General features: G+C 39.4%; 5 protein-coding genes across 15 annotated transcripts; 2 read left to right on the top strand and 3 right to left on the bottom strand.

Annotated features, from left to right (window-relative positions):
- Positions 1 to 1,058: 1,058 nt before the first annotated feature.
- Positions 1,059 to 31,004, bottom strand: kdm5a (lysine demethylase 5A). Its single transcript, XM_083528250.1, has 28 exons — positions 30,740 to 31,004; positions 30,315 to 30,649; positions 29,210 to 29,287; positions 28,046 to 28,168; positions 26,986 to 27,156; positions 23,778 to 23,978; positions 22,726 to 22,804; positions 22,491 to 22,582; positions 21,871 to 22,029; positions 21,581 to 21,700; positions 21,306 to 21,464; positions 20,917 to 21,098; positions 19,811 to 19,973; positions 19,601 to 19,720; positions 19,096 to 19,290; positions 17,964 to 18,145; positions 17,685 to 17,809; positions 17,449 to 17,599; positions 16,282 to 16,399; positions 15,482 to 15,837; positions 15,158 to 15,296; positions 14,885 to 15,064; positions 14,085 to 14,807; positions 13,719 to 13,847; positions 12,260 to 12,401; positions 11,697 to 11,914; positions 10,983 to 11,420; positions 1,059 to 2,029 (listed from the first exon to the last, which is right to left on the bottom strand). The coding sequence occupies exons 2-28, from the start codon at positions 30,459 to 30,461 to the stop codon at positions 1,796 to 1,798; spliced, it is 5,124 nt and encodes a 1,707-aa protein (XP_083384376.1). The 5' UTR covers positions 30,462 to 30,649; positions 30,740 to 31,004; the 3' UTR covers positions 1,059 to 1,795.
- Positions 31,005 to 33,953: 2,949 nt separating this feature from the next.
- On the bottom strand, positions 33,954 to 38,619 carry LOC310719168 (aldo-keto reductase family 1 member D1-like). Its single transcript, XM_083528623.1, has 10 exons — positions 38,506 to 38,619; positions 37,837 to 37,997; positions 37,560 to 37,727; positions 36,827 to 36,943; positions 36,632 to 36,709; positions 36,243 to 36,365; positions 35,896 to 36,005; positions 35,245 to 35,410; positions 34,384 to 34,466; positions 33,954 to 34,120 (listed from the first exon to the last, which is right to left on the bottom strand). Exons 2-10 carry the CDS (start codon positions 37,927 to 37,929, stop codon positions 34,078 to 34,080), a joined length of 981 nt encoding a protein of 326 aa, XP_083384749.1. The 5' UTR covers positions 37,930 to 37,997; positions 38,506 to 38,619; the 3' UTR covers positions 33,954 to 34,077.
- A 624-nt stretch (positions 38,620 to 39,243) lies between these two features.
- Positions 39,244 to 51,812, top strand: trim24 (tripartite motif containing 24; the record flags this gene model as incomplete). 8 transcript variants are annotated; one of them, XM_083528328.1, is made up of 18 exons in its annotated part: positions 39,244 to 39,529; positions 40,410 to 40,528; positions 41,465 to 41,612; positions 42,227 to 42,356; positions 42,446 to 42,562; positions 42,668 to 42,782; positions 43,340 to 43,486; positions 43,571 to 43,685; positions 43,896 to 44,284; positions 46,727 to 46,861; positions 46,948 to 47,068; positions 47,535 to 47,592; positions 47,697 to 47,832; positions 47,942 to 48,180; positions 49,729 to 49,861; positions 49,967 to 50,041; positions 50,222 to 50,374; positions 50,687 to 51,812. In XM_083528328.1, 18 exons carry the CDS (start codon positions 39,244 to 39,246, stop codon positions 51,062 to 51,064), a joined length of 2,994 nt encoding a protein of 997 aa, XP_083384454.1. In that variant the 3' UTR covers positions 51,065 to 51,812. The 8 variants fall into 8 exon arrangements, with proteins under 8 accessions (XP_083384454.1, XP_083384451.1, XP_083384452.1 ...); XM_083528325.1 differs by having other exon boundaries at positions 43,896 to 44,290; XM_083528326.1 differs by having other exon boundaries at positions 42,224 to 42,356.
- Positions 51,813 to 53,797: 1,985 nt separating this feature from the next.
- Positions 53,798 to 65,041, top strand: LOC310719091 (fibulin-1-like). 2 transcript variants are annotated; one of them, XM_083528438.1, is made up of 15 exons: positions 53,798 to 53,866; positions 54,745 to 54,859; positions 55,083 to 55,215; positions 55,290 to 55,428; positions 55,668 to 55,736; positions 56,401 to 56,493; positions 57,663 to 57,800; positions 57,885 to 58,022; positions 58,098 to 58,241; positions 59,408 to 59,533; positions 60,136 to 60,261; positions 60,343 to 60,462; positions 60,593 to 60,724; positions 60,803 to 60,926; positions 61,590 to 65,041. In XM_083528438.1, exons 1-15 carry the CDS (start codon positions 53,812 to 53,814, stop codon positions 61,969 to 61,971), a joined length of 2,034 nt encoding a protein of 677 aa, XP_083384564.1. In that variant the 5' UTR covers positions 53,798 to 53,811; the 3' UTR covers positions 61,972 to 65,041. The 2 variants fall into 2 exon arrangements, with proteins under 2 accessions (XP_083384564.1, XP_083384563.1); XM_083528437.1 differs by having other exon boundaries at positions 56,398 to 56,493.
- On the bottom strand, positions 64,326 to 115,122 carry LOC310719119 (potassium voltage-gated channel subfamily A member 5). 3 transcript variants are annotated; one of them, XM_083528545.1, is made up of 2 exons: positions 112,370 to 115,103; positions 64,326 to 65,518 (listed from the first exon to the last, which is right to left on the bottom strand). In XM_083528545.1, exon 1 carries the CDS (start codon positions 114,740 to 114,742, stop codon positions 113,108 to 113,110), a length of 1,635 nt encoding a protein of 544 aa, XP_083384671.1. In that variant the 5' UTR covers positions 114,743 to 115,103; the 3' UTR covers positions 64,326 to 65,518; positions 112,370 to 113,107. The 3 variants fall into 3 exon arrangements, with proteins under 3 accessions (XP_083384671.1, XP_083384672.1, XP_083384673.1); XM_083528546.1 differs by lacking the exon at positions 64,326 to 65,518 and adding an exon at positions 70,145 to 70,806 and having other exon boundaries at positions 112,370 to 115,122; XM_083528547.1 differs by lacking the exon at positions 64,326 to 65,518 and adding an exon at positions 98,364 to 99,092 and having other exon boundaries at positions 112,370 to 115,122.
- Between the last annotated feature and the right edge of the window lie 6,807 nt (positions 115,123 to 121,929).

Genomic DNA, 121,929 nt, shown 5'->3' with positions numbered 1-121,929 from the left:
ATTTAACTTTTTTAATGGTTCCTTTAGAGGTCTGTTCCGAATGGAAAAAGTCTTGGAAAACCTCTGTATGATCCTGGCCACTGCACTGTAACTCAGTTTCAGGGTGTTACTGATCTTCTTATAGCCGAGGCCCTCTTTGTGGAGAGCAACAATACTAATTCTCAAATCCTCAGTTTTTTGCCATGAGGTGCCATGTTGAACATCCAGTGGACAGTTTGAGAGAATTGGACTCAAAGCACCAAATTTTAACTGCTCTAATACAAAAAACACAAATTTGTATGGTCCTTTCAAGCAGACAAAAACATGGAACATGATGTGTAGAACATGTGGCTTTGCATGGTTACACAATTTTACTCACTTATTTATGTTGGCAGCTATTTTGACAATAATGTTATTGTTTTCAGAGGACAGTAAATCTATACTGCTATACAAGCTGCACATTGACTACTCGAAAATATAAAAATATAATGTATTAAAATCAGAGAAAGAGGATGTTGCAAACTTGAATGACCCTGAAAACATCAAATTTATTTTCAGTGATGGCAAAAACCACTAACTGTATTATGTTATATATTTTTATATTTAGCTTTGGCTATTTTATTTTTGACATTTCATTTACTTTTATGGCATTTGGCAGATGCCCCTAATCCAGCATGACTTACAATCATCTCATTTATACAAGTGAGCGGGTGATGGTTAAAGGCCTTGCTGAGGGGCCTGGCGCTTAGTGGTAGTGGGAATTGAACTCAAAACTTTCCGATCACAAGTCCAACATTAACCGCTGAGCAACCACTTATTTTTACGATTATAATTATAATTGTTTCCACCACTTTAATCTGGAGCAATATGTTTACCATTTACAAAAATATTATTATTATTAGTTTTTCTTCAATTCTTCGTTTATTATGGAATCCCTTTTTATTTTGTACAAAGCTTGATTTAAAAAAATAAAAAAAAACTACTACTTAAATACCAATGTAAACTCCTAACGTCTTTTAGATTATTCTTAAAAATTTTTAACATTTGCTTACGCACAAAAGAACCCCCTTAACAATGGCTTTCACTAGGAATTGATTTAATAAAGTTGAGCAACAAAAACATCCACAAGGACTCATTAATTCTTTAAAATCTATTTACATCATAAATATTTAACCTACATACATCCATTTTAAACTAGTACTAGCTACATATTTGCGTGGTAACTTGTTTATGAAACAGGTGTATCCAACAAATAGCTTAATAATCCTCCTTCAGGGCGTCAGTGATGAGATTTCTGAAGCAAACCCGCGTTGCTTTGTGGGATATTTCTTATAATGGATGACAGTTCATTTATGCAGGTTAAAACAAAGCTGTGTAAATCCAGTCTGATTCAAAAGACAAACTAGAGCTGATGTGAGTGTGAAGAGAGGACACACAGTAGTCTTAGACTTAGAGCTGAGCTCTATGGTCTGACAGTATAGAGGGGGGAAAAAACCACAAGTACAGATTAATGACTAGTGGAAAAATGTAACTCTGTACCATGTAGCATGTCTTTTACCAGATTGTTTACACCTTTAAATATCCACATTAATTGTACAAGCCCATGCACAGAATCCTTAAATGGATTCACCTCAGATTCAAGCAGTCCAGTTGCTTTAATTCATGCAATATCCTCGTCCATATCGTTAATGCAACAATCACATGAGATACAAAAACTCTGCTGTCTGTTTCCCAAGCAGACAAAGAAGGACAGCTTGCAGTGGAGACGAAACAGCAGTTGTAGGGTGTACATGTGTGTGTGTGCACGTGTGTTGTGCTAGCTGCCCTCCTGAACCTCTGCTTGGTACAGGGGGGAGAGAGTCTGTGTGCTACACATGGCTGACGCCATTACAACAGTCTCTATGCCCATTTTGACTCCCATCACTCCCCCGGCTTTACGTGAGCAAGCCGAGCAGATGTAGTCTTCGTTTTCCGCCATCTCACACGACACGCCCACACACACCTGATGGAACCACTCGTCACATCCGCCGTCACACTGAACCCAGTCCACCTGAGAGCAAACGTGAGAAACAGTGATATTAGAACATATAGAACAGTGCTTTAACTTTTACTCTTTGCATTTGTAAAAGGTGTGGATGAACTGTGTAATGCTCCACAACGCAGGCTGTAGGCACATCGTTTCAATATTAATCCATCATTCTATTACATGATTGTTTTTATAGTAACAGTTGATTTAAAAGTCCCTGTAATGAACAGTACGCCATATAATCTATTAATATGATTTTAACAAATGTTTTTTCAGTAAGATGACAGGGTGAAGGTTTCTGCTTAGAACAAATGTATGGGATTTTTTTATGGAAATGTGGAAACAGGAAGTTCTTCACCATGGAGAGTCTGGTGAGAGATCGACTGTTAATTGCTTCTATAATGTAAAAACCAACAGGAGCCAACTTGTTTCCTGGAGATTTGTATAACCCCAAAAGTGTGACATTTGCTTTGGAAATTATAAAAAAAAAATCACATTTTGTGATGTTATGGAAAAATAATCCATCACTTCAGTCCACATTATACAGCTCCAACATGGATTATTTTCCTCCAACAGCATGCACTGTCACCTGTTCTACCTTACTTGTACCTTATACCTTACAGAAGCTTTGACAATAATCCCAGCAAGTATTATATTAATACGCTTGTTATAATATACAGTGCAACCTCCTTACTCGCGGGGGTTACGTTCAATGACCTCTTGCGAGTAACAACATATCTCGCGAGTCTCTCCTTTTGATGGTTCCGTTGTAAAGGGGAATTGTACATTTACTGTATACTCAACAAAATATGTTAATTACTTGTCAATAGTTTTTTAAACATGTTTATGTAATTAATTAGTACAAACTCTGTTTTGAAATGTTACTCCGAACTTTCGAGCCACTCGCGGCTCCTCGTGAACCATCAGATTTTTGCGAGTTACTCTTAGTCTGGTTCCAAATGAAAAATCACAAACTATCGGAGTCGTGAGTTTCGAGGTTCCACTGTATTATTATTTTAATAGTAAGTAATATGTCGAATGTTTGGAAGGTGAGTCCAGTAGCAAGCACAGCTGTAACTAGACTTTCTGTAACAGGCAGGGAAACATTCAGATAAGAATAAACAATTGAAATGAATGATGTCTTGTTTGTCTACGATGCTGTTTGCATCCAGCCCTATAACAGCACTCTGTCATTTATTTTCCTCTAACCACCTCATGGAGCAAATTTTCACATGGGATTTATAATAAAATGTTGTGTACTACTAAACAAAAACTTTTGAAAAATAAAAAATAAAAATAAAAATAAAAACCATTTGCATATTAGCACAGTTTAAAAATACCATGTTCTAACTCATACAATGCTTCATGTTTATATCCAGAAGAGCTAAACTCTCACTAGCTTCCTCCAGGGGGTATTATGGGATGGAAAAACAGACAGACTGTTACTGAAGCTGTGAGCTTTGATTTATTGACATGTTTGCAGAGGTATGGTATCCATAAGCCTTTGAATTTTTTACTTGTGTATATATGTACAAAAGTCTGTCGAATGTTTGAAATCACTTTTTTGAGTCGCAGGCATGTTCATTTTGTATGGAAGCCCGTTTCTGCCTGTAATTTTTAAATGAAAAAAATTAATAAAAACAAACAAAAAAAAGGGTATTGTTTTTATCTCACAATTTGGAATTTTTTTCTTGCAATAGCGAGTTTAGATCTTACAATTCCGAGTTTGTATCACGCAATTGTGGGGGGGAAAAAAAAAAAATAATCATTTTTTTTTAATTCACTGGCAGAAACTAGATTCCATAATTTCGTTTCTATCAAACTAGGCAAAAATAAAACATCTAAACACAAAAATTGGACATTGAATAATTGTAAGATGGGGACAGAGTCCAAATTAGAATTTTTTTGCTCGAACCGAAGAACCTATATAAAAGGAGAAGAGAGTTGCCTCACATGCAGGTGGAAGCTTAATGGTTTGAGGATGTTTTGAAGCAGGGAAGGCTGCAGACGTATCCTGGGTGAATGGAATACTGAAACAACATGGCTACTATTCCATACTTCAACAACATGCAATTCTGTCTGAACTGCAGCTAAGTGGATCCAACTTCATCATACAAGAAACCGACCTGAAGCGCATGTCAAAAATCTGTAACGGGAGTGTTATCTAAGATGGAAAGCCTGCTCAGTAGTGCTGGGTATCGAGTTCGATACTTTTTTGAGCACCGAACCGAGTTGCCTCGATACTATCGAGTATCGAAAAATTCATTTTCGTTCTGTACCAAATTTCAATACCTAAGTGTTAAATCTTGTCAACACCAGTGAGCCAGTAATCGTGCAGTGTGCTTGAGGTTCCCAAATCAAATGCTCAATAGTTGACGCTGTTACGCCCATCGCCCAGAGACGTGTCTCACATGTGAGGCTATAGTGTAACTTACCGTCCCATAGCATAGAATTCATATGTGTTTAAACGATTAAATGTGCGGCTACATTTCGCCAAGGTTGACGCAATTAGCGTGCGAAGCAAAATTTGCAATAAGATAATTGCTGCCAAGACGGGCAGCACATTAAATATGATGAAGCACTTGATCGTGCACGGAATAAACCTAAGAGCAGATAGTTGCTCCGTATTCGACTGCAAGAGGGCCGAGCCGGTGCAGTCATCTTCTCAGCATTTTCCTGCTTCAGGGCCTCCTTTAAAATTACCACCACAAGAGTCCTCCATTACCGATGATGATAGCGGCGCTATGACTGGGGCTCGGACAAGTAAACAAACATACAAAATCGGCTTACTTGTAGTGCTACATGCTTTTTAAGTTTTTAAGTTAAGGTAACGGTTGTTCACAGTGACAGTCTTATTTTCTAGGATCTACGCTATGTAACGTTATATACTTTTTTGATGGCTACAGCTAGCTAAATCGATGCTATAAGTGCTTTAAGGTTAACAGTAACTGATCAAGTTTAACTTACCTTACATCAAACTTGTCATCTTGTTTAAATGTCCTTACCCATGGCTGCATTAACAGGTTAGTTTTCATGTTTTTTCTATTTTTCACATTAATGTTATAGGCTCTGACCCTTGAATTAGGAGACCATTAAGTGTTAATCCATTTACACTGGCAGAAATAAGAAAGGAAAGATGAATGCCACAGGGCCGTCACAAAATTTATTGTTAAAGGTTTGCTGCCTTTTTCTACAGTGGAGGCTCCATGGTGGAGGTAAGTAAGCTGTAATTGGTGTTGTAACTTTATCATTAGGTTGTTGGGTAAGTTTGTAGGTAGTCTCTTAACCTAGATTTTGGTTTTTCCTTTAACCTTTTCTAGTAAGCAAAAATGATAAAACAATACTATTTTTACATTTTGTGTTTGTCAACTATAGGATGATAAGCGCCTTAAAGCCCAAATATCAGTCCCCCAGCCGAGACATGCTCTCAAATACCCTCATACCTTCATGCACACCTGCAGTAGAAAAAGAAAACGTCAAGAAAGAGTTACAAGAAGTGAGGGATGTGGCTGTGACTGCTGATGGCTGGACCAGCATTGCACAGGACCACCACCTGACAGGGTCAGTCCACTACGTGAGTGCGCTCCATGAAAGAGAAAGTCCTACATAAAAGGGCAGTTTAACACATCCCAGACAGAGTAGTTGCTGTAACAGTGGATAATGCAGCAATTGTGGATGTAGCAGTAAAAAAGGACGGGTGTTAAAATAAGATTCCTGCTTTGCTCACACTCTCAATATTGTTGCTCAGAAGCTTTACACTATAACCTCAGTCTCACAATTTGCAGGAAGGATCAGAGCAATGATGGTGTGACTGGAAAGATCCAGCCTGGCAAAACCTGTCCTTAAAGAGACGCAGCATCTTCTATTGGGATTTCTACCTACAGAGATCAACCTTAGTGCAAAACCTTTTGGCTAAATAGTTTTGATTTGTCATGATTCGCTAAATCATGCAGTAAAACATCTCTGCAAATGAACAACCACTTTGATAACCACACACACACACCAATTTCCTCTTTCTCACTCTGGTCTTCCAGAACATGCTGTCATCCTTGATGTGAGAATAAGGTGGAATAGCTTGTTCCTCATGGTGGAGCGATTCCTGGAGCAGTTCCCTGCCATCCAGGTCACCTCCATGGACCCTCAGCTTAAGAAATCAATGGAGAAGGACAGGTAAAGAACTCTGTAATTAACTTATTCCATTTTCAGTGAGAACCATTGTGCTCATAAAACTATAGTCTAGCTAATGGATCTGATTAGATTTTACAGACGGCAGAGAGTTTCTGATGAGGATTTCAGAAAAGCAGAACAGTTTGTCAAAGTAACAAAGATACTTTACACTTCAACCATCTGCATCTCTGCTGAAAGGAGCCCAACCTTGGGTCAGATTCTGCTAATCGTAAATAGACTCCAGCACCACTACACAGTTAATGAAGAGGACTCCTCCTTCATAAAGACGGTCACGGACACTATCTGGAATGACCTCTCAAAATAAAACCAGGTGTGAAGTGTAATCCTGAATTCCCACTTGTTTTCTTTAGGATTATTCAGAGACTCATACTGGTTTTGTCTTGAAGGATGGCAACATCAGACAGTTCTTGGAGGAAGGCAGAGCCTTGGATCCTAGATTCAAGTCAAATGTGGCAGGTGAAGTGAGGACCAGACTGGAGGAAGAGCTGATGAGAAGGACCTCAGAATAGGTGTTAATTCTTATCGGTAATCTACTTTTCTTGAATTGTAGATCAATGTACGTGACCTTCATATTCTATTGAATACAGACTGTATAGATAGAACAGGGGCTCAAAGTGAGAGCAGGTCACCAAGATACCAGCTCATCTGAAGAAGACAGTGCATCTGCAGCAACAACACTGCTAATATTTAGACATCCCATTTTTTTGCCATTTAATTTATAACTCAAATTATATTATATATATATATATATATATATATATATATATATATATATATATATATATATATATATATATATATATATATATTTATATATATATAATATATATATATATACATACAGTGGGTACGGAAAGTATTCAGACCCCCTTAAATTTTTCACTTTTTGTTATATTGCAGCCATTTGCTAAAATCATTTAGGTTCATTTCTTTTCCTCATGAATGTACACACAGCACCCCATACTGATAGAAAAACACAGAATTGTTGACCTTTTTGCAGATTTATTAAAAAAGAAACACTGAAATATCACATGGTCCTAAGTATTCAGACCCTTTGCTGTGACACTCAAATATTTAACTCAGGTGCTCTCCATTTCTTCTGATCATCCTTGAGATGGTTCTACACCTTCATTTGAGTCCAGAAATTTTTGATTATACTGATTGGACTTGATTGGGAAAGCCACACACCTGTCTATATAAGACCTTACAGATCACAATGCATGTCAGAGCAAATGAGAATCATTAAGGTCAAAGGAACTGCCTGAAGAGCTCAGAGACAGAATTGTGGCAAGGCACAGATCTGGCCAAGGTTCCAAAAATTTTTTTGCTGCACTTAAGGTTCCTAAGAGCACAGTGGCCTCCATAATCCTCAAATGGAAGATGTTTGGGACGACCAGAACCATTCCTAGAGCTGGCCGTCCGGCCAAACTGAGCTATCGGGGGAGAAGAGCCTTGGTGAGAGAGGTAAAGAAGAACCCAAAGATCACTGTGGCTGAGCTCCAGAGATGCAGACGGGAGATGGGAGAAAGTTGTAGAAAGTCAACCATCACTGCAGCCCTCCACCAGTGGGGCTTTATAGCAGAGTGGCCCGACGGAAGCCTCTCCTCAGTGCAGGACACATGAAAACCCACATGGAGTTCTCCAAGATGGTGAGAAATAAGATTCTCTGGTCTGATGAGACCAAGATAGAACTTTTTGGCCTTAATTCCAAGCGGTATGTGTGGAGAAAACCAGGCACTGCTCATCACCTGTCCAGTATAGTCTCAACAATGAAGCATGGTGGTGGCAGCATCATGCTGTGGGGGTGTTTTTCAGCTGCAGGGACAGGACGACTGGTTGCAATCAAGGGAAAGATGAATGCGGCCAAGTACAGGGATATCCTGGACGAAAACCTTCTCCAGAGTGCTCTGGACCTCAGACAGGGCTGAAGGTTTACCTTCCAACAAGACAATGACCCTAAGCACACAGCTAAAATAACGAAGGAGTGGCTTCCCAACAACTCCGTGACTGTTCTTGAATGGCCCAGCCAGAGCCCTGACTTAAACCCAATTGAGCATCTCTGGAGAGACCTAAAAATAGCTGTCCACCAACGTTTACCGTCCAACTTGACAGAACTGGAGAGGATCTGCAAGGAGGAATGGCAGAGGATCCCTGAATCCAGGTGTGAAAAACTTGTTGCAGCCTTCCCAAAAAGACTCATGGCTGTATTAGATCAAAAGGGGGCTTCTACTAAATACTGAGCAAAGGGTCTGAATACTTAGGACCATGTGATATTTTAGTTTTTCTTTTTTAATAAATCTGCAACAGTGTCAACAATTGTGTTTTTCTGTCAATATGGGGTGCTATGTGTACATTCATGAGAAAAAGAAATGAACTTAAATGATTTTAGCAAATGGCTGCAAAATAAAAAAGAGTGAAAAATTTAAGGGGGTCTGAATACTTTCCGTACCCACTGTGTGTATATATATATATATATATATATATATATATATATATATATATATATATATATATATACAGTGGGTACGGAAAGTATTCAGACCCCCTTAAATACTTTCCGTACCCACTGTGTGTATATATATACAGTGAGGAAAATAAGTATTTGAACACCCTTCTATTTTGCAAGTTCCCCCACTTAGAAATCATGGAGGGGTCTGAAATTGTCATCGTAGGTGCATGTCCACTGTGAGAGACATAATCTAAAAAAAAAAAAACAAGAAATCACAATATATGATTTTTAAACTATTTATTTGTATGATACAGCTGCAAATAAGTATTTGAACACCTGTCTATCAGCTAGAATTCTGACCCTCAAAGACCTGTTAGTCTGCCTTTAAAATGTCCACCTCCACTACATTTATTATCCAAAATTAAATGCACCTGTTTGAGGTCGTTAGCTGCATAAAGACACCTGTACACCCCATACAATCAGTAAGAATCCAACTACTAACATGGCCAAGACCAAAGAGCTGTCCAAAGACACTAGAGACAAAATAGTACACCTCCACAAGGCTGGAAAGGGCTACGGGGAAATTGCCAAGCAGCTCGGTGAAAAAAGGTCCACTGTTGGAGCAATCATTAGGAAATGGAAGAAGCTAAACATGACTGTCAATCTGCCTCGGACTGGGGCTCCATGCAAGATATCACCTCGTGGGGTCTCAATGATCCTAAGGAAGGTGAGAAATCAACCCAGAACTACACGGTAGGAGCTGGTCAATGACCTGAAAAGAGCTGAGACCACCGTTTCCAAGGTTACTGTTGGTAATACACTAAGACGTCATGGTTTGAAATCATGCATGGCATGGAAGGTTCCCCTGCTTAAACCAGCATATGTCCAGGCACGTCTTAAGTTTGCCAATGACCATTTGGATGATCCAGAGGAGTCATGGGAGAAAGTCATGTGGTCAGATGCGACCAAAATAGAACTTTTGGGTCATAATTTCACTAAACGTGTTTGGAGGAAGAAGAATGATGAGTACCATCCCAAGAACACCATCCCTACTGTGAAGCATGGGGGTGGTAGCATCATGCTTTGGGGGTGTTTTTCTGCACATGGGACAGGGCGACTGCACTGTATTAAGGAGAGGATGACCGGGGCCATGTATTGCGAGATTTTGGGGAACAACCTCCTTCCCTCAGTTAGAGTATTGAAGATGGGTCAAGGCTGGGTCTTCCAACGTGACAATGACCCGAAGCACACAGCCAGGATAACCAAGGAGTGGCTCTGTAAGAAGCATATCAAGGTTCTGGCGTGGCCTAGCCAGTCTCCAGACCGAAACCCAATAGAGAATCTTTGGGGGGAGCTCAAACTCTGTGGTTTCTCAGCGACAGGCCAGAAACCTGACTGATCTAGAGAAGATCTGTGTGGAGGAGTGGGCCAAAATCCCTCCTGCAGTGTGTGCAAACCTGGTGAAAAACTACAGGAAACGTTTGACCTCTGTAATTGCAAACAAAGGCTCCTGTACCAAATATTAACATTGACTTTCTCAGGTGTTCAAATACTTATTTGCAGCTGTATCATACAAATAAATAGTTTAAAAATCATACATTGTGATTTCTGGATTTTTTTTTTTAGATTATGTCTCTCACAGTGGACATGCACCTACGATGACAATTTCAGACCACTCCATGATTTCTAAGTGGGAGAACTTGCAAAATAGCAGGGTGTTCAAATACTTATTTTCCTCACTGTATATATATATATATATATATATATATATATATATATATATATATATATATATATGATATATGAGATATTTTTGACTTATTTGTTCATAAAAGAGGCCAAAGCTCTCTGCCCTTGAGGAGCTGTTTGCTGTGGAAGACATGGCAGTTGACGCAAAAACACAGACCACTGTCAGCAGCACTACAGAGAAGATTCAGACAGAGATAAATCAGTACAGAATGCTTCCATCTACACTGTCCTCAGTGAGTCCAGTAACCTGATGGTGGGACATGAAGGACACTCTGCTAATGCTTTCAGATTTGGCAACAAGGTATCTCCATGTACATGCATCATCCACACCCTCGGAGCGTACATTTTCCACTGCTAAGGACATTATCAGTCAGGAGTGGGTTTTTGTCAAAAAACAATAAAAGTAAGTGTTTCCAAACTTTTGACAAGCACTGTCATTACACACACATTCCCCATTCCCTCTAGTTTTGACAAATGGGTCTGAATAGAACCATCAAATAATCCTTTCATTATTATTTTAATTCATGCAGCACAGATCAGCTGCTTGATGTCGGCTTTAATCATCAGGAGGACCTGAAATCTCTCACTAACCTTGTCCTTGCATGGTCTCTGGCAGTTTTTTGCTGCACAGACAGCATTCTCGTCATTGGAGTCTTCTGCACCCGACCAGTCATACTTCGAGGGAATGTCTAGGATCTTCTTCTCCTTCTTCTTCTCCAGACCCTCCTTGGTGAACTCTGCTTTTGCCGCAGCTTTCTCCTTCCGCTTTCTTTCTTTTTCCTCCTTGGCGAGACGCTTGGCCAGTTGCTTTAGCTCACGTGACTTCTCCGGGCTGAGTTTGAGCTTCTTTTTTTTGGGCTTGCCACCAACCTCGAGTAGCCTTTTCATGTCTTTGCATTTGGGCCGGCCTTCCATGCCTGTCGAAGCCAAAAGTAACTGCTGCTCAGCTCGCTCTAGTTTCCTCTTTCTCTTCTTTTCCATTTCCTTGACTTTTAGCTTTATTGGCTTCTCCAGCAGAGTGTCTTCCGACTGAGGAAGTGCAAGAAAATGGGATATTTAAAGGAAAATTTGTTTGAACTAAAAATACACTGTGAGGTGGTGTGGTTGCAATAACAAGCTCAAGAGAACTTTTAGACAAAATGTCCTAAACAGTAACATTTAAGGCACAAATTATTGTGAAAGGGCCCAATGTATCAATGTAGTGTAACTTATTTTAATCACCACTCTATAGTGCCTTTTGAAGTGAAATGACACAGCGGTGGTTTTCCCTAAGCATGCTTAAGCTAACTTCCCTGAGACACTCACCTCCACCTGCAGGAAGCGCTCCTCTGAGGGTGGGTGTGTGGCCTGCAGAATTCTCCAGATGTGCTGAGTTTCATCCAGAGAAACCTCGAGAAGGTCTCCCTCCATCATCAACACCTCCAACTGGCCCTTGGCAGCCGGAGACAGTTCCAGCACAGGAGGCTCCAAACTGCGTGGCACCAGGGGCGTCTTCCTGGGTTGTTTCCGTGGGGTGGTCGGATCTGGAAGAGAGATACAGGAACCAGAAAATGATCTGTTAAACTGGCTCAATCGATAAAACATTCATACTTAGTGCTGTGTTTTTTTGTACACATCGTGGAGTATAAACTTTATAAAGATGCACTCAGATCTCACATTTTCATAATCCTATTCCACAAAGATGTCATGACTGAAACCTATATCTGCATAACCAAGTGTATGTATGCAATTTTGATACACCATAAAGACAAATCTGAAAAAACTATATAATTAGAGCTGTATTGTTGCCATAAATTTCTTAAATATTCATCACATTTCTGAACATTTTGAAGATGTGTCATATAGAAGGTGCCTGTGAAATTACTTACTCTGGGGACAGGACTTTGAGGCAGACGAGTAGGCGTGTTCAGCACAGAAAGAGGGTGTGGCCGGCCACATGTGACTGACAACCTCTTCTGACTTCACAGGGATCTCATCATCACAGAACAGGTAGGGCTTTACTTCTGAATCCTGCAGAAAGAGGAAAAAATATATTACCGTAATTTCCGGACTATAAAGCGCACCCTTATATAAGCCACACCCACTGAATTTTACAAATATTTTTATTTTTAACATAAATAAGCCTCACCTGTGTATAAGCCGCAGGTGTCTACACTGAAACTAATGAACTAATGAACAGTGTGAGACTGAGGATTATGTGCTCATTATTTTCTAATGCTAATTTCTAAGTTTCTTTGACTAACCCATAACGCTGTTGCCAAGAAAAATAAAAAAGCACGAGTTTTGGAATCCTGTCTGTGCTTATATGATTTCTGTTGCAACTGGAGTTAGTGAGCTCTCCCATGACCCAGACTCAACACGCTACAACGGCTTGTATCTGAACAGTAGCCTACTAAGAAAGTCATTGTTCACTGTCTTCCTCCTTCCTTTCAGAACTATTTCTCTCGGGAGTTTATCTTTCGGCATCGTCGTGCGTTTAAAAATCAACACCGGTGAAAGTTTTTTCTCCCGATGCCCTGCAGCTCAGAACACAGGTGAGGTGCGCTTTTTCGTTTCCGTTCGGAAACTTTATTGCTCAAATGTTATGTCGCTCATTTTTTTGGTTTGAAGTTTCCCGGGAAAAACCCAGGAAAAATCCATAAATTAGCCGCTTCGTTGTTTAAGCTGCGGGGTTCAAAACCTGGGAAAAAAGTAGCGGCTTATAGTCCGAAAAATACGGTAATATTGAATAAATAATTTAATATATGTATAAAAGAGGGAGTATAACCATATAAAACCCCATGGTGTTTCTACCTAAGCAATTAATGCTCTCACATATAGGAGAGTTAAAACATACAGTGTACAATAAATCTATAAGACTGGTCTATTATATGGGCACAGATAGATATGTCAGCAATATAATGGTTGAATAAATAAATAAATAAAAAGGAAAACAATAAAAGCGTGTGTTTAATCGCTAGTGTAGCTGAGCACTAGTTTGTGAATGGCGAGCAGTCTCGGAGGAAGCGAGTAGTAAGGATCACCCACCTGTGCATGATTCAACTAAGGAATGTTCTCTTTTGCAGTGAGCGAGGTAGAAAATAAAAAGGGAGAGGAAAGAGAGCCGAGAGAGAAAGAGACAGAAATGCCAAGCCGAGTGTGTGTTTGTATGTGTGTGCTTAAACACTAAAATAAAAGTAAACATGAAAGCAGTTCAGACTATGGCAAAATAAAGCCTTTAATTTCTGTATTGATACTGCCATCTGCCTCCTATTTTTCCCACCTGAGCCAGAGAGCTCTTTACACCACGAATAAAATAGTCTAACTTTTTCATTTTCTTAAAGATACCTTCATGTCGTAGCCGTAAGTCTCACGGATGTCCTCATCCGAGTCCGTCTCCTCATCATCATAGTCTAGAGATGGCCGTGGTGAAGTTGTCCTGTTGAATCCGGCCTGCTGGAACGTCTGAATGTGTCCCTGAGAGGAACAGAAGAAGAAGGAGCCTTGATAAGTCACACATACTGTATATTATAGCACAGTGAAATTCATGGCTTGCATTTCCCCACTTGGTAAGAACTTAAGAATTCCACTGTAAAGTTGAGTTTATGCAAGGTTAGTTTTATAACTTAAAAACAATCCAGAAGACTGTATTAAATATTAGATAATATTAGTTAAAGTTGCTTTAAAATAATAGTTTTGAGGTCACAGTCTCACCTGTAAATCTGGATTTGCAGCAGCTTTCTGCAGCTCAGCGTTGATTATTTTCTCGGTCTTCTCACGTGCTGCGAGCTCCACCATGCGCTGGCTGAGCACAGACAGTTTGGCCAGAGCAGAGGAGAGTTCATCAGTGGCCAGGGCTTGCCGTGCTCGGTCCTGCCAGCTCATGGCACGCTCGGTCAAACACTGCAGCGCCTCCCCCTCAGGCAGGCGCACAGGAAGTTTCTGTAGCGACACTAATAACGAGAGGATGGTCTCAAGTCGGGGTCGTCTTGAACGCTGGCATAGTGGGCACAAAAACTTTGACTCTTTGCTAGCACTCTGCCAGCTGCTGCCTGTTGTCAGTTTCTTCTGCGTGCCTGCTTTAGGCAGAGGCACACATGCGCCATGGAACCAGTCTTTGCACAGCTCGCACTGTAGCATTACACCTGCAGCCGTCTTGCGGCACAGGCAAAAGCGAACTTCATCGATGCGCTCGGCCATGCTCATCTTGGCCAGGTTGGCGGCTCGCAGCGAGTGCATGGCTTCTGCCTCCTGCTGCTCCTGAGCCTTAAAGGAAGCCACCACAGCAGAGGGCGTACGTTCCTCGTCCACAGTCTCATCCAGGTCACTCAGGCTTTCCACCTCTGCACCTCGCTCTTTTTCCAGCAGCTCTTTGGCTCGCCTGCGTTTACTTCTGCTGCTGCCGTACACACCGATGTCAGCCCGCGGACTCAGAACCTAAGAGGCAAACACGCAATGAAAACAAGAAAACGAGGCACACGCTATATTTCCTTGCCTTCCGTGCCGTCTCTCACCTGTAGCAGTGTGTATGTGGAGTTTTTCTTAAGGAAGGTGCGCGCCGTCCTCTCTCTCCACGCTCGTGCTGATGCCACCTGGGACTCGACTTGTGGCAGGGCATCCAGACGCACAGGAATGGAGCGTCCCCTTGCAAAAAGAGACTCCAGCTGGTCCAAGTACGCGTAATTGGTGCCGTTCTACCCCGATATATATAAAAAAAATACAGTTCATCAGTTCTACACAGAAATTTCTATGCACATTTAAAATGCTTTATCTTAGTTCTAGTGTACCTGGATGGCTTCTACTCTTGCTGTCCACTCTTTTGCTTTGTGAAGAGCTTCCCGAAGAGCTAGAACATTCGGCAGATAAGCAGGGATGTTCTTTGCCTCTACGACGATGCTTTCCAGGGTGGCCATACTATGTCGAGGTCTAAAAGCAACATGAAGTACAGTGTATAAGTTCCTTTTGTTTATAAACCATGAAAAGCTCTACGCATTACTGCATATAAATTACCTGCTTTAAACCTACCAGCTCTCAAGCGAACAAGCTTTATAAAGCTGGGAGAGAAAAAAATAATAAAACATCTCTGCATGTGTGTCTGTTTTGGTGATTACCTGGCATGTAGGCATGCACGCGCCTTGTCCTCCCAGCGCTCAGACACTGTGAGGATTTCCTGCAGCTCAGCCATGGCTTTCTCCACAGCGTGGTGCGGCGCCAAACCCACACCTGAGTCGATGAGGCGTTTCATGAGCTCGAGCGTGACGCGTTGTGGCTCATGCAGGGTGATACGGACCTCGTCTAGCCAGCGAGCCTGCTGCAACTCCTGCTTCAAACGAGCCAACTCCGGCAGCTCCACATCAAGCCCCGATCCAAGCTCCACCAGAACCTGCAGCTTAGCTGAGTCCGGGGTCTCGTCTGCCAGGGCCAGCTGAGAGCGCTCATGGAAATCCTCCACATTCTCCAGCAGCTCCTAAAAAAAAAAGAAAAACTTAGTGATGGATAAGATTGAGAATTTGAATGAGGGTGATTCTGGGTCTAAAGTCATTTTTAAGTGCACCCATGGCACTGCTGCTTGTTTTGTCAATTCTGGATGTTCATGAGCAGACTCTTTCTATTTTTGCTCTTCCACAAAATGACTACTGCTAAACCATGTTCATCGATGAACAGCTATGTTCTAAATAAGTTCATAATTCAGAACTTTCATTCAGGCAGTGCAACTGAGCAAAATCTATTCAAGATTCTCGAATCTGGATCCTAAACCCTGTTCTTCCACATGCAATAAAACAGCAGTAGTCCTATATGTGTCATTAACTTAATGTTGAGGTTGCATTAGATTTACCTAGAATCACCATCAGACATACTTTGGCTGCAAAGGTAAGAAGATAAGAGTTTGAGAGAGAGGTTGGTGTCTTACTTTCACCTGCCGTGCCTGACTGATGATACATGGCAGACGGTACAACTGCTCCACAAACGCCTTCAGCTCCTCCACAGTCAGCTTCGTGCGTATACGACTGATCTCCGGGCGCTCCCTCCTTAAAACCATGTAAATCAAACCCATCAGTTGGTTAAACGACCCATTTCAAACTAATTCCTCATCTAGACAAAGATGACAAAAGCAAAATCTGTGGCTTTTTGTTGCTGGAAGTTGCATGCACAGGAACAAATCGCAACCCAACCGATCACCTTAGGAAGATCATCAAAACATGAACTGACAATATATTTTGGAGGAAAGGTGTTCATCTCTCCAGAAGAGTTCTAGATACTTCTTCTTCTTCTTCTTAGAATCTGTGGCAAGTTTTGCCAAACTTTTCTGGTGACATCTGATAACCCAAAACTTTACTACCATACGTTTCCCTTTATTTGCCTATATATAGTCTATGACAATAATTTAGACCCGTGGTATGTAATGGTACAACATATTTTGATTAACTTTAATCTGAAGATCAACTAAATAAAGCAAATGTATAATTGATTGTATTCATAGTAATTAATGACAAATGAATACAAAATTTTTTTTGGAATGTAATAATACCCAAAATTACATTTACAGTGTTAGGCAAGTTTCTATTACTTAGAGCAACTTACAATCATCTTATTTTTATACACTGATTAGGTGAGAGTTAAGGGCCTTGCTTAGGGGCCCAGCAGTGACAGCTTTGTGGTGCTGGGATTTAAATTCACAATCTTTTTTTTTGATCCAAAGTCTAACACCTTAATGGAGAGGTGGTAGCTCATTCGTTAAAGCATTGAACTTAGAATCCTAAAGTCATAAGTTCAAATCCCCACCACACCAAGCTGCCACTCCTGGGCCCCTGAGCAAGGTCCTTAGGCCCATAGTTGTAAATGAGATAAATGTAAGTCGCTTTGGATAAGAGCATCTGCCATATGCCATTAATGTAAAATGTGACCACTGAGCTACCACTACATTCTATTTAAAAAATAACACCCGTACGTATTTATTTTATAGAGACCTTACAATGCATATGTAAATCATAAGTGTGTTAGGAATAAATACATATTACATATCAATACATATTATGCATACATAAATTAAAAAGTATTTAATTTAAGTTTAATTTACTTGTGCCTCTGTTTGTGATTGAGCAGAAGCTGCGCTACAGAAGAGCAAGTCTCTGCCTCCTTCACCATCTCTCTCAGCTTACGGTACAGATTGTTCTCTGGGTACTTCCTGTCCTCTGCATCCTCCAGCAACACCTTCAGCTCAATAAGATCTGAAGGGAGATATAGAGAAGAGATCAGTGTGTTCGAGTGCCAATGTGTGCACTCGTGGTTTGTGTGTGTGAGAGAAATAATCACCTTTCTTGCTCTTCTGGTCAGCTGACAGTGCCTCACTGACTCTTTTTGCCCAGGTGTCGTATGACTGGGCACGAGACTTTACCCCATACAGCATGGCAGGGAACTCCTCTACATCATACCGATACCTGGAACACACACAAAGTTGAAGAATCTGTCTGCATTACAATAGCTGACAGTAATTTATTATCTAATGTGGAGAAGATACACCAGCTTCACATAGCTGCATGACACCAGATATTTAGGATTATATGATGTCTGATAGTGTGTCTGTGTGCTGACCTGAGGCACTTGTTTGTAAGAGGACAGTTGCAGAGCTCAACAGCGTGGTGCAGACAGACTAGGCGGTCTGGACTGCACAAGCACGTCAGAGCAGATAAGAAGCAGGTGGTTTTACATTTGTAACACTGCCGCTCATCATCTGGAACCAACTCAAACACTTCCTGTTCCAAAGACTGTAGCCCCTGCAGGCACAGAGTGGCGTTTTACCCAACTCAATCATTTAGAAGCACCAGCCAAAGTAGAGATACGGTCAAATCCCCCCCCCCCCCCCCCGCCACCCCACCAAGCCACCCCATCCCCCACCCCTGAGTCTTTCTGTAGTGATGACAGCACTCTTTAATGAGTCTTAATTAGTTAATACATATTTATAAGATAATTATAATTCAGTATAACAGTGGTCATAAATCTGGCAAGACGGCATGCAGAAGTCTGGCTTCAGAAAATCAAAATCAGAATCAGGTTTATTGGCCAAGTGTGTTGACACACACATGGAATTTGGTTCCAGCTGTTAGTGACTCTAAAAGTACCGACATAAATAAAACTATACATTCGGCTTGGACTATACAAGACAATATAGACAGTATGAGTATTAAATAGAGAAACAGATTATATGACAAGGTAAGTAAACTGGTCAATCTAAGGTTAATTATATTACATTAACCTTTAACACATAGAATAAACTTTTTAAAGCTTTATTAAAGTTGACATAATGAAACCTTCTGGATAGAGGCAATCATATTTTCTTTGCATGAATGACTGTTATAATGCAAGAGATCTCGTTTTTGCAGATGTACCACAACATTAAACAAAGTTTGTATGAGGTGGTGTTCGTTTATTCCAATTATTGGCAAATTATTGTTGTGTAATGGGGAAAAAAGACTTCAGGACATGCTGTTAATGGCAAATCATCAGCTTTGGGCTGGTAACAGTAACTACTTTGCATCAGGCTTTATCACATGATGCCACTGTGGAATAGTTTTCTTAGAGCAGTATCCATGTTTTAGTTCTTATGTAAAGAGCATACACAACATTAATTGATCGTCAAAAAAAAAAAAAAGGTCTGCAGATCCTAAACGTAGAATGTGAAATGATGTAGAAAAAAAAAAAAATAACAGAGAAAAAGGTGTCTTACCATGTCCAGCACAGTCTGACGGAGTTTGCTTTCCTCCTCAATCACCTCTTCCAGCTCTCGGCACACGACTGCTGCCAGCTCCACATCCAGGCTCTCAGGGTCCGCCGCCATCTTACACAGAAGCTCCTCGTGGGAGAACACACAGTAACGCTGCAGCCGCCGGTAGTGTGCCACACACTGACGGCCCATGGGTAGCTACATGGTGAACCGCAAATAGAGGAATAGTTAAACAAATACACATACTATAGTAATAGAATTAAGCCAAAGATGTTTTTACTGAAACATTGTTGAAGAGCAGCTTGTCTATCAAATGGCATTTAAAATGAAAGAAACAACGCTGACACATGCTCGAGCGTTCACACGTTTACCATAAAGTCTTTATTTCAAAAGCAGAAAGAAGCAGCTATTCTGAGAATGCTAGTGATATTGATCAAAATGCAGAAATGCCATGTGGTTTTGTTAAAAGCTGGATGAAATATTAGACACCGGGGGGTGTCAGTGTTACCCAGTCTGCAGTGCAGAAGTTGACAGCTTCGGCAAAGTTGTAGCCCTGGTTGAAGCCGCTGTGATAGGCTCTCGGGAAAGTCACCACAAATTCCCCAGCGCATTGATTGGTCCGATAGACCTGTTGAAGAACAATATCTGTAAGGTCTCAGTAAATAAAAAATAAAAAATAAAATCTGAACTTGTCAGCTGTGCAAGAGTGTTGACCCACTGGAACACCGTGCTCCATCAGAACGTTGGGGTTCATGATGGTGACCAGCTGGTGCAGGAGATCAGGCTGAGAGTCAAAAAGCTCTGGTGCCAGTTTCTTCATCACCGCCTCCAGTTGCTCTGCAGCATGAGCTGGGACTCCGTACCAGGTCTTAGGCTCTCCCCTGATCCACAGAAGAACAAAATTACAACATTGTATCCAATCAGCAGCATGATACAAATACCGACTTATACAAAGTGAACAGAAAGTTTTACTGATGCAAATTTAAAAAAACATAGTAACAAACATAATATCTGTAAATCTAACATTGGTGATGATTTCATCTTATTCCAGACATCCAAGGAAAACCAATTCCATCTTGAAATTATTCCTCACTGATATAATGATCTTAATCTTTTTTTTAATCTTTTTTTTATTAATAGATTCAGTGAGATTTAGGAATGCAACAGTTTACCTTTACATCTCTAGTTATGAGCTACACCAGGGGTCCCCAAACTACGGCCCACCCCGACATTTGGAATGGCCCACTGAACAATGCCAAAGACGTATTTTGACTAATGTAATTTTAAATATATGTTTTACTCATATCATATCTGATTCACTTGTTATTTTTTAGAGCAGGTGCTACTGCGTGCAAGCCAGCGGGAAAAATTTTAAGAGACAACAAAAATGGCCAAATATTTGAGAAAGAGAAATGTTGATTCAGAATGCAGGGTGTTTAAACAAAAGTGGACAAGTGATTACTTTTTCTTAAATACGAAAAAGTCGGTTTGTCTCATCTGTCAAGAAACAGAGTCTGCATTCAAATAATACAATTTGTGCAGACACAGACAAAGGTTTGTGGACCCCGGATCAACTGTTATAGCAAAGCCTCTACATCAGGGGTCTCCAATCTTTTCCAGAAAGGGCCAGTGTGGGTGCAGGTTTTCATTCCAACCAATCAATGGTCACACCTGATAGTCATTGAAAATGAAGATCATTAGATTTGAACAGGTAGAATTTGGTGTGGACTTGCTTGGTTGGAATAAAAACCTGCACCCACACTGGCCCTTTCTGGAAAAGATTGAAGACCCCTGCTCTACATGCTGTCTTGGTGCACATCTTACCAGTGCAGATAGTTGATGGAGTAGCTCCAGTGGTCCTCGATGTGCCAGCAGAAAGAAGAGAAGCACATGCCTACGTAAAGCCATGGTACCTTCATCCCTGAGATGTCTGCATTAATATGGCCAAGCACAGACTGCTCCAGAACTGGCATGTTGTTCAGGTTCCAGCCTGAGTTGGTGTAGTCCTGAGAAAAACAGCTTCATTATTAAGATGACACCATTGCATTAACAGAAAAATGAGTATGTATGACTATGCAGAGCTAAGACGCATATATACACTTACAAGCAATTCTCATTATACACCAAACAGGAACACTGCATGTAAGTGTAGGTAGAGAGCAACACGATCTTTTAATAATTATTGTCATGAAAATTTTTTTACTTATGCTGACCTCCTCATCGCCCATCAGTCTTCTTTTTCCGTCTCGGATAGGAAATCCGCTTCCGACATCTTTGGAGCTGATATCTGCTCCATACTCTACTATCACGTCCTCCTCTATGCTGCTTACCAGCCTCCAGAACTCTTTCTCCACCAGTTCTGTAGGTACCATCTGTGAAGTTTGCAGTTCAAACAGCAGAGTTAGCAGCAAGTTATAAACATGTAGGATTTTTAAATAGAAAATGTGTGTCATGTGTTATTGTTAGCCATTAATGGCATTGTTCTTACATGAACAGGCATGCTGAAGTAGTCCGACTTAAAATGGTCTGCCATTTCGCCGAAGCTCTGGAGTGTGTATTCACGTACGGCCTGCTCAAACCCAAATGCCTCCCGGGGCTTGTTGCATTCCTGAGGGATAAATATGAGGACCATCAACCCAAAGGAAGCATTTAGCAGTGCCTACAAAACCCAAGCCTCAGAAGCTAGGACAAACTAAAATTTTAAATCTGTGGATCTGCAGGAAGTGGTTTGTAATTTCAGGGAAATATGGCTGTGGAAAGAATCCCAGCTTTGCATACCTCTGCCACACATTTTGGGCAACACCAGTCACCTTTGGGTACATCCTGAAGCGGTGGGATCAGGCAAAAGGTGTGGTAGCTGTCATCACAGCCATCACACAACAGGAGGCGGTCCTCCTCGTCACCCCGCCCACACGCCATACACATGTACAGGTCAATCTATAAAATGATAAAAAATCAAGATATACAGTGGAACCTTCGATACTCGCAAACTTGACACTCACAACCACGATAATTGCGTCTTTTCATTTGGGACCGGATTAAGAGAAACTCGCGAAAGTGGAGTAAAATTTCAAAACCGAGTTTGTACTAATAAATTACATCAAAATGTTTAAAACACTATTTTATTGTTGTATTATTCATTTAAAGTAGCAAATAAAACATGACAAGTATTTCCCATTTTTTTGTTGAGTTTTTAGTACAGTACATGTACAATTGAAAAAAGAACCATCAAAAGGAGAGAATCAAAACCTGGCGATTGCATGTTACTCGTGAGGGGTCATAGAACGTAACCCCTGTGAGTATCGAGGTTCTAAACATTAGTTTACATGTAACACAAAAAGTCTTGTGATTTAGTGCAGCAGTCATTTAATTACTAAATACAAATACTTCATACTCACAAAGTTGACCTCCAGAGTCTCTTTGCGTGGACGCATCTTAATAGCAAATGCTTGAGCCTTTAGGTGCTTCTGCTTCTTTATGAAAGCGTCATCTGTATCACAGAAAACCAAACACTATTCTGAAACTGTGGATGCTTCTTTGCACCGAAGAAACTTTAAACTTTGTAGGCCAGAACTGACAAAATCGCTACTATTCATTAAGTCTCTAAACAAGGTGAAAGTGTGTAACTCTTACCTGCTGGAATGATCTCAAAATCCACCACTTTAGGGCTGGTACTGAAGACCTGCAAACCTTTGGGCTCTTTGTTTTCTCTCTGAAATAAAAAAAATAATAAATCAAAGATTTTTGTGCCTGAAGTTCGCCTGAAACGTGTGGTGCTCTGAGGAGACACAGCAAAGTGAGGGATTGGCCTATGCTCTTAATGCGCTGTGTGTAGCTGGGAATTCTGTTCTGATAAACAGACCACATTTCTTCCTATTGCTCTGCATGTGGGTGTTTGAGGCACTCAATACAAACACAAAATAACTATTATTTTGAGAAAGAGGATATTTGAAGGACTCTCATGTAAACATGAGGAAATCTCCAGAGTCAACGCAAAAATACTTTATGGCGATTTGCTTTTTCCAGCAGGACTGAGCACCTGCCCAAAGGGCCAAAACGTCTAACTGGTTTGCTGACCATGTTACTGTGCTTGTAGATAGCAGATAATCTATGGGGGATTTGTCAAGAGGATATTGAGAACCACCTGATTAAACAATTCAATTGAGATAAAGTCTGCTATTTCAACAACCTGGGCTTTAATAATGCCTTACGGGCTGATCGCCATCATGCCGCACTGCATTGATGCTGTAATTTATGTGGAAAGAGGCTCGATCAGTGCTGAGTAAATAAATTAACATTTCTGCAGAATAAATACATATTTAAGTGATCTTGAGAATTTTCTAACATTTTACGATACAGCTCATGAACAAAAAACATCCAGTAAGTCATAATCATTAAAATGATTAGGTTCTATTTGAAATATTTCACTTTGCATGCAATGAGTTTAGAAAATATGAAAGTTTCACTTTCAGAATTAAGTGACCATATTCTCCATATTCACTTTTTTTAATTAATCACTGTTAAACAATCTTTTAAAATATTGCAGAAATGTTCATCATCATAATTCATATCTCAAACATTTCAAACGAAAACAAAAAGGTTACCACAGTAAGAATCAAAAGGCAGGTGTGTGCACACTACACCTAACCTAACCCCAACTAACCATGAAGACTTTTACAACTAACCTCAGACTTCAGGCGTCGTGAACGTCTCTCAGGGAGATTGTGCTCCCTCTTCTGTGACTTGTCACTCAGACCCTCTCTCTCCTTGCTTTCCTTCTCTTTATGTTTCTCTTCTTCTTCATCCTCATCCTCCTCACAGCCACGCTCTATTCCTTCATCCGTCTCTTCAGTTTCGTCTCCTTCCTGACACAGCCGGTGGATGCCCTGAAACACAAATATGCCAACGTGTCAAAAGTGGTGCTGAATAAGATGACTTATAACATGGCTATAGATGACTCTTTGCATAAACAGGAAAAGTTGGCAATAATTATTTTCAAAAATCATACTGTTTATGTAGTTCCTTTCTGAATTCATTAATGCATAAGTATATTTTCATGCCTAATAGCTTATATGGGTAGATATGGCTATTAGGATATATCCAAAATATGGATAGAGTCCTGTCCATATTTTGTTATCTGATCAATTGTATTTTCACGTCACCTGCACACATATAATGAGCCTCTGTTAAAGTTTGTTCCCGAGGGCTCTATGAATCCACCCTATTTGCTTATCCGTATTCATGATCCGCATGTTCGATTTGGCACGTTTTTAAGCTGTATGCCCTTTCTTACAGTCTATATATATATATTTGTATAATATATGTATATATATGTATAATAGTGTAGTTAATTATATTAGTTACAAAATAGGGTTAGGGTTAGGGTTAGGGTTAGGGTTAGGGTTAGGGTTAGGGACGTAAACTTTTTCTATTCTCCCTCCCTTCCCTAACATTTGCTTCTTTTTTTAAATAATGACTTCGAATTTAAAAAAAAATTGACAATGTTTCAAGAAAAGGTAAAACAGATGTTCACTAGACTTTTCTTTCATTTAGAACCTGTGGTGGATGCAAACATTTGCATTAACTATGGCCACCTATTTGGCAAGCTGGCATTGCCTTAATAAAGAAAATATGTTCAAAATAGCTTCACATAGATGTGTTTACCAGTCACCATTATATACACCAAAATACACACAAAATGCAAGCGTGTAAATGTATTGGTCATCATTACATTTTTTAACTTATATTCTGACTTTTTGGACAATTTTGGCATTAATGGACAGTAAATTCAGTTTTTTTTTTGTTGTTACTGGTCTTAAGTACTACAAGTATCCATCTACTTTACATTGTATTTCCACTTTGACTTATTTGAATGTGAACATTGTACTTTTTATTCTACTACTTCTCAGGAAAACATGCTGTTGCTTGCTACTTTGTAGTGAATACGCAAATGAGCTGACCACAAGCGTAACCCTGGCAAGAGTTTGTGTGATGCAATGGTTCTCTTTCTGTGTGCCTTAACAATAGAAAAATCCTTAAAAAAAAAGGTATGATATGTGACAAAAATCTGGCATTAAATTTAATTCATAATTACAATACAATTCTGATAAATCAGAACTTTATAGAGTTTGATAATGAAGTACATTTATAAAAAAGTCTTCTTCTTTCAGCTTCTCAACACACTCTCCTCACTAGTCAACACATTTTCATCTCCATCCTTTAATGCTTTAACTTGCAGCACATCCTTCCCAGGTCGGTCCCTCTGCCTGGCCAATGGGTACAAATCCTTTTCTCTTTCCCTAGTATCCAAACTCTCATACAACTCCTCATATGCCTTTTTTTCTTGGATTTTGCCACGTCCCTCTTCACCTGCTGCCGCATCTCCTTGTACTCCTGCCTACTTTTCTCATCACTCTGTCAATCCCAATTCTGTTTTGCCAACCTCTTTCTCCTTATGCTCTTCCGCACCTTCTCTTTTCAGATGTCACACCAAGTACCTTTCTAGCTGTCTCCCTTATCACTTCTGCAGTAGTTGCCCAATCATCCAGCATCTCTTTACCACCACCGAGCCCCTGTCTGACCTCTTCCCTGAATCTTATACTAATGTCTTCCTCCTTCAGGTTCCACCATCTTATTCTTCTTTCAGTCTTCACTCTCCTCCTCTTCACCTCCGAAACCATCCTACAGACCACCATCCGATGCTGTCTAGCTACACTGTCCCCTGCCAACACCTTACAGTCTCCAATCTCCTTCAGGTTGCATCTCCTACACAGAACATAGTCCAACTGTGTGCACCTTCCTCCACTCTTATACGTCACCCTGTTATCCTCTTTCTATCCTATTCTTTTTAAAATAAGTGTTCACCACTGCCATTTCCATCCTTTTAGCAAAATCTACCGCCATCTGCCCTTTCACATTCCTCTCCTTTACATACCTCCTCATCACCTCTGTTCCCTTCACCTACATGCCCCATTAAAATCTGCCCCAGTCACCAATCTTTCTTTCCTAGTTACACCTTCATCTAACTCACGCCAGAATTTTTCCTTCTCCTCCATCTCACAACCGACTTGTGGAGCATAAGCACTGATGACAGTTATCATCACCCCTTCAACTTTCAGCTTCACGTTCATCAATCTGAAACTCTCTTCACCTCCACTACACTCTTACTGTACTCTTCCTTCAGGATCACCCCTACACCATATCTCTCTCTATCCACACCATGATAGAACAGTTTAAACCCTCTCCAATGTTCCTGGCCTTACTCCCTTTCCACTTGGTCTCCTGAACCCACATATCTACTTTTCTCCTCTCCATCATATCAGCTATCTCTCTCTTTTACCAGTCATAGTACCAACATTTAAAGTACCAACCCGAACATCCACTCTCCTCCACTTCTCCTTTTCCTGCCGTCTCTGTAGACATCTTCCTCCTTTCCTTTTCCTCCTTCGGCCAACAGTAGCCCAATTTCCACCGGTACCCTGTCGGCTAACGATACCTGTGACGGTCATTGGTAACCCGGGCCTCGACCGATCCGGTATGAAATTCTCTTTCATGATCCGCATATTTGATTTGGCACGTTTTACGCTGGATGCCCTTCCTAACGCAACCCTCCCCGTTTATCCGGGCTTGGGACCGGCACTAAGAGTGCACTGGCTTGTGCCCCCCTAATGGCACTTTTACAATTTTCACTTACACAGAAATGTATATTTAATTTATATTTATAAAAAAGAATAAAAAAAAAAAAGAAAAGAAAAAAGAAAAAGAAAAAGAAAAAAGGGATTGGTGTGCTTCTTTCATTACTAAGTTTTGGTGTTAGCCCACATTCTACATCTTACTACCATTTCTGTTAAACTATCATTTACGACGGTCAGGAGAGTGTAATGCAGAACTTACAGAGAGTGACGCTCCAGACTGGAAGAGCTCGTATGGGTAGAGGATCCTCTCATAATGAGAGCGCAGCAGGGACCCAATGTTTTTTCCGGCTGGGAAACCCATACGAGTGGCTATCTTGGACCAGCGCTTTTCCTTACAGACAGTCTCGAACCCTCCCTCGGAAGACACGGTCTACAGGAGAAAAATATTTTCACACACAGATCTGAGGGACAATCGGAAAAGTAATAATCATTCCTTGTTTTTTTAATAGTATATTTAAACAGGACATATGACAGACTAAGAAAATCCTTCACAGGGTATATTTCTGAGTTAAAAAAACTCCACAAAAAAAGAAAAGAGCTAAGTTAAGCACATTATACAATATCAGCTGAGATTCTCTGAAACAGAATAATCTTGGGGGCCTGACACAAAATCTCTGAATCCATTTCGTTTTTTATTTCTGTGTGGGACAAAAGTTAAATGTAATCACAATAATAATGCTTCTATAAGAACATCTTTAGTACAGCATACGATTATAATTATGTATAACAAAAGTAGGAACACGTCATGCAAAACAAATATAGCTAATGCTTCTTTACATTTTGACTCCAATTCTCTTTGCATAACAGACAATTCTTCCTGTCCACATCTCAGTCTGTTTTTTGTAAAAAAAAAAAAAAAAACACTGCAGAAAGACATGACACTCGCTGTGTTGCGTGTACAGAATAACACATTAGAGCGATTCCATTAAGTATTAAACATAATTTCATCCTCTTTGTAGAAAGCCAAGACAGGTTTGGAAATTTAATGAGAAAAAAAAAATTCCACCTTATGGTGAAACATACGTATATTCATAATCTAATACTAATGTATGTTGAAGGCAGAAATATAAAATTTTGCATAATAACACATTTTCCCCCCCAAGACCACCAAACATACATGCTACAAATTAAATAAATTATGATCGTTTTACACAATTGTATTTGTAAGCCAACTTATTTTACTCCTGTGAAAAAAACAAAAGTATGTAGAGTCCTGCTACAGTCCAGCATAATGGCTAATGTCAGTGAGGAAACCTTACCTTACTGAGAAGGTACAAGTCCAGGATTTTTCTCTCCACATGCGGAAAACGTAGTTTAGAGCCCTGGAGTTCCCAAAACTTTGCGATTTGATCCAAAAAGTTAAGTTTAACTCTGGTGATGGCCTGAGGGAAAAGATATAAACACTGAAAAATGTACAACTACAGTTTGTTTGAAGGAACAGCCTTATATAAAGATACTTGAAACAACTTATGGCAGGTTATTTCCTTTACTTTATCCAAAGAGAATTGATAGAATCTGTTAGACAAACCAGGCGGTCACTATTATACATTTCATTAAAAACCCAGACAGTGTCTGAGAAGATACACTTGCGTATAATTTTCATTTAAACTGTATATCCACCTACACAAATATATACAGTGACAAAAAAGCGCTTCTAAACGGCCAACTAAAAGTATTAAAATGACATCAAATTGTTGTTTGATTTATAAATCACAATCCAAGATTTGTATTAGACATTAACAGATTAGCCGCACAAGCTAACTGTGATAGCCGGAACACATTACAGAGACACATCAGATCTCTGGTAGCTCTTTCTAAGTGCTATTATAATTTTTTATTTCTCTGGACACATATTTTGAGACATTGGATATAACATAAGATTGTACTTATGCTTTTCTTCTATTTGTTTTAGTGAAGAAAGAAGTAAGTATAAACTATTCAGGATCAGTTAAGTTCAGAGAGAGAAAATACAAAAAATATCTCGTACCACATGCGCAAGTTGAGCAAATCCCAGCTCACATTGTTGCACTGATGCTTTGCGCTTGCAGGTGAAATTACAGCTCATCGCAAAGCAAACGTTCACCTCTTGCTTGTTATTATGAACACAGGTTTAAAAGTGATAAGCGACAAAACCAAACACGCCCAACTGTCCTGCTGCTATAAATCACACTGGTTTGTCTTGATTTTTGCTCTAAGGGTGTGCAAACATTTGCACTAAGCTGCACTTATTCCATTAAAAACTCTGCGGGAGAATTTTTACACTCAGGAGCTACAAAACAACATGCAAACACACTTGTGTAATTTAAACAGCACAAACATACACAAAGCGAGGAATCTGAAAGCAAGTCACTGTGCACGGGAGTAAGTGACAGAACGAGCAGAACAATGGTGTTGCTGTTGAACGAGCTGAGAGGAAACCTCACCTCGAGCTCATTGAGCCGCTGGACTCGCGGTGTAAAGCGGAAGTTGCGCACATCACATGCAAACGGGGGCTGCCAGTCCTACACCGGGAAAATACCAAAATGAGAGAGTAGCATTTTACCCAGTGTTTATACCATTTAACTCCATTTCACTCAGTCATTTACTGTTGGTAGAGGATAAAACATTACACAGACAAAAGTTTGTGGACACTTAACCATAAGATTCCTGTGTGCTTTCTGTCTGATCACTGCAATTTTTTGCTGTTATAATAACCTCCACTCTTCTGGGAAGATGTTCCACTAGATTTTGGAGTGTGCTTGTGGAGATTTTTGCTCATTCATCTACAAGGGTGTTAGTAAAGTTAGGTACTGATGTAGGAGAGGAGGCCTGAGGTGCAGTTAGTTGTTGCATCCCAAAAGGTGTTCCATAGGATTAATGGTCAGAGCAGAAAGATCTTCCACTCCAAACCTATCTATCTATCTACCTACCTACCTACCAACCCATCCATCCATCCATTCACATTTTCATGCATCAGTAGAATTTCCTTTTTCCTTTATAAACAGAATAATCGGTTTCCTTCAGAGTGTTTTAGTAATATTTTAATTCTAACATCTGAAGCCGGATTGTGTTTTGTTGGTGTTTAATGTGTTATGCACATTTATTAAGATATACATTAAGCTTGCTTGGGTACACTTTCATTTTTTTAAAGATATAATATCATCAGCAAACAGCTAACAAAGAGTGACTGATATGATTTCTTCTTCTTCTTCTTATTATTATTATTATTATAAACACTGAACCTATTGACCTGTAATGGGTTATACATGATCTTTCATCTTTCTGCTATTATTTATTGAAGAGTACATATGGATTGTATCCAATAGTTCAATGATGTCCTGTGTTTGACAGGACGGGTGAAATATATTTCAGATTAAACATGGCTGTGTGTGTGTGTGTGTGTGTGTGTGTTTGGACATGATGTCCTCAGCACACAATTAAAGGACCCTGAGTGTTGTTTCCCGGCGGTTGATTCACTCTGTCTGCGTCCAAAACAGTAAATAAATAGAGCCACGTGTAAACGTGAAGCTGGGTGGAATCTGGATTAACCTGAGGTGGTCTGATCTTGCAGATGCCGCATTTCTCCGCGATAGGTCTGATCTTGCTGATGAAGCCGAGTGGATCGGAGAAGTCATCCCAGCTCGGCTCAAACACCGGACACTCAGGAGGAGGCAGGAACTCTGTGTACACCGCCATGATGCGGCTCCAGAACTGGATTCTCCTCGCACAGCAACGCGATCTTCACACGGTTCCGATCCAAGCAGACATGCTCTCCAAAGCTCTCATTACTGCACGCGTGATCAGGGGTCGCGAAACGGCACAAAGACGCAACTGAGATACCGGAAACTTCTTCATGTCCAGGATCTCATCGCCATGATTGTGGCCTTCAAGTACAAACGACGTGAAAACAACCCCATTCAGTACCACGCACGAACATTTTATCAGCTATACAAACACAGCAATGTGTTATTTACCCCCAAAATACCTCCCCTGGGTGCAATTCCATAAAGTGTAGGATGAAGTCTGTCTTCTGTTACTAACAGATCATTGAGTCAAACCCAAACCCTCCACTACACCACTCCCGAGTTCTTTTCTCCTACCCTCTTTTAGGCAAATCCCACCTCCTATAATCACACGTCTCTGATTGGTTAAAGTTGTTTTGAAATACATTACGAGCCAACCACAGCGCAGAACTACATCAGGGACTGACCAATCCTAACACACGAGGCGGGATATCTCGGAATACGGGTGAGAAAAATAAAGCAAAGCCTTGCCACAAGCTTTGTAAAAAAAAAAAAAAAAAAAAAAAAAGTGACTATTGATATTCACATTGACAATAAACTCTGTATTTTCCAATAAAAAAAACATTTGGGTCAAATCTGTTTTAATGTTTTATATAATGCATTTTTAACGTAAAACACAAGCCTCTTTGTCTTGAGCTAGGTGAGCTAACAAACGAAGTGCAGGCGACGCACAGTACTAATGACGTCACACCGGAATACACCGGAAGTATACATTTCACCATTCGTTTTAATTTCTATAAAAAATTTTCACACGCGTTAAACCGCATCGTTTCCACTCATTTGTGCGTATACAACTGCAAATAGCCAAAATGAACCAGATTTAATTTCAAATCACTGCAATTGTGATTAGTGGTGAGAGTAGGGAGAAGGTTGAAAAAGAGCATGGAGAGGTGGAGGTACACGCTGGAGAGAAGAGGAATGAAAGTCAGTAGGAGTAAGACAGAGTACATGTGTGTGAATGAGAGGGAGGGCAGTGGAGTGGTGCGGTTAGCAGGGAGAAGAGGTGGAGAAGGTGGAGGAGTTCAGGTACCTGGTGTCAACAGTGCAAAGTAATGGAGAGTGTGTTAAAGAAGTGAAGAAAAGAGTGCAGGCAGGGTGAAGTGGGTGGAGAAGAGTGATAGCAAGAGTGAAAGGGGACGTTTATAGGTCTGTGGTGAGACCTGCGATGTTGTATGGTTTAGAGACAGTGGCATTGAGTAAAAGACAGGAGGTGGAGCTGGAGGTAGCAGAGCTAAAGTTTTTGAGGTTTTCGTTGGGTGTGACGAGGATGGACAGGATTAGAAATGAGTATATGAGAGGGACAGCGCATGTAGGACGTTTTGGAGACAAGGTAAGGGAGGAGAGATTGAGATGGTTTGGACATGTGCAGAGGAGGGACACGGGGTATATCGGTAGGAGAATGCTGAGGATGGAGGAAAAGAGGAAGGCCAAAAAGGACATGCAGGTAGTTGGTTTGAAAGAGGCAGATGTAGAGGACAGGGGGGTATGGAGACAGATGATCTGCTGTGGCGACCCCTAATGGGAGCAGCCGAAAGAAGTAGAAGAAGACTGCAATTCCCATACATTGGCATTGTATGTTTAGGGTTGTTGTCCAGCTTCCCCATGATGGTATTGCATGATGAATAAGTATTTGCCTGTCATTCACAGCATTGAGGGCACCATTATTCCTGAACAAATCTCCATTTGCAGAAGTGAAGCCCCAAACTTGCAAGAAACCTCCACCATGCTTCACTGTTGCCTATAGACACTCAATATCAAACTACTTGGTTTGGTTTTTTTTTTTTTTGCTACAGCCAAATATTTTAGATTATTGATCATTTTATATACACTATATAACAAGCCAATCGACTACTCAATACAAAGGGACGGGACTGAAACACACTAAATACAAATGAACAAATGGCTGTTAAAATGTTCAGTGCTTACATTTACTGTATTTATTATTTTAAAGACAATTTATTTGCAATATTTCAAATCTAATATTTCTGGTTATATATGTAATATGCTGTTTTTGCAGTAAATGTTGTACACATGCGCTTTATGTCCTAGTTAGTTTTGTGTAGTTTTTTTTAATTGATGTCATATGAAGTACATTTGTCCTGGGGAAAGGTGTTCGAACTGTATGAGGTTGGAATGACAATAAATGCCAAGTTGACTTGAAGTTGAAGTTCCTGTGGATGTCATTTATATTTGTTTTTATCAGCCACAAGGGTTTTATGAAAGGCAGGTACTGATGTAGGTGAGGAGGCCTGGGGTGCAGTCAGCGTTCCAATTCATCCCAAACTTGTTCGGTAGGGATGAGATCAGAGCTCTATAGCAGGCCACTCAAGGTCTTTCTCTCCAAAGCATGTAAACCAGATCTTCAAGGAGCTCATTTTGTGCACAGGGGCATTGCCATGCTGAAACAGTTTTGGGTTTCCAAGTTCAAGTGAATGCGAAATTTCATTTTAGAGCATCTAAAGACCTCCTGTACAATTGAGCGCCTCCAGCTTTGTGGTAACAGTTTGGAATAGAACCACATATAGCAAGTAAAGTCATTTGGCAATATAGTGTACCTTCCTTACTAGGTGCCAGTCTAATGAGATAATAAATGCTATTGATTTCAATTGGCAATGGATTTAAAATTATGGCTGACTAGTGTATATTTGTGGTCTAAATCCTCTATATTTTCTGGATGCAATAACTCTAGAAAGATTGGTAGTGTTTTTTATTTTGCATTTCTAACAAGAATTGTAGTGTATCAATAGACAACTAAAGACCAGTTACATCATTTTAACTAAAAGAATCTGAGATGTCCAAAGTAACTTGCTCTGGTACATGGAACGGTTGCATCTCTGGCTCTTCACCAGTTGCTTCCAGTCCCATCCAAGCCTCATAACAAGCCTTACTTCAGCAGTACTCATGGTGCTTGTCATTAAGGTTTTTAGACCTGCACACACAGTATCACTGCTATCCACTGTGTTTTGCTGTTCACATTCGGTTGGTTAAGTTGCAAATGGGGACACAAGCACCAATTCTTATAGAATGCAACACCTCTTGAACACTGACAAAATTAACAATACGGGGGGGGGGGGGGGGTTAATACTAAAGGCCTTAAATCAGAAATACAAACAAATGCAGGAGTGATTTGTGTTATACAATTATTTATTTTATTTATTATGAGATAATTGGTCCCCTGGTGGTCTAGTGGTTAAGATGCAGCGCTTCCACAGCTGCGACCCGGGTTCGATTCCCGGTCAGGGAACCATCCCCAGCCACTCTTAGTGCCGGTCCCAAGCCCGGATAAATTGGGGAGGGTTGCGTTAGGAAGGGCATCCAGCGTAAAACATGTGCCAAATCAAACGTGCGGAGGATCCGCTGTGGCGACCCCTAACGGGAGAAGCCGAAAATAAATTTTTTTATTATGAGATAATTGTAAGATAAAATAGTATGGGGGGCATGCTAATAATTATAAAATAATGCCACATTTATATCATACTTTGTTGTTTTTTTGCTACACGTAAAAATCTCTAATATTCTTCATGGAACGGATATTCGGGATGATCACTCCACCTACAAACAGAGAAAGAATGATTAGGCTCAGATCAGTTTCAACGATCAGCTCTATGCTTCGATACACATACACTTTGTGGACATAAGTGTTGGCACCCCAACACACTCCAAAATCTAGTGGAACATTCAATCATTTACTTAAAAAAGTGGAAAACAGAAAATAGGCACTAAATGTACCATTTGTATCCAATTTTTAATACCTTGAATAAATATTTGTCAAATAAATAAATACGTCAGTTAAAAGTTGTATATGAATGACTTACATAAGAAGCTCCACAAAGCGAATGTTTTTGTTAAGCCCTTCAATCACCTTCATTTCATCATCAGTCAAATTGAAGTCAAATATCTAGCAAAAAAGATAAATACATTACAATTTGGACAAAGATGATATAATATAGGCACACATCTCTTTTTGTAACCCTTGAACTTTTGCCATAAAGATAGCCTCAAGACACGCTGGTGCAATGTGCAATGATTTGCTAGTTCGAATCGCAACCCATGCAGTGATTCAAACCAGTAAATCATTACATTAAACATTACAGCAGTGTTGCCCATGCTCACATCAAACACCTGAATACCAAATTGGGTTCAGCTATGTTTAGATTTTTCTAATAAATAAAATTACCTTAAAAAATTTATTCAATAATTAATTCATCCTATAGCAAATCACACCACAGTTTTTTTGTTGCCAATTTCAAAGTGTGCTTTTTAGTAGACTAGGAGTAGTTGATTAGGATTAGACCCTAACCCTAACCCTAACCCTAACCCTAACCCTAGAAATTATTATAAATTTTTTTATGGTCGGTAGGGGTTTGTTGCTCCACCAATCCATTTATGAGCTTGTTTATTGCCCTTGGTGGACTGCATAATGCGTGGCAGATAACTGGGTAATGAGTAATCTTTATGGTTGTTTGAAGAAATGTATGTGTGTATTTGACATCAAACATTTTAACCATTATCCCAATTTTGTGTTTTCATACAAAAAGACTATATAAGGAATTTTCCTGTTTCTGGCTTTACCACAAACAGTTATTGTTAAAAACAATATTTGCTATTATGGGACTGGTCTTTTTTTACCCCCATGGCTGTAGTTACTTATAGTTTGTTACTGAGAGAAAACAAACCTCAAAGTTCTTCTTGATGCGCTCTGGGTTGAAGCTCTTGGGAATGACCACTACACCTCGCTGCACATTGAACCTAAGCACGACCTGAGCTGTGCTCTTCTTATACTTCTTAGCAATGGCCACCAGAATCTCATCCTCCAGCATAGGGGGACATTTTAAATTCACCCTATGTAACAAAAACAAATCTTTATACACATAGAAATGAGTAATGAAACGATTCAGACTTGTTTACAGCTTTGGCAATTTTTTTCCTGTTAAATATATTCAGTGTTGGATTTTTTTTGCTTAATGAAAGAAATGTCATTTTGAATCATTTGTCTTAAATAGGTCCTCTTTATTTAGTTTTAGGATTTAGGTGAAGATTTGATCACATTTCACGTCAAATTTGTACAGAAAATTGCAGATTTGAAAAATGTATAAATGCGGTTAGCTATAAAAGAGTTTCTACAGTATGTAGGTTGACATTTGGTCATTTATTAGCTCCTATATAAACAGAACTCCTACAGATATGAACTTCCTGAATGACATTTATGCTTTTATATTTTTTTTGGTTACCAGATTTTGTCTGTCTCTCTTTATTCATGTGGCATAAAGATCTGCCATATTAATTAATGTAAATGTGAAGTCAAGAAGTTTGTTGTTGTTGTTTACCAAGATGGATCTCTGGATGTTCCTAGAGGACTGTATCCAACAATGACAATTTCATTCTGCTTACAAAATTCCATCATTTTAGGCTGAGTGAAGTACGGGTGGCATTCAATCTATATATATATATATATATATATATATATATATATATATATATATATATATATATATATATATATATATATATATATATATATAAAAAAACAAAAAAAAAAACAAGTACATCATTACGAGCATGTAATGCAAGTGTATCAGTGGCAGTAAGCACTAGGTAAGGAAAAAAAAAGCTTTCCATTGATTTGCCACACATAGGAGGCTCCACGTGCAGCATGCTATATGCTAAAGATTACCTGATTCGACACAGGTTTGTACTTTAGACCTGGCTTATTCAGTATCAGCTCGAGCTGCCGTTTATTGAAGTTAGACACTCCGAGAGATTTTACCAGCCCTGCGTCTTTACAGGCCTCTAATGCCTGAAATGTGGGAAAAATGAACATAAATAAAATTTGAAAACTGCTGTATATGGGTGAAACTGTAAAAAAAGAGGGATTTCAGGACCCTATTAATATCAGTAAGGTTTATAATGATTATTGGTGAAATACTGATAAATTACAGGTTTTGGTTAATAGGATGCATAATATATATATATATATATATATATATATATATATATATATATATATATATATATATATATATAGTTTTTTTTTTTTTCAATCCAAGCAGCACATTCACATACCTCCCATGTGGCACAAAGGTCTGTGTGATGGTAAATATATTTCCCGTTTTCATCCTTTGGATAGAAAGTATCCCCTGGCTGGGGAAATGAAAATCAAATCATATGCAATCAATTCACAAATAATTGAAATATCTGCATGAATTGACATTTCTGCATTACAGTACATTGTGGATGATGTGAGGATGGTGTAAAGACCTTAAAAGCTATGGGGAGTTCGATGATGTAGAGATCCACATAGTCCAGTTGCAGTGCTTTAAGCGTTTGCTCCAGTGCTGGTCTTACAAGCTCAGGAGGATGAAACGTGTTCCACAACTGGCACGAGAAAGAGGACACTGTGGTTAGATTAAAGAAAATATCATTTTTATATAAACAATTAAATACCAATTTACAGCATATGTTTCATTATACACCATCATGCCATTGTTCATATCCCAACTTAGAAAACTGGGTTCGGAGCTCAGGGTCAGCCATGGTGCGGTCCTGGAGCAGAAAGTGTTAAATGCCTTGCTCGGCAGTGTTGGGGCTTGAGCCCCTGACCGTCTCTTTAGAAATTCTGCTGCTATGTTGTGCCATCATTGGTGCATACATGTCTGTAGATATTTAGCTGGAAAGTATAAAACACCTAGAAGGTATAATTTATCATCAACAATAAAACAAAGTTTTTTCACATTGTCTTCAGGTGTCTTTGTACAAAATCAGCCATTAGTAATCATACCACGTTATGCTTTATAACTCTTAACCAAAGAGGATATTTTACGATGTAGGACTGTGCTTGCCACAGCTCTGAATAACGTACAGTAACAAAGTACAAATACTAAAAGCACATTACCTTCCTTTCCATCCTATGGGTTCTAACATAGCTCATGATGTCTTCCCACAATCCAGCAACAAATATTTTTATCTTAAAGGAAACACACTTGTCATTTACCTTTCCACAGTAGAAAATGTCCTCTCTTTTCACCGTCCCATCTGCAATTTTGTCTCGGATGGCTTGGCCGACTTCATGCTCATTGAAATACACCAAAGCTCCATCAATGTGCCTGTATCCAACCTCGATAGCCAGCTTGACCGAGTTATATGTGGTTCCTTTAGGAGTCTACAAAATTTAGGATATGAAAAATGCAGGTACAGAAACAATTCCAGGGGGATAAAAAACACATCAGGGAGGTGAGTGAAAAAAAATGAGGAAAACTGTATCTCCTTACCTGCCGAGGGTCTTCATAGGTCCCTATACCTATAAGAGGGATTTTTAACCCATTGTTCAAGGTGACAGAATGACTTTTAGCTGTCAGCTCCATTGCGTATTTTTTTAAAATCCCAAATCGGACAACGAGGAGCTCGGCTTGAACCGACGGTCAAACCAATTCTGCAAAGAGAAGGCACATGTATAATATCTTTGCAGGTTAATCAGTAATGCTGTGATTGCCAACTTTTAGTCGTGGCTGTTGACCCCTGTTCAAAGGGTGTGCACACACATTTCTCCCAAGTAACAAAAAAATAGGGAAAATGTTTTTCAGACACAAGGTGTATCCTGATTTGTGATCAAACACAAGCCTTTGTTATAGAACTTACACTATGATGTGCTTAAAATAGTGAATAACGAGGACTATTAATAAGCCATACAAATCACTGATAACCAAACGTAATTGGCTTACATTCAGGAAGAAGCCTTTGGAAATTAAGCTCGACCTTTTACCAAATAAAAAACCTGTTATAAACAGAACCTTTAACCTTTTAACTTTTGTTACAAATGTATTTACTTGTTTCCATTCTTTCAAAAAACCCACAAATATGCAGATATTAAGAAGTTATCAGTAATAGTTAGTTAATGCTGATACATTTTGCTATGCATGCTGTTTAAAGAAAAGACTAACAGTTTCTTTTCGGATTTCTTTTCTTCTTCACCCATTTGAAGGAGTCCACGAAGTGGGTGGTGAGTTGTGCAGAAAAACCGCTTAAACAGCACAGTGGAAGTTTGACACGTCAAGCTTGCCGTAGTCGTACTACTGCGGCCTCGTTACATTGGCTAAAGCTCAAATAGGTCCGTCTTAAATATCTAGTACACTAGGTCAGCCCTATTTTGTGTTGAGTAGTGCACTTAGGTAGAGGGTACGGTGGTGTATTTGGGTTCCGGCCTATCTGTTTGTTAGCTATCGGCCAGCGATAAACAGGATTTCGGAGCTAGTTAAATAGATACGAACAAAAAGCTTTGTTTTTGAGTGTAGTGGTCGCGAACGCAAAATAATACGCAGTAGAGAACGTGTATAACTTGTGTTTCGTGTAAAATAATTTCGCCAGTATGTGTATATATATTTATATATATTTTAATAATTAGCCGTTGGCTTGCTAGCTGCTTGCTGTTACGGAACTAGCTGTTTTATATTTATTTTCTTCTGTGCTAACTGTTGGTACTTAGCAATGATCCTCTTCAATACGAACGAGTCTGTTCATTAGAAAGTAGCAGGTTTTCGGTATTTCTTAAGCAAAAAAAGCTTCTATGATGACACCGGAATGCGTTTGCTAAAGGCTCCTCGAATCCGGATCTTCCTTGTTTTCTACACACTGGTGTTATTAGAGTTGTAGTTTTCAGGCCCACGTTCTGAGACACGGTCATGGAGGAGAACGGAGAAACGCTGGAAGCCGACGATCTCGTGATCATCGTGGAAAACGAGGCCGAGAGCAAACCGATCCAAGAGGCCAAACAGAAAGAGGAAGGCAGCCTGGGCCTGCTGGACATCTGTCCCCTGTGTAAGCTAAACTTCCACAGCAGGGAACCCAAACTGCTGCCCTGTCTGCACTCCTTTTGCAAAAGATGCCTTCCGTCATCATCGAGGAACCTGGGATACACAGAACAAGGCACGAACCAGCACATGCCGTCTGAGGGACAAGGCAAGACATGTATGATCACCTTTAAATCATCCTCATTCCATACACACGCTAGGATCGGACTGTCTCTGTTTTCAGGAATCCTGTGTTTGTCAAATATTATTTGACAATAATAGTTGTATGTTGAATTATTTCCAGAGGACAGTAAATCTATACTGTTTAGACTATTCTAAAGTATATCCAATTTTTATAGTATTGTCCCTTGAGAAGAAATACTAAAATGGTTGCTGGAATGTGAGTTTTGTGAGATAATGGATATGATGGATAGATGGATAGATATTTAAATTAAGCTGAAAACTTTTCAAATTCAATGTTTTTTTTTTTTTTAAGATTATTTTGTGCCGCTTTATACAAGATAGTCCCAAAAATCCATCAACAAATTCTTCTACAGCTTAAAATGTCAATATGTCTACAGTAGTGGCCATGGCTATAGGAAACAGTACGTTCTGACTGAGAGGAAAAAAAACACTACTTCTCTCGAACTCATTCTAGGAATGTTTGTTTATATCAGCCCATTTTCGGCACAAGGCCCAATCCTGCTGATCGATGATGCAGGTGGAAAGTTTTCATATATCAGCCCATTTTCGGCACAAGGCCCAATCCTGCTGATCGATGATGCAGGTGGAAAGTTTTCATTTTCTTCAATTAGTCTGTATAATCTGACACTGACGTATTATCGATTATAGAGTTTGGGATTTTCTCTTATTGATCATATTAAAATCGTAGAGGATGTGTCACTTCCACCTTGTAGAATTTATTATATGGCCTGTTGTGGACACCTGACCTAATCATTCAGGACCTCAGATGACCATATTTCCATAATTAGTAATAAACCTTGTTGTCTAGGCCATGTTGCAGTTTGAGACTAATGTTGCTTGTTTGCACTCAGCAGTAAACGTGATCCGATGCCCAGTTTGTCATCAAGAGTGCATGGAAGTTGAGGTCTTGGATAACTTCTTTGCCAAGGACACCATGGAGGTGCCAAGCAGCACTGTAGAGAAGACCAGTCAGGTACATGCCTTTATTCTTTAAAATCTACTGTGAGCAATGGATATTGTTACAAAGCAGCTTCAGCAAGTGTGGCAAAAAACTGGAGTGGACATGATGATGAAATCTTAGGAGAAACCGGGCCACCTTCTTCCGGGTGACCGCTCATTGTAGTGTGATTGAGTTATTACTCTATAATAAATTTGTTTATTTGTGTAGCGCTTTTCTCAATGGACATCGTCTCAAAGCAGCTTTACAGAATTTAAGAAATCAATGTATGCACTTACAATGCACAATAATAATTGAAATGTAAATCATAGTGTTGGGTGTGATGAAAATCAGCATGAGTGCTACTTTTTCCCCCCATTAGAGTTTTTTTGATTATAATTGTTGAAATCTTAAAAGAAAATAATTGAGCTTCTTGCTTTAGAGCACAATCACAGTGATTGATTGCATTAGGCAAAGAAATACGATTTAATGTTATTGGTCATGGTGGAGCATATCAGAAGAGGCAGGTCTGCATTTTCAACTTAAATGTAGTTATTTCTAACATGTTTCTCAAACTGTCATGTCTCTTTCCTGTCTGCTCTGAAGTGAAATACTCCATCACACCCCAACAGTGATCAATTATTGCATCATTGGGTCCTGACTTCTCCTTATTCAAATAACAAGTTCAGACCCAAGTTTAATCTGTCATGCAACATAGTGGATATTTATTATCTTGTTCTTCCGTTGAACTCCCAACCGCTCCTCAATGTGCTAAACCATTGTTATTTTATTACTGTTAGGCACCTCAACAATTTTACAAGTCATAACATCTTATAAAACAGCAGTCTTTTATTCTACAGGACAAGCAGAAATTCAATACAGTTCTATTGCAGCATCTCAGACCAAGCTCTGTTCGAACTTCATTTCTTGCATCACCTGCTAATTTTGCATTCGTCCTCTTTTTGCTTTCAGCTGTGTATGAGCTGCGACGACAACACGGAAGCCACTGGGTTCTGTGTGGAGTGTGTGGAATTCCTGTGCGTCACCTGCATCGAGGCTCATCAGCGTGTAAAGTTCACGAGAGATCATACGATCAGGCAAATGGAGGAGATGTCTTCAGGTAACCAAACTGTCTTTATAAATGCAGGATGGAATCAAAGTTATCTGAATTGTATATTTTTGCAGAATAAAACTCGATGGGGTGCACTGTAATAGGGAAATAATAAATCACAGGATGATGTGTTCTGATGTGACCTGCAGGGCTGTTATCACCTCAGAGTTGATTATTGTAAAACACACACAAGTAAAACTTGTCATGGCATTTAAATTAGATGGTTTAATTCTGACCATTTCTATTATATTCTACTGTATTATCGACTAGACTTGGGGGGAGGGGGGGGGGGGGGGTTGAATATTATTTAATCTGTTTACACCCCAAAAAATTAAGTTTTATATAAAAATGTCAGTTGTAGACATTTGGACAACTGGTATCAAGATGAGGCTTGTGTGTGTTTCAGTACAGCCTGTACATATTAAATAAATTGAGATATCTAATCAGTGAAGTTCTAGCAGAAAAAAGTCAATAAAGCAAACACGAAGAGTCAACATCTGTCAGTCTATTAGGCAGAAACATCTGATCTTTGCCTGAATTCAAGAGACAAATATATCTAGATAATGATTACTGATTGTTATTGTGGTGATAAGCTTTTCTGTGGTTGTTGTTGTTGACAGAAGCAATGGGTGCTTCCACGCAGAAACCAGTTTTCTGTGATGTCCACAAGCAAGAGCCCCTGAAGCTTTTCTGCGAAACTTGTGACCGTCTCACCTGCAGGGACTGTCAGTTACTCAAGCATAAGGACCATAAGTAATTATTCCAGTCTTCCTCATTACCTCGGTTCCACCTTTATACATAGTTGTGCTTTTTAAATCAAACCCTTATGACATGCTTTGCAGCTACCAGTTTCTGGAGGATGCATATAGGAACCACAGGGAACACCTAGAGAAGATGACGGTCCAGCTTCAGGACAAACGGAAGGCCATTGGGGAGGTGTCCGACACTATAAATAATGGGTAAAGTACATTTCCGTTATACCTCCCTGTGCAGTGAATTGACACGCAATGTTTCTAAAGACATAGGAAACAGTCACGCTTAATGGTTGCCTTCTTATTCAACAGCCTTCAGCAAGTGGATGAAAACCGCAAGACTGTCACCAATGAGATTAAAAAGGCAATCTGCAATCTGATTATGGAAATAAACAGAAAAGGAAAGATCTTAATCAACCAGCTTGAGGTATTGAATAGTTATTGAAGCAGTTTATGCAAAGAAGCAGAATATTTCGACCTTATCGATAATACATTTGTGATTACTATGAACTTGAATTTTCACCTGCATAGAGAAAAGAAGTAAAAGGACTTGGATTTGAGTCACCTCACACTTGTTGAAATCAGAAAATTTAAGTCTGCGACTGTATAAGGAATACAACAGTACACCCTGAACCCACTGTTTGGGTTAGAGCTTGTCTAAGACAAAGTCGTGCCAAAGATTTTCTTTTGTAGATTTATCTTGTATTCTTTTAGTAGAAAAATAAAATATTCAATCTTCAGTTTGGACTTCCAGAATGTGTCAGGTATCTGTGTGCAATCAGGCACAAATCGGAATCGCAGAACAACAAATCTGTATAAGACTATATGAAATCTTTTAGCACTGGGAATTCAGGAAAAGTTTTTGTTTGTGGTAATCACATGTGCCTCAGATAGAGTTTAATGCAAGATTGGGTTTAAAAACAGTTGGAGTATTAATTTATAAAGATTTAGTGAAATGGTTATAGTGGATAATTCTCTTTAAAGGCACTGACGAAAGACCATGAAATGGTGCTGAAGAAACAGCAGGAAGACATCTCCTCCATCACCAAGCATCTTGATCATGTGATTAACTTCACAAAGTGGGCTACAGCGAGTAACAGTGGTACCGCGCTCCTGTACTGTAAACGGCTGGTGAGAGTCTTTTTTAGCGCAGTCAGACATGAATACTCTGTGTTCGGTGTTGAGTTTACAAATGATTTTTATCTCTACTTTCAGATTTTGTATCAAATCCAGTTCCTTCTTCGAGCAAAGTGCAATACTTCCTACGTTCCTCAGAGCTCAGTTCGCTTCCAGTGCCGGGCTGCTTTTTGGGCTTCAAATGTTGACCTTGGTAAGACTGAAATCATGGACCCAGCCATGACCTTTCTTTCTGCTCTGTTAATCAGTTTTGGTTTTTTTACCCTTTGCTGGAAGACCTCAACAAACTACATACTCATTACATGCAAAAACGTAGAGAAAAGATTTTGGATGTACATTCATTAAAGCTGTAGTTGCTATACAGGCAATTGTAAGCTTTCTCTAAATATATTTTCTCCATCAGGGTCCCTGGTGGTAGAGAAAAGCTCAGCTCGGCAGCAGGGTGGCCCCCAGCCATTTCCTTTCCATCAGATGAACCCGGGCCCCAGAGGTGAGGGGCCCCCTTTGGCCCTCACAGGATCTCAGGCTCAGCAGCACAGGCAGAGCACACTGGCCCAGCTGCAAATGCAGGTGGAGAAACTTGCTCAACAGCCAAACCGACACGTATCTCCTAATCACTGGTCTTGGGGAATGCGGCCCCCTGGGCAGCCACCATCCACTAGACCAATGCAGGGAGGATCACCTTCCCAAAATTTAGCCGGTATGCCCCAGCAGGCTTGGAGGTATGGCAGCCCGCACATTAATACAAGAAGTCCACCGACTCTGATCCAGAACTCCAGCATCCCACAACAGGTAAAGGTGTGAAAAAAACCTAATACTCAAATACAACTTTTAATTTAATAATTATGCTCTTCTATGTTTCATACAGTGACATGCTTCATATGGTGTGAAATAAGTTTCTTCAATACGCTGGTGGCAGTATATGCATAAAGTATCTCACAAAAGTTAGTACACCCCTCACATTTTGGCAACCATTTCAGAAGATCTTGAGACATACTATAGAAATGAAACTTAGATATACAGGTGCATCTCAATAAATTAGAATATTGTTAAAAAGTTGATTTATTTTGGTAATTCAATACAAAAAGTGAAACTCGTATATTATATAGATTCATCACACACAGACTGATATTAAAAATGTAAAGAAATAAACACTTTTAATATGATGGCTTATAGTTAATAAAAACCTTGTGGTGTCACACTCTAACCAGCTAATTAAATCCAAACATCTGCAAAGGTTTCCTGAGCCTTTAAATGGTGTCTCAGTCTGGTTCAGGCTACACAATCATGGGGGAAGACTGCTGACTTGACAGTTGTCCAGATGATGATCATTGACACCCTGCACATGCAGGGTAAGACACAAAAGGACATTGCTAAAGAAGCTGCTGTTTACAGAGTGCTGTATCCAAGCACATTAATGAAAAGTTGAATGGTAGGAAAAATGTGGTTGAAAAAGGTGAAACAAAGCCCATTTAAAAATTTGGGGGGAATCACAAAGAGTGGACTGCAGCTGGAGTCAGTGCTTCAAGAGCCACCACGTGCAGGCGTATCCAAGGGCTACCAATTCCTTGTGTCAAACCACTTCTGAACGAGAGACAACGTCAGAGGTGTCTTACCTGGGCAAAGAACAAAAAGGACTGGACTGTTGCTCAGTGGGCCAAAGTCGTCTTTTCAGATGAAAGGAAAGAAAGTTTTGCATTTCATTTGGAAATCAAGGTCCCAGAGTCTGGAAGAAGAGAGGAAATTTACAGAATTCAAGTTGCTTGAGGTCCAGTGTAAAGTTAAAAGTAAAAGCACAGTCAGTGGTGGTTTGGGGAGGGTTATGTTATCTGCTGATGTTGGTCCACTGTGTTTTATCAAGTCCAAGGTCAGCACTGTTGTCTACCAGGGAGTTTTAGAGCACTTCATGTTCCCTTCTGCTGGCCAGATTTATGGAGATGCTGATTTAATTTTCTATCAGGATTTGGCACCTGCCCACATTGCCAAAAGCACCAAATGTTGGTTAAATGATCATGGTGTTGGTGTGCTTGACTGGTCAGCAAACTCACCAGACCTGAACCCCATAGAGAATCTATGGGATATTGTCAAGTGGATGAGCTGAAGGCCACTGTCAAAGAAACTTGGGCATCCACACCACCTCAGCACTGCCATAGACTGGTCACCTCCATGCCATGCTGAATTGAGGCAATAATTAAAGCAAAAGGAGCCCCAACCAAGTATTGAGTACATATACAGTAAATGAACATACTTTCCAGAAGGCCAACAATTCACTAAAGATTTTTATTTTTTTATGAAGTGTTCTGGTTTTTGAATTGGTGAGTTTTTATTAAATGTGAGCTACAATCATCAAAATTAAAAGAAATAAACACTTGAAATATAAGTCTGTGTGTGATGAATGAGTTTCACTTTTTGTATTGAATTATTACAATAAATCAACTTTTTAAATAATTTTTATATATTTTGAGATGCACCTGTATTTCAGGAGTCAGTGTGCAGCTTGTATAGCACTAAATATTTACTGTCCTCTAAAAATAAATCAACATACAACCATTATTGTCAAAATAGCTGGCAACAAATATAAGTACACCCTAAGTGATTACAGCTGTATGTCGGGTGACTATCCAATGCCACATGTCCTTTTCATCATGTTTTTGTCTGCTTGACAGGAACAAACAAATTTGTATCTTGTATTAAAGCAGTTAAAATTTGGTGCATTGAGTAAAATTTTCCTGGATGTTCAACATGGCACCTCATGGCAAAGAACACTCTGAGGTTTTGAGAATAAAATTGTTGCTCTTCATAAAGATGGCCAAGGCTATAAGCAGACCAGTAACACCCTGAAACCGAGTTACAGTACAGTAACCAGGGTCATACAGGCGTTTTCCAAGTGTGTTACCATTCGGAACAGACCTCGCAAGGGTCGATCAAATAAGTGAAATCCTTGTGCTGTGTGTCAGGTGCAGTTTTGGCATGTTCACTTAGGGTGTACTCACTTTTGTTGCAAGCTATTATTGAGTTGTTTTTTTTTTTTTAGAGGACAGCAAATCTGTACTGTTATACAGGCTGCACATTGACTGTAAAGTATATCCACGTTTCAATTCTATAGTGTTTTCTCCTGAGAAGAAATACTAAAATTGTTGCTAAAATATTAGGGGTGTACTCACTTTTGTGAGATACTGTATTTACATAAGATAGGGGTATATTGTTATGCTAAACCTTACATATCTGTTTCAGACCTTGAGGGGTCTTATCAACAGTCCTAACTTCCCTCCCAAACCTATGGACGTGCTTCAAGGACCTTCTCGCTATTCCCAGAATGCACCTCTCCAAAACACTGCTCCGCACGCATCTCAGGTGTCTTACATGCAGGTAAATGGCACTGTTAGGGTTTCAGTCTACAAGTCATGGTTATGTGTAGTTGGATAAAAGTTTACTTGGCAATGTTTGCTTTGCAGAGAAACATGATGGAACCCTCATACCTCAGCAGGAGAAGTGACCCTTCTGTTTCTTTGTCAGTGTCTGGCCCCAGAGCTAGTTTTGTTCCAACTCTGCCCCCTACTATGCATGAGAAAAATGGTGTGTATGAGAACTTGGAAGTTCAACACTTAAATAGACAATATAGATTTCTATACACAAGCCACTACTTTTGCTTTTTGCTTATTGTATTTGAGTTATTAAACGCTTAAATCTGGAATATATTAATCTGATAAGAAAGAATAATGTTTTATAATTATGAATTTGTGATTGTGACCAAATGATGACTGGTTCTCTTTGGTCTTATTTTTATCATAAAGATTGACCAAAACTCTAGAGTGGGTGGCCATAAGATAAAAAAAAAAAAAAAAAAAAAAAAAAAAGATAAAACCAAAATTGTTCTGTGTTATTGGTCAATTTTTATCACAGTTGTAGCCACAGTTAACATTTGGCAAATGTGGTCAAAGTTTTGTAATGTGAATGAAAGTGTTCATTTTTTTTCTTCTTTTTATAAAATGAAAAATAATTAATATTCAAATCGATATTTACTCTTCCCTTTTGTTCTTAGCACCAGTAAGACAGATTTCTCCTATGTCTGCACCTACATCATCAGAAGCAAGGACCGGGTACTATTGCTATATACAAACTGTCTTCTTCAACAATTTGTACTTCTTTCTCTGTGTTTGCTCAGAGTTTTATGTTGTGGCAATTACTTTTTGTTCAATTTTAGGGCTGGTCCCTGGAAGCGTTCGGAGCCTCCAGCGAGTGGGCCAACAAGCCTTACAACCAAGAGAAGGAGAAAGTCCTCTCCGGGGCCAGTCATAGTCATCAAGGATGAACCTGAAGATGACGACGAAGTTCGATTTGTAAGTATCCATGTTGTATCTGGTTTCCAGGATCTATTGCACATTTGGATCTAATGGATTGAGCATGTTCACTGATGCACAATCTCTTCGTGTTTGTTGTGTGTGGTAGGTCCAGACCACTAACAAAGCTAGTCTTCCAGATAGCACAGGCGTGCAGTCTCAGACCCAACAACAGGGGTCGTCTCCCACAGAAGAGCAGCAGACAGAGAAAAGCCCTGAACCTGAGGAGGACCCTAATGAAGACTGGTGTGCTGTGTGCCAGAATGGAGGAGAACTGCTCTGCTGTGATAAATGTCCCAAAGTCTTCCATCTCAGCTGTCATATTCCCACTCTCAATGCATCGCCAAGGTAGATTTTTTTTGCTATGTCTGTGTATATGCATGAATGTCTCCTTCAGGACTGGCAACCAACAGGCCCTGGACCAGCCTGATAATGATCAATGATTTTCAAATCTGTGTTTATATCAAAATTGACCATTTAGTTGGATAGCAAGTACTCTACAAAGGGGCAAAATAGAACAATATGGTCAGGAAACTGGCGAGCTAAATATTTTATGTTTTTCCATAAATAAATGTAACAATGAATGCACAATTATACACATTTTATTTGGAAAAATTATTGTAAATGTGTTTTATTGATATAGATTCTTTTTTTATATTCAACCTAATTAACAACGAAGTAAGTGGAATGTTGTCTAATTAAATTGGATTAATATTCCTGGTCTGCACCAATAATTCATTTAACATTGAGATGCATTTATTACAGTGAAATCTAATAGTTCTCGAATGGGACATGCAGCAAATGACGTAATATTAACACTAAAAAGGAGAGAAATATTGTCATAAATTAAAAATGTGCTTCCAAAGCTATCCAGATAAATCTTTCAGTCTAATTTTATATTGTATTATGCAGAGGTCGACCGATAGTTCATTTTTATTAATTCTGATAGCTAGGTTAGATCATTCTTGCCGATAACCGATTCTCTTCTTCTTTCGGCTTCTCCCATTAGGGGTCGCCACAGCGGATCATCTGCCTCCATACCCCCCTGTCCTCTTTATCTGCCTCTTTCAAACCAACTACCTGCATGTCTTCCCTCACCACATCCATAAACCTCTCCCTTGGCCTTTCTCTTCTCCTCCTTCCTGGCAGCTTCATCCTCAGCATTCTCCTACCGATATATATGCCATGTCCCTCCTCTGCACTTGTCCAAACCATCTCAATCGCTTCCCTCACCTTGTCCCCAAAACGTCCTACATGCCCCTACAAGTACCTCTTGCCAATAACCGATTAATCAACGAACCCCCCCCCCCCCCCCAAAAAAAAAAAAAACCACTCTATGTAAAATATTACTGAACTTTATTATAAAAAAAACAGCACTGAATCATGAAAATGTGCTAAGTCAAAGAAATATGAATATATTAATTATATCCATGAATATTGTGGAAAACAAGACATAAATAAATGTAAAGACTTGAAATAAATAAAACCAGTTACATCCAATATGAATGGGGGGAAAAAGACCCTTCAAATAAACAGACTGCGGCGTCTGATTCACCTCATACCGCTCTTGTACTGTATAATGCCACCCAGAAAAACTATCGGTATGGAATTTTGTCAATAGCTGACTGCTGGAACTATCAGCTATGTGTGGATAAATCAGCAAATCAAAGATTGATTTATTTATTTCTCATTTTGCACTTTTTCTCAATGTCAGTATTGAAAACTACAGTGTGCATCATGTTTAATAATGAATGCATGTTATAGCCAAAATTACATTTAGTATGCCTTTGCTTTTTGGCCATAAAAGCCACACTTGAGAAAGCATTGTATAAATTGCTGCAAGACTATATTTAGAAAGTGCGGTTCATTGCCTTCCCATGATGTTTTCGTCTGCAGTGGCGAATGGTACTGCGCATTCTGCCGTGATCTTAACGAACCTGAAATGGAGTACGACACCGATCGTAGTGCAGAGTCCAAGAACGTGAAGCCCGATCCTGATTCGGTTGCTTTAACTCCTGTGGATAGACGAGTATGGTCCAGTATTTTCCATTATTTTGCTAATTTAATGTACATTTTTATTGGTTTTCATGTAGCAGTCAATAATGATGTGGATTTTCTTTTTTTTATCAAACAGAAATGTGAAAGACTGTTACTTCGCATCTACTGTAATGAACTCAGCACCGATTTCCAGGAGCCTGTAACACCGTCTGTAAGTTCACCCATACTCCGACAGCAATGATGTACACACAGTGGAGGCGTAATGCTTTAAAGAAATGTCAACTTTTATATGATGATCTCCAGGGTCTGGCCTTTAGAGTTGATTGTGCAGTTATGCTGCGAGAAGCGTTTTTTTTTTTCTAACAACCTGGAATATCTCTGTGTTATACAGTCAATGCCAGAATACAACGAGATTATCAAAACCCCAATGGACCTGTCTAAAGTGAGGAGCAAACTGGAGGGCAAGGAGAATATCAGTTACAGCACAGAGGACTTTGTGGCAGACATAAGGCTTATTTTCAAAAACTGTGCTACTTTCCACAAGGTATCATTACAAGTTTTTTTTTTACATGGTATATAAGGTGATAAAAATGTACTTTTCAGTAGGAATGTGCAAAATGTATTCTTGAAATATCTAGACTTGCATAGGCTTCTTTTAAAGAAAAAAAACGATGACGAAAGAATTCTAGACACGTGCTGGCAAACATTTCATTACTCGAATATTGTTGTCCATACTTGTAAAATGCAGCACACTGAATATTAATAATAACACTGCACTGTCTATTGTAGGTCATACATCAAAGATGATATCATAATAAATTGTAACCACTAATCATGCGAGTGTGGGTTGTTTTAGGAGGACACGGAGATGTCAAGTGTTGGAGCTAATCTGGAGAGTTATTTTGAAGAGCAGCTGAAACTTTTATATCCAGATCGGACCTTTACAGATGTAAAAGCAGAAGAGCCAGCTCCAGAACCAGAACCCGCACCAGCTGCTCCATCTCCGAAAGATACAGCAGAAGCAGCAACGCAGTCACCAAAAACACTGTTGCCAGAACCGCCTGCAGCAAATGAGGATGCCGAAATTCCTAATAAAAGTCCTCCTAAGGAGGAACCTCAGACAGAAGAACCTGCGGAAAATACTGAGGGCACAGAGAAACCACAGGAAAACTGTAGTGCTGAGAACACACCTGAGGAAGACCATGATAAAGATCAGAATGGGTCATCAGCCTAAAGTGTCATCCATCTTTCTTCATGTCTCTCATTTTTTCTCTCTCTCTCTTTCTTTTTCTATCCGTTTCCCTCTCTCTCCATGGACACTTGTGATTTTTCACCTCACGGTGTATTAATTCTGCAATAATAGGAATATTGCATACAGAATCACGGTTAAAACGAGCAATATAGCTCATTAGGGTATGTAAAATAGGCACAATAAATGCAGATGTAAAAAATAAGTTCATGATTTTGTTTTTGAAAAACTGCGTTACTTTGACAAATGCAAAATTGTGTACATTATCTGTGCTTCTATAATGATCCATTCTAGAAATAGAATGATTTGACTTGCTTTATATATTTATTTGTCTTGTACCCATGTTTAAGTTAGTGCTCCAGAGAAGAGCATGCTTAGAAATAAATTAGATGAACTGTTAGTCTTCGCTTTGTTGTTTTTTTCCCCCCAATCCCCTGTTACCTCTATCAATTCAAGGAGAGTCTATTCAAACTGTGGGACCAACCCGTCGCCTAGCGGCGCCCAAAGAAATTGCAGGGTGAGGGGAAAAGAAAATCCTGAAAATTATGCCTATCTTGACGAAAGTTTGTAATCTAACACTTAAAAAATTATATGGATAATGATTGTAATTGGACAATGTTTTCAGTGCATCTTGATTATGTAGAAAATATGCTGTAGATTTTATGCTACAAATTCCCTTGTTTTTAAATAAATGTTAACGACCACATAAATCGTTTAATTTCAAGGTTTAAAAGGTTTTTGTTTTTTTTTTGCGGAAAAACAAAACACAAAAACGTTTTCCTTCACTGGCAATACAGCTGGTAGCATTGCAACCTCCCGCATGCAAATGGCCCTGGATTCAATCCTGGGCTCTAGTTTTAGTTCAGGTTTCTCATGTCTGTATCTGTTTTTTTCTGGACTGTCTGGATTTGTCCCACACAGTGCACAGTGCACTGGTGACTATATTGCTTCAAGAGTTTGTGCATGGGCTGGTGCTCCAGCCAGAGACTATATATACTTCTCATTTAGGACTAAATTATCAGGATAAAGTGATTACATACAATGTAATTTAAACAATCAGCCTTTATTATCTCTTTTCTACATTATTACTGTTCGTCAGACTTTCATTACATTTTAAAGCAACTGATCATTAAAGGTCAGATTTATATTCCAGGGCATTTGCAAGAGGTTTCTATAACTATTTTGTACAATCACAATTATTTACTGTTATACTGTTGTTTTAGGTAAGTTTTGAGACCAGTCATATAGAGTACCATAAATTTTAGAGGACCATAAAATCAGTTTGTCCACAAACTGACTGTATTATAGTAAGAATTAAGTCAAAGCATGATCAAAAGTCTTCTAAACTTTAATGCAATCATTGCTTGTAAAGAGATTTCTGGTTCAGTAGATAGGGACCCAGATATTCTGTAAATCCAATCAGAGTTAGATAAGGTGAAAGTAGTGCTGGGCGACAATAATAAAAAGAAAATCTTTTTTTCTTTCAGAATGTTTGACCGATTCACGATTTCGATTTATTTTGTATAATTTTTTTTGTATAACTAGTCAACTTTAAACATACCTAAAACATGACTGAAGTAAAATTCTCTTTATAAGTAATCTGAAAATCCATCTGGGGAAGGAATAATGTATTTTTAGTGGGCATGCCGTAAATAAAGTGGTCAACATAAAATTCTCTAGTTAAATATATTTGCAGAAGCAATTCTTGGCATTAGAAAATTATGACACTAATAACATCTGGCATTTAGCAATTTAAGGTGAACCTGTTGCACTTACCTTCGAACATTCTTACCATACAGCAAGGTGTCTTTGTCACAAATGCTGGAATAAATTGCCGCTGCTGGTTGCAACAGACTTTCATCATATTTTCTATTTGAGAAAAGTTTGTTCAACCAACAGAAGACACGTTAGTACCCTTCTTTGAAACAAGGTCATCCTGATGTGAAGAGCCGTCTGCCTCTATTTCGCTATTTCAACATTATATGAGGCATATCATGACCTGCATCAAGAGTGAGTCATAGACAGATGTGTGGGAGAGAATTTGAAACATTGTTCAGAATCAAATAAAAAATAAAACGTATATAAAGTAGGTTATGAATTCTATCTGTGCGCTGTGGTACCAAGTGACCCATGGACCAGTGCCGGTGCGAGGCCCAGGGGTTGGGGACCACTGGTTTACACCACTGTGAGATGGTTTACATTGTCATCACCACTCTTGGTGGCATTACTTCAGGTGCTGTATTACTTCAGGCATATTTTGTCCAATTTTTTTTTCCAGTGATGCATAGTAAAATGGAAAATACAGACTGTAGGTATGTTACACATAAAAGCTAAATATGTACATGCTAAACTTTCTGGCAACACTTGGTATTACCATGTCATGGACTTCCATGGCAACATGCATCAATTTAAAATCTCAATTTTACCGAAGCTATATGGCACTCTGCAGGTTTCCATATATTGTATCAGCAAATATTACATCTCACTTGTTTGTGGGATCAAATTCCCTTAAACTTTCGGTGGGTTTTTATTAAAAACTATTTTACTGGTAGACAGTAGGTCAGTAAACTTAATGGAAATCACATAAAAGATATTTAAATGAAACACGTCTTTTAAATCACACAATGATTGGATCATTATGGGGGTGTGGCAGTAGGAAACACTTTCCTCTGTCTGGGCTTGTGACACCTAAGTGTAGTCTTAGTCCGACCTCTCAAGGACACAGACCAGCTATGGCTTCTGAATGGAAAATAATATTCATTGCATTTGGAGTTCTTTCTGTAGAAGGTAAATTTTGTGTTTTACACTTTCTAAAATACTATATATATATATTTACTATATACACACACACACACACACACACACACACACACACACCATATGTAAAACAGCATGGACAGGAGATAAAAGAAATAAAAATCCCTCCCTCCTCTGGCATGTTGGACCAACTTGATTTTGTGTTTTAATTTTAGCATTTGCATGGTGATCTGAATGTCTCAGCTCCCTATTATAAGTTTCATTGGGGTTTGCACGATACCTCAGAGCTACACAAGAGTCGGTCAGACCGAGGAACAGTCTTGGCTGTTCAGAGTACAGACCTGAGGTGACGTTAAAAAAACATCCCATCTTGCTCCAGACATTTGAAATGTGGTCTGTTGTCAAAGATGACTGTCTCAGGGACCCCAAACCAAATGACTTTTCCTTTCTAAATAGGTGTTCACCTTTTATTCATAATTCTCATACATATCAGTTGTTACATTTTACTAAGAAAGTTTGGGCAAATTTGTGGCAGTCCTTGTTCTGTGTATGTGTATCCAAACATTGTTAGCAGTGCCCAGCCACCAGTCCTGCTAAATCCTGCTTTAAATGTGGATTGTCACACTTGCAAGAATGACAACAATGATTTCTCGTGTAAAAATCTGTTCTGTTCCTTTCTCAGGGAAGAATTGTTTTGCAGGCAGCATATAAATATTCAACAGTACTTTACTCTAATTTTCCTTATACTCACACTTTCATTCTATTTTTGTTAGATTGTTGTTGTTTTTTTGTAATTTTAACTTGTAGATTTTGTAAGATGCAAAATGGAGAAACACACTCACTAATATTATTCACTAATAAGCTATGTGTCCTGTACCTTTGTAAAAAACCTATCCTAATCTCTTTAGCATTTGGCCATGAACAGATGTCTTCAGAGACGTGTTGTAAAAACGGGCGAGTCTATGGTCTGGGCAATCAGCATTGTGCTTCCCTTCCTCGTCTATCCCACTCCTCCTTCTGCAGGTAGGAAAACACCTGGTTTGGGCCCCCATTATAACTGTTAACACCCCAAATGCTATGTTGAAGGTTTTCAGGAAAGCAATAACTTCTGCATAGTTTTAAACAGCTGGCAGGCCCCCAGGCTTAATAGGCACCTATTTTTGCAGAAAGCAAGTGTGGATTAAAAAAAAAAACTCTGGTCAAGCTACAGTGTTCATGTGCTCTGTGTTTCTCTATTCTGTGCTAGGATGGCTCAGAAACAATGTTGTGAAGCTGCGCTTAAAGAAAGTGTCTGTACTGATGGCATGGCCAGTGCCAAAAGAAATGAAGTGTGTGACTTATTTCTTCAGACAGACCCTTTTAAAGTCAACACTGCCAAGGTATGCACCTAGTTTTATTTTTTTTTACATAAAGTGTATATTCTTTGTTCCATGTTTCTCTCTTCTTGCTCCAGATGTGCTGTGAGTGCTGTTTGCTCGGGCTGCTGACTCAGAGAGAGAACCATAGCTGTGAGCTGCAGATTCCTATCACTGTTCACTGTAGGAATGTAGCACGGGCCTGCTGCATGGAGAAAAAGCAAAGCTTAGTAATAGGTAAGTACATTGGTGAATCCCTAATTTTTCTACACAACACACTCGTACACAACACACAAGCAGCTGTCCTGTTACGTTGATTTTCTACAACCTCAATTCCAAAAAAGTCTGGATATTGTGTGAAATGTGACATGATGCTACACAGTACTAAACATGGCCCATTCTGAACTTTTTTGAGATACACATACCACACATACCAAGTAATAATCAGCATAATACTTGCTTATGCTTTCACACAGTGTCACCTCTGCTGAATAATACAAACACCAGTGATGAAGGTAATGCTCAAGGCACTGACATATGTGCAGGTAAGGATTAATCTCTTCAACCTAAATCCATTGGACATTGTTCTTGCTTCTGCACATTTCTACACCGCCCAGAGCCATTATATTTATTTGCTGTACATATATTTACATATTGATCTGCACTATCTATCTATCTATCTATCTATCTATCTATCTATCTATCTATCTATCTATCTATCTATCTATCTATCTATCTATCTATCTATCTATCTATCTATCTATCTATCTATACATTAAGTAACATTATAAAGGAAGGGTTGGCAGCAAGTGAGTCAAGGTTCAAATACAGACTAAAATATTAGTGAACTATGAACTTTAGCAGAGCCAATCACGCACAGTGTGTCTGGCTTTCAATGGAAATGCTTCCCTTGTAATTATTGATGATGTGTCTAATTATTGATGACATGTATGGGGCCATATTGTCTGCTCACATGTGGTTCTAAGCTGTATGGTTTCTTGTCTTTTCTTTGTTTGCGGCTTTTACTTACTTGTGTGGTCAGATCACTGCTTGCTGTACTGCAGAATATGAACACATTTTAAATGCGCAGTTGTTGAGAGTATATATATATCTTTGTGTTGTTTGAGAAATATAGTTTGAGAAACAATTATAATTCTTCAAAAATGCTAAAGTGAAAACATGCTCTGACATTCATGTTTGACATAGAAGGAGTAACGAGATGCTCTCAGCTGTGTGTTGGAAACGGTTCTTGTGTCTGCTTGAGAGGTTTCCACCTTAAATCTGATGGCTATAGCTGTGAGGGTAAGTCTATTCCCTTAATACAATATTATACTTTTTTTATACTTTCTTTTTCTTTTTCAGTTTTGTAACAAGCATGCAAAAGTAGTTTTAATATAAAAAAAAAAAAAAAACTTTTTTCCGGGCTGAGACAAGCTAGCTAGCTTTGGGGTTGGCGACCTCTCCTCACGATCTCTAGCTTTTCTGGAAAAGTCCGCCTTAAAAATGGATTTTTAAGTATGCCCGAGACCAAATCAATTTCTCTTCCTCTGTCAGTCATTGTGGGCAAAAAAAAGTCTAACTCAGATGTATTGTGTGCAGAGCGCTACAGACATGTTTTGCTAGTCAAACTTGTCTGTAACAGTTTCCCTCTAACCAACCAATCAGAGGATGAAATAATGCTGACAATATTCTGGACCAGCTGGCTGGCTCTGTAAGGCGAGTTTGAAATCTGATTGGTTAAAGAAACAGTCCCATTGCTAATATAGTCTAAGATAAATAGGCCAGCACTACTGAGTGTGAAGGCCCTGGGAACATTAGATTGACATGGCAGCACATAGAGGCTGAAATCTGATTGGACAAAAAATCTAACATCCACATACACATACTGGAAGCAGTGCAGCCAAGAGAAACGCTACGAAATAAAGAGAATAGACTGTTGGGGAAAATTACATGGAACAAATATTAGAATTTAGGTTGTAAATGTAGGTCAGTGCTTCTGATAGAGTTCAGGCCAGCATTGAAGGCTTTGCTGGCCCTGACCGCCCGCCATTGTCAAAAAATGAAAAGCTTAAATGCCCAGTACTGGATTCAAACATCTTGTCTCTTACATGACTTTTGGGATTATTTCTAACTCAATTGTTTTATAAGGTTGTGCTCAAGAGTGCAATTTAAAAAGAAAATGTAAGCATTGAAGTGCAGCATGTAATTAGGATATAAACAGTGCAGTATATAATTAGAGTTGTGTAGTATCAGTAGATGACTACAGAACAAGATTGTATTTAACATTAATGTGTTCTGTAGACATGGAACGATCATTTTTATTAGTTAAATATAATAATAAAAGTGTATTAATATAAAAGTAAGAAATTAACTCTGGTCATTTGAAATCCATTTCTTAATAATGAGCATAGCTGTAGGATATCTTTTAAACCAGGAAAGATCTGTTATATGTCTTTCCATTTTGCTCTCAGATTACAATGAGTGTCTGTTAGGCACGCACAGTTGCAGGCCAGGTGAAAGGTGCATCAACACAGAGGGCTCGTACTGCTGTCAAAGAGAAGCCAGCTGTGGCACAGGATATGAGCTGACTAACACCAACACCTGCAAAGGTTATCTCCCTGTTAATTCTGATTATTTGTAATACTAAAGTAATATGGTGCATAAAGGTCTTAGTTATGTTTCAATTCTCTTAGATATTGATGAGTGTCTGGTAGGAATACATAACTGTGGACATGATTTCACGTGTCAGAACACTGCTGGGTCATTTCGTTGCCATCCCCGACATCAGTGTGGGCTTGGCTACATCCAGGATGCTGCCGGAAACTGCATTGGTTAGATATTTGTCCATATATTTTATAATTGAAAATTATATTCAGCAGTCATTTAGTGCTTGCTCTTTTTCTAAGACATAAACGAATGTGTACATGGGAAGAGCCCTTGCCAACCTGGTCACACTTGTGTTAACACGGTGGGTTCCTATATGTGCCAGAGGATCTCAGTGACATGTGGACGTGGCTATCACCTGAACAAAGAGGGGACACACTGCATGGGTAAGCATTTTTGTTAGTAATTCCTCTATTGTTCTATTCAAAGCTATATTTTTTTTGTTTTTGTGCAAATTGATACATTTTACTGATGTCAGTGATCAAAAAATGTTGCTCTCTCAAGTGTCATATAAATAAGATTTTTTTAATGCTACTAAATACTTTATCTTATATGTTCCCTGTGATTATCTCTCTTTTCCATCTCATTCTTTATTTACACACGTAGATGCTCTGGCTTGAGAACAGCTTTGCTAGTTTCTAGAAACAATATAAATGACATGTGGTCAGTGTATAGGTGTTCCTTTTGAAATGGCTATTAAGAATGTACATACGATATGTGTGTATATTTAAAACACAATATAACGCTTCCTCTTGTCTGCAAGGTGAATTGCAGTATAAATTTTCTTTGCCTTATTCAGCTCTGAATAGGGGGTCTTTAATGTTTTTCAGGTCAAGAACCCATTTGGCAATAGACACATTATACAAAATGTGTCAAACAAAGCCACTAATAATAGAAACCAATTACATTATGCTAGTTCTATTATGTTAAGCCAATTAGAACTATGTTTTTGTTGTACATGCACCATTGTCTGTATATTTTCATAATCTTTCTAAATGATTTCTGCATTATAACAAACACATATTTCACAATTAAAATCACAATTTATTAAGTTGTTCAAAGTTATTTTAATACATTTCATATATTTAAATTTTTCTATCAGGTGGACTGTTATACATGTATACATGAACATGACCTTTAATTTTATTAGAACTGTAATTTAATAATTATAATAATTAAAAATGTGATATTTTATCTGTGATGTTTTTACCCATGCGTATTTTTAACAAAATATTATTTGTGATTTAACATTAATTAGCGGACACCCTGCAGTACCGCTGCGGACCCCCTAGGAATCGCAGGCCCCTGGTTAAAGACACATGGTCTAGGCCATTAATATATAAACAGAACTCAGATATGCATAGATATTAGACACAGTAGACATATACCTTCCAAAAACTTTTTTTTTTTTATTATAAAGAGTGTCGTGCGCTTAACCCAGGACTCTTAAAACAGTGTGCTCGTACTCAATTTTGTATCAGAGTGTGTTTTCCTGAATGTTAAAAGAAATGGTTCTAAAAACCCTATTTTGTCTTTTTCACATTTTTGCCAGATGTTGATGAGTGCACCAGACCATCCAGTGCCTGTCAGGGCCATGTCTGTGTAAACCTTCTGGGCTCCTTTCGTTGTGATTGTCGTTCTGGATTTTTGTTTAATGGCATCAGTAAAACCTGTGAGGGTAAGGCCAACATTTCCTCCTTGGCCATCTGCCTTACGTGGTGGTATCAAAAAGTTTTGCGACTAGCTCTTTTTACAAGAAAGTACTTTACACACTATCAGCTTTAAAATAGTCCCCTTGCACAGCAATACAGCGCTCCCAGCATTCCTGCCACTTCTTGAAGGCATCCTGGAAATCTTCTATTCGAAGCATGTCAAGCACCTTCTGCGATTCGTGCTAGATCTTCGCAATGGTGTCAAAATGGCAACCTTTGGATTTCATCTTCGGCAAAGTCCGCATGAGCCAAATCTGGAGAGTAGAATGGGTGCAGGCGTAAAATCATGTGGATTGTTCTCCAACGATTATTATGCACAAGCAAATGCCGTATATCAAACGTATGCCATATCAAACGTCTCTGTGGCAGTTTTGCTCGGTTTCGTGCAGAATTCCATGTTTGCTCTTTGTTCTTACTTGCTGTCCAGAATGAAATTGCAGACATGGTAATGCATGTGGTCAGAATATCACCGGTTAGCACCATTAGCCCTTAAAACCTTTTGATACCACCTCGCATATAGTATAAATATCTATACATTAAATAAATGATGTGTACATATTCTTCTTAGACAGTAATGAATGCAGGAGCTATCAGGGACGCCTGTGTGCCCACAAATGTGATAACACTCCTGGATCGTACCAATGCAGCTGTCATCACGGGTTCAAGCTGGCGAGTGATAGCAAAAGCTGTGAAGGTGGGTCCTTAATCAACCCATGTAATTGCTGTTGGCAGAATTCACAGCATTGGTGCACACTGAATTTGATCCCTCTTTTAGACGTGAATGAATGTGAGAGCAGCCCATGCAGCCAGGAGTGTACCAATGTCTATGGCTCCTACCAGTGTTTTTGTCACCGTGGCTATCAGCTCAACAACATGGATGGCCATACATGTGAAGGTAAAATATTACTTGTATATTAATGTTACTTCGAGATCTAGGTAACTCTTTGTCCATTTGAAATTTTACGGCCCTATCCTACATGGCTGACAAATATATAACATCATTTATTTGTATTGTTCTTTTCTAGATATTGATGAATGTGCCTTGATTTCTCGGGGCAAAGTTTGTTCATATCATTGTTTAAACTCACCTGGTAGCTATGAATGCATCTGCCCTCACACAGGCTACTCACTCTCCCCCAATGGACGCACCTGCCTGGGTAAACATCATGTTTTTATAAATATATCAATTATATTAAAAATTATGTAATCTTCGGATGCCAATAACTTGTGTGCAGACATCGATGAGTGTGCAACTGGAACACACAACTGTTCGGCCACACAGAGCTGCTACAATATCCATGGGGGATTTCGCTGCCTATCATTTGAGTGTCCACAAAAATACAGACGTGCAGCCGAGAAGTGAGTATCTTATACTTCTAATGTAAGAGACATGAACGAAACTTATGATCAATTAAAAGAAGAAAAAATGAAACACACAAAATAATACTGTGCTTAAATTAGTAGCTGAAATTCGTGGAGGATTTTATCTGCATTTTACCTGCAAGAGTTTTGCTTTAAAAAAAAAAGAAAAAAAAGAAAGGAGTCTGCTTAAAAACTATTTTATTGCATGGTCATAGAAAAATCTAAATTTTTTCTTTCTTACTGCTAATGAGCAAATGTCTATAAAAAGGAAAACCAAATCAGTCTGATATCTAGGTAATAGAAGTTATGTATATGGTGAGATATTGTGTTTCTTTTGAATAACAAGTTTTCACATGAAAATATGTAAAAGCTACATATTTAAACAACTATACGCTTAATTAAAATATCTTACTCCAGTTGTCCATTTTCCATCATCTGTTTATTTTATGTGCTCAACCATGTGATGCTCAATAAGGACCCCTATATTTCCATTTAAGTTAATATCGATGTGTTTCTGAGGTGGCTGTTGGATTTTTAGTTTACTGTTGTGTTTTCTGATTTGCTCAAATATCCCACTTTTATATTTGTCTTCAAATGAAATTTTATATATACCTCATATATGCTGCTGTTTCCATGCTAATTCCTGTGCTGCCTTTCCAGTCGTTGTGAACGCTTGCCTTGTGAACAGAATAAAGAGTGCCAGTCTCTGCCCCTGAGAATCTCCTTCTACAATCTGACATTTTCCACCAACATCCCCATACCTGCTGCTGTGTTCCGCATGGGGCCATCCAGCTCTGTACCTGGGGACGATATCCAGCTCTTTATCGTGGATGGTGATGCAGAAGGATACTTCAGCATCCAGAAAACAACCCATGGTGCAGTGGTGTCTGTGCAGAGACCGTTGCCAAAACCCCAGGACTTCATGCTCATTGTTCAAATCAGGCTGATTCGATACGGCATCATAAGCACTTTTGTGGCTAAGATTGCCGTGTTTGTTGTTAACGATCAGCCCACTGTGACAAACAGCTGGCCAAAACATTGATGCTGCTTCACCTAATGCATCTTATTATTTAGTACTGTTGCAATGGAATTTAGGGTCATGGGATTTAGTGTCTTTATTTTTTTTCTGGAGCATCTGGAACATGCTGAATTTTCCTGTGCGCTCATTTCCTATGTTATTAATAGCATCTCATCTCCAAGTAACAATGAGTTTACAAGCATTGCCTTTCTTTCGAAAGTTCATGGCCTCCCTTCAACCTGGACGTCTTTCATTTAATAGTAAGAACCATGGTTACACGCATATTCTCCCATTTTACATTTTACACTGTTTTGCATGTTCCAGACTTCCAGGGCAATTTCCATCCAGAACAAGCTGCATACAATATTATATAAAGTGTATCCAAGAACGGGGCTAAAGCCCATTCAAAATGTCTACTATTGAGAGTTTATGTTGTTCCATATCATCATTTTTCATGGTCACCAAACATTATCTATAAGTTTGCTGGTTCATGCACCATGTCCTGGGCTCTCTATGGGTCTTTCGTGGGGACTGGAGACCTTCCATACCTTTAAGAAATATTTATACTAGATAAGATTTGGCCAGTTGTGTGCAAACACCTCCTGCCCCCAAACCATCAGATTAGATTAACTTTAGGTGCCTCTGTACACCAAAGTAGGCACTTATCTTAGACAGAAAGTATTCATCATTTATAGAGCTTGCCTGCTATTCTACATCGATTTTTGTTTACAGTGTGCACAGCATTGTCTTCTTGTATCACTCTTGAGGCCATAGGTCTCTCAACTGACAGCATTGATTTTGAGCCCTGTCTGTCTCAGCTAGTGCAGCCATTATGTGTGCACTTAGTAAAGATTTCCTGCTTTATCAAATGGATATAAAAAAAAACTGTGGAATATCCTGGACACTTTGATATGTGGTATATCACAAATTTAGTCAGGCATTTGCTAATCACATGTTGCATAATCACACTTTGTTTTGCTCTGGATTCTTTGATACCAGCTGTCAGTGCATTCACAACTAATGTGCCATATTTTGGGGTTTTCACGCTGACCTTCTTAATGTTCTATTGGTGGGCTAACATGCATTGTTCAGAGTTGTCTTTAACTTCGAGAATGAGATGCAGCCACAAGTAATGCATCTAATGAAATTAGAAGTTATCTCCACATATGCACAGGCTGCACTGCATTTCATTATCATAAAAGCTCTTGCTCAGGCCCACTGCCATCACCTCCACACTGCCTTCTAATGTCAGTAAGGGCCCTCATTCTTTCCTCTCCATTGGACTGAGCAGGCAAACATTTTTTTTCGGCTGCTGTTATTTCCTTTGTTCGTAACACAGAGGAGTGGGCCTTTCAGTCACATTGGATGCCCACTTCACTCCCCACTGTACTCCTACAGCATGGGAGAGGTTGTTCAATAGACACCAGTTCTTCCATAGCACACATGGTACATTTTCCCCACTCGGAATTGTCATTATTGAGCTGTATTTGCAACAATGGTGCACGCCAACACAAACAACACGCCAAATGTCTGGTTTCTGAGTAAGTGGCAAAAAGCAATAAATCAATACTAAATTGCCATCATCTTAGCTTCTTTAATCAATGCCATCAGCTGTTCTGGAGGGTGGATGAGTGTGATTTAGTTTAAAGTTTTTGTATAGGCTACACAGTGTATGAAATATCATAGTCATAAGACATTCTTGCCCATAAACCTAGAAAACAAGCACACTGTTTACTTTTCTTGTCACAAATTGAAATTGTCCTGAAAGCCCAGAAATGTAAGGAAGCAGAAACACACATTAATGCAATTTTACACTTGAGTAGCCACATATTTTATTCCTCACAATGATTATACCAGGCTATAGAATCTCCTATAGATCTGAAATGTATTATGTTTGGCAAATGCAATAATTTGAACCTTATATTTATTATTTCAGGGATTTTAGATTTTTTTTTTATTTTTTTACTGCATATCTACTGACTTAATATACTTTCTGTAATCAGAGAAAAGGCTAACAGCAACTTAATTATATTAATAATTTTATAAATGCATTATTATTTCTCTACATAACAGTATTTCCTAAAATAAATGGAACCAAAAGCTGTTTCCTGGTTGTTTGGTTATGTTTTATACTTTTGAATTCAGAAGCTCATTTTAATCTCTGATGGATAAAAACTCGACAGCTTCATATATGCTGAAAATAATGAAACATTTTGCATTAATAAATAATTATTAGTAAATCACAGATTTCACCAATAAAAGATTATTATCATTATCAACAGTTGTAATAATTGATTTGAGCACAGCATGGATTATTACACTGTTCAATGTAAATGTCACAAACTCAATGTTCTTTATATTCCATTACTGTATAAAGATACACCAACAATCATTTTCTTTATTTATGACTTCAGACTTTTTCAAAATGTTAACGCTTAAGAAAAACATTGCAACATTTGAAGGGATGACTTTTAAATGAAAAGATGGCTTTAGACCAACTTTGCTGCTTGTTTTTCTGGGTGTTGAAGGACAGTTGGAGGTCAGTAAAAGTATTTTTAATATCATAATAACCGTTATTAAATTATGAAAATGATGAAAAAACTCCAGTGCCTAGTTCTTAGACTACTGACAATAACTACATGGTTTGGTAAAACAGGTATAATGGGCATGTCATATAAAGACATGGTTTTACACAGAACAGAGGTATAACAAAGCAACACTTGATTGCAGGATATAATAAAGGTAGCACACTGATTTAGTTTATCATATCAAAATATCAAACAATAGCATTATGTCCCTCTAGGCATAGGTTTTACACTTCCTTAGAGATGATTCCAGCAGTGTTCCTTTGATTTCAGGATTCTGTTTTGGTTTTCAATTGTCCATTTTTAAAGAAACTGATGAAAAATGGCTTGAAATTCAGGAAATCTATAAAACCAAATAGTATAAAGAAGGGCAAAAAAGCTTTCGGCCACACATCAACAGCAAATTGAGACCCACTTTGGTAAATCAGAAAAGCCTTATGAGGCTCCTGTTCTACACTGAAGACTAAAATAATTCCCATCTAGCAGAAACAATAATATAACATACATACCCTGATTAAAAAAGTGAGCATTTACTTTTCTGAAGCCTTTATACTGAGCACCTAAGCTTAACGTGTGCTTGGGGAGACTTGGCCCTTCACTGGGAAGGGAAACTTCACATTAGAAAAATAGAAATTAGGTAAACATCATTACAAAAATAAATGATCACTCCATAGTATACTTCCATGTGACATAACTAATGTTGACTGATATTGCACAGTGAGGGATCACCTTTTACACAGACTGATTCGAGTTCCACTTCAAAGGTGTGAATCCAACCTTCATATATATTTTCAGTGTCTAGCAGAGAAAAAGCTGAAATGAAGTCATCATCAGGATCTGTTTTTATATTGAGGGTTGAGTGTGTTCTATACACCAAGAGAGTGTCAAAAAACAGTAAGCTTGTTCAAGGCACAGGTGTCTAGATCACTCTTAAATAGGTGGGAACAGTTATGGCTAAAACCTCAATGCCTCCATTCAATTGGGACCTGTCAAAGAAAGAAAATAAAATAATTAATGAGACAAGGACATTAGACACAGAGATATCATATTAATAAAATTAGGTCAATAGGGTTATAATAAGAAACCACAATAGTAGTAGAAACAGTAAATTGATAGGAAAACAATAGAGATGTCTTATAGTGCCTCCTGATTATAGTACATTATTGGGGATAGTAAAAAAAAAAAAAAAAAAAAAAAAAAAAAATATATATATATATATATATATATATATATATATATATATATATATATATATATATATATATATATATATATATATATACAGTGGGTACGGAAAGTATTCAGACCCCCTTAAATTTTTCACTCTTTTTTATTTTGCAGCCATTTGCTAAAATCATTTAAGTTCATTTCTTTTCCTCATGAATGTACACATAGCACCCAATACTGACAGAAAAACACAGAATTGTTGACACTGTTGCAGATTTATTAAAAAAGAAAAACTAAAATATCACATGGTCCTAAGTATTCAGACCCTTTGCTCAGTATTTAGTAGAAGCACCCTTTTGATCTAATACAGCAATGAGTCTTTTTGGGAAGGCTGCAACAAGTTTTTCACACCTGGATTCAGGGATCCTCTGCCATTCCTCCTTGCAGGTCCTCTCCAGTTCTGTCAAGTTGGACGGTAAACATTGGTGGACAGCTATTTTTAGGTCTCTCCAGAGATGCTCAATTGGGTTTAAGTCATTGCTCTGGCTGGGCCATTCAAGAACAGTCACGGAGTTGTTGTGAAGCCACTCCATCGTTATTTTAGCTGTGTGCTTAGGGTCATTGTCTTGTTGGAAGGTAAACCTTCAGCCCAGTCTGAGGTCCAAAGCACTCTGGAGAAGGTTTTCGTCCAGGATATCCCTGTGCTTGGCCGCATTCATCTTTCCCTTGATTGCAACCAGTCGTCCTGTCCCTGCAGCTGAAAAACACCCCCACAGCATGATGCTGCCACCACCATGCTTCATTGTTGAGACTGTACTGGACAGGTGATGAGCAGTGCCTGGTTTTCTCCACACATACCGCTTAGAATTAAGGCCAAAAAGTTCTATCTTGGTCTCATCAGACCAGAGAATCTTATTTCTCACGATCTTGGAGAACTCCATGCGGGTTTTCATGTGTCCTGCACTGAGGAGAGGCTTCCGTCGGGCCACTCTGCTATAAAGCCCCACTGGTGAAGGGCTGCAGTGATGGTTGACTTTCTACAACTTTCTCCCATCTCCCGACTGCATCTCTGGAGCTCAGCCACAGTGATCTTTGGGTTCTTCTTTACCTCTCTCACCAAGGCTCTTCTCCCCCGATAGCTCAGTTTGGCCGGTCGGCCAGCTCTAGGAATGGTTCTGGTCGTCCCAAACGTCTTCCATTTGAGGATTATGGAGGCCACTGTGCTCTTAGGAACCTTAAGTGCAGCAAAAAAATTTTTGGAACCTTGGCCAGATCTGTGCCTTGCCACAATTCTGTCTCTGAGCTCTTCAGGCAGTTCCTTTGACCTTTATGATTCTCATTTGCTCTGACATGCATTGTGATCTGTAAGGTCTTATATAAACAGGTGTGTGGCTTTCCTAATCAAGTCCAATCAGTATAATCAAAAATTTCTGGACTCAAATGAAGGTGTAGAACCATCTCAAGGATGATCAGAACAAATGGAGAGCACCTGAGTTAAATATATGAGTGTCACAGCAAAGGGTCTGAATACTTAGGACCATGTGATATTTCAGTTTTTCTTTTTTAATAAATCTGCAAAAAGGTCAACAATTCTGTGTTTTTCTGTCAGTATAGGGTGCTATGTGTACATTCATGAGGAAAAGAAATGAACTTAAATGATTTTAGCAAATGGCTGCAATATAACAAAAAGTGAAAAATTTAACGGGGTCTGAATACTTTCCGTACCCACTGTATATATATATATATATATATATATATATATATATATATATATATATATATATATATATATATATATATATATATATATAAAATTATTTTCAAGTACTATAATTAAAAGACGGTGGGCCAATGAATGCCCTGGAGAGACTCCAGACTCACTGCAAACCTGACCAGGATAAAGTGGTAACTGAAGATTCCGGAAAAATGTAAATTAATTCATAAATAGTAAAAAAGTAAAATAGCTGCATAAAGGGATCATTTAAAAAATGCATGTGGAAAGAATGCATTAAAATAATCAATTCAGCACACTTAACCTTAGTAAGGCAAAAACCTACTTAACAGAACTGTAAAATGTATTTTTACCAACAACAAAAAAAATCACAGCGAATAAATAAGTAGCAGTTGAATTGTGTTAAATGATTCCTATCTCGTATCCGCATATGGAGATGGAGTTGAAGAATTGAAAAATATTTGGATTTGAATCAAAAAGGTATGAGATGATAGATCGGAATTTCAGTTTCATATTTTTACTTCATCTTGTAATGCTTATATCTACAGTAGATATGTGACCTAATGCAATTTTTACATGAGGAAAAGGATGGGAAACAGATAATCTTAAAGCACATTACACTTAATATTTGTTTGCATATCACTTGCATCAAGCCAGGGACTAACTGACATCACCAAACTGTTGCAGTCACCTTTTGTGATGCTTTTCTAAGCTTGTAATACAGCTTGTTACAGATGTTTTGTGTGTTTTTTCTTCTGCCAGTCTCCTTTTGTAGAGTCTGGTCTATTGTCCTCTATTTTTCTTTTGAGGTCAAAGTGCCTTTCCATTCTAATATTTTTGAAGGGGGAACATATAAACAAATGCTAATGTATAAACAAATGCTAATTCCCCAATAAGTAGGTACATGTCTAAAGAGTTAAGATCCATAATGATTAGCTTGAACATTTAATTACATTTCTACATATGTGGTATTTTAAGTCAAAAGTTCACTCTGACATTTTGAGCAGCTCTCAAAATACATGGAAACGTTTTAGGATCTGAGGGATCCTGCTAGGTCTCTTTTTTCCCTTTAACGTGCGTTTCCCATTTTCGCCACCAGATGTCGCCATTTTGTTCCTGTGTCCTGAATTAGCACCTATTCCTTCCACCGGAATCCTGTGAGCCCTGCGTGTATTTCAGGTTCCCCAGAGTTCTATATGTTGACTTTTCTTTCTTGAGTTATGAACTTTTTTTTTTGCTCTGCTTTATAATTATGTAGATTCATGCTATATAGTTTAATGCAGTCAACAACCCTGTTTTTAGCTCTGACCCTGACACAAAAGCTCCACTTAACATCTTAAAAAATTATTTATATATATATCTTTTTTTTTTTTTTTTTTTTTTTTTACTTTTACTATTTTGTTTTCAAATGAGTGCATTTCTTTTTTTTTATTTATAGTGGTGGTTTCTTTATTGGAGGGAAAATCATTTGATTTGATGCACAATGATTTAAGTTTAGGAAAAGTGAATGCGGTAAATATTTATCTACTGACTCTTTACTGTTCTATCTTGAACTGACCACCATTGACACTTTTAAATTTACATTTACATTTGTGGCATTTAGCAGACGCCCTTGTCCAGTGCGACATACAAAAGGTACAAAAGTGCTTAGAGTCTCTAGCAATGAATAAATCTACACTGGTACGGTAGATTACAAACTTAATATGAATATAACTCTTGAATTCTACAAATTAAACTTGACACTATTTGTAATGAGTACTTGGCCACACAGATCAATACTGGCAGGTATGAAACAATGACATTGTAGTCATATTGCAACCCTTTTTGTCAAGAAGTCATGCCCTGCATTCTCTTTACTAATTGTGAAATCTAGCACGTCAGCAGAAGCTCATGAATGTACATCAATCCTCTATCAGCCTGCAGCCCTCAGTACCCCATTAGTGTGTGCCCGGACCCTGTTTTACTTCATTTCTCTTCAGGTCACTGAACCTTAAGAAAACACTGCTATCTTTCATGCTGTTGCACAACACATCCCATCATCCTCTCTTTAATCTCCCATGACGTTGCTTTTCCTCTGGGCTGTGACTAGCCTGTGCGAATGTTAAGTGGCCTTCTCTGCCTGAGGGAAGGTGAACAGAACCCCCCAGTGCTGTTGTTGCTGCTCTCAAACCCACTTTCAATCATAGTAAGAGCGAGGAAAATTTAGAAAAAAAAAATGACCAGCTGCTGAGCAGACACTGACAAAAAAAAATCTCTATTTTGATGCTCTTATAATGCAATCATTGTGTAGCACCATTACTGCCAATCTATCAAATCTACATTATGCCATTTCATGTTAAAGTATTTAATTAGATACACAGTATGCATATATTTTCTAAAAGAAGGGTATGCAGTTTTATGTATGTATGTATGTATGTATGTATGTATGTATGTATGTACTGTATTTTTCGGACTATAAGCCGCTACTTTTTCCCCACGTTTCTTATTTATGTTTAAAATAAAAATCTTTGTCAAATTCAGTGGGTGCGGCTCATATATATATATTGCGCTTTATAGTCCGGAAATGACGGTAGGTATGTATGTATGTCTGTATGTATGTATGTATTTCTGCATGTATGTATGTACAGTGCATCCGGAACGTATTCACAGCGCTTCACCTTTTCCATATTTTCTGTAGATGAAAAAAGTTTGGAACCATCCAGGCAAACTGAGTGTTCGGGGGCGAAGGGCCTCAGTCAGAGAGGTGACCAAGTACCCGAACTCTGAAAGAGCTTTAGTGTTTCTCTGTGGAGAGCGGAGAACCTTACTGAAAAACAAGATCTCTGCAGCACTCCACCAATCAGGCCTGTATGGTAGTGTGACCAGACATAAGCCACTCTTCAGTAAAAGGCACATGACCGCCTGCCAGAAGTTTGCCAAAAGGCACCTGAAGGACTCTCAGACCATGAGAAACAAAGACTGAACACTTTGGCCAAAATGTCAAGCATCATCTTTGGAGGAACCAGGCACTGCTCATCACCTGGCGAATACCATCCCTACAGTTAAACATGGTGGTGGCAGCATTATGCTGTGGGGATGTTTTTTTTAGTGGCAGGTACTGGGAGACTAGTTAGGATCGATGGAAAGATGAATGCAGCAATGTACAGAGAAATCCTTGATGAGACCTTGCTCTAGAGCACTCTGGATCTCAGACTGGGGCAACGGTTCATCTTCCAACAGGACAACGACCCTAGGCACACAGCTAGTATAACAAAAGTGTGGCTACGGGGACAGTTCTGTGAATGTCCTTGAGTGGCCCAGCCAAAATCCAGACTTGAACCCAATTGAACATCTCTGGAGAGATCCGAAAGTGGCACTGATGGAGCTTGAGAGGTTCTGCAAAGAAGAATGGGAGACTTCTTGAAACACTTCTTTCACGTTGTAATTATGGGGTATTGTTTGTAGGATTTTAAGGAAAATAATGATTTTAATCTATTTTGGAATCAGGCTGAAAATTAAATTAAATGTTAAAAAAATAAAGTGCTGTGAATACTTTCCAGATGCACTGTATGTATGTATGTATGTATATATATATATATATATATATATATATATATATATATATATATATATACAGTGAGGAAAATAAGTATTTGAACACCCTACTATTTTGCAAGTTCTCCCACTTAAAAATCATGGAGGGGTCTGAAATTGTCATCGTAGGTGCATGTCCACTGTGAGAGACATAATCTAAAAAAAAAATTCAGAAATCACAATGTATGATTTTTTAACTATTTATTTGTATGATACAGCTGCAAATAAGTATTTGAACACCTGAGAAAGTCAATGTTAATATTTGGTACAGTAGCCTTTTGTTTGCAATTACAAAGGCCAAAGTTTCCTGTAGTTTTTCACCAGGTTTACAAACACTGCAGGAGGGATTTTGGCCCACTCCTCCACACAGATCTTCTCTAGATCAGTCAGGTTTCTGGCCTGTCACTGAGAAACACGGACTTTGAGCTCCCTCCAAAGATTCTTTATTGGGTTTAGGTCTGGAGACTGGCTAGGCCACGCCAGAACCTTGATATGCATCTTACAGAGCCACTCCTTGGTTATCCTGGCTGTGTGCTTTGGGTCATTGTCATGTTGGAAGACCCAGCCTCGACCCATCTTCAATGCTCTAACTGAGGGAAAGAGGTTGTTCCCCAAAATCTCGCAATACATGGCCCCTGTCATCCTTTCAATGATACAGTGCAGTCGCCCTGTCCCATGTGCAGAAAAACACCCCCAAAGCATAATGCTACCACTGTAGGGATGGTGTTCTTGGAATGTTACTCATCATTTTTCTTCCTTCAAACATGTTTAGTGGAATTATGACCCAAAAGTTCTATTTTGGTCTCATCTGACCACATGACTTTCTCCCATGACTCCTCTGGATCATCCAAATGGTCATTGGCAAACTTAAGACGTGCCTGGACATGTGCTGGTTTAAGCAGGGGAACCTTCCGTGCCATGCATGATTTCAAACCATGACGTCTTAGTGTATTACCAACAGTAACTTTGGAAACGGTGGTCCCAGCTCTTTTCAGGCCGTTGACCAGCTCCTCCCGTGTAGTTCTGGGCTGATTTCTCACCTTCCTTAGGATCATTGAGACCCCACGAGGTGAGATCTTGCATGGAGCCCTAGTCTGAGGGAGATTGACAGTCATGTTTAGCTTCTTCCATTTTCTAATGATTGCTTCAACAGTGGACATTTTTTCACTAAGCTGCTTGGCAATTTCCCCGTAGCCCTTTCCAGCCTTGTGGAGGTGTACAATTTTGTCTCTAGTGTCTTTGGACAGCTCTTTGGTCTTGGCCATGTTAGTAGTTGGATTCTTACTGATTGTATGGGGTGGACAGGTGTCTTTATGCAGCTAACAACCTCAAACAGGTGCATCTAATTTAGGATAATAAATGTAGTGGACGTGGACATTTTAAAGGCAGACTAACAGGTCTTTGAGGGTCAGAATTCTAGCTGATAGACAGGTGTTCAAATACTTATTTGCAGCTGTATCATACAAATAAATAGTTTAAAAATCATATATTGTGATTTCTGGATTTTTTTTTTTAGATTATGTCTCTCGCAGTGGACATGCACCTACGATGACAATTTTAGACCCCTCCATGATTTCTAAGTGGGAGAACTTGCAAAATAGCAGGGTGTTCAAATACTTATTTTCCTCACTGTATATATATATATATATATATATATATATATATATATATATATATATATATATATATATATATACACAGTGATGAAAATAAGTATTTGAACACCCTGCTATTTTGCAAGTTCTCTCACTTAGAAATCATGGAGGGGTCTGAAATTGTCATCGTGGGTGCATGTCCACTGTGAGAGACATGATCTAAAAAAAAATAATCCAGAAATCACAATGTATTTATTTGTATGATACAGCTGCAAATAAGTATTTGAACACCTGTCTATCAGCTAGAATTCTGACCCTCAAAGACCTGTTAGTCTGCCTTTAAAATGTCCACCTCCACTACATTTATTATCCTAAATTAGATGCACCTGTTTGAGGTCGTTAGCTGCATAAAGACACCTGTCCACCCCATACAATCAGTAAGAATCCAACTACTAACATGGCCAAGACCAAAGAGCTGTCCAAAGACACTAGAGACAAAATTGTACACCTCCACAAGGCTGGAAAGGGCTACGGGGAAATTGCCAAGCAGCTTGGTGAAAAAAGGTCCACTGTTGGAGCAATCATTAGAAAATGGAAGAAGCTAAACATGACTGTCAATCTCCCTCGGACTGGGGCTCCATGCAAGATCTCACCTCGTGGGCTCTCAATGATCCTAAGGAAGGTGAGAAATAAGCCCAGAACTACACGGGAGGAGCTGGTCAATGACCTGAAAAGAGCTGGGACCACCGTTTCCAAGGTTACTGTTGGTAATACACTAAGACGTCATGGTTCGAAATCATGCATGGCACGGAAGGTTCCCCTGCTTAAACCAGCACATGTCCAGGCACGTCTTAAGTTTGCCAATGACCATTTGGATAATCCAGAGGAGTCATGGAAAAAAGTCATGTGGTCAGATGAGACCAAAATAAAGCTTTTGGGTCATAATTCCACTGAACGTGTTTGGAGGAAGAAGAATGATGAGTACCATCCCAAGAACACCATCCCTACTGTGAAGCATGGGGGTGGTAGCATCATGCTTTGGGGGTGTTTTTCTGCACATGGGACAGGGCGACTGCACTGTATTAAGGAGAGGCTGACCGGGGCCATGTATTGCAAAATTTTGGGGAACAACCTCCTTCCCTCAGTTAGAGCATTGAAGATGGGTCGAGGCTGGGTCTTCCAACATGACAATGACCCGAAGCACACAGCCAGGATAACCAAGGAGTGGCTTTGTAAGAAGCATATCAAGGTTCTGGTGTGGCCTAGACAGTCTCCAGACCTAAACCCAATAGAGAATCTTTGGAGGTAGCTCAAACTCCGTTTTACTCAGCGACAGGCCAGAAACCTGACTGATCTAGAGAAGATCTGTGTGGAGGAGTGGGCCAAAATCCCTCCTGCAGTGTGTGCAAACCTGGTGAAAAACTACAGGAAACGTTTGACCTCTGTAATTGCAAACAAAGGCTACTTTACCAAATATTAACATTGACTTTCTCAGGTGTTCAAATACTTATTTGCCGCTGTATCATACAAATAAATAGTTTAAAAATCATACATTGTGATTTCTGAATTTTTTTTTTTTTAGATTATATCTCTCACAGTGGACACCCACGATGACAATTTTAGACCCCTCCATGATTTCTAAGTGGGAGAACTTGCAAAATAGCAGGGTGTTCAAATACTTATTTCCTCACTATATATATATGGGGGGGAGTGGTGGCTCCAGTGGTTAAGGCGCTGGATTACTGATCGGAAGGTCGGGGGTTCAAGCCCCGGTATTGCCAAGCTGCCACTCTTGGGCCCTTGAGCAAGGCCCTTAACCCTCTGTGTGCTCCAGGGGCGCCGTATCATGGCCGACCCTGCGCTCTGACCCCAGCTTCCAAGAAAGCTGGGATATGTGAAGAACAACATTTCACTGTGCTGTAATGTATATGTGACAAATAAAGGCTATTCTATTCTGGCTATTCCAATATATATATATATATATATATATATATATATATATATATATATATATATATATATATATATATATATATGTATTATGTCTTACAAATGCTGGAAAGCATATTAACCTCAGAGTCTCCATAAATGTAGTTCTGACCATGTCCATGTAGGTTTCTACAGTTTCTACTCATTCTCCAAAACCTGGCCATAAGCTGGACTGGCTACACAAACTTGCCCTAAGGTGTGATTGTGTGTCTGATCTTGTTTGTGAAATACACTATTGTCTTATTCATGGAAATTGTGCCTTGGCCTAATTCCAAGATAGACTCCACGATTCTGATTAAGATAAGACAATTATCAGATTATGTAATTATTAAATGAATAATGTCTTTGTAGGGATGATAATGTTGATAACTGTTTTTAAAGTGAATGTCTCCATTTCTGCTTCATTTAAATAAGAATTTTATGCTGGCATCCTTTTGTGACAAGTGAAACAAGTGTTTTCTATTACATATTTGTTCTTTTCTTCACATACACTGTTGTCTCTGCATTTTGCTACATGAGCTTCTGCTCCATATGCACACACATACACTTATACATGCACACACATTCACATACATTTATTCAACCCTTGGGCCAATTTAGCATTGTCAGTGCATCAGCTGAAATGTTTTTTTACGAGGTTTGAAGAAATCCACAAAGACCCATATGAGACTCCACAGAGACAGTACACTGAGCTCAGGGTCAACCAGGGGACTCTGGATCTGCTGCTTTCTACATTTAAATACATGCTACACTTAATGGTGAACCACTCTAATCCAGTGCTGGACTTGTACAGAGTGCACTGACGCATTTTACCCCATGTAGAAGCCAAGTCTTGCAACAGACACAGGACACAGCTGTCATGGTTCTGATGTTTTACATAACTTGGTGGCAGCAAGTCTGGTATTAAGAAGTAGTGAGCATAGAATCAGTATTGAATGTCATATGATCACTTGATTATATTGTTTAAGCAAAGCAGTCATTAGGAATCAGGACACCTTTGTTTTTATTCAAAGCGTCTGTATAAAATTGTCTCACTGCACTTTTTACTAGTTTAAAATCAAGACGTTTAGAAGAAATCTCCAATATCTGAGAGATCACACATATACTTAGTATTGACTATTCATTTAACAATTAAGTTAATTTAGTATTACTGAGTTTGTGGTTCATTTTGACGGCGTAGATTTGCATAAATAAAGCTGCTGATTAGCCTGGTATGCTAGTGGCAATTGCATCTCCACTAGATGGCCTCACACCTCTATCTACCTAACGTTGCAAAGTCTTAAAGAAGAATTTGATGTGATCTTTCTGATGTTTTCATTGTGCACTAAAGAACATAGCTACTGTCTAAAGTGCACACTATATTCTGTGTGCTCTGTGAGACTCATCCCCTTTAACTGTTTAATGCTTTTCAATAATCAGAAGACACAAAATGATTGACAGAAACAATGTGAAAATGCTCTGGATGATCCAAGTTCCAAGAATTTATGGAAATTGTAACTGATATGTAACACAGGCTTGTCACCTTTACCACAGCAAATGTGCAGAAATTATATACATGAAAAATTAAATATAAATTATAATTCCTTATTCTTTTAAGATTAAATAAGTAAGTAAATAATAAATAAAATAAATAAATAAATATGGATGTACGGAAATACCACCATAAGCCTACCTCTTGTTCAAGTTCAAGATTATTTCTATAGCACTTTTCACAATGGATATTCAAAGCAGCTTTGTAGAATGTAAGAATTAAAGTGAATTGTGTATTTATCCCTGATAAACAATCCTGGGGCGACTGTGGCAAGGAAAAATAAATCACACTCTTGATATCAGTTATATTGTAAAATAAGAGCCTAAGAGTCAGTGGTCAAAAGCAGACGATGTAAACAAGAGAAGGACAAAGAAGAACTACACTTCAAAACAGATGTGTTGACAGTCACAAAAGCCGTAAAAAAAAACACACATTGAGCTGTGCGAGATTGCCTAAGGGAAGGTTTTACGTCTAGAAACAAGGAATTATGGGATGGGTTTATCACATTTTTAGTTTAGCTGATAACTCTTAATCCACAGAAAATCATCAATTTCACATCTTCTGGCATTTGTGATTTTTTTTTTAACCTGCCATATGACATAAAAGAAAATGTGTCTTTAGAGGTTTAGAGGACATCTAGAATCACACTCAACATATGAAAAGAGTTTTGGTTGAAAAATTTAGATATTCTTAAAAAAAAAAATAAAAAAAAAAATTAAATAATATATAACATTTGACCAACAAATCATAAGTATAATTGAAAGAAATTTAATTCATCATTAATTCTGATAATTATTCCTTCATTGATGCTAATTATAATAAATAATAATAAATATTTGGCAAATTTGTCATCGGTGTGTGCTAATACCTTTACAATCTTCAGCAGAACAACTGTACCACAAGATTAACACATGCTGCATACTCACTGTCACAGCTTTTCATCCCCCATATAACTGTATTTATGCAATATTGAAAAATGAATAACTGCAGCCTATTAAAACCACATTTGTAAACCTGTTAATATTCATGGTTAAAGACTTTGCCTGAATTAGTTTGAAGAAAACAATTTCCGTTGGTTGGATGATGCGAACGCTGTGATTCATCCAAACCCCCACAGGAACTCTCATTTTAAATGAGACTAGTCAGAATGCTCACAGCTCTCATTTAATGATTAGTCATAGGGCTTATTTGCATATTGCAGCCTTCTATGATATCACTACTGCAAAGGGCATTACTCGCATAACAATTAACAAATGTTATATAGTGCAGTGTGAATCTTTAGAAATGTTTTTCAGTTCTATTCTGGCGCATTACATTAGGTCATTAGTCATTCATAACCTTTTTATCCTCAGGGTCATTGGATAAAGTGGTCAGGAGCAATCACTGAACATGAGGTGTAAATACAATAGATGGATAGCAGGTCCAAACACACCAAATGCCAATTTGCCCCACAGAATGTTGTTGGGAGCTGGGAGGAAACTATTGATATTAAGAGCATGCAAACATGAAAGAGTTAATGATCAAACCTGGAATCCTGCAGCTATAGTTGCAACACTATCTATTGCCTTTACATTAGCTATTATGCTAGACTTTTGGAAGATGAAGCAGGAAGTGCCTGCTCTGCTAATCCAAGTCAAGGTGCTTATCATATAGAGCACATTCAGTCATTCATCAGTTTTAGTCTCCTCCAGCAGAAATCAATCTAGGGTAATCACAATATATGAAATGGGATTACTGAATCACCCTTCGGTGCTGGAGTTATCAAACTTACAGCACATGATCACTGGACCATGGGAAATATGTAAACTGTGCCTTTTTTTTCTCTTGATTTTGAATGAATTCAAAATAGTAAAGAATAACTCCACACCTCCACACACATACTGTATCTCAGTCAGAGGGAAAAGCAAAGCATTTTAAATGCTAGTTACCTCCAGAAATAAATAATGTACTGAGAACTTAATGTTTCTACCTTATGTATTCTAAAATGTTTCAGTCCGACCCCACTAATGCATCCCTACCTCTGTATTAATAACCTATTATGCTTTACCTAATGGAAATCAACACTGATGTCAATAAATATAAATTTACAACAGAGTTTACTATCACTTACTGCTGAGTTTGTTCAACAAGCTTCATACACAGTATATATCTTTTGTATAATAAACTTGTTCAACACTTTTCATATGGAAAATATGTTTTCTTAAAGTAAAGATGTCAAAATATAATATTTTGCACAATTCAGCAACTCAAAGCATTCAAACCGTTTCCCTAGGTCACATAGCACACTCCACTCTTCTGTAAATAATTACAAAATTATACACAAGTAACAAAAATACATTCTGTAAAGTACTGAAACAAGAGTGAAATAAATTAAATTAGGCGATAACGGGACACCGGACTTTTCCAGCTATATGTGGTTTTTCCCCAAACTGTTACCACAAAGTTGGAGGCACACAATTGTATAGGATTTTTGGATGTGGTGGCATTACATTTTCCCTTTAGCTGAACTAGGAAACCAAAACCTTTTCCAGCATGTCTATGCCCCAGTGCACAAAGCCAGCTCCATGAAGATATAGGTTACATTGAAAGGAATAAAGCGCTGACCTCAACCTCATATTTGAGATAAATTGGAACTCTGACTGCACCCCAGGCCTCCTAACACCTTTGTGGCTGAATCAGCACAACTCTCCACAAGTCCATCCAAAATCTAGTGGAACATCTTCCCAGAAGTTTGGAGGTTATTATAACAGGAAATGGGGAATTATGATGAATCTTATGATCAGGTGTCCTCAAACATTTGTTCTAATAATGTATTATCAGAAAAACTCTATAGTTGAAATACTGTAGTTATTCTTAGTAAGTAAGAAGAGGTAAGGTAATAACCAGAATAAAATTGCACTCTCTTCTCCTGCTAAGGAGGTAATAATAGGCAAATTTTTAAAACTGAGTTTTAACGACTATCACCAATTTTCACTACAATGCTGTTTTTGTCCCGCCTATGTTTAATTTTGTGTTTTTGACATTGCAGACTCGCTTATATATTCTTTCATTATATTGAATTTAATATACTTAAATATATTCAATTTTCCTACCAGTTTGGATTGATTACTTCATTAATTAGAAAACAAATGTCTCAGGAAACATGAACTTTTAAAACACTCCCTGCTCAGATACTGTTTATTGCAAATATGAGCAGAAAAAAAGCAGTATTTAAACTGTGTAATTATGCAGAAAGAACTGAACTATAGCAATAAAATAAACACCCTGTCAATCAAAGTGTGGGCATGAGGACCTGACAGCTGGTGTCTTCTTCTGCTACATATAAAATCTGCAAAATCCCGAAGTGTGGTGTTTGGAGTATATACACACTGCACAATGTTTTGAGTGGCTGCATGTTAAGTAATTAAATCAGTACCCTCATATATAATAATGCAGCACATGGATGGTTATGTGCCAGGATGTGGGAGTTCAATGGCTAAAAGGGTTGTATGACTTCTGCCACCTTTTAATGTGGGAAATAAAATACAGGCAACCAGTCTTAGGCAGGACTGAAAACAGTTCTTGAGTATGTCAAATGAAAATGCATGAGTGATTATGGAAGGATATATGATGGATGTGTTTTGATGTGTGGGAAAAGACATGTGACGATTTGTGTGCTTTTCAGACCTATGTGGGAGGGGACCAGCACACGCATAATGCTGTAGTAGTAGTACATGTTTATGTATGTGTGTGTGTGTGTGTGTGTGTGTGTGTGTGTGTGTGTGTGTGTGTGTTAAATGACATGTCTTCCCTGGTTGGCCTCTTTGGTTAAAGTCTGATTGTTGTAGATAGTGATTTGAGGAGGATACGTGGGTGGACTCTCAGCACTGTTCTCGCAGGGAAACTGTGTGTGTGTGTGTGTGTGTGTGTGTGTGTGTGTGTGTGTGTGTGTGTGTGTGTGTGTGTTTTTGGGGGCTTTAATCACACTGTGTGCTTTTTTATCCCACTGAGTGTTATTGTTCATTATGCAGAATGCCACTACAAAATGCATTCATACAGTGTCACTCTTGACGGTGTGACACCACAGCGTGTCACTGATGGGATATGACCTTATGACCACATTCATTTATAAGTCAATATCCTACAGCACAATGGTGTAAGTACATTATGGCTGTCTGTACTGCTTGTCCCTTTTTCTTTCTTTCTTTCTTTCTTTCTTTCTTTCTTTCTTTCTTTCTTTCTTTCTTTCTTTCTTTCTTTCTTTCTTTCTTTTTTTCTTTCTTTCTTTCTTTCTTTCTTTCTTTCTTTCTTTCTCTTGCTATAAATAATCTATAATATTTTTTATGTTCTTGCCATTTCTATTGTTATAATGTGTTTAAATTCTTTCCAACTTTCTTCCGAATAGATATTATATATTTGTTTCTTAGACTCATTACAATCTTATATTTTATATTCTTTCTTTCTTCTTTCTTTCTTCCTCCTTCTCATCACCTGGATATACTATATCAATTCTATGTAACAATAGTGTCAAATTATAGTCATCTGTCCCAACTGAAATAAATGTCTCATTGAGGTTTAGGGGTGTTTTAGTGATGGGTGTTCACATCGTGTAATAATGGCGGCAGCAGTTGGCCTGCTAAAGAGCATGTTTTCCAAAATGCATGTTTTTCATTGAGCCACCAGCTACTAGAAATGGCTGCATAAATCACAAAAGCTGTTCTCGCCATAAGTATTGTGGAGATTGGCTAAATGAGTGTACAGCCCTCCATTTCACAATGTGTTCACTCAGATAACGATTAGAGCACTTTTCTCTTTTTTAATTCATCACGTTCAGCAATTTTTTTCTGGTCTCCTTTGCAGTGAAAGAGCAATTTGGATTTCATACAGATCCACTTTTCAACATGATATATGCATATTTCGCTGTGATTTGGCAGGTGGGGAAATGTAATTATTAATGCTGACACAGATGCGTTTCTGTAAGGCTTATAGCTTACATATTTTACCTTCTGTAAAATTAACAGCAGAAGAAAATATATTAAACCACAAATTAAAAAGAATACATCAAAGTAGTACTTTAGTTATCAAGTACTCAGCTTCCAGATTCTATTATTTTTTTATTGATTTATTTTATTTATGTTGAAAATTTCTATTTTATTCCTCCGTTCTACTGTTTTATTTTGCTATATTTTTTTAAGTTTTAACAATTTTCTTATTCTATTTTATGTAACAGCAAAGTCATAAAAAGCATTTTACTGCATGTCGTACTGTGTATGGTTATGCATGTAAAGCAGTCGAAAAATAATAAGTAACAAATCTGTAAATCAATTTAGAGGTTGTTACCTTTCCTACCACTCTGCACTATTCTAGTCTCTAGACTAGATGATCACTTAAACAATTCCTGCAGAATAAAATATTTTGTGTTAGTAAGAAATAGCATCTTAGTTTTATTTGGGGAAGACAGTCTGAGATAAAATGGTGCTTAAAATGGTTTCTTTATTCTTGACCGTTGGATTAGCACCAATAAATAATAAAAAATTCAACACCTCTTAAATATTTAAAGAATACTTTTTAAACCATTGGGCACTAATACAATGCCTAAAAAAATTTGCAGAACATTCAAATTAACAGGAGATTGGAGTGAACAGGAAACACAGAAAGCAACAGCATCATAAATTCACTATAGTGTCTGTCGAAATGGGTAACCTTGAACCTGAGAACCACTCTTGGCCATACTTTGGCCTGGCTGTCCATTATCAGGTCCCTTTTTAGTGTCCCTTTTTAATGGCAACACTGAGTTGACACACTGTGACATAAGTATTAACCACCATGAAACTTTCAAATGATTGGCATATGATTAACATTAAAAACTGCAACGTATATATCAATCCCTTGGACATTATTTGTTAGAACCATATTTGGCTGCAATAATTGCAAATCATTTTGAATATGTCTCAGTTTTGCACTGTGTCCTGATATTGTTTGCTAATTATTATTATTATTATAATTTTTTTTAGAAAACTTGGATTGGATTGAGAACACTGGTGAACAGCAATTTCCAAGTCAAAATATTTGTATTACCAAACTCTGAATGATACTTTGGCAACATATTGCCACATGTGACAAACCTGATAACAGAAATCAAACCAATGTTCGGAAATGACCATTAAATACAACTGGGAACTTCTCTGTCGCAAAGAAAATTTCCAAATGCAACAGTCACCAGCAGAAAACAATACAGAGTAATACAGAGCCATTTGTGAACATACAATCCTAATATATAGGTGCTATATTAGATGATATTAGACAGCTAAATGTCATGGTGTTTACGTATATGTTGTATTCTGGGTAAAAGTGGTGTACTTGGAATTATCTATGTACTTCTTACCCATTATATATTGATTTCCAATACATTTGCAAGACCTGGCAGGCAGAAGAGGATTAGTGTTTTCTAAAAATAACCTAAATACCTTGTGGCAAAATCCCACTCAGTCACTTAGGTCTTTACCTGACCTAAATAAAGAGAATTCTGTTTTAATGGATTTCCCCCCATTTCCTTTGGAGATTCTATTATTTTTGTATTATGAATTAACCTGAAAACACTAAAGATTAAAGCTGTTCAATATAACAATATACTAAGTAAAATTATCTATATATAGAGAGCTTTTAGGAATGAACATTTTTACAAAGCAGCTCCACATAAATGCATTAATTCAGGGTATATATTTCAAATAAATACATTTTATCCTCTATAAATGTATCACTAACGGGAATGACAGAGACTTTGATGGCAAGAAAAATCCCTAAGAAAATATATATTTCGTATTGTGAAAATGTTAAAGATTAAGTAAGATTAAACAGCACACCTTAAGTTATCTCATTATATAGTGTGGTATTATCTTCTTTAACACATGGCAAACTGATTAGAAACAGATGATTTGATGTTAGTATTGTATTGAATTTTGTATTAAATCCCATAGTTTTTATTTACTATAACGATCAATTAGAATTTCTATTTTGTCTATTTTTTGTAGACATTAAATAAAACATTATTAAATGCAACTGTAGTTTATTTTGTGCCAAAGCTTTGCAAATATTACATATTACATAATCCCAAGCCCAGATAAATGGGTAGGGTTGCGTTAGGAAGGGGATCCAGTGTAAAAACATGTGCCCAATCGAATATGCGGGTCACGAATACGGATGATCCGCTGTGGGGACCCCTAATGGGAGAAGCCAAAAAAAAGAAAGTTTTTACATACTCTTTATTGTCTTTAATTATTGCTGATTTGATGATTGTATAACAACCACTAATGAAAGATGTTAATAATCATTATATAATTAATACCTTTCCCATGTTTGCCATGCACTGACTTGTGATCACCTGAAATAGATGTTACTATTAGGTGTGAAGGTGAAGGTCTGAATTGTATCCAAGTTTATTCACTGTAGAGCAGCAAAAGTGTGACATGTTTTTTGAATTAGTTCCAAAACCAATGACAAATTTGTCAGTGATGTTAAGATAAAGACTCAAGATGGGCATGTGGCACTTCAAGCCTAGCTTCTCTCTTTTTCTTTCCCACATTCTTTCTCTCTTCACTACCCTGTGTCAAACTATCCACCCATAATATTCCCACATAACCACAGATGAACAAAAGAGGAGAAAGTGTGTACGTGTCCGAACTTATGTGTAGCGTGTGTATGTGGGTGTAAATAAATGTGTGGGAGTGCAGAGAGCAAAGCAGAGAGCAGAAGAGAGATTACATGAGGGAGTGTGTGTTTGATAGAGTACAAAATAGGAAGAGCAAGTGTGTGAGTGTGAACCTGCTCAGATATTTAGGACAGCAGGAATGAAAGCAGGAGTTTGTGTGTGTGTGTTCATGAGCCTGTGCTTCTGCATCTATTTGTCAAGTTGATGTCACCCAAGGATAAGTGTCAATCCTGTTGTCAAACAAACCATCCAAAATAGACCTGCCATGATTTGAGGAGTCTCATCTTCTAAGCCATCTTAGCTGCATCTATGTAGTTCAGCAATAAAACAAAGATATTAGACATCAACGAACAGGCTGTCATCAGTGTGCTCCACACACGCCGCCTCTGAGCAGTTTGTGAAGGGAACATTCTTGCCTTCTGCCATCATGCTGACACTGACGTCAAAGACTAACAGTCTGTCTCATGTTTTGTTTGGAGAACTAGTCATATAATCACTTTTAGTGGATTACTGCATGACTGGTAATTCTACAGCAATAATGCATTGCATTCACAAACACTGACCATACACTTTATCAGCACAATCAATCGTTCATGCAATTATGCAATTAAAATGGCACAGTTAACGTTCAGGAAGATTTTCCCAACCTTCACCTGTCTAGTATGGGCACCCAATACAATTTCAGATTCCTGGAGTGGAAACAATGTGGCCTTCTGCTGTTGTAGTCCATACCTCAAGATCTGAGATGTTTTGTGTGCTGAGATGCTTTTCTGCTTATCATGGTTGTAAAGAGTGCTTATTCCAGTTGTTGAGGCCTTCCTGTCAGCTTAAAACTGCCTGCCTTTCCTATCAAAACATCACTGCCCACAAACTGCTGCACACTGGATTTTCTTTCACACCATTTTTTGTGTGGAAATCCCAGAGGATCAGCATTTTATTAAATACTCGAACCATCTTATATGACATCAATAGACAGTAAATCATTCAATCATCAAGTCAAAATTGTGATTTATTTAAAACCATTTCTGATGTTTGATGTGAACAGCAACTCAAGCTCTTGACATTCTAAATAATTGGTAAATTGGAAAAAGTGAGTGATATTAAAGCAAAAAGAATAATAAAAAAAAGCAAACAGTTTAGATATAATTTGTAGTGATGAGCACATTTTGGTTTCAATCAATATAAAAATTTTCATTCCAGATACTATCTTTCAAGTGTTATTGTAATTATAGTTTTAATGAGGATTTCCTTTTGATTTTGCTCACTAAATATGATGATGTTATATTTAATTCTGTTCAAAATTTGATTAAAAATTTTTGCTTGATGCAAAGAAATGAATTTTAAAACAGCAAGTAAGTTAGAGAACTATTTCAGATGACCAAATAAGAAAGGTCAAACCTGTGCTGCATTCCATTTGCCATACTATCCATTCTAAATAGTATCTGAATTAATAGATTTTGTGTCCCAAATTGTAATATGTTAAAATGTATATTTCGAAGGTACAGATTGTCTACTATTTCGGGTAGAATTTTGAAAATGTGGATTCATCAACATGTTTTCTGCAACTTTTGATAAACGAGGTGGTGTCAAAAAGTTTTTAGTCTAGCTCTGTTTACAAGAAAGTTCTTTATTTATCTACGTTTACACACTATCACCTTTAAAATAGTCCCCTTGCAATACAGAAATCCCATCGTTCCTGCTACTTGATCAGCATATTTCTCTACCCCCATTGAAAATAACAAGCATAATCCTAGATTTTTATTTAGTATGGTAGCAAAATAAAGAGAAAATAAAAGCACTGGACTAACATGCAAACCATCAATAGGTAGTAATGATTTAATGTGGTTTGTCAATAATACAATTGAAAACATCAGGCAAAAACTCCAGACGATTAACAAAAATCCAAACTATTTTATAAATAACCCTGTAGATAGCACTGTAATTATAACAGACAATCAATTAAAAGTTTTACTCCTATTTAAGAAAGTTCATTAATTTCATTTATTTCCTCATCAAAATCATTAATTGTATTCTTGATCCCTTGATAATTCCTTTATTGAACGTTATTGAACCTGTTCTAAAAACTCTTCCATTAGCACTGGTTATGTACCTAAATCCTTCAGTCTGGCTGTTATCAACCCACTATTAAAGAAACCTGACCTTGATTCTTATCAGCTGTACAACTATAAGCCAATATCAAACCTCCCCTTTATCTCCAAGATTTTAGAAAAGGTTGTAGCACAGCAGTTATGCTCACACCTACTTAGGAATAATATTCAGGATTTAGGCCTCGTCAAAGCACAAAGACGCCGCAAGTTAAAGTGGTACATAAGCTGTTAATGGCCTCTGAATAGAGTTTTGTCTCCTTACTATTTTTAGTTGACCTTAGTGCAGCTTTTGACACCATTGATCCTACTATCTCTCTTGCTAGTTAGAAAATATTGTTGGAATAAAGGGAACAGCTCTCTTCTGGCTTCGGTCTTATTTGACTGACCGCTATCAGCTTGTTGATGTAAATGATACGTTTTTAACACTTTCTGAGGTAATGTTTGGTGTTCCACAAGGATCTGTCTTAGGCCCATTGATTTTCTTTTTATATATTCTGCAAGACGGAAGTACTATTACTAGGACCACATGCAGCTAAAAGTAAACTTTCCGATTATGTAACATCTCTGGATGGTGTTTCAGTGTGTCTCAGTGTGTACAGAAGTCAAAGACTTGACTCTTGTCTGTCCTTTGAGGCTCATGTGAATAACATTACCAGGACCTTCTTTCACCTTGGAAAAATTGCTACAATTAGAAATATGATGTTTTTACAGGATGCGGAAAAACTAGTTCATGCTTTAGTAACATCTAGATTAGAATACTGTAATGCTTTACTGTCTGGTTGTTTGAGTAAATGCATAAATAAGCTTCAGTTAGTCCAAATGTCCAGGAGTCCTTTCTAGATCTAGAAAATATGACCACATCAGTCTACACTGGCTTCCTATTTAATCTCACATTGATTAAAAAACATATAAGTATAAAGCACTTAGCGGTCTCAAGCTGCATCATGTGAGTGAAGACACAGGCTGAAAACATATTTATTTAGTCAAGCCTTTTATCAGTAGATTTTTCTTAGGTAAAGGAGCAGATCTGGAGAGATTATGGATATTGGGTGTTTGGTGAGCTGGAATATTTGTATGCTGTCGTCCCCTAACTCTCACACTATCCCTCATGTTTGTGTTACCTTCTGGTTCTCCCTTTTAGTTATGCTGCCAAAGCAAGTTTTGCCAGAGTCCCCAACTGCACAGTGTCTTTAAATTTTATACAGCAATAAGGATACTTAATAATCCACATCTTTCTCTCCTTTCTCTCCTTCTCTCTCTCTCTCTCTCTCTCTCTCTCTCTCTCTCTCTCTCTCTCTCTCTCTCTCTCTCTCAAGTTAAACATGCTCTTCAGGCACCAGTGACCACTGTTCCTGCCTCTTTCCTCTCTATCCCTGAGTCGCCCCTGATTTGTCCCTGCCTGCTTTAGGATGAGGTTCTCTTCGATTGGAGGCCACTCTGTGCAGCTGGGGATGGTTTCACATCAATGGCCTGGGTATCCATGAAATTACAGAGTAAGACAGGAGCTTTGAGGATAGATTTAGACTGCAGTTAATGTCCACAGTCTGCTACACTGATACAGGACTACAGTTTGAATCTGGTCACCATCACTGCACACCCCAACAACGTTTAGCTGTAATAAATGGACATTTGGTACCACCCAGATAAGGATGGGCTTCCCCCGGTTCCTCTCAAGGTTTTTTCTTAATGCCACCATGAATCGCAGAAGGTGATTGACACACTTCAAAAAGAAGACTTCCAGGAAACATTCCAGAGTTCAATTTAATTTAATAATTTTTTATTTGTATAGCACTTTTAACAATGGACGTTGTCCATTCCATTCCTGGAAGTCTTCTTTTTAAAGTGTCAAGCACCTTCTGCGATTCGTGGTGGATCTCCGCAATTGTGTGAAAACAATGACCTCTAAGCTGGACCTCATCTTTGGGAAGAGGGAGTAGTCCACAGGAGCCAAATCTGGCGAGTAGGGTGGGTGCAAACGTGAGATCATGTGGATTGTTCTACGACGAACAACATGCACAAGTTGCCGAATGGTTTTGACATTTTCTGTGTTTGAGTTTGTTGATGGTCTTCCTGATCTCTCTGGGTTTTCCAGTGATGTTTATCTTCTCTTGAAGTGTTCATGCAACTCAAAATACTTCAAACGACTTATTGCCTCATTGCTGTATGTCAAACGTATATCGTGTTCTTTTGCCCAGAATAAGTCTTCAACATTCCCTTCACTGAACTAAACCCAAACCATTAAACTTCCACCTCCATGTTTGACTGTTAAAACTGATGGTCTGTTAACATCATCTCTTCTTTTTTCCTTCTTCTGTTAAAGCCAAAATTGTGACATTTGGACTCATCTGTTTACAAACTTTTATTTATTATCCAATTCTTGTGTGTTTTTGCATTTTATCTAGTTTGTTGCATATCAACAAAATGGACATGCCGGTGTTTTAAAAAGCAATAAAAACTAGGTGTTTCCAAACTTTTGATAGGCAGTGTAGTATAAAATTATAAGGAATAATGAATGAAGGAAGGCTGAAATGTATAAATATATGAATGGTGTGTTAATTATTTTTCCTATATAAATGATACATTTTGCATCAATTTTATGTACAATTTTAGTGAAATTGCATGTATGCTGGTTCAAGTATTTTTATTATTTAAAATGTTAGTATATTATACTATAATGAGCATATATGAGAGGTCATCAACTGGCAGACAACAGACTAGATGGGGCCAGAAGCAAAGTATTTTTGATGACTGAATTAAGCAGATGATGAGAAAAGTACTGCACCTAATACTGTAAGAAATCAACAAACTAACATCAGTCCTCCTCAACCTTTACAAAGTCAGCCACAAGATTCTATTATCTCTTGTGCAATTGCAGGTGGCAGATGCTATGTAGTACACAAACCATGTACTTTAGGTAAAGTAGAGCTTCACTCAGTAAAATATTACTCCAGTAAAAGTAAAAGTGCTCCTTTTAAACTTTCACTTTAGTAAAAGTACAACAAATATTTGCCTTCAGATGTACTTACATATCCAAAGTACTATGATTTATTTTGGCTATAATGTTCCTATTATCATGTTTGTCAGAATGACAGTAATGATTTAAACATTGATATATATTAAAATGATCATGAGACGACAATATTCAACAACTTTTCTTATAATAAGGCCACAGGTGTTGGTTTTAAGTTAGAGTAAGGAGTTTCTTCCATTATTTATTCCTCTCAAAATGTTCTGGTTGCTGTTGAACTGATGCTGCACTGTATGTTTGTGCTAAGTAGATACCACAAAGCGGCAATCAAAACAAAATCAAAACAGAGCGCACTCTACAATGATTGGTGGCCTGCTGTGTGTTTGACTAGTTAAGTTTTTGTCCACTAATAATTATCAACAAACGATTGATTTTGCAAAATGTAGTTAAGTAAAAAAATAAGATATTTGACTTTGAAATGACATGAAGTTAAAGTCTCCCCAATGGAAACACTTCAGTAAATTACATATACACAAAAAAGCTACTTAGTACAGTAACAAATAACATTTACTTTTAGATTTTACTTTCAAATCACACTTACACAATCATATCAGGTTACATGGTGGAACATGGGTTACATGTTTTATTTATTTATTTATTTATTTATTTATTTATTTATTTATTTATTTATTTATTTATTTATTTTTGTTCCCTATATCTTTTTAAAGCCATTTTCTCATATGGGTTTTAATACCACTACAATGCAGATGACTCAACTCATACTTGTCCTTTCCTCCCTCAGACACTCACGTTTCTTTTTGGATCTCAGCATGTTTAGCAACCTTCTAATTATGCATTGCGTTTCATCAGCAAAATTTAAGCCCAGCAAAACTGAATGTTACTCATTCCAGGAGATACATCCCAACATCTAGGTTGAGGTCTCTCTGGACAACTTATAGATTTTACTGCACCTAACCTTGTGGTATCCATGGACAGTCAGCTGTGCTTCTTTTCACACATTACTATATACAGTATCAGTGGGATTCATACAACTTTATCCACTGTGGTCACTAAAGTACTTGCTCATGCAGCTGACTGCTTGTACATGCTTCTGGCCACTCTGCGTCTATCCAACATTTAACCTCTGTAACTCATACAGAATGCAGCTGCACATTTTCAATCTTCTCAAGTTTTCCCAAGCCACATTAAAGCAAAAGGATGGATCATAAGACATTTAGCTTAAAACACTTATCACAATTTGCATGCAAATGCCAGAAATATAAATACATGAAGGCATTTCATCAAACCAGAGAGTAGTCACAGGGCTATAGGTATTAGCTCAAAGAGAACATTAGCACAGACCTTCATAGATTTTCATTCATCTTAGTGATTTTATAACATGGTTTATTACTAAAAAAAGTCAATATATGTATACCTCTAATGAATATTGTGTACTAGTCAAAAGTGGTAGCATTAAGTGCAGATAAACATAATATAAAATGAGCATGAACCATAATATTTCTGGATGTAAAGTATAAATGTAAAAATGTTTCTAAGCCTATGTAGAAGTTTATGTGATTAAATATAATCATCTTATATCAATCAATCAACTTATATCAACACTGAATTATATTTCACTTGCTGCAGCTCATGGATGGTATGCACGTACATCACTTATAATGTCAGAAGGCTCGTCCATTGCTTCCTGCTTAAAATATTTACAGCAGCCTAACCCTAATCCAAATCCAAATATCTGAAGTACTGTATTGTACTGTATGCTGGAAATATAACATTTATATTTGACACATAGTAAATCCCTTGCCTATGAAAAAAAAAACAAGAAACCATTCTGGTTCTACCAGTAAAAATGTGATTGCTTAGTAAAGGCCAATGTTTTAATGGAACACTCATATGCTTTCATTACACAGCAGTGAAAGATGAAGCTGTGGGCAGTGTTGAAAGCAGGTTATGTAAGAAGCCTGTGCATTGTTTTCCCATTGCTTCGAGCACTTCCATATGAAGACAGGATACACACAACTGTCATGGTTTTTGAGCCCCCATTCAAACCCCCCTCTCATAGAGATTAACACTAGAAGCCCCACTTCAGATAGTGCTCTCAATACACAATAAAGCAAGCTGTCTTCAAAATAAACACACAGATGGGGAGGTTTAGCAGAACTGAATGTGCTTTACCTACAAATTATCAGATGTGCATTTCGGTCTTACATCAGATTTGCAGGCAGTCAATACAAGAATCCAAGCAAATGCATAACCTTCCTTAATTAAACATTTCATATGGATTGTGCTCATGGTATACTAGGCACAATCTCATGATTTTTAGAGCTATGTGTCAGACTTCACATTAAACATATAACATAGTGTGACATTTTGAGGTTATGTAATCTGTGCTAATGGCATAGAAGTGTATCTGTTAGCAGAGAAAACAGGATAAATGAATCAGAAACTTAGTAATGAAGTGCATTGTTTTCACATAAATCCCTAAAAACTCAAATCTGTTTGTTTTTACTAGCTATTGTGTCACAGTCATTATTTATTACCTGTATGCACCTTTCTGTTAAAGTGATATTGGGTGGGATATAAGCAGGTCAAAAGCATACATGGTGTGGGTGGGGTGTGTCTGTGCTTGCATACATATGCCTACATGTATGCTTGTATATTCATACACATCAGCTTAGGATGAAACATGAGCTGTTTTTAAACTTTCTCCTTTTCATTAATTATCCCCATAATCCCACTTTACACATGTCTAGTTCTCATTGCTTTGAGAAACTAAAGGTCAGTTCATACAAACTAGAATATCTTGAGCATTGTAGAATGCTTAAACATTTAAAAAGAAGATCTTAAACTCATTTTGCCAGCAGGTACAGAATTGGGAATTGCTTTAAAATTATGTTTAATCCTTTTTTTTTTGCAGTGGCGATAGACCAACTGCAATCCATGGATTATTGCTGTAATTTATGGGAATTTTAATCCAATTCCTGCAAAAAAACTGGAAAGCAGAATGTTCTCAAGAAAGTGGTCGAACTGTAGGTATATTATTGCAATATGAGTTTTATTAAAATCTCTATGAAATTAGTTCTAAAACAGTTTAGTTATAAAGGATTGGTCTGGAATGAGTTTCTACAGGAACAGCAAATGTTATTTGAAGCAGTGGCATAAACCTTGAATTCTATTTGGGACACATACGGATTTTAAGGCTATTAATTAGTGACAATTTATCGTTTTTTGTGATAACACCAATAATTAAACCTTCTGATAAAAAATATTTTAAAATGTGGGGAAACAGAAACTATATATATGTATGCACTATTAGGTAAAAACATTTATTATATTTATTAAAGCCTCCATGAACTTTCCCGTTGGATTTTATTAAAAACAGATCCGCGAGTAACCACCAGCGGACATCGAGATGGAAAGGCGTCCCGAACCACCAGACTATGGGTGAGCCCCAGCGTGAGTACTGGATAGAAAAGTGCCGGGGTGAAAATGAACGTAAATAAAGAAAGCTCTGCTTGGTGAACTTTTGCCTGTTTCTCTTTCTTCCAGCACGGAACCAGTGGGTTTTGATACAACAGATTAATATGTTCTTACACCAGGTGATACATTTTAGGATTTCAGGAGAGCAACACCTGTTTTTGAAATACATTTATACAAAAGTCAGTCTTGCACCAAAGAGTTGATAAGAATTCATTTTGACCAGCGTATAGTGGCACATTGTACATATTATTCTCGTTCTATTGTAATAGTTATGGTATGTGGGTGTTAAAGGGCTCTTCATTAACACTTTCCTCCTTTTTATTTTTTTTTGTTAACAATTTAAAGAGGTCACAGCTGCCTCACCTTCAACTCAATTACAACTCTACTTTTTCCCTTTTTTCTCTAAGGCAGATTTTTTTTAATTAAAATAAAAGTATTTTAGAAATACAAAATATATTTTAATAACATAATATAAAAATCGTATTTCGCTCTTCCACTAGTGATATACAGGTAATATACAGGTAACTGTGAACAGGGAACCCTGACAAAACACTGATTTCTAAATGAAGAAGACACAATTCACCATAATTCTTTTGCATAGAATGTTTTAAAAAGATTCTGCTAAATCCCTGATTCTGAGGCTCATACTTTCAGGGATTCACCCTGCCACGCCCCCCTCTGTAGCTGTCAGGGATTCACCCTGCCACGCCCCTGTCTGTAGCTGTCAGAGATCCACCCTGCCACGCCCCCCTCGATAGCAGTCACGCTGCTTCCCAAGATTACCGACAGCTGTGGCTCATGAAAGATCAGACTACATAAACTCACGTTCTTGAGTCACAGGCTGTCGGTCGTTATATTGTCAAGCTGGACAATCGCGTGGCTGCTCGACCGCCGGCTGTATATGCGAATTCCACTTCCGACTTGGATTACTCATTGCCGAAGGCTTTATGGATTATGCTTGGGACATTCGAACTCATAGCGGACAACGCGTATCGAGCGGATGTCTTTGTTTGTTGTTTTCAACGGCTTATGAGTGTTTTTGTGTTGTACGGTTGTTGAAATAAAAGGACAATGATCGGACTATATCGGCTTCCGCGTCTGCAGCCTGACACATACAGTGAGAAGGGTTTAAATAATGATCCAGTTTAAAAGAAAAGTGAGAGAATCTCACCTCTGAATATTGTTAAACCTTAAAGCCGAAGGAGGAGAAGGAGAGGAGGAAGACGTCTACAGAGACGGCAGGAAAAGGAGCAGTGTAGGACAGTAGAGGTTCGGGGTGGTACTTTAAATGTTGGTACTATGACGGGTAAAGGGAGAGAGGTAGCTGATATGATGGAGAGGAGAAAGGTAGATATGCTGTGTGTTCAGGAGACCAAGTGGAAAGGGAGTAAGGCCAGGAACATTGGAGGTGGGTTTAAACTGTTTTATCATGGTGTGGATGGGAAGAGAAATGGTGTAGGGGTGATTCTGAAGGAAGAGTACAGTAAGAGTTTGGTGGAGGTGAAGAGAGTTTCTGATAGGGTGATGATCGTGAAGGTGGAAGTTGAAGGGATGATGATAAATGTCATCAGTGCCTATGCTCCACAAGTTGGCTGTGAGATGGAGGAGAAGGAAAGATTCTGGAGTGAATTAGATGAAGTGGTAGATGGTGTACCTAGGAAAGAACGATTGGTGATTGGGGCAGACTTCAATGGGCATGTAGGTGAAGGGAACAGAGGTGATGAGGAGGTGATGGGTAGGTATGGTTTTAAGGAGAGGAATGTGGAAGGGCAGATGGTGGTAGATTTTGCTAAAAGGATGGAAATGGCAGTGGTGAACACGTATTTTAAGAAGAAGGAGGATCATAGGGTGACGTATAAGAGTGGAGGAAGGTGCACACAGGTGGATTATGTTCTGTGTAGGAGATGCAACCTGAAGGAGATTGGAGACTGTAAGGTGTTGGCGGGGGACAGTGTAGCTAGACAGCATCGGATGGTGGTCTGTAGGATGGTTTTGGAGGCGAAGAAGAAGAGGAGGAAAGTAAGGATTAAAAGAAGAATAAGATGGTGGAAACTGAAAGAGGAAGAGTGTAGTGTGAGGTTCAGGGAAGAGGTCAGACAGGGGCTTGGTGGTGGTGAAGAGGTGCCGGATGATTGGGCAATTACTGCAGGAGTGATGAGGGAGGCAGCTAGAAAAGTACTTGGTGTGACATCTGGAAATAGAAAGCAAGACAAGGAGACATGGTGGTGGAATAAGGAAGTGCAGGAGAGCATTAGGGGAAAGAGGTTGGCAAAACAGAAGTGGGATCGACAGAGTGATGAGAAAAGTAGGCAGGAGTACAAGGAGATGCGGCAGCAGGTAAAAAGGGATGTGGCGAAAGCCAAGGAAAAGGCATATGAGGAGCTGTATAAGAGGTTGGACACTAAGGAAGGAGAAAAGGATTTATACCGATTGGCCAGGCCGAGCTGGGAAGGATGTACTGCAAGTTAGAGCAATAAAGGATGGAAGATGGAGATGGAAATGTGTTGACTAGAGAGGAGAGTGTGTTGAGAAGATGGAGGGAGTATTTTGAGCAGCTGATGAATGAGGAAAATCAGAGAGAGAGAAGGTTGGAGGATGTGGAGTTGGTGAAGCAGGATGTAGATAGGATTAGTAAGGAGGAAGTGAGAGCATCGATTAAGAGGATGAAGAATGGAAAGTCGGTTGGACCAGATGACATACCGTTAGAAGCGTGGAGATGTTTAGGAGAGATGGCAGTGGAGTTTTTAACCAGATTGTTTAACAGGATTCTGGAAGGGGAGAGGATGCCTGAGGAATGGAGAAGGAGTGTGCTGGTACCGATCTTTAAGCATAAGGGAGATGTGCAGACCTGCAGTAACTACAGGGGAATTAAGTTGATCAGTCACACCATGAAGTTATGGGAAAGAGTAGTGGAAGCCAGGCTGAGAGAAGAGGTGACCATCTGTGAGCAACAGTATGGTTTCATGCCGAGGAAGAGCACCACAGATGCCTTATTTGCTTTGAGGATGTTGATGGAGAAGTATAGAGAAGGACAGAAGGAGCTGCATTGTGTATTTGTGGATTTAGAGAAAGCGTACGACAGGGTGCCGAGAGAGGAGCTGTGGTATTGTATGAGGAAGTCTGGTGTGTCAGAGAAGTATGTGAGGGTGGTGCAGGACATGTTTGAGGACAGTGTGACGGCAGTGAAGTGTGCAGTAGGTACGACAGACTGGTTCAGGGTGAAGGTTGGACTGCATCAAGGATCGGCCCTGAGCCCTTTCCTGTTTGCAGTGGTGATGGACAGGTTGACGGACGAGGTCAGACAGGAGTCTCCCTGGACTATGATGTTTGCAGATGATATTGTGATTTGTGGTGAGAGTAGAGAGCAGGTTGAGAAGACCCTGGAGAGGTGGAGATATGCGCTGGAGAGAAGGGGAATGAAAGTCAGTAGGAGTAAGACAGAGTACATGTGTGTGAATGAGAGGGAGGGCAGTGGAGTGATGCGGTTGCAGGGAGAAGAGGTGGAGAAGGTGGAGGAGTTCAGGTACCTGGGGTCAACAGTGCAAAGTAATGGAGAGTGTGTTAGAGAAGTAAAGAAAAGATTGCAGGCAGGGTGGAGTGGGTGGAGAAGAGTGACAGGAGTGATTTGTGATAGTAGGGTATCTGCAAGAATGAAAGGGAAAGTTTATAGGACTGTGGTGAGACCTGCGATGTTGTATGGATTAGAGACAGTGGCATTGAGTAAAAGACAGGAGGTGGAGCTGGAGGTAGCAGAGCTGAAGATGTTAAGGTTTTCATTGGGAGTGACAAGGATGGACAAGATTAGAAATGAGTTTATTAGAGGGACAGCACATGTAGGATGTTTTGGTGACAAGGTGAGGGAGGCGAGATTGAGATGGTTTGGACATGTGCAGAGAAGGGACATGAATTATATTGGTAGAAAAATGCTGAAGATGGAGCCACCAGGTAGGAGGAAAAGAGGTAGGCCAAGGAGGAGGTTCATGGATGTGGTGAGGGAAGACATGCAGGTAGTTGGTGTGAAAGAGGCAGATGTAGAGGACAGGGTGGTATGGAGACGGATGATCCACTGTGGCGACCCCTAATGGGAGCAGCCGAAAGAAGAAGAAGAAGAAGAAGAAGAAGAAAAATATTGTTAAACCTTTAAATCATGCAGTGTAGGCCAGGCATCCAGTGATTATGTAATAACTGTGACAGTCTTACTCTCAAGTGTACAGTGTCACCAGCCTACTGACAACTGGCCTGCCACCTCCTAACAACACATTCACCTTTTTAATAACCAGAAAAAAAAGAAACCATTAGGACTTCAACATACAGTATAACCCATAACCCGTTTTTTTGGATTTTATAAAATCTCTATTCTCCACTTCTCTGACATTCTCAGCCATGTTAATTCCTTACTAGAATAATCTTTCAACTTTTATCTGTTCTGCACAAATACCACTACTGGTCTTTGTCCTTAAGTAATTACAACCTGTTGTAATTGTAATTATCCTGTGCATGCACTTCACCTTCTACATTTATTTGTTACCTTTCTCCTCTCTTTCTCCTACTTTGGCCAACAGTAGCCCAATTTCCACCGGTGCCCTGTTGGCTAACAATACCTGTGGCGGTCGGTAACCCGGGCCTCAACCGAGCCGGTATGAATTTCTGATTCGTGATCCGCATATTTGATTTGGCACATGTTTTACGCTGGATGCCCTTCCTAACGCAACCCTCCCCATTTATCCGGGCTTGGGACCGGCACTAAGAGTGCACTGGCTTGTGCAACCCTAATGGCTGGGTTTATTTCCAACAATAGTATGTTCCAAAATACTTTATTTAATATATATTATAGCAATTTGCTATGATTTAGATCAACACCTCAATTTTTATCCATAAATATTTACATTTAATATTTCATATACATCACAGCATTACATTATCAATAAACAATCTATCACTGGCAGATTTTTTCCAGTGATAATAAAAAATAAAAAATAAAGACTATATAAATATAGGTTTTGGGTTAGTTTATTTAGGGTGCCTTTATTCCTATAATTGGGGAAAAAGTGTGGATACTCATTCTGTTAGAGAAGATGCTGAGAAGCCTTTGAGAAAATCAAATTAGATTTATTTTATTTTAACATTGGTGAATGCATGAGACAATATTGTTAATGTAGCATTGGTTTGTCACAGGCATTAAGGAATGGAATTGCAGCTCATCCATTCAGGCTGTTAATGGCACATTTCTAAAGCAGGCCAGTTATGTGGAGCTTCCTGCACTCAGACTGTTACGTGAAAAAGAAGAACGCTGATTTTGTTAAATGCTACAGTTCAGTTCAGTTCGTTGTGGAGCAGTCAGTATTGTGAGAAAGCACACTTCCAGATTTAACCTGATGCCACCTCCAGTGCAATGTCGCACTTTGCAATGTTCCCGTTCATGTGAAAACGAACGGGAGGTGAGAGAAGCTCTGGATAGTTAAATGAAATCTGATTATAAAGTATTGACAGCAATTCTTAAGATAATCATTGTAGATAGCACAGAAAAAAGTCTTTTACTCGCTTCTTCTGGTGAGGAGAAAGATGTTTAACATAATGCAAAGACAAACAACTACAACACAATTGGGCAAAAAGGGAAAGGTTAATCAACATAAAAAAAAAAAAAAAAAAAAAAAATATATATATATATATTCATTCGGCCTCATGTCCTGCATGCAGCAACAGGCAAGCGTTTCGAACACAACTGCCAGATGGGTGCTAAATGGACAGCGCCACTTCAGCACCTGTATTGTGGAGAACTGAGGCGCATATAGCGGGGGCGGAGCGTACCACCAGGCGCGTATTGAAACATCTGTTGGAATCAAACATTCAGCAACAGACGGTCGTACAGCCATTGGTGAAAGGAATCCACGCAGCTACGCAAGAGCTCCTTGAGCTGTGAAGGAAGCAAGAGGATGACGGCAAACTGCCCCCGCCCCACCCCGCCCCCCTTATACCACCCTTTGAAAGGCTCGGCATGGACCTTGTGGGTCCACTTCCGAAGTCCGCAAGAGGCCAAGAGTACATCTTCGTCATGGTGGACGAAGCGACGCAGTACCTAGAAGCGGTCCCGCTGAGAAAGGCCTCAACAAGGAACATTGCTAAGGAACTAATGCTTCTCTTTAGTCGAGTGGGAATCCCGAAAGACCTGCTTACCGACCAAGGTACACCCTTTGTATTAAAGTTAATGGCTGATCTCTGTTGGTTGTTGCAGGTAAAACATGTCAGGACATCAGTATACTACCCGCAGACAGACAGACTCGTGGTTTAACCAGACACTGAAGCGAATGCTCTGATGGGTGATTGACGAGGAGGGGAGAAACTGGGGACCTCCTACTCCCATACGTGTTGTTCGCTGTGAGGGAGACTCCACAGGCATCGACAGGATTCACACCCTTTGAGCTCCTGTTTGGTAGGAGGCCTCGGGGACTGTTGGATGTGCCTAAGGAAGCATGGGAGGAACAGCTTTCACCATACCGATCACTGATCGAGTACGTCCAAGAGATGCAGTGTCACATACAGAAGATAGCACCGATCGTAACAGAACATATGGAAGAGGCGCAAGGCCGAGCAACGAGCAACATATAACCGGCCAGCTCAACCAAGGGAATTTAACCTGGGAGATTGAGTCCTTCTGCTTGTCCCAAGCACGACCTGTAAGTTCCTAGTCCGCTGGCAGGGCCTGGTCACAGTCCTGAAGAAAGTTGGCCCAGTAAGAGAAAAAACACACAAGTGTACCACATTAACCTCTTGAAAAAGTGGATCGAGACAAACCCAGCAGTGTCAGCTCTTTGCATATCCCCGACAGATCCACTAGGGTGTGCCTTGGTCAAAAAGGGGGAGGGGCTAACATCGACACAGCAGCAGGACCTGACTAAGCTTGAGGACCAGTTTGCGGTCCTCACGGTTATTTAGTGTTAAGACATACTACATTCCTGTGAACAGAAAACTATGTGGAACTATAGTCCTTATCCTCTCCTTGTTGCATAATTATTTCAAATATCAAGACATGATGTCAAGACTATGACTAACATTTTGGCTGTGTGTTGTGCTAGCATCTGTGTTATATAACAATTTAAGTCTTTACGCTTCTGTAATTAGCTCAGTTTCTACATCTTATGTGTTTATGATTCTAAAGAAAAATGTTTTGTCACCTGTGCAAGTGAATTTATCACAGAAAACGTTGTTACTATCATCACATCTCCAGTGTATTGTCACAGGTGTTGAACGTCTTTTTGTTTTGTTTTTATAAGTCACATGGAGCTGGGGTTTTCTTTCTCTGTTTGTTATACAGGATGAAAAACAGCCTTCTGAACCTGCTTCTCCACAAGACAAATACAAATAACCTGACAAATAATTGGCTTGTGCTAATTGGGGTAATTAGCTGTCACATTTGTAATAAAACATTGATAAAAGCATTCCAATTAGAGGCTCACTTTGTGTCAGGGATCACCCTGCTTCTTCTCCGGTGCGCGCCCCGCCCGCCCGGAGCACTTTGCCATCATACTGATTCCACACACCTGTTCCTCATCACCCTCACAGCTATATAAACGCCTCACTCACACCACTCCGTTGTCCGTTATTGTTTGTGTTTGGACTCTAAGGGTGTTCTATGTTTTCTACGTTTGCTTTTGTTTAGTGTGCATTAAAGTCTGTTTGCTGTGCCCCGGCTTCCGCCTCGCTCACTCACGCCTGACAGAATAACGGACCGAAGGAAAGAAAGAGAGAAAAGGAAGGCGAACCTCGAGATCTTTGCCCCGCGCTTACCTCGCGATGGAGAATCAGGCAGTCGCCGAGTCTTCGCCGATACAAGATCTCATCGCCGCGCTCCAAGCCGCCTTCCCATCCGCGGCGGCTCAGCCAAACCCCCCCGCGCTCACCAGCAGCCCCATGGCGCTTCCGGCTGCGTTTTCCGGGAAGGCATCAGAATGCCGCGGCTTCCTGTTACAGGTGAATCTCTACATCGAGATGCAACCACAGCTTTTTCCTACGGAGCGGTCAAAGGTGGCGTTTTTCATCTCTCTCCTCTCCGGGAGAGCGCTGGCATGGGCACAATCGCTGTGGGAAGCGGCCTGGCCCGGTGACGCACTCATACGCCCGGTTCACCGAACACTTCCTGGAAGTCTTCTGCGCCGCCTCCGGGACTTTCACCACAGCCGACCAGCTGCTCAGGTTACGTCAGGGAAACGAAAGCATCACCGATTACAGCCTCCGTTATCGCACCCTGGCGGCATCTAGTGGCTGGAACGAGTCAGCGCTACTGGGAGTGTATCGGATGGGTTTGAAACCGGAGATACGGCAGGCAATGGCCATTCATGAGGATTCGGTGGGGTTGGAGAGCTTCATCCAGAAATCGATCGGGCTCTCTCAGCGCCTCGCGGTGGAGGATCTCACTTCACACCCACCAAGCTCTCCACAAGGTACATCTGCTGCCCCGGAGGGCGAGCCGATGCAGCTAGGATCACAAAGGCTGTCCAGAAGGGAGAGGAATCGCCGGCTCGCAGCCGGAGGATGCTTGTACTGCGGAGTCTCGGGGCATTCCATCTCGCAGTGCCCCACACGCCCTGCTCGTGCCGCGGTGAGTACTGTCGAGTTACCAACCGACATCTCCTCTTTTCCTAAACTCGCAGTGTCTCTCATAACCCCCACTCTCTCCATCTCTGTGCCTGCCCTAGTCGATTCCGGCTCAGCGGGGAACTTCATCTCCCAGGCCTGCCTCGACCGACTACGCCTCCGCCGAGAACGGGGCTCCCAGGATCTAGCCATCCAAACCATTCAGGGAAGGCCGCTGGGTGAGGGGTGGGTGAAGTACTGCACGCCGGAGGTGACTCTACAAGTGGGGCTGTTCCATCGAGAGGCGATCCGGTTCCTGGTCTTGGAAAGATCCACAGTCAGTGTGATCCTGGGGAGGCCCTGGCTGCAGAAACACCGGCCTAGATGCTCTTGGGACCCCTGTGACATCCTGGAGTGGAGTCCCCGCTGTAAGGCACACTGCCTCTCACATCTCCCCATGCGAACCCCTGGAGCCGTGATCGGAGCCACTCGTGTGGAGGAAGCCACAACCGCAACCCCTGTGGAGATCCCGAGAGAGTATAGGTCGTATGGTGATGTGTTCAGCGCGCAGGCCGCCACCCGTCTCCCTCCTCACCGACCTTGGGACTGCTGTATCGACCTGCTGCCCGGGGCAAAGCTACCCAAGGGTCGTGTGTATCCCCTGTCCGTTCCTGAGCGCCAAGCCATGGAGGAGTACGTGCAACAGGCGCTTCGTCAGGGGTTCATCACGCACTCTTCCTCCCCCGCTGCATCGAGCTTTTTCTTCGTGGGAAAGAAGGATGGAGGTTTGCGGCCCTGCATTGACTACCGCCAGCTAAACTCGCAGATCGCACCTCTTCCTTACCCCCTCCCACTCGTGCCCGCAGCTCTGGAGGACTTAAGGGAGGCGCGGGTGTTCTCCAAGCTTGACCTCCGGAGCGCCTACAACCTGGTGCGCATCAGGAAGGGGGATGAGTGGAAAACAGCTTTCATCACCCCCTCGGGCCACTATGAGTACCGGGTCATGCCATACGGCCTCTCCATCTCTCCCGCCGTCTTCCAGGGGTTCATGAACGAAGTATTCCGGCCTTTCCTCCAGAGATTCGTCATGGTCTACATCGACGATATACTGATCTATTCCCGGGATCTGGAGGAACACCGGCGGCACGTGCGAGCGGTGCTTAAAGTACTTCGTTCCCAGCATCTCTACCTGAACCTCTCGAAGTGCGAGTTCCACCGCCCTACCATCCACTTCTTGGGCTACATCATCAGTGCGGAGGGTATCCAGATGGAGAGTCGAAAGGTAAGGGCGGTGAAGGAGTGGCCGGTTCCGGAATCTATCAGGGAGCTCCAGCGCTTTCTAGGGTTCGCCAACTTCATCCAGGGCTACAGCAGGATCACTGCCCCACTCACCTCGCTCCTCAGGGGAAAGGCCCGCACCTTGAGGTGGAACCACGAGGCTCAGGAGGCCTTCGACGAGCTTCGCCGCCGTTTCTGTTGCGCCCCGGTCCTGCCGACCGGATATACGGGCCGGATGAGCCTGGCAAGCCTGAGCCCATCCTCCCCCCCCGCACTCATCCTGGGGCCAATCGTCTGGGAGGTCGACCAAGAGATCGCCTCCGCTGCTCGCCGGGCGGCGGTTCCGGCCGGGTGCCCAGCTGGACGCACCTTCGTTCCTGCCTCGTTCCGGCACCGTCTCTTTAGATCTGTTCACGAGGGACCAGGCACCGGCCATCCAGGGGAGAAGCGGACCATCCAGATCCTCCAGACTAAGTACTGGTGGCCCGGCCTGACCCGAGAAGTAAGGCGCCTCGTGGAGGAATGTCCGACCTGCGCAATGTCCAAGGTCCCACGCCACCTGCCGGTGGGAAAGCTGATGCCGCTCCCCGTCCCTCAGCGACCCTGGTCGCACCTGGGGATTGACTTCGTGACGGATCTCCCCCGGTCAGAGGGCCACACCTGCATTCTGGTGGTGGTAGATCGCTTCTCTAAGGCCTGCCGATTCATCCCCATGAAGGGGCTCCCCACTGCACTCGAGACAGCGGAGGCTTTGTTCCATCACGTCTTCCGGAAGTTCGGTCTCCCGGAGGAGGTCGTGTCGGACCAGGGCCCACAGTTCGCGTCTCGGGTCTGGAGGGCTTTCTTCCGACTCCTGGGTGTCTCGGTAAACCTCACTTCAGGATACCACCCCCAATCCAACGGCCTGGCAGAGCGAAAGATCCAGGAGTTGAGTCGCTACCTGAGAACCTATTGCGGCCAGGATCAAGAGGACTGGAGTAGGTTCCTGCCCTGGGCCGAATACGCCCAGAATTCGCTACGTCAGGACTCCACGGGGCTCACCCCGTTTCAGTGCGTGCTAGGGTTTCAGCCACCCCTGTTCCCTTGGTCGGACGAGCCCAGCAGCGTGCCCTCCGTCGACTACTGGTTCCGAGAGAGCAGTCGAATCTGGGAGTCAGCGCACACACAGCTGCGTTCGAGCCATCCGCAACACCCGCCGACACGCTGACGCACGGCGGCTGGACGCCCCCCGCTACCGTCCTGGGGACCTGGTGTGGCTGTCCACCAAGGACCTGAAACTCAAGCTGCCCTGTCGCAAACTGAGCCCCCGGTTCATAGGGCCCTTCCGGATCACCGACCAGATCAGCGCAGTGTCCTACCGGCTCGCACTGCCGCCGAGGTATCGTATCCATCCCACATTCCACGTGTCCCTGTTGAAACCGTGTGCCTCTTCTGTCTCTCGCCCTCCAGGTGGCCCCGTAGCGCCCGACCAGCCGCAGATCGTGGACCAGCCCGGGGTCTACGTGGTCAGAGAGATCCTGGAGTCCAGACGGCGCTGGGGTCGCCTCGAGTATCTGGTGGACTGGGAGGGATTTGGCCCGGAGGAACGGTCTTGGGTGGCCCGGCAGGACATTCTGGACCCGGCATTGCTGGCGGAGTTCCACGCGGCTCATCCTCGCTGCCCGGCGCCTCGGTCGTCTGGTGCCGCCCCTGGGGGAGGGGGTGGTGTCAGGGATCACCCTGCTTCTTCTCCGGTGCGCGCCCCACCCGCCCGGAGCGCTTCGCCATCATACTGATTCCACACACCTGTTCCTCATCACCCTCACAGCTATATAAACGCCTCACTCACACCACTCCGTTGTCCGTTATTGTTTGTGTTTGGACTCTGAGGGTGTTCTATGTTTTCTACGTTTGCTTTTGTTTAGTGTGCATTAAACTCTGTTTGCTGTGCCCCGGCTTTCGCCTCGCTCACTCACGCCTGACACTTTGAGGTTAAAGGACTCTATTGTAGTAAAAACAAGCCACTTTTATGCAATTTTATAGACTGCATAAAAGATTTACTGGCTGTAGATACATCACCATGAATATGTATTTGTTTATTTCGTTTACTTTTAATTTCAGTATGTAATATCGAAAAAATATTTCAGCAATTTCCAAAGAGTCTTTTTTAAAATTAAAATCCCAGATTCCAAACGTGGTAATTGTAATATCATTATCACGTATCACTGTAAGATCTTCTACAGAGCTGTCTTTTTAATTAAAGGTTGCTTTAGAGCATGGCGAGCAGCTTTCCTGGAGAGAGTAATGAAAACTAACTGCATAATGTAATTGGCCATAGAATGCAGATGAGACAGGCATGTTTGTGATAATCTCACGCAGATGCTGCAGGAATCAGCAGTGAAATCAGTGTGCATAATTAGTATGCTGTTAGCTCTGCAGGTTGGCAGTGCAACTGAGCACATGAATGTTTTGGGGAAATTATTTACTTTAGCATTGTAAGACAAATCTAAGCTGGGAAATTTCAGCCTCAGTTTATCAATTGTTTGATATGTTATGTAAAATGCATTTTTTTTTTAAACTGTATGATGGATTCTAATTCAATTTGTTTTTTTTGTTTTTTTATACAGCTGTAAATGAGATCATGATCTCTGATGCTTGCAGTTATTACACCTGATAGCCTTGGCTTTAAGTCAAATAATTGAAATTTGAATCACTGAAATTAAAATGCTTAAATATGCTAGTCTATTCACCTTAACACAAATTTGCCCCATCCATCATCTTTAACAAAGATTAGCCCCACCAATTTGAATAATTGGTTATTCTTGCTCAATCATGTTGACAGGTACAGCACGTATTGCAGTGAATCTTGTACTTATTGCAGGAAGCAGTTAAACACTGGGTTGTTTCTTCACTGTTAAAAAAACAAAGGATACACATTTTTCTTACATGCCTGTACATTCTGAAAATGTAAAAAAAAATATTAAAATGTAAACACATTTATCCTTGAAAGGATTACAGCTGATCTGGTGGCTATCCCATGATCACTGGCTATAAAGCATAAATACCGTTCATCACAGGGCACTGTGCAGACATATTCACGCCCACGGGCAATTTAACCCAGCCAGTGCATCTACTAGCATGTTTTACAGACTTGGGATGGAAACAGAGAACCCAGAGGAACTACATGTGCACTTGGGAACATAGTAACCATGGAGCCATTTGTCAACATTGTGTATGTCAACAAAGTATATTCTCTAGTGCTGATTCTAGCTAGAGTATATGGCCAGAGGTATGTGGACACCATTACACATATGTGACTATTACACCTGACCATTACACCTATGTGTCTGCTGAACACATCACTCCAAAACCATGGGCATTAATATCATGTAGGTTTCACGTTGCTGCAATAACAGTCGAACTCTTCTGGGAAGTTCAAACATTGAGCCAAAATAGTATCTGTAAGGTGTCAGAGGAAAATAACTGAGATTAAGTCTTTGTTCCAAAGGCAATCTTGTCTCCCATGTCTTCATGGACCTTGCTTTGTGCACAAACACAGTGTCATGCTGGAACATGTTTAGCCCCAGCTCCAGAGAAGGGAAACCATGACACTACAGCTTGCAAAGACAACCTATACAGCTGTGTTCCTCCAACATTATAGTAACAGTTTGGAGAAAGAACACATATGGGTTTGATGATTAGTTGTCCACACACTTTGGCTATGCAGCTACTGTAGCTACTGTAGCTTTTGCATACATTTAATAATGCAATAGATGGTCGTAAATCAATAACGATAGAATTACTTTCACAAACTATGTACTTGAGTAAAAGTAGAAATACATTCGGTAAAATATTACTCCAGTAACAGTAAAACTTTCACTTGAGTAGATGTACAAAAATATTTGTCTTCAAATGTACTTTGGTATCCAAAGAACTATGATTTATTATGGCTATAATTTTCCTATTATAGTTTTTGTCACAAGACTCTTATTGAATGAACTCAGTTTATGTGAAAAGACTCTAATGTTACTCTCAACACACCAATCTATTAATAGAATGAAAGTAATGAGTCAAACACTGATTGATATCTATTAAAATGATCATAAGCCCAAAACATTCTTTTCATCTACTTAAAAAACAAATAAGGCCACGGGTGTTGTGGCAAGTTACTGTCAGGAGTTTCTTCCATCATTTATTCCTCTTAAAATGTTCTGCTTGCTGTTAAACTGACACTGAACTGTATGTTCTTGATAAGTAGATACCACTAAGTGGCAATCAAAACAAGTTTAAAACATAGCCTGCAGTTTTAATCCACTCATAAATAAAAAGGAATGACAGATTTTGCAAAATGTAGATATTTGATTTTGAAATGTAGTAAAGTTAAAGTTAAAGTCTCCCCAATTGGAAACACTGCAGTAAAGTACAGAAAAGCTACTTAAGTACAGTAACAAATTACATTTACTTCTTTATTGTCCACCACTGTGTATAAGAGATAAAGAGGGGGTTCAAAATAATCAAGTACAATAATTGATAATTGTTCTTATATATATATATATATATATATATATATATATATATATATATATATATATATATATATATATATATATATATATATATATATATATATATTCAGTAATTAGAAAATTGCACATAGACTCCAGAGAGAAAGATACAGGTATACAGTCTAAGATATAGGAACTTTGGGGTTAGCATTATGCATAGTGGTGCATTTAAATGGAAATCATGGATTTATATATTTTAAAGTGGTCAAATTCATATTGACCACATGAACACGAAAGAACAGGGATGGCCATCACTATATCACATCTTATAACCTTCATTCTTGATATCACTGCAGTTGCTACTTACCTACAAAACACTAAATGATTCCCATGTATCTATCCAGTCTTTTAACACGCCACAAACCGTTACACTCTTTGAGATCTCAAACCTCTGGAGTTCTAGTAGTTCCTAGAATAGCAAAGTCCACTACAGGCAGAAGAGCATTCTCACATTTAGCTCCTAAACTTTGGAATAGCCTTCCTGGCAGTGTTCAGGGCTCAGACACACTTTTTTTAAGTTCAAGAGCAGATTAAAGACATATTTTAAGCAAGGCCTACACATAACACATAACACATATCACAACCTTGTGCTACAGTACATCTGATCAAATGCACATTATCAACTTGTGCTTGTTAATATTATGAACAGCAGCTACGCTAATTCCTCTCCACTGCCTCTTTCTCTTTACCCATCCTGAGGCATCCTGAGGTTGCGCCAACTCCAGTTGTGTCCCACCTCATGAAGATTATGAAGAAGTAGATGCTGATGCCACAAACACCCTAAACCATCTAGAGACGTACCAGCACCATTTGGATTCCATTTCATGTAGAGTTTGGACATTGGACCTCTTCGAATTTCTAAAGGCTCTGGCATGGAGAAGCTGGTGCTGGATCTATGATGATCTAAAATGTTGAGCTATTTTTATGAGTTGCTCAGTAGCTCCGGTTCCACAACGTCAACATCGACTGTATAAGACTGTAGAAAGGACATTACTCATAATCACACACCCCGGTACTTATGGTAGTTCTCCCTCTCTGGTGTTTTGTAAAGTTTTATGATTTATAATCACACTCTTGATATCACCCAAATGAGGATGGAGTCCCTTTTAAGTCTGGTTCATCTTAAGGTTTCTTCCTCATAACATTTAGGGAGTTTTTCCTTCCCACAGTCAATATAGACTGCTCATCAGGGATAAATACACACAAGTCACTTTAAATAAATTTAAATATCAATGAATGTGCACCATCCAAGAACTATATTATTGTATTAAGAGCTTTTTAATGCGACTAAAATGGGTACTTGGCAGGCACTCATATGCCAGTTAAGCCTGCAGATAAAAGACAATTTTCAATGTTTGTAAGAAAAAAGGGAAATACATTTAAATTTCTTTCTGCCTTTTCCTTTTCAATTTAAATTAAACCAATGCTTTGTTAAACTATAATTTACAATACATAGTGTTCAGAAATTTCATGTCTGCACTAAGTACTAACATGCATAAATTCAGATTGTATCAGATCATAACATTATTACAATAATACAAAGAGACATTTCCATGAACATGTGCCATTTTTTACTGTTAAAAATACTTCTGGCTGCTTTGCATTGAAAAAACAAACAGCAGATTGTGCATCAACAAACTCATGGCAAACCAAAATACTTTCAAACACAAATGCATCTTGCACAGGGCTACAATTATTCCTCATGGAGCTGTATTATTAATAAAGGTTGTGTTGTTTGTTACAGTAGGAGCTTTAAGGCAGATTCAGGTCAGACACGAGGAACAGATGTGTTTTCCTGCAGCTTAGTCTGCCCGCTCTAATGAAGAAAGTGTGTCATTATTTAAAATTCTCTTGTGCTTCTCGCTAGTCATTCAAACAGGCAGGCTTGTACAGGTTTAACATACATGTGGGTTTTTTATAACATACTTTTAGGGTAAATATTTATCTTGTAAAAATGGAGGGCTGTATTGTAGAGCTCAGTGTGTAAATCACACACTGTGGTTTTCTAGTCATTATAGATTTTAGATTTAGATAGATTTTGTTGAACATTTCTGCAGGCACTGTATGCGTAGGGTGAGGTTTACCCAAAACAAAGGTGTTAGTTATGTGTGATCCTGAATTTGGTAATTTATTTTGCACAAATTAAGACCTATCTCTAACCCTATCCCTATCCCCTAACCCTAATCCCAAATCTAACACTAACTTCTAACACCTAATCCCCAACCCTAACTTCTAACCTAACCTCTAACCCCTAACCTTAATTAACACCCTAACATCTGCCCTAAACTATTACCCCATGCTAACCCCAACCCTAACCCTGAATTCTAAACCCTAATCCTATCTCCAAACCTAATTTCTAACCATAACTATAAACTAAGATCTAACTCCTAAACCTAACCTCAACCCTAACTCTTAATCCTCAACTCAAACTCCTAACTTTAACTTTAACCCATGCCTTTGTCCCCAACCCTAAACATTTTTTCTTTTTCAGTTTTCAAAAAATTTATATTTACAGTTTGTTTTAAGATAAAAAAAAATGTTCCATGGACCTATTATACCACAAAGCACACACAGAATATTGTTAGGGAAGTATCACTTTTTTAAAACTGTCAGTCAAATGACTTAAATTTTTTAAAGAGATTTAACATAATTAGGTGACATATAGGTCTAAATAGGGCCCAGTGAAAACAAGCTGAATAGGTCAAATAGGATGTTATAGGTTTCTCACCTACAACACTGATCTAAAAGTCTTATGAACAATAAATTGTCATCTGAGCACAGGAGCATTTCCCATTGCCCTTTTGCCCTGTGTTCTATGTCTGTGGATATGCCAACCATTCTGTGGCAACCGTGCCAAAGCCTCATGATGTTGGCCTTTTCTGGTCTGTGACCTTACACCATGCCATGCCATCACATCTATAATCACTTTAGCCTCCAGAACGGATGGAATACTTTTAGTCTTGCCATTTGCTTTAGTCCCTGTTATTAACGTAATTATGGATGAGATTCGGAAATCCAATGGAAGTCCTCTCTTCCTTTTCCTTATTAGCTTGTGCAGGGTGCTAAGAATATTTGTTTGATTACACCACATTTACTACTCCACATTTCCTAGTCCTGGGATGAGATTGCTGGGTTTATAGAACCTAATAACTAACTCTACAAATAGTGTGTCATTTTTAACATCATGTCAAAGTCAAAGCTAATTCTCTTTATCTCTGCTGCTGTTAGATAATATTCCCCAAATAAATTCACTTGTAACCACTTTTAGTATCAATGCTTCATTTTTTACCATCCTTCAAGTTTTAGGCTTTACTGATGTTCACTTTAGTTTCTAATACACACATTAGCAGCATTACTACCATTGCAAAACACACATATACTTGTAGAATACGTGTGTAATATCTTTTATTATTTTATCTTTAATTAATTAAACTAGCCTTCTTGTATACTTTGATCACAGTTCTTCATAACCATGTAAGCTGTAGTGTAGTCCATTTCAGCCTGGCTTTCCCACATTTCAAACATTCCCCCGAGAGTTTTTAAACGACTTCTCGCAGACATGACAGCATTTAACATTAAGAAAGGGATCCAAGCCCCCTGTGAATGCACTACTTAATAATGCAAAAGTATCTATAACGGTGGCATGGAGATTCTAGTCCCAGCTATGGAGCAGTCATGTTAGTAGTTAAACATGTTTTTTTGGCTCTGCACTCTAGGATATAATATTTCAAATGCAACAGTGACTATAAAGTAAACTCATCAAAGTTTCACGTTAGTCACTGTAGTTACTCAATTATCTATAGTAAAATGTACTAATTTGCTTAATTCATTCATTCATTCATTCATTTTCTCCCGCTTATCCGTAATTCGGGTCACGGGGGCAGCAGTCTAAGCAGGCCCCCGCCTTCGACTGCTGCCCAATCCTCACAGCACCGTCCCTCACGGTCCCTCCTGCAGGTGGTGAGCCCACGGGAAGGAATTTGCTTAATGATAAATAACTAAATGATCAACTATTTTAAATGAGGTTTAAGAATATTTACATTAAGGCATATATAAAGTAAAATACATTATAGATCATTACATCGGGACTGAAATCTCACTGGACCTAACCAAAAAATATTGAACAGGAATGTTTATATTTTCCTGTAGACAGGAGCTGTTGATAACAGCACACACAAAAAGGTCAAATTCTTTAATATGATGGGTTTCTTGTGGGTCAATCTCCTGTATGTATACTGTATTCACTTACTCATCTAAACCTTTTTGTACCAGTCAGGTATAATGTAGGTTTACTTGCACAAGATTTTAGAATTTATGCTCTGTGGTACCATACAGGGTTGATCAAAAAAACGGGTCGGAATTCCTTTAAAAGGCGGTGGGAGGGTAATTAAATTAACAAACCATTCACCAACAATAAACTTCTGAAAATAATGAGGAACCTTTTCAGGATGTAGGCAGAAACAACTCAGTAATGTTATGAAGGACTCTTTACAGATCTCTACATAATTCTAAATTGTAAAACACAAATAATCCTGACTTATGTACCATTGCAAAACAGGAGTAGTAAAATTTTTTACTTTAATGAACTTCCCTGCGCGTTTTTTTTTTTTTTCTGTTGTTAAAATGCATTGGTTCAAGCTTAATGTGTCCATACCCGTCACAGAGCTAGTATTAGCCTGTGCATAAAGTCTAATGCTCAAATATGCTAAGAGATTACTAAACTGTGATTAAAAAATAATCAAATTAATAATTATATTATTTAAAATATTAATCTCTACCTTTGCATCTAAAAGGAGTTTTCCTTTTTTCGCCATATTTTTTTAATGACAAAAATTGACAAAGTTTGTGTTTGTGTAGCTAAAATGGTAGAACTGATTTAATTTTTCACATTAAGACAGAATTTTTTAAAACTGTTTTTCAAAACTTAATTTCTATTAGATAATTAGATAATATTGAAAAGAACCAATATGACAATGAGAAAATGTGGAGAGAACAAAAAAACAATCATGAGCCAGAGCTTACAAGCTCATCTGTGAATCACTGTGGCCTGGGTATGTACGGCTGGCAGCGCAACGGGCTTTCTTGTCTTTACTGGTCATGTGACTCACGTTAGTGCCAGTAGGATGGATTCTTTTGTGAAGAAGTGTATTTTACCTGCTTGGCTCAGGCCAAATGCCTATTAAGGGGTCAACTGATTTGCAACAATTACCCTAGAATAATTCTGCCCAATCATGCATGTCTATCCATTCACCTTAAAAGAAATTCAACACATTTTCAGATGAAAAAGAAATCATTTACCAAAAGGTCGAGTATAACGTATGTCTAATGTACATTTCTGCACATTATTATTATTTCTCTTATTTAACACATTCTAAAAATGTTCATGTTCATTTTTACTAATAAAATGACCAGCATTTACAAACATAACTATATGTTGATATCTACAGTTAGAAATGTTATGATTTGAAAACACAACTTGTCAATATTGGCAACCTGTATCAGTACACATAGGTTGGTGCATTTGCATCCACAATAACACTAAGTTTTTTAATTTTTACCATTGAAATATGATGTGAAAAAAAAAGGGATTACTGACCTTGTATCTGGAAGATCATCTAGAGGTGATGCACTTGATGATGATTAGTATTGAGCACACATGTGAAAATGCTTTCACTGCCACTCTCACTATTCCCCATATGCCTCTTTGTCCATCCTGATTCTGATGTTGTGATGTCCAGCTCAGAAAAATAGTTGTATCCTTATGAAATCAGAACAACAACAACAAAAAAAAAAACAAGCTTTCTTTGCTTTTGTGCAATACCTTTTAAATCGGAATTCATCTATTTGAAAGAATTTGTAATAAAATAAATAAAAAAAAAAAAAAAAATTGGATTCTTTATATACTTCATACTCCAAGTTAAAAATTAAATAGTAAAGTTTGCTTTGGAGGTCTCTATAATTTATTCAAAAGATTTATGTGTGTCCACGCATCTGAAATACTGTAGCTCCATGAATTCTGTTACATTTGAAACAACCATATCAGCAACCATGATCCTGACATGGTTGAACTGAAACCTAGTGTTAACTCTTAAATACTATTTATAGCGTCCAGCTTGGATTCAGAGAGACAAGAAGCTCTGTTATGGGTCTAATAAAAAAAACAAAACAATAAAAAAGCTTGTGGTGGTGACATGTTGATCATTTCAGGTGCGTAAAGACTTAAATCAGTGTATAAGACTTAGGGTGTCTTAATGTTTTTTGACCAAACTCTACTGATAAAATAAAATCCAAAAGAATCCACACACCTAACTGAAAATCTATTTGCAAACTGGCACTACAAATCTGTTTCCCTTGTGTCTAAGCAAAAACCATACAAGGAATCTTTAATGTCTGTGCTGCTGTTTGCTTTAATGTTAGCCTTTCCCACTGGTGTACTCTGACTTTCAACATCTGTAGAATTCAGGGGCGACCTGTTGCATCCATGGACATCGCTGGAGGGCTCATCCTTAAGTGCCGCTTGGTCCTGGTCGGTTTCTCGATGGTAGAAATAATTAAAGTTGGAAACGATCACAGGCACAGGCAATGCAATTGTCAGCACACCAGCGATTGCGCATAGTGAGCCTACAATTTTTCCTCCAACTGTTACAGGCCTCATGTCCCCATAACCAACAGTTGTCATCGTAACCACAGCCCACCAGAAGGCATCTGGGATGCTGGAGAAATGAGATTCGGGCTCATCAGCCTCAGCAAAGTATACAGCGCTTGAGAAAAGTATTACACCAATAAAAAGGAAGAAGATGAGAAGGCCTAGCTCTCGCATGCTGGCTTTCAGAGTCTGCCCCAAGATCTGGAGACCTTTGGAGTGCCGTGAGAGCTTAAAGATGCGGAACACCCTCACTAGTCTTATAACTCGCAAAATGGCCAGCGACATGGCCTGCTGTTGCTGTGGCCCATTGTCATGATCCTGACCGTGCTGCTGCTCCACAAGCTCTGTCCCTACTGTGATGAAGTAAGGCATAATGGACATTATGTCGATGATGTTCATGACTGTTTTGGAGAACTCGGATTTGCTGGGGCAGGCGAAGAACCTGACGATAAGCTCAAAGGTGAACCAAATCACACAGGTAGTCTCAACAACAAAAAATGGGTCAGAGAATGTGAGTGATGGGCGTGCTTGTAAAGTGGAGTTGACAGATGTCCTGCCTGCTGCTTGAAGCTCCCTCTCATCCCTGAACTCGGGCAAAGTCTCCAAGCAGAAAGTGATGATGGAAATGGTGATGACGATCACGGATACAATGGCGACGCCACGGGCAGGACTAGAGCTTTCGGGGTACTCAAATATGAGCCACACCTGTTTCTGAAACTCATTTTGTGGTAAGGGTTTTTCTTCTTCTTTTATAAAACCCTCATCTTCACGAAAGCGTTCCATAGCCTCTTCACCCAGCTGGTAGAACCTTATTTCATCAGCAAATACATCGATGGACACATTGACGGGTCTACGGATTTTTCCACCTGACTGGTAGAAGTACAGAATCCCATCAAAGCTCGGCCGGTTTCGGTCAAAGAAGTACTCATTTCGAAGTGGGTCAAAGTACTTGATCCTCTTGTCTGGGTCTCCTAACAAGGTGTCCGGAAACTGGTTGAGGGTCCCTAGCTGCGTTTCATACCTCAGCCCGGCGATGTTAATGAGCACACGCTCGCTGCTGCCGTCATTGTCCAGGTTGTCCATCACGTCCACCACGTCCGACAGGTCCTCGTCGAAGAGGTGCGGCACGCGGTCGGCGCGCAGCAGCGCTTCCGCGGCGCTTTCGGCGCAACTAAGCGAGTCGCTCACGTCGCGCATCCTCCACGAGCTCGGCTCCAGGTTAAGCTCCTTGACGCACCCGACGTCTCGGGTCGACGACGTAAACTGCTCGCGTGCGCCCCGGCAGCCTTCTCCGTTCTCCAAACTCACCAAGGCTATCTCCATTCCGGAGCCATCAAATGTTCACCAGAAAAAGCATAAAAAAAAAAGAAACCTGTAGATGACAATCAGATTTTCTTATAGCAGTAACAGTTTTCTTCATCTGACTTATTGCACTGAACTTTCAAAACGTGTTTACTCCGTTTCGACGTGCCGGATAATGAGCGCGCGCACGGAGCGCCAGCGCGAGCTCTGCGTTCACTGGAAAGTAAATAAAGCCCGTGAGAGGCGAGTTGAAGACCCGGATGACAAAAGAACAAGGACGCGTCCTGACGTGGAAAACGCGCACGTCGTTCAGCGTGGTGAGGGAATCCTCACAGTGTCACAGCCAGGAGGGAAACCTCCTCATTCTCCTGCCACTTTTTAAATACCACCCATCCTTTCTCTCCCTGAAAAAAAATGAGGAAGGAAGGTTGTGTGTGCAGTGAGTGAAGAAGGATTCTGACCTTCTCAAAGTGTTCACAATCTCCATGCAAAGGAATAATGTTTAGATCATAATCTAAAGAAGCAAAGCTGACATCCGTCTGGGAATTTGAGACACATCACTGATTCTTAAGGACATCTTAATGTATTTAAAATATTCTTTATGTTGTGGCATATGGCATCAAGAATTCAAATTTGCAGAAACAAGACATAATACAACATATTAAGATTTTGGATAAAAATCTTAATTCGTTGTATAATTAATTCCTTGAAGAAATAACAGGTTTCATTATTTTCCAAACCAGTAATCATTTTCCCCCTTAATGAAAATATTTACAAAAAAAAAAAAATCATTAAAAAAAAATCAGCAAAACTAAACTTTCTTTCTTTTCGGCTTCTCCCGTTAGGGGTCGCCACAGCGGATCCTCCGCACGTTTTGATTTGGCACATGTTTTTTTACGCTGGATGCCCTTCCTAACGCAACCCTCCCCAATTTATCCGGGCTTGGGACCGGCACTAAGAGTGGCTGGGGATGGTTCCCTGACCGGGAATCGAACCCGGGTCGCAGCGGTGGGAGCGCTGCATCTTAACCACTAGACCACAAAAAAATCAGCAAAACTGATTATCATAAATTCTACTAAACAAAAGCAGGTAGGTTCAGATTCAGAAACACAACAAAAACACAACATATTAAGATTTTCAATTCAATTCAATTCAATTTATTTTTATTTGTATAGCGCTTTTTACAATGAACATTGTCTCAATGCAGCTTTACACAGATAATGTGGCGCTAAAAATGAATAAGATATTTTTTGTAAGTGTAAGTTTGTCCCTGATGAGCGAGCCAGTGCCAACTGTGGCAAGAAAAAACTCCCCAAGATGGCATAAGGAAGAAACCTTGAGAGGAACCAGACTCAAGAGGAAATCCATCCTCATCTGGGTTGCACTGAATCCTGTGTCCTGAGTCAGTGTAGCAGATTGTTGACATTAACTACAGTCCAAATCCATCCTCAAAGCTCCTGTTCGAACCACCCAAGGCGTTGATGAGAAACTTTAACCACTTGCACAGAGTGGCCCCTAATCGAAGAGAACACTATCCAGAGGCAAGCCTGGACGAAGTGGGAAGATCCAAAGAGGGAAGAGGGGCAGGAACAGTGGTCACTGGAACCCCAGGAGCATGTTTAACTCGACTGGCTTGTTGGCTTACATAATATTGTATTATTCATTTCAACAATAAAAAGCTTTAACCTGAAAAAACTTCACTGTTTATCTCAATAAAGTGAAATTGTGACAACATACCTCCTCATTTGATCGAGAAGTTTAAGCAGTTTTAATAAAAAGGTTTATGACAAAGAGATTGGGTCAATTGCAGTAGTGTTTGGGTGTTAGAGTCATGACATTGATCTGGAGTGGTGAAGCACGAGCTTTCATGTATGTACAAATAAGGTTCCTCTGCTTTGGGCATAGTCTACATAAATAAAGCAGTTTGGTTAAGCCTTAGAGAGGAGCTTTTGCTTTTCTGAATAGAGAGGTGCCAATAAAGATGCTAAAGGTGTATCAGGTATTGGACAGAGACCTCTAGATGCACTCAGGACTCACTTGAAGGGATTATATCTTAGTTAGCATTAGGTCTGACTAGTGAGACCCCGGAAGAGAAGGGACAATTTATTATAAATATATGCCTAACATTTGAATAAGCATATACTGATTATTCAATCTATAGTTTGAAGGCATCCAATTATTTACATGTATTCACTAAAGGCAGTTTGGTTCTGCAGACAGCTTTTTGTGAATGGCTGAGATTAACCTCATATACCTTCTACTGCATGTGAAGCTTTATGGCAGTAGCATCTGTCAGGACTTTTGAATTTTCAGTTACAATAGACATATGTCTTTACCCATCTGTCACAATTACACTCCACATTTCTAAACTTTTACATAATTTTCCTTTAGCTTACATAATAATTTACACACAGGATAAACAAAGATTTGGCCTATATAGATGTGTATTTTGCTGGGTGACCTCTTTGTGCTGTGTTTAAAGTGTCAGCAGCAGCCATTAGATTTTAATAAAAGCAAATCACTGTAAAATTGTAGAAAATGTACATGTTGAAACAATTCTGCACACATATAAAAATGTGGCTAAGGTTGCCTAAGGACATTCCTAAATAGAATAGTGTTTTTTGGCCCACATGAGGGAGTCATAAATTTAAAAATTTTGGCTGAGATGTAAAAAAAAAAAAAATTAGAAAAAAAAAAAAAAAAAAAGATTTATAATGGGATGGTGGGTTTAAATGTGAAGGTTTTATGTATACTACCAGTCAATACATTTTTTATTATTTTCAAAATTGTACATTAATACAGAAGACATCCAAACTATGAAAGAACACATGGAAAAATGTATTAAACAAAAGCGTATCAAACAACCCAGAATATGTTTTATGCTTTAGCTTGTTCAACGTAGTTACAATTAATTGTGCACATAATTTGCTTTGTACAATCTTGGCATTCTCTCATCAGATTCACAAAGTAGTCACCTGGAAAGGTCGTCCAACAATCTTGAAGGAGTTCCCTGAGGTGTTGGGTACTTGTTGGCTGCTTTTGCTCCACTTTAAATCCATCTTAATTAGTATTATCTTTATTTATTTTATTTATTTATCTGATGCAGCACTCCATCAATCTCCATCTTGGTCAAATAGCTCTAACATGATGTAAAAAGGTCTATAGGAACCATCCGTTAGACCTTTCTACATCCAACAAAAACACAGCAGTTGAAAACAAAAATCTAAAATTTGGACTCATCAGGCCAAATTACAGTCTTTCATTAATCTAGTGTTCATTCCTTGCATTTCTTTGCACAAGCAAATATCTTCTGCATGTTGTTCTTCCCAATTAATTGTTTCAACAGTTTGAGCATGAAAGCCTGACTCACACAGTCTTCTCTGAACAGTGGATGTTAAAAAAAAAATGTCTGCTCCTTGAACTTTGAGAAGTATTTATGTGGGCTCTAATCTGAGGTGCTGTAAATGTGTGGTTTCTGAGGCTGCTAATTCTAATACATTTATGCTCTGCAGCAGAGGTAGCTCTTGGTCTTTCTTGGACGGTCTTAATGAGAGCCTGTTTAATCAACACGTTTGATGGTTTTAAAGGCTGCATAATTTCTTAATATGTTAGGAATTTGGATAGTTGTTGTAGTAGCAATCAGAAATGTCACACCTTTGATTTGAAAACCCTTTTGAATGACTACCCTGTAAATATGAGGGGAGAATGCGAAATGTAGCTACTTTGGACAATCTAAAATATAATACATATTTTCAAACATAAAAGTAAAATGTTGAAAATAATAAAAAATAAACAAAAAACACTGAAGGAGAAGGTGTTACCTAATGAACCAGTATCAGGATGTATTTAGTGATAAACCTTTTAATGCATTTCTTTAAGTTACTGGATGTGTTCCCCAAATGCCATAAATGTTATCTACATGTACAGTGTATATATAATAATAAGTGAGTGTGTGTCTGTGTGTGTCTGTGTGTATATGTGTGTGTGTACTCACCTCAAGCTCAGTGTCCCTGAGATATACACCAGAATAAAGTGGCTATTGACAAATGAGTGTAAATATGGTGCATAGTATCCTCAGTGACTCCTGTGGGACAGCTGTGTTCATGTGTGTATAAACACCACTGGCTGCCGCTGTCCTAGAAAAAAAGCTGTATGCTACTTCCTTTGGTGAGACATTGACCTTGGATGTTTCCTATGCTGGACACATTAAAAATGACAGGCCTGAGAAACATGACACCAGGTTTGCCTTTCACTGGAACATGGATACACAGAATAGAAAAGATGCTGAGAGAGTGATGAAGACAAACATTGCCCTTTACCTTACTGGTTAACTTCTGCTCCTACCCAAGAGGCAAAAAGAGATGTGACCTACTTAGAAGTGTAGCTGCACTGGGCTAAATAGAATACATGGACAGAGAGACACAACAGGGAGATTTTTATGTGTTTTTATACAGTATCCCACGAAAGTGAGTACACCCCTCACATTTCAACAATTTTAGTATTTCTTCTAAAAGGACAATACTATAGAAATGAAACAGTATAGCAGTATAGATTTTCTGTCCTCTGAAAATAACTCATCATACAGCCATTATTGTAAAAATAGCTGGCAACAAAAGTAAGTACACCCTAAGTGATAACAGCTGTACTGTATGTTGTATAAACATGCAAAACCACCTTTCTTATTCATCATGTTCATGTTTTTGTCTGCTTGACATGACCATAAAACATTTCTATATCTTGTATTAGAGCAGTTAAAATCTGTTCCTTTGAGTACAATTATCTTATACTGGATGAGATACCACTGTATGATCAACATGGCACCTCATACCAAAGAACTCTCTGAGGATTTGATTATTAGAATTGTTGCTCCCCACAAAGATGGCATAGGCTATAAGAAGATCGGTAACACTTTGAAAATTAGATTCACAGTACAGTGGCCAGGGTCATACAGAGGAATTCCAAGACGGGTTCCACTCGGAACAGGCCTCGCAAGGGTCCATCAAAGAAGGTTAGTCCTCGTGCTGTGCATCGGGTGCAGAAGCTGGCCTTAAAAAACAGACGCATGAGCGCTGCCAGCATTGCTTTAGAGGTTGCAGAAGCAGAAGGTCTGCTTGTCTATGGTCAGCCCAAACACAGCACACTGCAACAAGTCAGTTTGCATGGCTGTCATCTCAGAAGGATGCCTCTTCTGAAGATGGCTCACAAGAAAGCCCACAAACAATTTGCTGTCCAAAAGCATGAATTACTGAAACCATGTCCTGTGCTCTGATGAGACTAAGATAAACTCAGATGGTGTCCAGCATGTGTGGTGACACCTTGGTGAGAAATACCAAGAATAAGCGCCAAGATGACAACTGCCTTGCTGAGGAAGCTAAAAGCAATGGAGTGGCCAAGTATGTCTCCAGACCTGAACCCTACTGATCAGCTGTGGGGCATCCTTAAGCAAAAGATGGAGAAGTGCTATGTGTCTAATATTCAGCAGCTCCATGATGTCATTATGGAGGAGTGAAAGAAGATCCCAGCAACAGCATGTGCAGCTCTGGTGAATTCCATGCCCAGGAGGATAAAGGCAGTGCTAGATAACCATTTTAAACAATAATGGCTGTTTGTTGAATTATTATCAGAGGACAGTAAATCCATACTGCTGTACACATATATGCTATATACAGCTGCACATTAACTACTCTAAAATATATGTTTAATTTCTACACACAGAACGACAGGGACAGCCCTGTGATCTACTGGTGCTCCCGAGAAAGAAGACAGGCCCAGTGATGCACCTAGCACACACGCACCGCCTGGGTGGGCACTTAGGGGCAAGGATGATAAGGGACAGGTTTCATTGGCCAGGCATGGAAGCAAAAGTGCGACACTTCTGCCAGAGCTGCCCCCAGTGCCAACACACCACGCCCCTCAAACCCCGCCCCCCTCATACCACTTCCAATCATCGGGGTTCCCTTTGAAAGGCTTGGCATGGACCTTGTGGGTCCAATTCTGTATTCTGAGAGAGGGCACGAGTACATCCTCGTCATGGTGGACTATGCCACGCGATACACAGAAGCGGTCCCGCTGAGAAAGGCCACAACAAAGAACATCGCTAATGGACTAATGATTCTCTTTAGCCGAATGGGAATCCCTAAAGACCTGTTAACCGACCAAGGTACACCTTTTGTATCAAAGTTAATGGCTGATCTCTGTCGGATGTTGCTAGTAAAACATGTCAGGACATCGGTATACCACCCGCAGACAGACGGACAGAGAAGCGTTGGAGGAACAGCCTTTACCATCTTGATCACTGATCGAGTACATCCAAGAGATGCAGAGTCACATACAGAAAGTAACACCGTTGCAAAGGAACATATGGAAGAGGCGCAGGCCGAGCAACGAAGAACATATAACCGGCCAGCGCAACCAAAAGAATTTAACCCAGGAGATCGAGTCCTGCTGCCAGTCCCAAGAACGACCTGCAAGTTCCTAGCCCGCTGGCAGGGCCTGTTCACAGTCTTCAAAAATCTCGGCCCAGTGAACTACCGCCTGCAATAGCCAGGTAAGAGAAAAAACACACAAGTATACCACATTAACCTCTTGAAAAAGTGGATTGAGACAAACCCGGCAGTGTCAGCTTTCTGCATATCCCCTACAGATCCACTAGGGTATGCCTTGGTCAAAAAGGGTGAGGAGTGAGCAGACCCCATTGTCCAGAGCGACCTGTCCAAAAGGCAGGTACATTCTTTCTTAGGCTTAGCAAGCTACTACAGAATGTTTGTGCCTAGCTTCTCCTCTATATCATCCCCCCGCTAGACTGGAAGCCATTTTCTCACAGGTCTTTATAGGAGAAGCACATCTGGTGCTGTACATCAGCAGGAGACTGACACCCGCAAAACAAAAGTATGCTGCGGTGGAGTGAGAAGCCCTGGCCATCAAGTGGGAAGTAGAAGAGCTCAATTGCTATTTAGCTGGCAGACAGTTTACCATGGTACCGGACCATGCCCCTCTTTAGTGGATAGTGAAGGCAAAAGATTCTAATGCAAGAATAACTTTTTTTATTACTTTTTTTGTTTTTTGTTGATTCAGGACTTCTCATTTCAGGTGCAGCACTGGGCTGGCATCATTAACGGCAACACGGACGCCCCCTCACACGGGCATGGACTCTGGGGATCAATCTCCACTGGCAGTAGGTTCAGAGCTAAGGGGAGTACTGTGATGTC

The sequence above is a fragment of the Silurus aristotelis genome (genome assembly GCF_946808225.1).
Source record: "Silurus aristotelis genome assembly, chromosome: 24".
Taxonomy (NCBI): domain Eukaryota; kingdom Metazoa; phylum Chordata; class Actinopteri; order Siluriformes; family Siluridae; genus Silurus; species Silurus aristotelis.
Note: the sequence above shows the minus strand (reverse complement) of the source record. Positions and strands in the feature narration are given on the sequence as shown.

What these genes read in the sequence shown, in the direction of transcription:
- kdm5a (XM_083528250.1), bottom strand. Translation starts at nt 30,461, where the DNA reads ATGGCGGTGTACACAGAGTTCCTGCCTCCTCCTGAGTGTCCGGTGTTT. An exon ending in AGTCTGGAGCGTCACTCTCT is followed by an intron (nt 23,979 to 26,985) that starts GTAAGTTCTGCA and finishes TTTGTGTTTCAG; the next exon opens with GGCATCCACCGGCTGTGTCA. An exon ending in TCCATCAACTATCTGCACTG is followed by an intron (nt 19,974 to 20,916) that starts GTAAGATGTGCA and finishes TCTGTGGATCAG; the next exon opens with GGGAGAGCCTAAGACCTGGT.
- LOC310719168 (XM_083528623.1), bottom strand. Translation starts at nt 37,929, where the DNA reads ATGGAGCTGACAGCTAAAAGTCATTCTGTCACCTTGAACAATGGGTTA. An exon ending in ACATTTTCTACTGTGGAAAG is followed by an intron (nt 36,944 to 37,559) that starts GTAAATGACAAG and finishes TTCTCGTGCCAG; the next exon opens with TTGTGGAACACGTTTCATCC. An exon ending in ACCTTTGTGCCACATGGGAG is followed by an intron (nt 36,366 to 36,631) that starts GTATGTGAATGT and finishes CCCACATTTCAG; the next exon opens with GCATTAGAGGCCTGTAAAGA.
- LOC310719091 (XM_083528437.1), top strand. Translation starts at nt 53,812, where the DNA reads ATGGCTTCTGAATGGAAAATAATATTCATTGCATTTGGAGTTCTTTCT. An exon ending in TGATAGCAAAAGCTGTGAAG is followed by an intron (nt 60,262 to 60,342) that starts GTGGGTCCTTAA and finishes TCCCTCTTTTAG; the next exon opens with ACGTGAATGAATGTGAGAGC. An exon ending in CAATGGACGCACCTGCCTGG is followed by an intron (nt 60,725 to 60,802) that starts GTAAACATCATG and finishes ACTTGTGTGCAG; the next exon opens with ACATCGATGAGTGTGCAACT.
- LOC310719119 (XM_083528546.1), bottom strand. Translation starts at nt 114,742, where the DNA reads ATGGAGATAGCCTTGGTGAGTTTGGAGAACGGAGAAGGCTGCCGGGGC.